Raw genomic sequence first — 139,709 nt, 5'->3', positions numbered from 1 at the left:
TTAGGATACAGTAATAAATAGACATGGTCTTACCTTCAGGAGCCTACAATTTATTGCAAATATACATATATTAATAAAAACAACCAAAGACACAATCCAACAATCCAAGCACTATATCAGTGAATATCAAAAGGGAACTTAGGACCCAAAGAAAATTAGACAATGTCACAAAACATGCAATAGGAGGACAAGATGTAGTTATAGAAACAAAAGAAAGCTTTTATAAACAAGCAATTATTGAGTGGATATTTGAAGGGAAAATGTGGATTAATTAGATGAAAGGGGATAATTGTTGGAGACGGAGCTTTTAAAGAGAAGAAATAGCATGCAAGGTCAACATTATTACATGATTTTAAATATGCTTTAATATTTTTCAAAAGATAGAATAATTGTAATATCAGATTTTATCATTTTGAAGGACTGACTACTGGAAATTTCTGGTACTTAACATCAGTTTGTGGAAGTGATATCAAGTAGTGTTAAATGCTGGACAAGTTTTGGAGATGTGGGCATGTGCTGGAAAGCCTCTCGTTGCTGTTCATCATTATTTATTCTTTAACCTCAGATCTCTATACATTTTTTTTCTTTCATAAATTTTACAATAGGTTGCTTTTTGGAATCTGCCCTCATTCTTTTAAACCAACAGTATTGAATTGCCTCTCGTGATATGTGTGGAAAAGATTATTTAAACTTTTAATTTGGGAAATAACTGTTTTGAAGCTCAAGGAATAAAACTGTACAAGTTTGGTAAAGAGATTTCTTTTAGCTGTTTCTTTGTTTTGTTTTTTTTTTGTTCTGGGAATTCAGCATCACCCTGGAATCCTAAAAAAACTGGAGGTTGACAAAATCCAGAAACACTACTTCCAGTGCAAGCACAGATCTCTTAACAGTTTGGTAACAAATCACAACGCCAAAGCTTCTCTAACTGGTTTTTCAGAGCAGTGGATATTTTAAAACGGGAGCAAATCAGCCGAAACCAGTTTGGTTCAGTGGATAGAGCGTCAGCCTGCGGACTGAAAGGTCCCGAGTTCGATTCCGGTCAAGCACATGTACCTTGGTTGCAGGCACATCCCCAGTAGGAGGTGTGCAAGAGGCAGCTGATCGATGATTCTCTCTCATCGATGTTTCTAACTCTCTGTCTCTCTCTTCCTCTATGTAAAAAAAATCAATAAAATATATTTAAAATGGGAGCAAATCAATGGGAAAGATCAGAAAACCTGTGATGATTGACAGTTGTTGGGCTGGTGTGTGTGTGTGTGTGTGTGTGTGTGTGTGTGTATGTCATATGAAGTATTTGTTATGTGTGTCAGAGACAACTAAGAGGTAATGTTGGAAGGGATGAGGCTCTGCTGTTACACAGGTAGAGCCTATGGACCTTCAGTTATTCTACTCTTGTGAAGTTTCATCTAAGACTACCACAGTATCTTATATATAAACATAAACACTCACTTCTCATAAAATTCATATTGTTCAGTTACAAGAAATGAATTCATTTGTTCAGCTTCCATTTGCAGTGATGCTTAGTTTCTGAGCTTAAAATCTCCTGGTGTGTCCTTCTCAGCTGTAATTCTATTGATAAACATTCCAGATTCTGATCACTGCTAATCTGAAAAATGCAGGATATGAGTGATGATTTAAGAAGAATGGTAATCTGAACAAAGCAATATACTATATATTCAATATAGAGGAAGACAGGAAAAAGGCGGGGAAATAATCACAAATTTTAAAATTTGATAAAAATATTATATAATTGTCATATTTTTATTATTGACATAGCAATATATACACCTAATTTACATATTAGATAAATAATCAGGGCCCCTCACTGGACTTACAAATTAAATAGAGTTGTGTTGTCATGTAACAGTGAATATCACTCATCAGTATTTACTAACATTGATTATTGCAGATGCATGATTATTAAGCTGTATAGAAATCAGAGTAATTAAAAACATTTACTCTTCTTAAGAATTTAAATCTAACAGTTTATATTTGACACCAAATGTATTAATTCTTTCTCTTCACTTTTAATTTTTTTCCATAAGAAGAGTATTTCATTTTCCTTAGTAAAATGGTGTAAAACATACTAACCTTAATCCTATTACCACTGTAGAAGCAAAAAACTGAATGGTATTCAGAACACAAGAGATGCTCAGTAATTATGTTCATTAAATATTGTTGATTGAATAAATGATAAATTATTTAATGGTCCTACTGAATAGTTCACTTTCACTTAAACAGGGTGAAGAAATGTAGAACAGGTCCAACTGCTTCTTGGTTGCTATGCTGTAAATACTTTAACGACCATGTACACTGAGTGGCCAGATTATTATGATCTCTGAACGCATAATAATCTGGCCACTCAGTGTATATCCTATATAATAAAAGGCTAATATGCAAATTGTCCCCTTGACCAGGAGTTTGACCAGCAGGCAGGCCAGCCAATTGCCCATGTCCCCTCCTCCTGGCCAGATCCCACCCATGCACAAATTCATGCTCTGGGCCTCTCTCTCTCTCTCTCTCCTCTCTCTCTCTCTTTCTCTTTCTCTCTCTGGCCAGATTATTATGCATTCAGAGATCATAATTATCTGACCTCTCAGTGTTTATTGTATGTAGAGGGATCATAAAACCTTGGGGGACCTCTCTGTACAGTAGTATAAATTTTGTCTATGATGGCTGGTTTAGGCCATTTGTCTAAAAGAGTTCCTTTGCGTTAGCCTTTGAAAGGCTTCCTTCACCTCCTTGTTCCTCAAGGTATAGATGAGAGGATTCAGAGCCGGTGTGACCACCGTGTACATGAGTGCAGTTGCTTTGTCCGTTTCCGGGGTGTGTGCAGTCTTAGGTTGGAGATACGTGAACAAGGCAGTGCCGTAGAAGAGAGAAACCACCAGGATGTGAGAGGAACAAGTGGAGAACGCTTTGCGTCTGCCAGCTGCTGAAGGGATTTTTAAGATGGTCACAAAAATGCTCACATAGGAACACAGAATGAGGAAACAGGGGCTCATGATGAAGAGCACGGAGACAGCGAACATCACAATCTCATTATGGGAGGTATCAACACAGGCCAGTTTCACCACAGGCATGATGTCGCAAAAAAAGTGCTGGATCTTTCCTGTCCCACAGAAGGGTAGAGTGAAGACCCAGGTGATCTGGACTGACTCCACCACCACCCCGGTGGTCCAAGATGCTGCAGCCAATTTCAGACACACGTGAGGGCCCATCCAGAGAGGGTAATGCAGTGGGTAACAGATAGCTACAAAGCGGTCATAAGCCATGGCTGCTAGCAGGCAACACTCTGTCAGTCCCAAGATGGCAAATATGTACATCTGAGCCGCACAGCCTCTCAGAGTTATGGTCTTGGTATCCACAAGCAGGTGCACCAGCATCTGCGGCACCACACTGGTGGTATAGCACATCTCCAGGAAGGAGAGGTTCACCAGGAAGAAATACATGGGAGTGTGCAGAGAAGGGGTGACCCAGATCAGACAGATGATAGTGAGGTTTCCTCCCACAGTAAACAAGTAAATGAGTGAGAACACAACGAAGAGCACAGGTTGCAACTCTGCTAGAGAGGAAAAAGCCACAAACGTGAATCTGGTGCAGAAGGATTCATTTCCACTCATTGTAGACTCAGAGCCAGACATCTGTGGAGATAACAGAGAGGGCAGATAATACCTAATGCAACCCAGTCACCCACTGTAGGTCTTGATCACCCCTCAGGAAAAGGAGCTTTTCCAGGATCCGTGATCTGCCATGAGAGCCTACACACTGGATTCCTTTTGTTAAAGCATTCTAAATAGCAGCCCAATTAAAATGGGTACAGTATTTCTTCCTGATTTTGAATTCTGAATCTTACAAAAAAATTTTTTAAATCTTTTTGATATTCTTATATACACAGACTGTGCTATATAAGTAACATATGAAAGCATTCTAACTGTAAAGAAGTCACATAAAACCTAACTATATATAATAAAATATAAAGGTGCTATATTCTGGTTTTTCAAATTTCACAGCACTTTTTACGCATTTGGAAGGAAGTATATCTCCAGCCATTTATGTATTCATTTTCATACATATTGTTATACATTTTGATTTGAAAAGAATAAGCCAACAGGCAGCTAAAATCCAGGAAATCCCAAACTAATAACAGAATCTCCTTTCTACAATCTCAATATAATGTTATAGGAATTTATGAGTAAGAGAACATACCTAGAACCATGGGTAAACTTTCCCTTCCTGGGCTTCTACACTTACTTTGATTTCAACTTACGACATGGGCATGGAATCAGTAGTATTTGTATTCTGACTAAAGACCAGAGGGAGTGCATCCATTGCGTGGATTAATTATATTTGTCTCAGGAGGAATTTGTTCAGAAACAACAATGAATATTCATTGTAGAACTGGGTGTGTGTTTTTTTTTTTAATACATTATCCAGAGATATTCTATTGCTGTTAGTTACATCATGTAAGCTTCAATGTGTAAACCTAAAAGTTTCTAAGAGATTTTCATTATGTCATCATACTAATTTTTGAACTTTATGGATATTTGACATAATAATCTTCTTTAAGCTCCTCAATGGGCAGTGACTGCTCAGGACTTTGTGATACCAACAGGAACAGTAGAGTACACAAAGTAGGCTTCATAAACCGCACAGAGAGCACTCACTTTATTCATTATCTATGATTATGCATGAAATTCGTACATGGGAGTGGGTTCCATTCAGCCCAGCCTGCACCCTCTCCAATCTGGGACATCCTTCTCATAATCTGGGACCACTGGCTCCTAACTGCTCACTTTCCTGCTTGCCTAATTATCCCTAACTGTCCCCCTGCTGGCTTTGTCACCCCCAACTGGCCCCTCTGCTGGCCTAGTCACCCTCAACTCCCCCCCCCCCCCACTGGCCTGGTCACACACCCCCCCCCCACTGCCTGCCTTTGCTAGCCTGATTGCTCCTCACTGCCCCCTTGCCAGCCTGGTTACCCCCAACTGCTTCCCCTGTGGGCCTGGTTGCCCCACACAGTCTGCTGCTCAGTCTTCTGGTCGCCCCTCACTAACTCCCCTGCCGGCCTAATTGCCCCATTCAGCCTGTTTGGTCATCTGTTTGGTTGCAATAGTCGCTTAGGCCTATATATATATGTAGTTAGCAGCATAAATAGGCTTGATGAGAGAAATTTTAAATTTCCAACGGAATTAATGAAAATAATTGATAAAAAATGTAAAATTGTTTTTTCTAGTTTTTTTTTTTTTACTGTCTTCAAAAAACAAACAAACAAACAAAAGTGTTCTTTTTCAAGGCTCCCTATTGCAAGGAAAGGCAGTTTCATTTTATTTTACCTTTTCCTGCTTTATTGAGGTTTAATTGAAAAAATTATATATATATATATTATATATAAATCTAATATATATATTCAAAGTATACAACATAATTATTTAATATATGTATACATTGTAAAATGATTACCACAATCAGTTTAATGACCACATCCATCACCTCACATAGTTGTTTTTGTGTGTGTATGATACACAGGCTTAGGATCTACTCTTTGTTCCTTTTAATTTATATTTATTATTTAGAGTGTTAACAGATGCCTTCTCCCTTCTCCTCCCCATTGACCCCTTCCTCTTCACTCCCATTTCCTCCCTAGGAGGATCTGCTCTTTCTATCAAATTTCAAGTATGAAGTACAGTATTAATTATAGTCACTGTACTGTACATTAGATTCTCAGAACTTATTTATCTTATAACTGAAGTCTTAAACCCTTTGATAAGCATCTCACTATTTCCCTGACTTCTCAGTCCATTCTACTGTTTTTATAAGTTCAATTTTTTTTTAGATTATACCTATAAGTGAGATTCTATGTTTTAATGTGACTGATTTATTTCACTGGTTTATTATGACCTCCAGATTCATCCATGTTGTTTGTCACTTATGGCTGGATTTCCTTTATAAGACTGAATAATATTCCTTTTTGACATTGGTCTTGGCAATAATTTTTGGATACGACATCAAAAGCACAAGCAACAAAAGCAAAAATAAACAAGTGGGATTACATCAAACAATATCTCTACACAACAAAGAATATGATCAACAAAAGGAAAAGGCAACTTGTAAAATGGGAGACAATATTTGCAAACCATATATCTAATAAGAGGTTAATGTACAAAATATATAACTCATGTACCTCAATAGAAAAAAAAAACAAAAACCCAACCAAATAACGGACAGAGGACCCGAATAGATATTTTTCCAAATAAGACATACAAATGGACAACAGGTAACTGAAAAGATGTTCAACATCTCTAATCATCAGAGACATGCAAATCAGAACCACTTTGACATCACCTCCCATTTGTCAGGAAAACTATTAACAAAAAGACAAGCGATAATAAGTACTGGCAAGGCTGTGAAGGAAGGGAATCTGTACATTGTTAGTAAGATTATAAAGTAGTATAGTCATTATAGAAAGCAGCTTATAGGTTCCTCAGAAAATTGAACTAGAACTTCCATAGGATTCAGTAATTCTACTTCCGGTTATATATCTAGAGGAAATAAAATCAGTATATCAAATAAATCTGAAAAATTGTAATACAAATAAATAATACAATAATTAATAAATAGTAATACAAGAGTAAACTGTGTTTTGCATACTCATAACTATAAACCTACTTTTGCCTGACCCTGTTTTGTCCTGATTATCAACTTAACACTGTGACTTGAGCAATAATTAAACTTTCTTTGTGTACTTATCTTCATCTATTTAGTGGTGATATAAATATTTTATGCTTCATTAAGCTATCATAAAAATTAAAGGAGTAAATAAATGTAAAGCATTTAGAATCCTACTCAACTCCGTAACTATTAGCTTTATCAAGAACTTAGAATTTTGATCAAGAACTTATGTTACAGATCAGAAAATGTTTGTCTACCTAGCACTAGCAGAGCCAAACACTAAACACCAAGAATTGCAGTGAAGAATTATTGGCTATTCTATTATGAATGGCACCATCCCAGAGAATGGGAAGCTAGTGCTCAAAAGCTCAGACTCCCGGAGGATGGCAATAGGTTGCAATTTACATAGGGCAAAATCATAAGATGCTGCCGGTTAGGGTTCAGGGTCATAGGGTCATGTTGGGAGTTGATTGGTTAGAGGTGAGGTAAGACTGATAAATCATTTCAGGTCCTGAGGGCAGCTCTGAGGGTTTTTTTTCAATGTCCCTCTGTCTAGTTGAGAGGGAGAGGGAGAGAGAGAGAGAGAGAGAGAGAGAGAGAGAGAGAGAGAGAGAGAGAGTAGGGAGTTTTATAGGAGAGGACTTCTATAGTTAGAATTTAAAATGAAATTAAATCAAAATCATAATGGACCCTTGGTTTCTCGTAGAGATTTTTATTATGAAGAATTTAGAAGAACTGGTGTATATCTACTATATTTATCTGTATCTGTTTTGGAAGATACTTTTTCATGAGACTGAAAGTGATCATCAGGAGAAAACAAATTTGATTGTGTGTAATATACTAGATCACTTTGGTAGCTGTTTTATCATAATTATTTGTTTTAACCCTCCTAATTTTTCTGTGAAACAAGGATATTCAAAATTTTGCTTAGAAAGAATTAAATAATAGTCACCTTATTTAAGATTATACATTAAGGGAATGAATAAATAGAATATCAATGCACAATCAAAACATTTGTATTTGCAGTTTTTCTATATCCATTTACTTGTCTGTCTCTCCTGACTGCTTATGATTATGATTTAATTCGTTGCTTAAAATAAATGCATTAAAGGTAAATTGCATAGTAATTACTTGTTGAATTGTCTATTTAATTCTGTCTGAAGGGCAGAGATACAATGGCCAGAGAGCAAAAATCTTCTGATATTTTAAAATAGATGTATACTACTCTCATAAAATGGCTATGCCACATGAATTTCCAAAGTCTGTATAAAACATATCTCAAAAGTTCATGCAGTTTTCTCTAATGTTATTTTTAAAGAAGTAGTCTAGATAATATTTTAATTCCCCAAATGATGTGACTTTTAAAATATAAGTTCCAGGTTATTAGGCAAGGACAGTCAGGTTATTAAAAACAATATATTCCTCAGTTTAAAGTATACTAGTAGTATTTTACACACCTTCAGTGTTTATACACCACCTTGGAAGTTTAATTTGTGTTCACTATTCCCAAAGAACTTGCTATCCTCTGGATTAATTTACACCTTTAAATTCTGAAACTGAAACCTATGGAACAAACCCTAGACCAATGTCATATTTTATCTTTTTTTCATGACAGTCTCTCTTACTGAGATGCGTTCATTTTGTCCTCCCTCATAATGAATTTCATCAAATGAGACTGGAAAATATCATCTTTTTGAGATGGGAATCTGTGCCTATTTTGTTCTTCAAACATGCAACTTAGCACAGTTACTGTCACTTAGTAGGTGAACTAAAATATCTATTGAATCACTAATTTGTTTCCAGGCAAATCCACAATTAGAGTAACATGAACATTTTTTAGCTGAAATAATTAAGAATGCACTACCCACAAGATGGCAGTAATATATATAGTCAATGAATGCATAGGGTGATCTGATTTTAGCAATTGATAAAGAGTTGGATTACTCTAGTTAAGCAATCGGGTACCTACACAGTGAACTGTATTTTACTGGACCTTTTCTTTTCTTTTCTTTTCTTTTCTTTTCTTTTCTTTTCTTTTCTTTTCTTTTCTTTTCTTTTCTTTTCTTTTCTTTTCTTTTAAACAGGAGGGAGAGGAGGAAGTGATATTCAGTTAAGAACAGATATTGCAGAAAAACTCCATTGAAATTTTACCTTATCTTTGGGAATTTTCATGACCTTGAAAGATCTTATAAAACTTTCATTTATTTGTTTGCTTCATTTTTTTTTTTGTTATTCAGTTTTATGTCCCACATATGAGTGAAATTATATGTGGAATATAAAACTGAAAAAGTCAATTAAATTATTTTTTTCTGTCTGATTCATTTTACTTAGCACCATATTATCAAGATTCACCCATGGTTGCAAATGGCAGTATTTCATCTTTTCTTATGGCTGAGTAATATTTTACTGTATGTATGTAACATGTCTTCTTTATCCAATCATCCATCAAAGGACAATTCGGTTGTTTCCATGTCTTGGCCACCATGAATAGTGACACAGACAACAGTATATGATTACAGATAGAAGGGGGTCTGGGAGTAGTAAAGAGCATCAGATATATGGTGATGAAAGAAGATTTGACTTTGAGTGGTGGGCACACAATGCAGTATACAATGTGTCATAGAATTGTACACTTGAAACCTATATAATTTTATTAGCCAGCTAGAGGCCTGGTGCATGAAATTTGTGCACTTGAGCAGGGGGTCTCTAAGCCTGGCCTGTGCTCTCTTGCAGTCCGGAGCCTAAGCTGTCAGTCGGATATCCTTAGTGTTGCCATGGAGGTGGGAGAGGCTTCCACCACCACCTCTGCACTCACTGGTCATGAGCCTGGCTTCTGGCTGAGCGGCGCCTGTCCTGTGGGAGTGCACTAATCACCAGGGAGCAGCTCCTGCGTCGAGTGTCTGCTTCCTGGTGGTCAGTGCACATCATAGCTATTGGTTGGTCTGCCATCAGGCCAAAACCAGCTCTCCATCTCCCCAAGGGTCCCAGAAGAGACCCCACCAATGCACAATAAGGGCCAGGAAGGGATTCAGGAGGGTTCCAGGGCATGTCCAGCCCATCTTGCTCAGCGGGACCCCAGCCGCAAGCTAACATATCGGTTGAAGCATCTGCCCCCTGGTGGCCAATGCACAGCATAGTGGGCAGTTGAGTGACCTTAGCATATCATTAGCATATTATGCTTTGATTGGTTGAATAGCCAACTGAGTGACTGGATATTAGCATATTAGGCTTTTATGATATAGGATGTTATTCCAATAAATATAATTTTTAAAACCTTACAGTAAAAAAATTTAAAAATAAAACCCTGATACATTATTTAGTAATGCATTGCTTCTCCCTTGATTTTCCTTATGCAATACTACAAATATTTTATTTAGTGTGATACATAGTTATTTATTTGATACAGATATGAATTGAAATATATCAAATATATTTTATGGCATAAATTTTCCTGGGAAGTGGTTAGAGATTTGTTTTACTTATTTATCGTAAAGGTATATGTATCCAATAGATGACTTAAAATATATTTAAATCATTATACCATTGTTATTTAGTTTGCTTGGAAAGTAAGGATTAAGGAATTTTCCTTAATTTCTACAAATGTAGAAAGCTTCTCTTTATCTTTTCCAGAAGGACGTAAAATAAGGAACGATGAGTTTCCCATTGAACTTTCTGTTACATCTCCTTTTCATGTACAGTATAACTTTAAACTCCTGGGGCCTTTGCAAAGCATTTTGTCTCCCGAATATTTCATTAGATTTTTTGGGAATCGTTCCCACAGTGCTAATTTATAACTGTTTTAAGTTTTTATATATTTGTAAGAGTTGCTTCTATAACAAATAGATTATAATAAATTAAAGGGAGTAATTTTTACAGTTTTGTTAGTTCATTACAAAACATTTCAAAGAATGGTATGTTTTTATCACTAAATTAAAATAGCCTTAGAAATTCCAAGGATAAAAATTCCAGGACACAGAATGCAATATATCAATCATGTATCATAGCAATATATTCTTGAAGCCTATCCTATATAACAAAGGGCCAGCAACCATAACGGTGTGATGACTGTAACAGCTGATTGACCAGTTGCTATGAGGTGCATTGACCACCTCTCAGCCCCTCCTCCCGCAGCTGGCAGGCTCCAATTGCTGGATGGCCAACAGGAAACCATGGGGAATGGGGATGGGAGGTGGTGGGGTGGGACTGGGCACTGGTGAGTGAGTGGAACGCTGACCTCTTGGTCCCTCCCTCCAGCCCATAGGTTCAGATCGATCACCCAGCCGACCTGGATGGGTGGAGGTGGTGGGGTGAGACTGGGGACTGGTGAGCAGGCAGAAGATGGCCCTGATTGCAGGCTAGGCCTAGGGACCCTACCCGTGCATGAGTAGAGTCTCTAGTTTAAATAATAAAAATCTAAGTGACCATTACGGTGGAACAACCAGAAAGACCATTCCCTATGATGCGCACTGGCTACCAGGGGGCAGATGCCCAGTGGTCAGTGCACTCCCACTGGGGGAGTGCCTCTCATCGAAAAGCTGGGTTAATGGCTGGCCAGCACAGTGTTGATGGCGGGAGCCTCTTCCGCCTCCACAGCAGTGCTAAGAAGCAGTAAGCTGAGTGGTAAGGAGCAGCGAGCTGTAAGGAGCGAGGGGTCCTGGACTGTGAAGGGGATGTCCAACTGCCCACGGAGAGGGGGCTTAAGCCGGCAGTCAGACATTCCCCCAGAGGGTCCTGGACTGCAAGAGGGTGCAGGCTGGGCTGAGGGATCCCTCACTCCAGTGTAGAAATTTTGTACACTGGGCTTCTAGTGTAATCATATTAACCAATGTCACTCCTATAAATTTAATTTATAAAATTATTATGTTATAAAGAAATTCCATTGATTTAAAAAGAAAGAAAAAATACTTACTTGTTTATAATACTAATCATGTTAGATAATATAAGGTATTGCTTCTATGAAACAATATATGTATCTCATAGTAAAATAAACCAATGGCCAAACTATTTAAGGTATAAGACAACAATAAAACACATGCCAGTTACCAGTTTATCTTGTTGTGTTTAATAATTTAAAAATATTATTCTTAAAACATATATTTTAAAATAATAAAAAATAGAAATTAATTAAAAAATGAAATTCAAAACCATTTGTCTTAAGGGCATGGCATAAATTTCTCTTATCAATACTGGATAAAAATATATGTCACAAATAATACAAAACTCTTTTAAAAATATATTTTATTGATTTTTTACAGAGAGGAAGGGAGAGAGATAGAGAGTTAGAAACATTAATGAGAGAGAAACACTGATCAGCTGCCTCCTGCACACCCCCTATTGGGGATGTGCCTGCAACCGAGGTACATACCCTTGACTGGAATTGAACCTGGGACCCTTCAGTCCGCAGGCTGATGCTCTATCCACTGAGCCAAACCGGTTTGGGCAATACAAAACTCTTATAAAGAAAATTAAAACCTATGTTCCTCACAAAATTTTGGCATATTAATAGTTGTAATCCCAAGGACTTGACCCATCTGCACAATAGACTTACCACAAAATATCTAATATTGAGAAACACATTAAATTTTAATCATTATGACTTAAAGAAAATATAGACAATTCCATTAAAATTTTATATTCTCCCTTATGAAATAAAAATAGTTGTCTAATTAACAGTAGTTCCTTCTAATGTCCCAGGGATCATTTCCCCAAGGCCAGTCCCACTTTTAAATATTACTACTAAAATAAATCAACATTTAGTATCAAGGCAAAGCAGATTAGTCTGCCTAAAGCATTTGCTTAATTCTGAAGATTTGAGATAATCTGTAGATCAAAGAACAATTCTTACAAAATATTACTTATCTTTTAAAAAATCATTAAACTTCTCATTAAGGAAGAATTATGGGGTTTTATTTGGTAAGATATATCCATATACCAGTATTTCTTTATGATTTATTTTTTTCTCATTTAAAAAAAACCTATTTTTATCTGTGCATCTGTGTATAACAAGAACAATTTAAAAAAAATAAATATGGAAACTTTTATGGGAAAAGGATCAAATTTATGCTTTATTAAAATATAAATTATGAGGTCCTTATTCTCTCTAGAAAGCACTAGACTGCTGAATAAAAGTGTATCAGAAAAACAATAGTTGTGATTTAAGAAATGCTTTGGATTATAAACATATGTTAGTAGAGTATTTTCAATTCAGGTATTGGGATTATTTGCTCTCCAATTTTTACTACTTATATTTATGATTGTTAAAGTGATGTTTAAGTTACAGAAAGCTAGAGATGATCTTAACTTCACATTGTATTCCAAATACTGGTGATGTAATTGGATTGATCCATAATCATTCTTATGAGAAAACATATACTTGCAATAAAGCTAGCTGAAATGAGTGGTAAAGTCTATTTTCTCAGAAAATGTTGAAGTTGGCCTGTTTAATGGGAAGGAAAAATTATTTGCCTTATTAAAACATATCTAACTAAATTAGAACTTAAGTAAATATCATTAAATTATTAAAATTCTATGGAACATGTAAATTTGTACATTATCTAGAGCTATGTAGTATTCATACAACTCAGCCACAGTCTGCAAAGTTTTTTGTTTTTTTTAAAAAACACATAAGTATAAATCCATGGTAGTTATTGCAACATCATTGCTGATGATGAATTCCATTTTCAGAGGATATATGCAAAATAATCAGTAGGTTTTTTTAGGATATAGAAAGACTGAGAAGGATATTTGGAGGTACAATTTGTGACACTATAAATCTCTAGTTTTACAAAATTTTATTTAATTAAATGTACTCAGACAAGGTAGAAAATGTGCAATACTAGTTATCAAGAAACTGACAATTTTCTCTGAGAAGCTGTGGTTGAAGCATTTTAGGAATACACTAAAAATTCTTAGCCTGCAATATGTTCTTGATACCTTCATCAACTCTTGTGTTTTTTTTTTTCTCAAGATAAATGATGGATTATTTTTAGAGCCATAACAAGATTAGAATTGTTGCAAAAGATAATGAATACAGATCATTTTATAAGTTTTGCTAAATATACCAGGAATAATTTGTTGTTGTTGCTATTACTGATGATGAGGATGATACTGAAGCAGGTTTTGCAATTGTGGAGAGAGGGTAATGGTCATAATTACTAAAACATCTGTTACTCAACAGTCGGAGACTTCTAAAGATATGGTAACTTGGGATCACCAGAGTGTCCTTTTGCTATTGAGGACATTGGTTTGAGAATTTCCAGTAAACAAAATAAACAGGTGAGATATTACCAAAGACCATATTTTTTAAGAGTAGGATTAAAATATGGGCCACTAGTTTCAGTATGGATCTACAGGCTGTGAGTTTCTATATTTTTACTTTCATTGGGTAAATCTATTTCAAATATAACTTTGACAAAAGTATCTGAATTAAATTTGATAAATGTATTATAAAATAATACCTTGATCCAATATTTACCTAACCCTAGCATTTGAAAAAATGAAACACCATTCACCTCAACTACGGTGTAGCATTATGAATAATTATTTTTTCCATATAGGTTTCTGTGATTGCTGCTAATGTTTGATATACTGTTGCTAAGTAAGACCTGTATAGAAAATATTTGTATAATTCCACTTTTATTTAAAAATAATTTAAATAAGGTATAGTATATTTGAATTTGTAATAGTTGAATTAGTACTTTTTGACTGGATTTTTTAATGGGTATACAATAAAAAATGACTGGCCTCCACTTCAGACCATGCAGCTGAGATATTGAACCTGTTGAGAGTTTAGCTAACTACTGCATAATAATGCTGGTTTGGTATCCATTTTGTGAAGCCAAGTGGCCTGCAGACAGAAATAAGGGGGACCTGCACTCAGGTTAGCCCCTCCCTTGAAACATGCACTAGATAACAGCCTATAAATGTTAAGTTTCTGGCATGACTTCTTCAATTGCCCTTATGTACCCTTTATATAAAATCCCTGGGGAGCATATAAAAACTTTGCTCTTTTTGATTAGAATTGACCTATATAGCTTTAGCCAGGCAATCCAAATTACTTCAGCCTGGGACATTAATAAAGGCCTGTGCCCTAGGTATTGTCTCACAACTTGCCTTGACTTCCCTGTTTAGCCCCTTGAAGTGTTGCATGTATCTCCTCCAGGATTTGTGCATAAAAAATTGTATTTCAGTTTTTCTTGTGGTCTTTCGTTGAAGCATGGCTTACCATCCTACACCCTTGGGCTCTATCTAATACATGTTAATTTAACAGTCTCAACACAGTGGGAAGCAGAATTATTTTATTTTACTTTATTTTTTTGGGGGGGGTTCTTTTTTAAAAATTAAATTATTATCTGTGTACATATCTTACCATTGTCCCCTGGAGGGAGCAGAATTATTCTAATGGATGGGAACTGAGATGAGTGTTAGAAGGAAGACTTCTCCTTTTCAGATCATATTTGTTCAAAGTTGTTCTTTTTAAAGCCAAACTCAAATGATATGACTATGTGTATAATAAGAAATGGACAACTTATTGTCAAATTATGGTTCAAGAGACAATATAAAAAATTCCATAAATTAGCAGACCAATGAAGACAAAAAAGCACCAAAATCATTATATATGTTATGTTTATTTGTTTGCTTCTTTTTACTTACTGTTTCATATGTACATATATGTATGTGTGCATATATAGTGGATGATGGTATTAAGTATATCCTTTGCAATAAAACTTTTAACTTATATAATCAAGCATCAGAAAAGTGAAACCATCCCATAATTTTGCACCCTGGATTTATCTTTAATAAAACAGTTTAAAATAAAATAACATAATAAAATTAGTAGATGATTCTATTTTGATTATTTTCTAACTCTTTCTACTTAATTCTGAAAAATAGCATGGCTCTGATGAAGAATATGCACTGCAGACTATGACCCCTGTTGAGAGAAGAACTCATGTAGGCGATAAGCAATTAGTAGGACTCATGCAAAATATTTCTTTTTCAGCGATTTCTGTCTTATTGTAAACATTCTCTCTGCTTCAAAGAAATAGAATGATGTAAGGCAACTGAAAACAGAGATATATGTATGGATTGTATTGATATTTTTAAAATTATATCTACCCATCTTTTGATGCACATACTTTGATTCTTAGAGAGAAACTATTTTAAGATATGATTTGTGAAAATCACACCAGAGTCACTGAATTTATTCTTCTTGGTTTTACAAACAACCCTGAGATGCAAGTTTTTCTCTTTGTTTTGTTCCTGGTCATCTACATAGTCACTTTTTTGGGAAACTTCCTCATTGTCACAGTTACCAGTGTGGATTCTGCTCTTCAAACACCCATGTACTTCTTTCTGCGAAACCTATCACTTCTTGAAGTCTGTTTCACCTTGGTCATGATGCCAAAGATGCTGGTAGATCTGGTATCCTCAAGGAAAATCATCTCTTTTGTAGGCTGTGGTACCCAGATGTACTTCTTCTTCTTCTTTGGTAGCTCTGAATGTTTCCTTCTTTCTGTGATGGCTTATGATCGCTTTGTGGCCATCTGTAACCCTCTTCGTTATTCAGTCATAATGAATAGGTCTTTATGCTTGTGGATGGCTGTAGGCTGTTGGATGTCTGGTATTCCTGTCTCTATGCTACAGACAGCTTGGATGATGGCCCTTCCTTTTTGTGGGCCAAACATGATAGACCACTTTTTTTGTGATGGTCCCTTGGTGTTGAAACTAGTCACCCAGGATACAACCAGATATGAAATGCAAGCACTTGCTTCCACATTAATATTTATTATGCTTCCATTTTCTCTCATTTTGGTCTCCTACATCCGTATTATCTCAACCATCTTAAGGATGCCCTCAGCTACTGGTCGCCAGAAGGCATTCTCCACTTGTTTATCTCACATTATTGTGGTATCCCTTTTCTATGGAACAGCCAGCTTGACCTACCTACGGCCCAAATCCAACCAATCCCCAGAGAGCAAGAAATTAGTGTCACTGTCCTACACTGTCATCACTCCTATGTTAAACCCCATCATCTACAGCCTAAGGAACAATGAAGTGAAGGGGGCAGTTAAGAGGACATTCACTAGAAAAGTCTTGAGAAAGTTAGATGTGCTTTTTTGAGTTCTCTTATTGTGTAGTGTTGTTTCTAAACAAAGTAGGGGCAGCAGAACCCATAAACAAAAGCTTAAAAGGAGGGGAATATTTGCTCTTATTTTTTCAGTGCCACTATGATTGGTGGATCACAGTGTCCAGTCAGAGTCCCAGAAAGAAATAGATGGTAATCTCAAATTGGGATAATTGAGATCATCTTTATGAGGGGACTATATACAAATTGGGGGACAGGTTTAGATAATTGTCACACAACTAATACGATGGAAATCCTATCTCTTGGTCTAAAGGGGCAGGTGAAAGAGTTCCAAATGGAACCTGGATAATGTCAAAACTATAAGAAAAAGTCATCTACCAGGAGCTCTGTTCATTAGTAAAGAAAGACAGTCATGTCAGCTTTATTCTACTTTCTCTTAAATCCACTGCTAGTGGCTGTTCTTGACCAAACCAAATCTGATACAAAAGACAAGAATGTCTGTGAATGAATTATATAAAGGCCAGCCTTTTGGGGCACAGATCAGGATGGAAAAAAGTTATTATACTCACCACAAACCACTATATATTTTGCAGCTAATATGGTGCAAAGGTCAATTGTGTAATGCTTTTTAAGTGACTTTTAAAAGATACATTGAAAGGTGAAGCTTTGTATTTGGCAAGTATTCATGGTGTAAATTCTTTATATGGTTGCTTGTTTAAATGAGGTTATTAATAAAATTACCTTAGTATTAATGCTTGCTGACTTGATTTTAGGCCTCTTTGATCATTGGCTAACCCAGCTATCTACACTAATAAATGAGAAAAATACTAATTGTCTGTACCTTTGCTATGCCCACAGCCAAAGTGAGTATGCAAATTAACCCAACAAAGATGGAGTGAAGACTGAAGACAGCATAGAAGGAAGAGGGAGTGAAAGGGGAAAGCAAGGCAGCTGCCAGAGAGAAAGCTCCGGGCAGGGTGGGTGGGGTGGAAGGGGCAGATAGGGCAGGTGGGGTGGCTGGTGCACGCGGCTGCAGTGGCCACTTGCAGGAATCTTCCTGCAACGGGCCCTTACTTAGTTTATATTCATCAGCTCTTACTTCTTAGAATTTAAGCAGCAAATATTTTTTTGACACTATAGGAAAAGCAATAGAGTAATGATAATTACCAACATGATTTATGGAGGCGCTGCCTTTAAAAAATGCCTTTGTAATGACTTAAGAGATAGGTTTTACTATACATTTATTTTTCATAAAAGACAAATTAGGATCAGAATGCTTAAGTAACTTGAAAACACAAAGAGTTACTGAGAGGTGACCACAAGAATTTTAATTTAGGTCCTAATGAATTTGAAATTGAATATGTTAACCTCTTAAAAATATCTAGTCATATTTTCATTATGGTAAAGCTCCACTTATATGGGAATTTGGTCTTTAAGGCCTAAAAGGGCCTTAAAACAACAGAAAAGACGAAATGAGATTGAATCAAGTTTAATTTTGGAAAAATCTTATTTTCAGTAGCATAAGGATATATAACTAGAGGTCTGGTGCACAAATTTGTGCATGGGTAGGGTCTGTCTGGCCCACCCTGATGGGGACCCATTGGGGGTAGGCCAGCTCAGGGGAGGAGCTGTGGGAGGGCTCCAGGGCATGTCTGGCCCATCTTGCTCAGTCCCAATCAACTGAACCCCAGCAGCAAGCTAACCTACGAGTCAGAGCATCTGCCCCTGGTGATCAGTGCACGTCAGAGTGAGCTGTTGAGCAGACTTAGTATATCATTGGCACATTAGAGGCCTGAGGCATGAAATTCCTGCAAGAGCTGAAACCGGTTTGGCTCAGTGGATAGAGCGTCGGCTTGGGGGCTGAAAGGTCCTGGGTTCGATTCCGGTCAAGGGCATGTACCTTGGTTGCGGGCATATCCCCAGTAGGAGGTGTGCAAGAGCAGCTGATTGATGACTCTCTCATCGATGTTTCTAACTCTCTGTCCCTCTCTCTTCCTCTCTGTACAAAATCAATAATATATATATATATATATATATATATATATATATATGAAAAGAAATTCCTGCAAGAGTAGTCCTTCATAGCTGTGGCTGCCTGGATCCCTCCGTTGCAGCCACGGGCAGCTCCCTGGATCCTTCTATCACAGCCGTGGCAGCTGCCTCGATCCTGTGGCTATAGCCCCACCTTTGTCCCAAAAAGATGTCTGGTCTAATTAGCATATTAGGCTTTTATTATTATATATTATGCTTTTATTGGTTCAATGGACAACTGAACAACTGGACATAGCGTATTAGGTTTTTATTATATAGGACTAGAGGCCTGATGCTCAAAAATTTATGGAAGACTAGGCCTTCCTTACCCCGGCTGCTGGCTCCGGCTTCCCTCCAGCATCCAGGATGTGAGCTTCCCTCCTCCAGGACCCAGGCACTTCCCCTCCTGCAGCTGCCAGGAGACAGCCAAGACCGGGCTGGCTCCTCTCGGGCTGCACGCAGACCCCGGGACCCGGAATGGCTTCCCTCTGGCCCCAGCTTCATCAGGAAGGATGTCTGGAATGGTACATCAGGAAGGGTACTAACTAGCATAGTACCCTTTTATTATTATAGATGATATCTATTGTAAGTTTTCATTAGCCAATGTTTATCTTAGTTGTACAGATTTTATTTAAATCATATCCACCCTCCATCATTTTTTGTCAATTTTCAGAAAAATTTAAAAAGAATCGCAACTTGTGATGGCTATTTTAATCTTGAGGTTTGTATCTGTTGATTATAATGGGAATTTGGGGTTGAAACTATCTGTTTTTGTAAATATTTTTATAATGGACATTTGTTGATTAATGTTTTAAAATTAAATTTATTGGGGGTGACATTGGTTAATAAGATTATATAGGTTTCCCATGTACATTTCTGTGATACATGATCTGTATATTGTGTTTTGTGCCCACCACCCAAAGTCAAATCATCATCTGTCACCATATATTTGTCTCCATTCCTACTTCTTCCTACTTCCAGGCAGATTAAAGTTACATCACCTGTCTCTCTGTTACTTCAGTTAGTCTATGAAATATCACTTCACATAATATCTAATAGAATGCCTATCATTGGTCTCTGAATTCTGAACCTCAGATAGTGCAATAAAGCTCTTTTTATAACTTGGGTATTTACAAAGTAACACAGCTTCTTAAGCACAGTACAACTTACTTCTTAAGAGAGTTTCTACTTGAAATGCTCTAGTTAGGTAAGCTGAATAATAAGATTTAAAAATATGACCTCTATAGTGTTGACTAGTTACTAAATTACAGGCACTGGTAGGTATTTTATATGTAATTCTGAGAACTACAATATAAAATATAATTATTATTAGCATTATGCATAGGAGCAAAATACTTAGTTTTCATTACTTAAATTAAGGAATAACTAATTATGTAATGACTAGGGGCCTGGTGCTTAAAATTAGTCCACTGGGGGGTTGTACCTCAGTCCAGCATATACCCTCTTCAATCTGGGATTCCCTTGGGGGATGTCCAACTGCCACTGTAGGCCTGGTCCTTGTCTGCCAGCCTGATCACTCCCTAATCACCCCCTTGCCAACCTGGTCATCCCTTGCAGGCCTGATCTCCCCCCAAACTTCCCTCCCCTGCAGGCCTGGTCTTCCTCCCCCTTCCCCCCAACTTCCCTCCCCTACAGGCCTTGTTGCCCCCAAATGCCCTCCCCTGCCAGCCCAATTGACTCCAACTGCCATCTTGTGGTGGCCATCTTGTGATGACATGAGGTGGCCATCTTGTGACAGCATGAGTGCAGTCATCTTGTGACCACATGGAGGTGGCCATCTTGTGTGAGGGTGTGATAGTCAATTTGCATATTATCTATTTATTATATAACATTAGTAAAGAATTTCTAGTAGTATTGATTTGAAGCAATGATTAATAATAGAGGAGAAAATAATACATGGAAATGGATCAAAGAAAAATGGAGAAATGAACAAAATTAATGTTCTTCCTAATATATGCTTAAGTTGGACTCTTAAATAAAACAGTTAAAAAATTATCCTAGAAATGTTAGGTATAAACACCTATAATTGAATATAGAAGTGTTAAATAATGATGTAAAAAGAATATGGATAGGAGAGAACCAAGATGGCAGTGTAGGTAAATGCCTGTAATCACTGTCTCCCACAACCACATCCAAATTATAACTAAAATACAGAACAACCTTCATACAGAACCACCTGAAAGCTGGCTGAATGGAAATCCTAGAGAAGGAAAGAAGAAAGCACACTGAGACTAGTGGGAGGGGTGGGAGGCTGGACCCGTACCCTGTGTGCAGCTTTTTTAATCAGGAGGGAGGTCTTCTCTGTGGAGGCCACCTGTGAGGAGCAAGAGACCCAATCCCACACCAGACCCGGGGTCCCAGAGCTGGGAAAAGAAGTTCCTGAAACTATGAGCTGTAAAAAAACAGTAGGAATTGGGACTTGTTGACATGAAGACTGCTGGAGACCCAGCTGTTCCTTTTAAAGGACATGTGCAAGACCGAACCTACAAGGTCCTGCTTTCTCTGAGCTCCAGCACCCGGGTGAGATTCTGGGGACACAGACACACACGAGGAGTAACTGGATTGTCTGGCATTGGGGCAAGAATTCTGGGTTAGCTTCCTCCCAGACAGAGGTACTTGCAGGGGTCATTGTTCATATGCCAAGACCTCCTTGACCACAGGGATGACTGACAGCCACTTCTGTTGGCTCCTCCATGGTGATTCCCTCAGACCCTGCCCCATCCAATTTGCATTCCCACCCAACCTATGTGCTGTGGATTTTGCATACGAATGGCTAGTCCTCGCTCAGGATTCAGACTTTGCTAAAATCTCTCAAACAAGTTGCAGCTGACTTATCAATAACCTATCAATAAAAGACCCAAGTCCCAGCACTAGCAACAACCTGCCTGGATTCACAGCTGGGCCTTGCCTGGTAACTTCCAAACCTGATACAAATAGGAGGAATCTTCAGATCCCTCTGTAGCTCCTGCTGGGTGACCCCAGGAAATGGCTGACTTTGTACCTTCCTGAGACCCAAGAGCAGTGCACCTGGTGGTCAGCTTCAGACTGTGAATGCCACATCCACTTGTTTGTCAGTTTATGTTGATCATCATATCCTACATATGAATGAGATCATGGGATATTTATCTATCTCCACCTGGCTTATTTCCCTTAGCATAAAGCTCTCCAGTTCCAACCATGCAGTTGCAAATGGTAAAAGTTCCTTCTTTTTTTTATAGCAGTATAGTATTCCATTTTGTAGATGTACCACAGTTTTCTAATCCAATCATCTGTTAATGGGCACTTAGGCTCTTTCCAAATCTTAGCTATGGTAAATTGTGCTGCTATGAACATAGGGGTGCATACTAGTACATTCTTTCTGATTGGTGTTTCTGATTTCTTGGGATATATTCCCAGAAGTGGGATTACTGGGTCGAATGGGAGTTCCATTTTTAACTTTTTGAGGAATCTCCATACTGTTCTCCACAGTGGCTGCACCAGTCTTCATTCTCACCAGCAGTACACAAGAATTCCCTTTTCTCTGCATTCTCTCCAGCACTTGTCATTGGTTGACTTGTTGATCATAGCCATTCTGACAGGTGTGAGATGATATCTCATTGTTGTTTTGGTTTGCATCTCTCAGATGATTAGTGAATTTGAGCATGTTTTCATATGTCTCTTGATCTTCTGTATGTCCTCTTTGGAAAAGAGTCTCTTGACCTTCTGTATATCCTCTTTGGAAAGGAGTCTATTTGCCCATTTTTTGATTGGATTGTTTATCTTCCTTTGCTAAGTTGTATGAGTTCCTGTAAATTTTGGAGATTAAACCCTTATTGAAAATAGCATTGGAAAATATGTTCTCCCATGCAGTGGGCTTTCTTGTTTTGTTGATGTTTCATTTGTTTAGCAGTAGCTTTTTATTTTGATGTAGTCCCATTTGTTTATTGTCTCCTTGGTTTCATTGCCCTAGGAGCTGTATTAGTAAAGATATTGTTATGACAAATGCCTGATATTTTGCTACCTATGGAGTCTTCTAAGATTTTTATGGTATCCCATCTTACATTTAAGTCCTTTAGCCATTTTGAGTTTATTTTTGTGTGTGGTATAAATTGATGATATAGTTTCATTTTTTTGCATGTATCTGACCAAATTTCCTAGCACCATTTATTGAAAAGACTGTCATGATTTCATTGTAGGCTCTTGCTTCCTTTATCAAATATTAAATGAGCATAATGGCTTGGGTCGATTTCTGGGTTTGCTGATCTGTTCCTTATATATCTGTTCTTATGCCAGTACCAGGCAGTTTTGAGGACAGTGGCTTTGTAATATAGCTTGATATCTGGTATTATGAATCCTCCAACTTTGTTCTTCTTTCTCAGGATTGCTGTGGCTATTCAGGATCTTCCCCCCACCCCCTTCATTCCAGATGAGTTTTAAGAGAGTATGTTCTAGGTCTTTTAAATATGCCATTGGTATTTTAATGGGGGATTGCATTGAATCTGAAGATTGTTTGGGTAATATGGGCATTTTAATGATGTTGATTCTACCAATTCATGAACATGGTATGTCATTCCATTTGTTTATGTCTTTCTCTATCTATGTTTTCAATGTCCTGTAGTTTTCTGAGTACAGGTTTTTTATCTCCTTAATCAAGTTTCTTTCTAGATATCTTAATTATTTTTGGTGCAATAGTAAGTTTATGTTATTTTAAAAGGCAGAGAACCCTCAGCTGAAATCTGATTTACAGAATAAGTCTTTCATAATGACTAAAAAAAAAAAAAAAGATAGGTTTAACAGGAAAGAATGCATCACCATATGGTGTAAAATAATTTAATGTAAACGAAATATATTTTAAAAATTACATGTTAATATTAAAATATAGTCTTTCTGTTTTTTTCCTATGTTTCTATTTCTACACGACTTTATCAATGCAGAGCACTATTCTTTTGAAAAGTCTGAATTAAAAGAAAAAAAATTCAAAGGTTTTAATTGAGTTTGTGATATTTTGAGTAAAAATGAGTTAATTAATTATTACAAGCTATTACTGGTGACTAGTAAAATATTTGATGTGGGTAATAACAGACCTCAAAATAATAGGAATCTCATATGACCTTTCCCTCTTTAATTCTCATTCATTAATATTTCTAATCAGTTAATGCTCTTGAGACAAGTGCACTGTGTATAAAAAGAATTACACTTCTTGTAATCTTAAGAACTACAAAACAAGCAATTAGGCTTCTTATTGAAGGATATAAACTTCTCAAAATAAAGAACAAGTCTGAAATTTCTTTTTATATCTCATTTTTATGCTTTTAAAAAGATAAATATATTCATTTTGTGCATAATCCTAAAAAATATGCTCCAAGTTAAATATTACATAAGTTGGTGAGCATTGACTGTTTTAGAAACTGTGAGAAAAAAAATGAAACTAGATAAGTTTTTTTGTTATGTTAAAAAACTTTGAGTTTACATGTTGTCATTATGTGTTGTTGGAGCCAATGTATATTTAGATGAGAATGTAAGAGAAAAGTATGGGTTAAAGGAAAAAAAGTGCTGGGATGGAGACCTTCAGAAATTGCGTCTATTCTGGGATTCATATTAAATGAAGAGATATGGGAATGAAATTGCTACTAAACACATTAAGGTTTGGAAAAATTTGTGGTTTTGTTTTAATCCTAAGAAATTTTCATGAAGCTCTAATAATTGATTTGTATTAAATTCACTGAAATAGTATGGCATGAAGTGAGGACTAATGTTTTACACAGCTATTTTGATAGTTATACTGATAGTATCAATTGTGCTATCTTAATAGGAAATCTTAAACCTTTCATTTTGTAGGAACCAAGCTTTAAATAGATATCCTTCAGAGTATCCAACAGAATCAAAGAAATGCTCTTTATTAAATAAATATATCTTCTTTAGATAATTATAACAGCATTTGAATTTATAACAGCATGATCATTGAATATTGTGAATTATGAATAACTCTTGAACTTCGGAAATTATTGTTTTATATTTACGAATCAGTCACATTGAATTTAATAGAAATTTTACATTTCATATCACAAAGGAATCTCTTACCTCTTACCTGTAAGTTTCCAAAGCGGTTATAGAAACAGCGACTATTTTACTATCTAGCTAGAACTTATTATGGTATTTGGAAGAAAAATAATGTTGTCTAACAGTTTGTATTATTTATTTATTTAGGATTTTGTAATTTAAATTTCAACCAGACAGTACCCAAATATTATTTCTGAATTTACACTCCTATTGTTGACTGATGTTTTCCTATGATTTTCACTTTAAAAAATAGAATAACCTCAGATTTAAAAAAAACATTCACCAGTGAGTATGACTTTTACTTATGTGGCTAGAATATTCACATTTTTAGAAAAATGATTCATTGAAGAAAATGGAAAAGGAAAGAAAGAAGGAGTTAAGTAAAAGGGAGAAGGAAAATATTAGTGGTAATTATTTATATTGTATGCGGGGTACTTTTCTTCAACTCTTCTAGGCTCTTCTGTCTGGTCTAATAATTAAATTGACGTAAGTCAGATTAATAGGAGGAAACCCAAATATAATTTTGTATGTACAGGGCTCCATAGGAATGAAGCCCATAGGCAGTTGGGTAATTGAGGCTTATATGCAGTCCTGTACTAAGGAGAACGAGCTTGGGTTCTGGGACTTCAAAGGGAAGGAAGATAATTCATAGAAAGATGGGAAGATAAAATGTTTAGTAAACAAATGTTTTCTATGTCATCCAGAGACAAAGGACAGAGAGGAGTGGAGCAAACAGGTCTTGCTAAATTTCTCCTAGTCCCAGGCACCTCTCTCATATTCTTTGCAGTTTTCTTCTGGTAATAGCTTTCTTTCTAGCATAAGTCCTTCATCTGAATTCCTTTTAGATAATTAAGGGGGAGGTAAAAAGAAAAAGTTCCCAAGTCTTCTGTTTCTTAAAAATAGTCAGCCTAAAATAATCCTCATGCGAAAAAGACATAATTTAGGGCAGTAAATTTTGCTCCCCTATAATAATCGTTGGAAATACTTGTACACTGTTATGACAGCCAAATTGGAATATATAAAACACAATAAGGTTAAAGTACAATTTAATGTGACACCAATATTTTTCTTTAATAAGTATTGTCATTCTTTAGAAAAATTTGGTGAAAGACTTTTGAGGTGATAAATGTAAAGGCATAGGTTGGTCTGGATGAAGACAGAAAAGGAAAAAAATATTCCCATAAGTTTGAATTGTCATGTGCTGAACCAGGAAGAGAATGAACATTGAAAATAGCTATGATGGCAAGAGAGGAAGTAATGAACTAATATAACTACCAGGCATGCCTAACTAACATGCTATTTTTTTAAAATAGCTAGTTTTCTAGAGCCCTCCTCTGTCACTGCAGATATTAAGCATGTTACTTAAACAATACATATATCATACATGAGAATACATATTATATCTGCTTGGGTATATATCAGAGAAAAGAAACAACCAGGATAAGTGAGATGAATTAAATTCAAGTCTCAGGAACAATGGTGAAAGCTACACTAAAAATAGTTACAAAGATTTAAGTCTTAAATTTTCACAAGTTTGGGGAAAATATTGAATTCCCACTGCTAAATAGAAATATTTAGGTCAATTTTATGTTAATTTTAAGAGGCAGAGATTCCTTAGCTGCAATCTGACTTACAAAATTACAAAGTCACCATAAAGAGTAATAAACACAGAAAAAAAAAGATGTTTGGCAAAGAAGAGGGGGTCTTATTTCTCTGTAAAATGATGAAGATGATGAAATGTTACTTCCTACAAAGCAACTGGCTTTTCTGAAGATCTCCTAAGGTTCTGTGTAGCTTTGAGATCCATGACCCAAGGAGATAGTTTTATACTTTGTATTTGTATAAATAAAAACATGAATAATTCTTTTAATTAAAATAACCAATAGAAGATTAGGCCACTGGTTGGCATAAAATAATCTAACATAAAATAAATATTTTGGGAAAAATTGCAAATACAGAAGATAATAAAATATTATAGATTTTTGTTATTTATATTTATTTTTATATGACATTACCAATGTAATAAGTTATTTTTTTTGAAATGCCTGGATCTACAACCCTTAAGAAAAGAAAATAGAGTTCCATTTAGTTAACAAATTTTAAAGAAAAAGTATGTGAGTGAGTTTTGATAGTCTATTACTGCTGACTAGCAGGACAGAGAAGGGAGTTGGATATAGGAAGCAATGTGTTTATGGAGCATCTTAAGCTAATAGTCACCTCATGCTGCTTTTTCCTCTTTAATTTTCATTTCTTCTTTTCCTTTTTTAATAGAAGTCAGCTATGAGAAACCACACGACCGTGACAGTCTTCATTCTTCTTGGTCTGACTGATGATCCACAGTTGCAGGCTGTCATTTTTCTTCTCCTCCTTATCACCTACATGTTGAGTGTCGCCGGAAACCTAACCATCATCACCCTCACCCTCCTGGATCCGCACCTCAAGACGCCCATGTATTTCTTTCTCCGAAACTTTTCGTTTTTAGAAATCTCGTTCACCACTGTATGCATCCCCAAGTTTCTGGTCAGTATAGCAACAGGCGATAAGTCCATCTCTTACAACAACTGTGCAGCACAGCTGTTCTTTACTATCCTCCTGGGCGCAGCCGAGTTTTTCCTTCTGGCCGCCATGTCCTATGACCGCTACGTGGCCATCTGCAAGCCCCTGCACTACACCGCCATCATGAGTGGCAGAGCCTGCAACCTGTTGGTGTTCGCTTCATGGCTGGCCGGCTTCCTAATAATTTTCCCACCGCTCCTTGTCGGTCTCCAGCTAGATTTCTGTGCAGCCAACACTGTGGATCATTTCTTCTGTGATGTTTCTCCCATCCTGCAGCTCTCGTGCACAAACACGGATATGGTAGAACTAATGATGCTTCTCTCAGCCATTGTGACGCTCGTGGTTACCCTGGTGTTAGTGATTCTCTCCTACACAAACATCATCAGGACCGTCCTGAAGATACCTTCTCCTCAGCAGAGGAAGAGAGCCTTTTCTACGTGCTCTTCTCACATGGTCGTGGTGTCTATTTCCTACGGCAGCTGCATCTTCATGTACGTGAAACCCTCGGCCAAGGAGAGAGTGTCCTTAAATAAAGGGATAGCTCTGCTCAGCACTTCCGTTGCCCCCATGCTGAATCCCTTCATTTACACCCTGAGGAACAAACAAGTGAAAGATGCTTTTAAGCACATGGTCACGAGGAATTTTTTTCAACGAGGTGGACCGCTTTAGTGAAGTTACTGAGGTTCTAAATCAAAGAGAACAAGAAGTGTGGGTTGTGTCACAGAGCTCTACAATGTTTATAATTCAAAATATTACCTATCTTTTGGCTTGTGATTCTCATTGTGGCTTGCCTAATCTCCAAAGTCTAACCTCCACTGCTGGACTTCTTCTTTATGCTGAGAGCACATATAAAAGATATTTCTTGTTTGTAGACAAATTCATGTGTGTGTGTGTGTGTGTGTGTGTGTGTGTGTGTGTGTGTGTGTCTAGATTTCCTTTCAAAATTATCTCACAGAAAGACGAAGTGGGACTTAATGTTTTCTATGTTTCTTTTCACTGTTCTGGAATTCAGAGACCCAATTTGGCATATGCTCTATATAGAATTTAATACATTTTGTAGATTTGAACAGTTAATTTGTTTTTTATTGGTGGGTTCCAAATTTAAATCGGATTTGTTAGTGTGCTTAGTAGGGCTGCAGAACAAATGAATATAATGGCATTAAATTTCCATTAAGTTAAGGAAATGATCTATAAAAAAGTAGTCCTTATGAAATGTAGTATGGCACTTAGATTTTTCAAATTAGGTATTTTGACATTAAAAAATAGATATAATGACTGATCTTATGCAAAATAAAATATTTTTATCCTTTCCCAAATTGTTATACCTCAGCTTGATCAAAAGAAAATATTTTTCTGACAAATATGTTTCCTTGATATTTATCTAGCACTTGTTTCTGCACAATGTAAATGGTGACCTTGTGAATAATTTGCAACTTGTAGGATTATAACTTTTTTGATGTATCAAAATGTTACATAAATTATCCCATACATTTAAAAAAATATATTCCTTTGTTAGAGTCCAGATTAGCAAGAAATTTAACATAAACTTTGTGAATATTAGTGAAATTTTTAAAATCTATATATCTAACCTTGCAATCCACCTCCACTCTGACAGCTATCAGTGTGTTCTCACAATGCAATATACAGATGATATATTATAGAGTTGTACACTTGAAACCTATGTAATTTTATTAACCAATGTCACTCCAATAAATTCAATAAAAAGGAAGTAAAAAGATAAAATTATGTTTCTAAATAAATAATAAATGGGGCATTGAGAAGAAGTGGAAAGACTCAAATATACGTTTCAAATAGGGATCATGTTCTGTAAATGGTTTCCGTAAAACCATAATAACATATTAAGAATATTTTATTTGATGATAAATATCTATAATAATAAAAGTCTAAGCAACCATTGCAACTGAATGGATGACTGAACAGACTGTGTGGGATGACCAGGCTGGCAGGGGGGGTTAGTGTGGAGTGGCCAAATGACTGAGCAGCAGGCTGCATGGGGCAACTAGGCTGGCAGAGTGGCAGTTGGGGGCAATTAGATTGGCAGGGAGGGCAGTGAATGGCAACCAGGCCGTTGGGGGGAGAAGGGCAGTTGAGGTGACCAGGCTGCCCGGGCCACGGGGATTGGTGGCAATTAGGGGCAACCAGGCCAGCAGAGGAAGGCATTTAGGGGTGATCAGGCAGGTAGGTGAGTAGTTAGGAGCCCGTGGTCATGGATTGTGAGAGGGATGTCAGACTGCTGGTTGAGGCCCAATCCCTAGGGTTGGGCCTAAACTGGCAGTTGGACATCCCCCTAACAAGATTGGAGAGGGTGCAGGATGGTCTGAGGGGACCCCCCCCCATGCACAAATTTTATGCACCATGCCTCTAGTTGACATATAAAAAGGCATACTTCAACTTCCCTATTTGACTTTTATTTTTTTAAACATTGAATTTATTGGCTCACAAAACTATACATGTTTCAAGTGTACAACTCAACAAAATATCGGCTGCATACTGCATCATGAACCTATTGCCTCAAGCAAAGTCTCTTTCTGTCCCTATTCCCGCCCACTTTGCACACTCCCGAGACCCCTCTCCCCTTTCCCTTTTTTACAGCTCAACTTCTTCTGAAGGCATCAGATATTAGGTTTATAGGCACAAAATTTTCTACTTTATGGATAACAATGACACTTGAGAAAAATAGTCACAAAATGTTTGACATCTGACATATGCCATAATTCCTCAGATTTCATGTGGACATTCTTGCCTAATCTCAGGTTATCCCCAAAAGCAATTATGTGAAATATTTATTCTACATTTCTATCTTATTTTGCTTTTTGACCATTCATTATATGTGAATATAAAGTCTATTTAATTCTTGTTAAAGTTTGTTATGTAGATAAATATATCAGTAATTTAATATAGATAAAAGACTATAATATCTTCCCTTTTCCTTTATATCCAAAATAATTATGAATACCTTTTTGTAAAATTCATAAATATATTTATTAGATTTAACTACTTACACTGCACAGTCCCCTTTTCATCGTTCATTAGTAGGGTGTATATAAATAAATAAGAGAAATGCAAAAAAGGAAACTCCAGGCTTAAGGTATAATGGGAAATAGTTAGAAGAAGTAATTTTCTACTTAATTTGTAATAAATCAAGTGTTTCAAATACAGTTTTTACTTTGTTAATAGCAAGGTAAAGCATGTATTATATATGAACCTATGATTCTCAAATTGTGTTAGACAATTAAAAATATTAAAATCCAATTTGTGCATCTATTTCTGCCATCTTTGATGTACCTTTTTCTCTGCAACTTAAAGATAAGTTATTAACAGGTTGTGTTTCACTAATGTATATTGAATCGTGTTAAGAAAAGTTGGATTGAAGGCACATCCATTGTTTCTTAAGTACCCTCTTGTCTTTGATCTCTGACATATCCTCCACATTGATGTTGGAACACTTCCTAATTTACAAATTGATCATGGCACTTTCCTTTAAGAACATTTTTAACAATATTTTTATTGTTGACACTATTAAAGATATTCCTATTTCCCACACTTTGCCCACCTCTACACAGCTCCCCTTCTTCCCTCTGGCCATCAGCACACCATTGTCTGTGTCTATGTGTTATACTTATATGTTATTTGGCTAATTCCTAAGAAGTTTTTCAAGGCTTTATATTGCTTACAAAGTAATGTTTAAACTCCTCAAGTGTTTCCATAATTTAGCCATTTCTGTTTCATTTTGTATCTCTTCCAATTAGGAATCCTATGCCTTGATCATATTCCATAGCAAAACGTGTTGAAAAATTCTATGCTTTCACATATATAGAGTGCATGCTCTTTGCCCAGTTCTTCTCTGCTAGTGTGTAAAACACTTCAAGTATCAGTTAAAGTTGATTAACAGGAGTCTCCTCTGGAAGACTCTGATCTACAAGGCTGTGGTAGTTATGCCATACTCAAAGTTTCATGGATTTATACCAACTCTCAATAGTGTTATTACAATTAACTATATATTTTTTCTTGCAGTAGACTTTATTTTCTCAAGAGCAAAACCTACATCTTACATATTTCTACATTCTTATCACTTAAACCACTGCCTAGAGAGGAATAAGTAAATTAATGAAGCGATGAATGAACAGAGTTAACAAGTTCACTAATAAAGAAGAATCAAATGTGGCCTTTGATGGAGATTAATATAATTCAACTGATGTTGCTATTTAATAAGTGGCAAGATCAGAGCTTTCCTTTGTTTGCAAAAACAACTGACACGAGGCTCTGAGATAAATTTATTTATGGTAGCATAGAAATGCCATGATTTACTGATCATTACTCAAGCTAAGAATTAAAACCCCAAGCTTGTCATTTCCTTTCTGTAGATTCTTAGTCCTAGAGATAATTACATAAACCCTCACCCCGAAGGCCTATTTATCTCCTTTCCTATGGTGACACAGATTGTCCAGCTTTTCACACAAAGTACAAGTGCTAGGAGCAGAAATAGAAGAGTGGAGTCTGGCTATAATTACAAGAACTATTAATCTGTGAAATATTAATTGGGCTCTGTTAACTCTACTTGTTCTGTTCTGATTAGAAATATCACATTCAAACCTGGCAGGGAGTTGAATGCCCGTGAACATGGGAGTTAACCTCCTTTCCCAAGAACTGCCTATCGTCATGGAAAGATTAACAACAATGTTGGTGTAACAATCGGGTCCTAGAGGTGCCTTCCCTTTGTGACTCTCCACCACCCAGTCTGTACTGCCTGTAACCATTATACCTTGACTGCTTCCCTGTGCCTGTAATTCCCACTTTCCCATGTAACCTTTGACCTTCTACCCAATAGAAACAGCTGCCTAATGGGGTAAAGTAGAGCAGATTTTCATGGACAATCTGCTGCTCTCCCATTCTGCCAGCATTATTGGAATAAACAGTCATATATGATTCAATCCTGGCTCTGCTTAATTGGCTCAAGTCAACTATTTGCCCAGTTTCATTTTCTGGCAACTCTGGTGGAACTACAAAATGTCTGTATTTGTGTGTGTGTGGTGGGGAGGGTGTGGAGGAGGGAAAGGACTCTTCTGGGGTGAATTGCAGAGATCTCATTTGCTGCTTGCACTTGGGGTTCCTGGATTGGAGGCCTGGAATCTTTTATTCACAGTTGCCTGGAATTTTCCTGTTTTTGAGTCCCAGCTACAGCCTCAGTCATCCCTATCATCTCTCTTAAAACCTATGTTGAATCAAGTGTACTATAATTCTGTAACGAGGGGCATCTGTTGTATGTTGCTCCCCCATCTGATGTGAGTCTGATCAGCTCCTGGTTGCCAGTGGCCTCTCAAGGTCCTTGCCTGGTCTCTGCATTCAATCCTGATGAGCTTAGGATGGAGACGTGGCCCTGCATAGCCAAGGACATTATTTTAAGTGTTTTTTAGAGAATTATAAAATAACTAGTGTCCCGTGTGCACAAAATTAGTGCATGGGATTGTCCCTCAACCAAGCCTGCACCCTCTCCAATCTGGGACATCCTCCTTGCAATCCAGGACCACTGCTTTCAAATCATTTACCTGCCTGCCTGGGTGAGAGATCCTGGGAACATGGTATAAGGAAAAGGGCCTCTGGTCCAGAGATAGGAGGGCCCAAGTCTTACTGGAGTCAAATGAAAAGCATCAGGCTGCGTGGGCAGGAGTCTAACAACCTCGCCACACCTGCCTTGCCACACGCTGCCCACTGCCCAACTGGCGTTTGGTCCAGCCTTCAGTTGTTTTGGACATTACAGACCTTGGATCATTATATATATATAGCACTTAGATTGAGGTACCATATTTTCTATACTAAATTATCTATCATATATTCCCACATTTTATTAGTAACTAACATAAACTTCATTTTTTCTTTCTTTATCTGGGATTTCAAGACACAAATGTGTGGTAGGTCACACATATGTTAGGGAAATGTACTAGTATACTGAATTCTCTGGAGACATAGTATAAACTAATTTTTTTAAAAATTATATGTTCAAAGTAATTTAGTGCCTGGAGAGAATACTTCTAAAAGAACATATAAATTGGTTTACTTTGGGAAATGGTGTTCAAGAATCTCATATCCACATGAGAATTCTTCGTAATCTGGATAATTTTCCTTTAGAGTACAGAAAGCATAAATACTACATGAAATCAAGTGTTGATTAATCTGTAAACTTAGAATATTCAACACAAAATGGGAAAATATAATTCACTGCATAAAAATCGGTAATAAAATAGTTAATCAAACTCTTTCAAAGTAGGGGCTAAGAAACAATCATAAATTGTATAATAAAGTGAAATCCCTTTTAAGAAAATGGAACATTTGTGTGTTCTGTTCAGCTGATGATAAGAGAACTAAGTATTGAAACTGAGATTTTTTTGTCAGAATAAATCTGTAGGTATATCTTATTTTAAAAGGTGTTTGAGTTTTTAACTGTTTTTGGTAGACTCGAAAAGATGAAAACAATATTTCTCAAAAGTAATGGCAACGTTTCTGGTAGATATATTTTATCTCACTTTTGTTCTATTTTCACCTTTAATCTTGTTTCCTCAATCTTTTAAATTTTAAGGTGGGGGAAATGGTGAAGAAGACAAATGAACATTTAGTATTGAAATCTTTTTTCTTTTGGAAATCTATCTAATATTGATAGTATCTAATACAAAGAAATATACCTGCATTAATAGGCCTGACTTCTAATGGTTTCATTTTGTCAATTTTGTTGTTGTTTTTTCTTACAGTGTATGTTGGGAGATAGTTGGTATGCACAATTGTTGAAGTTGGACAAAGAAATAATTTGACGTGATAAAATTCTTATTTGGGTGATTTAAATATAACTTTTCCACAGTGTTGCCATTATGGTAAGTTGTGTAAATGAGGAAAATTTTATAACAGGCAGCTTCACAAATATCTGCATGAGAAAGAATGTCCAGGGAGAAAGGCTAGTTTGTTTTCACTCATAAATGTCTATATATTAAACATACATGATTTTGATAATAAATCTCTAATAATTTCCTTTAATGAAATCATGCATGTAGTCTTCACTTTATCTCTGTTCAGGCTGTTTCCTCTCTAAGGAAGGAATATCTTCTCTCATTGTTTCATATTCTAAGACCTAGCTTTAAATCTTACTTTCCTCCTGTGAACTCATCTAGATATTATTGGAACCAACGTTTATTTGTCCTTAAAAGTTTATTTTTACTTCTCTATATATAGCTTTCTAATGATAATATGTTTTAAGTAAGTTAGAAATAATAATTTTTATATTCTCAAACACAAAACATTACTTTATCATAAGACCTTAATCATTTTATGTGTTAGATGAAGATACTGAGGAAAGAAATTTTCCTTAGAGGTAATGTTAAACTTTTTTATTTTAGAGAAATAAGCTGTTATCTGGCCCATAGTATTTTGTACAAAATGTATACTTCTAAGGATACTACTTTAGAAATCATAATGCTGATGTACAACTTACTAGCTATGCAAACCTGAACAATCTGTCTCAATATATGCCTCCTGTTCAGACTAGTCATCCATAGATATTTCTTTAACTGTATTTACCAAACATATGAATATTCTTATGATAAAATATATACATCTTAAAATTTGTGTCACACTATTCTGTCATTTATTATGTGTTTGAATTTTACCAAATAATTATCTTCTCTTTCAGTCTATGATGATCTCAAAACTATTTATGTTTCAGTACATATTTTAGACAAAGAACAAAAAGGCAAGTATAAGAAAGGTAAGCAGATAGAGAGCAGTTGCATTGGTAAATAGTTCCTCTTTATAATTTTTACTTACTAAGTTACATATTTTTAATCTTCCTTTTACTTTTCCCCTCAAATTCACTATCCTATCTCTCAAAAAACCCTTCTTCCCTCTCCAGGATTCCATAAAACTTTATTCTTTGCTCTTACCTTTCTCTTTATTCCTTTCATCACATATGATTTAATGAATTCATATTTATATGATTATCTCTGCTTCTTTTTTTACATGAAAATCTAAAAATTGTTTTTGATTTGTTGTTCCTCTTATTTATGCATTCCTTGGTTGATTCATCTATATGCCGTGACTGGGAACTGAACCCTCAACCTTGGTGTATTAGGATAACACTTGAACCAACTGACCTACCCAACCTGGCCTATTTCTCTCAGCTTTTATAATCCTTATTCTCACAAATTAGCAGTTTATTCTTACACAGACTGACATTACCAAACTGTGCTTGCTGATTTTGTTTTGGGTTACAAATTGGTAAGTGCTGGTTTGCAACAGAGATTGAGGGGACGGACATATTATTGAGAACAGAATCCCCCCCTCCCCCCAAATACCTCCTAATCACTTACCTGGAATTGGATATTATTTACCATGAAAATAAATGGGACAAGAATCAGGCATTTGAATTTGCTTAGTTGAGTGAAATAGTAAATGTATACTAGCCTTCTTTATTGATGATGGCTAGGTTTGTGTACGTGTGTGGGAGGCAAATTATGAGCTTGTAGTGACATCATTTTGGTTCTAAGATGAAAACTTCTTTATTCAGACTAAATGGCATGCCACCCCAACTCTTGAATTTTAACAAGACAAAAAAACATACACAGCATTTTCCTATGCTTTGAAAATCTCTCTAATCCCTCTAATTTACCCACATAAAAACAATCTACAACTACTATTGCTATATAGGTTATTCTCTAGTACAATTTTCAACTATAGTTTTAACTACTTTTTTCATGTCAAAACACATTTTTAAAACATAAAAGAACAATGTATTTTGCTATCTGAAACATCACTTTGCTAACTTTACTTTCAATATTAATTATCACGGTCGTTTTTCCATTGTGATCATCATTTTCTTCGTTTTCCCTATTCAGATATAGCAAGTACAGTAATGGGAAATCATACATCCTGGAAAGTGTTTATCCTAGCAGGCTTGACTGATGACCCACAATGGAAAGTTGTGTTATTCATCTTCCTGCTGCTCATTTACATGCTAAGCATCACCGGCAATCTGATTATCATCACACTCACCCTGGTGGATATTCACCTCAAGACCCCCATGTATTTTTTCCTTCGGAATTTTTCCTTTTTAGAAATCTCCTACACTAGTACATGCATTCCTAAGTTTTTGCTTACTATTGCAACAGGGGACAAAACCATTTCCTATAATTGTTGTTACACTCAGGTGTTTTTTGCCTTCCTTTTTGGAGCATCTGAATTTTACTTGCTGGCAGCCATGTCCTATGACCGCTATGTTGCCATCTGTAAGCCCCTGCATTACACAGTCATCATGAGCAATAAAATCTGCACACAGCTTGTCCTCAGTTGTTGGCTTGCTGGCTTTTTTGTCATCTTTCCACCGCTCATCTTAGGCCTGGACCTTGACTACTGTGACTCCAATATTATTGAGCATTTCTACTGTGACTCCACTCCTGTTATGCAGCTATCCTGCACAGACACAGGGACCATTGAGCTGATGGGATTCATCTCTGCTTTGGTGACACTTTTGGTCACATTGATAATGGTGATACTATCATATGCCTTTATTGCCTTGACCATTTTAAAATTCCCTTCAACTAGTCAGAGGACAAAAGCTTTTTCAACATGTTCTTCTCACATGATTGTGATATCCATTTCTTATGGCAGCTGTATTTTCATGTATGTTCATCCATCCGTCAAACCAAAGGTATCTTTTTCCAAGGGAATTTCCATGCTCAATACTTCAGTTGCACCACTTTTGAACCCTTTCATCTACACTTTACGGAACCAACAAGTGCAAAAAGCCTTCATGACTATGATCCACAGGGTTATTTTTTTCTTAAAGAAATGAATGACCTATTGCACTCTCTATACAAAAAAAAAAAAAAAAAAAAAAAAAAAGAACAAAGGAGCCTCTAATAATGACAGTGTATCTAATAGTATCTTCCAGTTCATAGTTTCCAATAATTTTCTTCAATAGAGATTTTTTTTTCCTGACCCCACTTTCTTTTCCTGTGGACAGGTAAAAGAAATTGAACTAAATTTCTAACCTGACTTTTTCGGTCTTCAATTCTAATTAGTCAAGACTATGAAATATTATTTAATTTGAATTATATTTAATATTGCATGCAATGCCAAGTTTATTACTGTACTTTATTTATGATCATTGGTAACCTATTTAAAACTAATATTCATTAATATTTTCTCTAATTTATTGGTGCAATTTAATTTCTTGGTACAATTTCTAATTATAATAATTAAAAGGAAACTGTAACAGGTTTTCAAGAGTGTTTATGCTCATCTTTGAAAATGTTTGTTTATTAAAATATGATTGTTGTTTTAAAGTACATTTTATAAAACAAGTTATTTATAAAAAATATTTGAAAAATAGCAAAGAAATGAAATAAAACATAGGTAGGAAGAAAACTACATATAGTATAAATTGACTAGGCAAGTATATAAGTTTATGTAGCATTTGTAGAATGAAGAGGATCTTAAATATATTTGGATCATGGATATGATTTCAGGGAAAATGGTTGCTTAAAACAATTTATTATATTTTTTTCTTGATAATTTTGTTTGTATATCCATTTTGATAAAGTTGATTTAATAATCTTAAAACATTATTAAACTTTTAGAAATTTTAAGAGCAAGGAAATGAGAAAAAAATATATATTATAACTTTGAGTCAATCTAATAAAACCTAAGTTTCTCTTACTATTATGATGAATTTTGATTCTGTTATATCTCAATCAGGATGAGTTCACTTATAACATTTAATGTAAACCATTAAATTATCATTGAGCTATTCTTAAATGTTTTACTTAATAGATATTTAAATGTTTGCCATCTATTAGTTATTTACTATAAAGGATATTTTATGATTTTTAATAAAGATCACTAATATTTTTAAAGGAGATATCATCTTAGCATGTGATTAGAGTCTGTAAGACGTACAGATAATTCTCCCATAAATGTAAGTTCTAGGCATAAATGTGGTTTATTCCTAAATATCTCAAGTGTAACTGCTATGTTTTAGAATATATTTATCATCTGTAGTGCTCCCTTTTTCTCAACATGGCATAAACACTGTAATAAGATTGTCTAAAAATCTCTAATTTTTAGTCAGTCATAATTTGACAGTTTTAGTTATGCTATGTTTTCTTTTCTTATTTAATTTAATAAAATTTTTCATTATTCATGATATTATTTAGTAACCATTGAATTAGGTTTTCCATTGTGCTGAAAATACTTGAACTATAATATTTCTTTTTCAATAAATATATTTTCTTACTTGTTTTGTAACCTGAATTTGAAAAGTATCATCCTTGCCTATATTTAGCTCTTATTGCCTTCATTACCTTTTATTTCACATTCTCTTCTCAGCCATCTTTTACTGGTTTATAAGCCACCAATTCAGTAACCTCCTTTAAACCCTGACTTTCCAGATTAGTCATCTTTTTTCAGGAAGACTTTGAGATATGTAGAATTCAAATGCACAAAAACAATAACATAAATGGTAAGAAGAGATTAAGCTAAAATAGCCTGAGGTTTTAATAATCTGAACACTAATTAAGGTAAGAATGCATGCTGTGATCTCTAGGATAATGTCTGAAAAATAATTAAATATCACAAAGAAATCAATATAAGTAAAACAGAATAATAAATACTTATTATCCCAAATAAAGACACATGAAAATGAATATAAAGAACAAAAACAGGTCAATGAAATGGATAAAAAGTAATAAAAAGGGAGATATCAGTAATTCTATTGAATTTACATGGATAAAACATTATTCAAACTAATTTTTACTTGAATTATAGAATTATATGATGATTAAGTTTTAATATAAAAAAACATAATGGGAAACTATGTAACCAAAATTGTTTTAACCAAAAAAACATAAGTTTTAGCTAGACTAATGGCAGATACACTAGACTTTACAGAAAAAGGCATTAGAATTGATAAAATGGGATCTTTCAGAAACAGAACTAATCCATAAGAAATATCACTGTCTGAGATAAGCATATTCTGCCTGTATTAATCAGGGTGCTCCAGAGAAACAGAACCAATGTGAAATTTATGATAAGGAATTGCCCCACTTGATGATGGAGGCTAAGAAATCCCACAATCTGCTATGCAAGCTGGAGACCCAGGAAAGTATTGATATAATTCTGAGATCCAGGGAACTGATGGTGTAAGTCCCAGTTGAGGGCAGGAACAGAGAACAAATACTACCTCATCTCTCTGTGTTTTCTTCTATTTGGGTTTTTCAGGGATTGGATGATACCCACCCACATTAGGGTCAGGGCAATCTGTTTTACTCAGGCACAGAATCAAATGCTAATCACATCTGGAAACGCACTCACAGAAATAATATGTAATATGCATATTCTATACCCCAGTCCAGTGGTTCTCAACCTTTCCAATGCCGTGACGCTTTAATACAGTTCCTCATGTTGTGGTGAACCCCAACCATAAAATTATTTTGCTTGCTACTTCATAACTGTAATTTTCTACTGTTAATGAATTGTAATGTAAATATCTGTGTTTTCCGATGGTCTTAGTCTCTACAGCAGGGGTTCTCAACCTGTGGGTTGTGATCCACAGGTTGAGAACTACTGGCAGGGCCCCCTGCCTGGGTCCAAGCCACCTGATGCTGCCTGCCTGGGTCCCCATCTCAGCTTGGATCCACAGGTGGCTTCAGGCGCTGGCCCCCGTTGCCTGCCCATGTTCTCAACTACATGGGCAGCATAGGGCATCTGCCTCCCTCATGCCTGCATATGCAAATGTATCTGCCACTTTGCTGTGTTAATTTGCATATCACTCCTGATTGGCTGTGGACATAGCGAAGGTATGGTTAATTAGCACTTTTCTCTTTTATTAGTGTAGATTACTTATGAGTTCTTATGGCCCCATTGCTCCTCCCAACCACTCACTCATGCCCTAACCTCCCTGTTGTCTGTGTCCATTGGTTAGGCTTATATGTATGCATACAAGTCCTTTGGTTGATCTCTCCCCCTTATCCCCACCCTCTTCTTCATTCCCTCTGAGGTTTGACTGTCTGATTGATGTTTCTCTCTCTTGTGATGTCGTTTTTTTTTTTTTAATATATTTTATTTATTTTTTACAGAGAGGAAGGGAGAGAGATAGAGAGCTAGAAACGTCGATGAGAGAGAAACATCGACCAGCTGCCTCTTACACACCCCCTACCGGGGATGTGCCCGCAACCAACGTACATGCCCTTGACCGGAATCGAACTTGGGACCTTTCAGTCCGCAGACCGACGCTCTATCCACTGAGCCAAACCAGTTTCGGCATCGTGATGTATTTTTGTTCATCAGTTTATGTTGTTCATTATATTCCAAAAATGAGTGCGATCATGTGATATTTATCTTTCTCTAACTGGCTTATTTTGCTTAGTATAATGCTCTCCAGTTCTATCTATGCTGTTGCAAATGGTATGAATTTCTTATTTTTTTACCGCAGCATAGTATTCCATTGTGTAGCTGTGCTACAGTTTTTTAATCCACCAATCAGCTGAAGGGCACTTAGGCTATTTCCAAATCCTAGCTATTGTAAATTGTGCTGCTATGAACATAGGGGTGCATATATCCATTCTAATTGGTGTTTCCAGTGTCTTGGGACATATTCCAAGAAGTGGAATCACTGGGTCAAATGGGAGTTCCATTTTTAGTTTTTTGAGGAAACTCCACAATGTTCTCCACAGTGGCTGCAACAGTCTGCATTCCCACCAGCAGTGCACTAGGGTTCCTTTTTCTCCACTTCCTCACCAGCACTTGTTTGTTGATTTGTTAATGATAGCCATTCTACAGGTGTGAGGTGGTACCTCGTTGCCAATTTGATTTGCATCTCTCAGATAATAAGTGATTTTGAGCATGTTTTCATATGTCTCTTGGCCTTCCTTCTGTCTTCTTTTGAAAAGTATTTATTTAGGTCCATTGCCCATTTTTTGATTGGGTTGTTTATCTTCCTTTTGTTATGTTGTAAGAGTTCTCTGTACATGCTGGAGATTAAACCTTTATTGATGATAGCATTGGCAACATGCTCTCCCATGCAGCAGGCTTTCTTATTATTTTGTTGATAGTTTCTTTGGCTGTTCAAAACTTTTTATTTTGATGTAGTCCCATTTGCTTATTTTCTCTTTAGATTCCATTGCCCTAGGAGCTATATCAGTGAAGAAATTGCTGCGTCATATGTCTGAGATTTTGCTGCTTATGGATTCCTGTAGTATTTTTATGGTTTCCAGTCTTATGTTTAAGTCCTTTATCCATTTTAAGTTTATATTTGTGTATGGTGTAAGTTGGTGGTCTAGTTTCATTTTTTGATGTATCTGTCCAATTTTCCCAACCCCATTTATTGAAGAAATTATCTTGACTCCATTGTATGTTCTTGCCTCCTTTATTAAATATTAATTAAGCATAGAGGTTTTGCCAAAAACGGTTTGGCTCAGTGGTAGAGTGTCGGTCTGTGGACTGAAAGGTCCCGGGTTCGATTCCAGTCAAGAACATGTATTTTGGTTGTGGGCACATCCCAAGTAGGGGGTGCAAGAAGCACCTGGTCGATGTTTCTCTCTCATCGACATTTCTAGCGCTTTATCTCTCTCCCTTGCTCTCTGTAAAAAACCAATAAAATATATATTTTTTAAAAAGCATAGTGGTTTGGATGATTTCTGGGTCCTTTAATCTATTCCATTTGCCCATTTGTGTCAGTACCAGGCTGTTTTGAGAACAGTGGCTTTGTAATACTAGTAAGCTTGATATCTGGTATTGAGATCCCACCTACTTTGCCCTTCTTTATCAGGATTGCTGGAGCTATAAGGGTCCATTTTTATTCCAGATGAATTTTTGGATATAATGTTCTAGGTCTGTGAGATATGCCATTTATGTTTTAATGGGGATTGCATTGATTCTATAGATTACTTTGGGTAGTATGGACATTTTAATAATGTTGCTTCTACCATTCCATGAACATGGTTTATTCTTCCATCTGTTTATGTCTTCCTCTATCTCTTTTTTAAGTGTCCTATAGTTTTCCACACACAGGTCTTTAGCTCCTTAATTAAGATTGTTCCTAGGTATTTTAAATTTTTTTTGTGCAATGATAAACAGGATTGCTTTTTTCAGTCTCTCCTTCTGTACGTTTACTATTGATGTATAGAAATGGCATATATTTCTTGGCATTAATTTTGTATCCTGCTACATTGCCAAATTCAGTTATTAAGTCTAATAATTTTTCATGGAGTCTTTATGATTTTTCTATTTACAGTATCATGTTATTTACAAATGAGGACATTTTTACTTCTTCTTTTCCAATTTGGATGCCTTTTATTTCTTCTTCTTGTCTGATCACAATGGCTAGTACTTCCAGTACTATGTCCAACAGGAGAGGTGAGAGTGGGCATTCCTGTCTTGTTCCTGTTCCTAGGGGAAAGGGTTTTTGTTTTTGCCCATTGAGTATGATGTTGGCTGTGGATTTGTAATATATTGCTTTTATTATATTGAGTTGTGATTCTTCTATTCCCTAGTTGCTGAGAGTTTTAATCAAGGATTTTGTCAAATGCTTTTTCTGCATCAATTGATTTGACTATGTGATTTTTATCTCTCAACTTATTTGTTGGTGTATCATGTTTATTAACTTGAGGATATTGGACCATCCTTGCATCTCCAGGATAAATCCTACTTTGTCATGGTGTATGATCTTTCTGATGTAATGCTGGATCCAATTCGCTAGAATTTTGTTGAGGATTTTGGCATCCATGTTCATGAGGGTATTGGCATGTAATTCTCATTCTCTGTGTTGTCTTTATCTAGTTTCGGTAATAGGGTGATGCTGGCTTAATAGAATGAGCTTGGAAGTGTTCCTTTCTCTTGAATTTTTTGGAATAGTCTGAGGTGGATAGGTTCTAGTTCTTCCTGGATGTTTGGTAAAACTCGCCCATGAAGCCATCTTTCCCATGGCTTTTGTTTGCTGGAAGGTTTTTTTTTGTTTTTTTTTGTTTTTTTTTGTTTTTTTTTACGACTTCTTCAATGTCATCCATAGATATCTGCCTACTGAGATGTCTATATTCTTCCTGGAAGGTTGTATTTTTCTATGAATATGTCTATTTCCTCCAAGTTCTCTACTTTTTAAGAATAAAACTGTTAACAGTATTTTTTTTAACAATCCTTTGTATTTCTTTGTGGTGTGTTGTGATTTTGCTTCTTTTATTTCTGATTTGGTTATTTGAGTCCTTTCTCATTGCTTCTTGGTAAGCCTGCTAGAGGTTCATCAATCTTGTTTATCTTTTCAAAGAAGCAGTTGTTGGTTTCATTGATCTTTTGTATTGTTTGTTGGTCTCTATGTGATTTATTTCTCTGCCGATCTTTATTATATTCTTCCTTCTGCTCACTCTGGGAGTTTCTTATTGCTCTCTATCCACTTCTTTAAATTGTAGAGTTAGATGATTTACTACCATTTTTTTCTTATTTTTTATGAGGTAGGCTTATAGAACTATCAACTTCCCTCTAAGGACTGCTGTAATTGTGTCCCATAGATTTTGGATTGTTGTGTTTTTATTGTCATTAGTTTCAAGGATGTTTTAATTTCTTTTTTGATCTCTTTGGTTACCCAATCATGTTTAATCACATGCTATTCAGCGTCCATGTATTTGAATTTTTCAATTGGTTTTCATTGTAGTTTATTTTTAATATTATGCCATTGTGGTCTGATAAGATGCTTGGTATGATTTTGTTCTTCATAAATTTGGAGAGACTTTGCTTGTGACTCAATATGTGGTTTATTTTTGATAATGTTCACTGTGCACTTTAGAAGAAAGTATATTCTGTGGCTTTGGAGTGAAATGTTCTGAAGATGTCAATTAAGACCATCTGATCTAGTGAGTCATTTAGGATCGCTGGTTTTTGTTTTTTTTTTTCTGATTTGTTGTCTAGATTATTTATCCAGTGTTGTCAGTCATCTATTAAAGTCCATTGTTAATTGTATTGTTATCAATCTTTCTTTTGATATCTTCCAGGAGGTTTTTTTTTTTTGTTTGTTTGTTTGTTTTTTTAATGTATTTGGATACTCCTGCAGTGGGTGCATATATGTTTATCAGGGTAATATACTCTTGTATCAATCCCTTTAGTATCATTAAATGGCCATCCTTATCTCTTTTCATGGCCTTCACTTTGAGGTCTATTTTGTCAGATATAAGTATTGCTACCCCAGCTTTCTTTTCATTTCCATTTGCTTGAAAGATATTTTTCCATCACTTCACTTTCAGTCTGTATGAGTCCTTGTTCTACAAGAAGTGGGTCTCTTATAGACAGCATTTATATTGATCATGTTTTTTTTTATCCATTCAGCCACTATATGTCTTTTGATTGTAGCATTTAGTCCATTAATGTTAAAAGTTATTATTGAAAGGTACTTGTTGGTAGCCATTCCTATTTTTTGTGCCTGTGTTCCTTCTTACCTTTTAATTTCTTCTTTTTACAGCATTCCCTTTAGCATTTCTTGCATTGCTGGCTTGGTAGTGATAAACTCCCTTAGTTTTTTTTTTTTTTTTGCCAATGAAGCTCTTTATTTCCCTTTCAGTGTTGAATTATAACCTTGCTAGGTAGAATATTCATAGATCAGTATCTTTCTTTGATCACTTTGTAAATTTCCTTTCATTCTTTTCTGGCCTGAAGTGTTTCTGTTGAGAAATCATTTGATAATCTAATGGGACATCCCTTGTATGTAACTTTCTGTATCTCTCTTGCAGCCTTTAAGATTCTTTCTTTGTCCTGAACATTTGCCATCATAATTATGATGTGTCTTGGTGTGGGTCTTTTTGGTTTCACCTTGCTGTAGACTCTATGACTTTTTTCTTCTGCATATTGGAAGTTTTCAGTCATTATTTCTTCAAATAGGTTTTCTAAACCTTGTTCCTCTTCCTGTTGTTCTGGCACCCCTATTATTTGTATGTTGCTTTGTTCATGTTGTCCCATTGCTCTCTTAGGCTCTCCTCCTGTTTTTAATTATTTTATTCAGTTGCAGTTCAGTTTGAGTGTGTTTTGCACCGCTATCTTCTAAACTGCCAATGCGGTCCTTCACTTTTCCTAGTCTACTGTTGAAACTTTCTATAGTAGTTTTTCATTGCAGCTATATCACTCTTCATTGCTTCTTGATTATTACATAAGTTATTGATTTTTTTCTTCAATTTCTTTTTGATTCTTACATAAGTTGTTGATTTTTTCCTCCTCCCAGTTTATGAAGTGTATGACCCTTATACTGAATTCTTTTCCTGACATATTTCATGCCTCTGTTTCAGTTAGCTGCTTTTGTGGCGATTCCTCCTTTTCTTTCCTTTGGAGATTTCTTTGCCTACCCATTTTTGTCCCTCCGACTGATCTAGATATCAATTTGTGCTGGGGCTTCTCTTTGGGTAACAGTGGCTCCTCAGTGATGGTTGCTCATGAGGTGGTAATGGAAATGGCTCTTTCTCATTTTGCAGTGTCTCCTCTGGTGGGTGCTGTTCATAGCAATGGTGTCTTCTCTGGCTGGTGGGGGAGGCTGATCAAATAGCTGCTGTTCCTTGGATGGGCATGGGCTGATCATAAGACTCTTGCTCCTAGGATGGGGTGGGCTATGTTTGGCTGCTCCTCATTGGATGGGGTTGGGCTGCTTACATGACTGCTGCTCTTGGGTTCCTGATGGATTGCTCATGTGGCTGCTGCTCCTTGGATTGGGGCTGGCTGCTCCTGTTCCTCAGATGGGGAGAGCTGCTCATGAGGCTTGTGCTTCATAGACAGGGACAGGTTGCTTGCAGGTCTGGTGCTCCTCATGTGGGTGAGGGTTGTTTGCATGGCTGCTTCTCCTTGGGTGGGAGTGAGCTGCCCATGTGGCTGCTGCTCATCGGACAGGTATGGGCTGCTTATTCAGCTGCTGTTCATTAGATAGGTGCAGGTCTGTCCTGAACATTTGCCATTGTAATTATGATGTGTCTCGGTGTGGGTCTTTTTGGGTTCATCTTGTGTGGGACTCTGTGTGCTTGTGTGAATTATTCCCCACATCAGGGAAGTTTTGTGACATTATTTCTTCAAATAGATTTTCTAACCCTTATTCCTCTTCCTGTTTTTCTGGCACCCCTATTATTCGTATGTTTCTTCATTTTATGTTGTCCCATAGCTCCCTTAGGAAATCCTACTGTCTTTTAATTTTTTTCTCCAATTGCAGTTCCATTTGGATGTGTTTTTCTTCCTTTCTTCTAATTCGCTTTTGGTCCTCTGCTTCTCCTAGTCTGCAGTTGAAACTTTACATGGTGTTTTTATTGCAGCGATATAAGTCATTATTTCTTTTTGATTCTTACATGAGTTGTTGATTTTTATTATCCATCTGGTTTATGAACAGTATGACCCTTAGTCTGAATACTTTTTCTGACATATAGCATGCTTCCATTTCACTTAGCTGCTTTTTGGGGGATCCTCCTTTTATTTCCTTTGGGGATTTCTTTGTCTACCCTTAATGTTCTTTTTTTTCCATTTTTTTTTTTATTAAGGTATTATATGTGTACATATCTTACCATTGCATGCCCCCCCCACTCCCATACATGCCCACCCTCCCCAGAGTTTTGCATCCATTGGTTATGCTGATATGCATGCATACAACTCCTTTGGTTGATCTATTATCTCCCCATATCTCCCTACACTCCCTGCTGTAATTTGACAGTCTATTTGTTGTTTTACTGTCTGTGTATCTATCTTCTTGTTCATCAGTTTATAATATTCTTTATTATTCATAAATGAGTGAGATCATGTTGTGTTTTTCTTTTATTGACTGGCTTATTTCACTCAGCATAATGTTCTCCAATTCCATCCAGGTTGCTGCAAATGATAAGAATTCCTTCTTTTTCTTGGCAGCATAGTATTCCATTGTGTAGATGTACCATTGTTTTTGGATCCAATCATCTGCTGATGGGCACCAAGGCTGTTTCCAAATTCTAGCTATTGTAAATTGTGCTGCTATGATCATAGGGGTGCATATATCCATTTGAATTGGTATTTCTAGTTTCTTAGGATATATTCCTAAGAGTGGGATTACTGGGTCAAATGGGCATTCCATTTTCAGTTTTTTGAGGGAACTCCATACTGTTCTCCACAGTGGTTGCACCAGTCTGCATTCCCACCAGCAGTGCAAGAGGGTTCCTTTTTTCTCCGCAACCTCGGCAACACTTGTTGTTTGTTGATTTGTTGATGTTGGCCATTCTGACAGATGTGAGATGTTACCGCATTGTAGTTTTGATTTGCATCTCTTGGATAATTAGTGACTTTGAGCATGTTTTCATGTGCCTTTTGAACTTCATTCTGCCTTCTTTTGAAACAATTCTATTTAGGTCCATTGCCCATTTTTTAATGGGATAATTTATCTTCCTTTTATTAAGTTGTATAAGCTGTCTGTAGATGTTGGAGATTAAACCTGTATCAGTGATAACATTTGCAAATATGTTCTCCCATACAGTGGGCTTTCTTGTTGTTTTGTTGATAGTTTCTTTTGCGATGCAAGAGCTTTTTATTTTGATGTAGTCCCATTTGTTTATTTTCTCTTTAGATTCCATTGCTCTAGGGGCAGTATCAGTAAAGAAGTTTTCGGCATATATCTGAGATTTTGCTGTCTGTGCATGCCTCTAGTATTTTTATAGTTTCCCCTCTTATGTTTAAGTCCTGTTTCCATTTTGTGTTTATTTTTATGTATGGTGTAAGTTGGTGGTCTAGTTTCATTTTTTTGCATGTATCTGTCCAATTTTCACAACACCATTTATTGAAGAGACTGTCTTAACTTCATTGTATGTTCATGTCTACTTTGTCAAATATTACCGTATTTTTCGGACCATAAGACGCACTTTTTTTCCCCCAGAAGTGGGGGGAAAAAGTCCCTCCGTCTTATGGTCCAAATATAGCGTACACATATACTGTAAAAAAAAAGTTTTTTTACTTGCCCGGTTCTGTGTGGTCTCTGTGTGCTTGCCCGGCTCTAAAATGGTTCTAAATGCTGCTGTTTACTTTACAGGGTTGATTACATGTGTTTATGACTGTGATGTTGGGTTTTAATGCACATAAAATATTTTAGGACACTATTTGTTTCAGAATCTTTTTTTCTTCATTTCCCTTCTCTAAAAACTGGTGCGTCTTATGGTCCGGTGCATCTTATGGTCCGAAAAATACGGTAATTGAGTATAGAGGTTTGCAATGACATCCAAATTCTATTGATCTATATGTCTGTTCTTGTGCCAGTACCAGGCTGTTTTGCGAATAGTGGCTTTGTAATACAGCTTGAAATCTGGTATTGAGATCCGTCCTACTTTATTCTTCTTTCTCAGGATTACATGAAATCTATGACATTCTTTGTAATATATATAATTTTTTTAACATGGTTAGAGAGACAGAAACATTATTAGGAGAGAAACATCAATTGGTTGCCTTCTGTAATCCACCCCAATCTCAATCAGGGATCAAATCCACTACCTGGACATGTATCTTGACCTGGAATAGAACCAGCAATCTCTCTGTGCCTGGGTCAATTCTCAAGCATAGATCCACACTGTTTTAGTTATGATCACATTCTTTATTGTCTCTCATTTCTCATTCCTGAGAAAGGTTCAATGTTGAACACTCTGTGCTTTTTCTCTCTCTTCTTCTGTGTTTATTCCTCAGGATAAAAGAGTTTTTAAAAGTAAATTCTCATGAATGTACTCCCAACTCTCTGATTCCCTATGAATATCATTGTCCAATTATCTATTGAAGGACACTTCAGTTGTTTTCATGTCCTGGACATCTACACTAATAAAACAGTAAGATGCAAATTGACCGTACCTTCGCAATCCCCACCAGACAATCAGGAGTGTGTATGCAAATTAACCCAACAAAGACAATGGGTTAATCCACCATCTTTGTTGGGTTAATTTACATCTGCAGGCGCTGAGTGACCGGGGGCAGAGCTGGATGCTGTGTTATCGCCATTGTGGTGATGCAGGTCTTCTGCTCTGTTCTCGCAGCTCCAGGCCTCTGGGCAGCGTGGGAAGGTGGAAAGGCGACTCTGAGCAGGATCAAAAAGGTGGATAAGGGTAGAGTGAAGACAGTACAGGCAGCCAGGGGAAGGAAGGCCCATTCTTGCATGAATCTTCATGCATCAGCCCTCTAATTATATATAAAGCTGCAACAAACATTTGGGAGCATATATCTTTATGAATAATTTCTTTCAAATATTTTCCACAGGTACCCAGAAGAACAGTTCCTGGGTCATATGATAACTCTATTCTTAAATTTTTTAGCAACTTCCAGACTGTTTTCTAAAGAGAGTATCTCAATTTACCATTTCACTAGCAGAGCATGAAGGTTCTTTTTTATTACTGTTAATATAGTATTGGAAGTCCTGGCCAGAGCAATCAGGGAAGATAAAAAAATAAAAGGTATCCAAATTAAGAATGAAAAGTAGAGAGGTAGGTAAGATGGTGGAAGAATAGATGGGCGGATTCTGAGCCCTCTCCCGAAGCAGAAAGAGAGAGCAGCTGATGGTCTTGAGCTGTGCGTGTTTATTAGCAAGCTGGGAGACAGCGAACACCAGAAGAAACTGCTGGGGGGCCACTGTCAGGGGTACCCCTCTCAGGGAAGGATCCACGCGGGCTACGTCCCTGCCCGGATCTACCTACCGGCTTGGACAGGGAAACCTCGCCATCTTGAGAGGAAGATTGGATCATGTCAGAGGCCTGAATATCCATAGCCGCAGCGACCACCAAGCAGCTGTGACCCACAGAACGCGGATCCCAAGCGGTGCGAACACCTGGCCTCCCGGGAGTGCCCCACTGCTCGGCAAAACGGCCAGATTTCGTGGGGAGAGAGTGGAGAGTGCTTGCGGCGAAGACAAAGCCTGCACGCTCAGAGCACGCAGAAGCTGGAGGACAAGGGCATTGATTAAAAGTAGAAGCCCCAGCTGTTGGGCCGTGTCACCCGTGAAAGTGGACAGGGCTCCTAACAGGGGAGATATCTAAAGAGCAACACATTTGGATCTGGCCCGGAGGGATATCGGAGAGTTGCAGGAGATTGCAGTTGCTCGGATTTGCCCCCTCCCCCCCTCCATAGTTCCTGCTGCAGATAGGATGGCGGGGAAAAAACAAACTGGAGAGGCTCTAGAGTCTGGGAAGTCAATCTAGAAACACTGCCACATAGAGGCTAATTCACAAATAGACTCTAGTGTAATAAAAACAAAGCAAAACCTGCCTAAAAATCAGGACTGGATCATAACAATAGTGGAAGCAAATAACCTTTATTACTGCAAATTTTATTTAAATTTTTTAAATTTTATTATTTTTAAATTTTTTTTAAATTTTTGTTTTTATTTTTGTTTTCATTATTTGCAACGTTTACTCAAGAAACTATTTTTTTCTTTTTTCTCACTTGATTTTATCTTTATAATTATTACATTGTATACGTAATCAACATTATTACTACTACTAATTTACCTTTTTCATCTTATTTTCTTTTGTTTATTTTTTTATTATTTTTATTTTATTTTATTATATATATTTATTTCAGGATTACTGTTTATTTCACGATTACTGTTTTTTATTTCAGGATTACTGTTCTACAGTCTTTATCTATCTTTCCTTCTCCAATGCTTTATTCTATCTCAACCCTACCTTTATGCCTTCACTCTCTTCCTGACCTTTTCCTTTGGTATCCCGTTTATCTTAACCCTTTCCTGCTCTAGATTTTCCCCATTCCTTCTGAATACCCCATCCTAAAATTTCACCCTACTTGTATATATCTAATTTCCAACTCCCTGCTCCAAGCCCATTCATACCTCCCTCACAGTTGTCCTAAAAACAAAACAAAACAAAACAAAACAAAAACAGTCTTTCTCTCTCTTTGAAGTTGTATGCTGAATGTTAACTGTACTGAAGTTGTATGCTTTTTTTTATAAGATTGATTTGCCTATTTTTTTTGTTTGATTGTATGTTTTTGTTAGCTGGGTTCTAGTCACCTTTATTGGTGGTTATTGACATCGCAAACATATTTCTATTCAGTGCCTTGTGTGTTGTACCTGGTTGTGTTGTATTTTGTGCCTTTAAATCAAAGCAGGAGAGAGAGAACTACACAACCAGACATCCTAAAAAGAGAGATCATGGGGAGACAAAAAAACAGCCTGCATATGAAAGAAAAGCAGGCTTCACCAGAAAAGGAAGTAAGCGAGATCGAGGCAAGCAACCTATCAGAGCAAGAATTCAGAGTAATGATCATAAGATGGCTAAAAAGAATGGAAGACAAATTTGACAATATGAGTAAGAACCAAGAGGAAATTAAGAATAACCAAGAGGAAATGAAAAATGACATTGACACTGTAAAGAACTCAATAGAATGCATCAAGTAGATTAGAAGAAGCAGAGGACCCCATCAGCGAGCTAGAAGACAAGATGGAAAAAAATACCCAATTAGAACCGCTTCTGGAAAAAAAAAATTAAAAAACAAGAGGAAAGTCTAAGGGAACTTTGGGACAATACAAAACAAAACAATAATAGAATAATAGGGGTCCCAGAAATAAAGGGAATTGAGGAAGACATGGAAAATGTATTTCAAGAAATAATGACAGAAAACTTTCTTGAGATAGAGAAGAAAAAACCCACACAAATCCAAGGTGCTCGCAGAGTCCCAAGCAAAATGAACCCCAGTAAACCAACCCCAAGGCATATTATAAACTGGCAAATACCAACAACAAAAAAAGAATTTTAAAAGAAGCCAGAGAGAGACAGAAAGTTACATATAAAGGAACCCCCATCAGACTAACAACTGATTTCTCAACAGAAACTTATCAGGCCAGAAGGGAATGGGATGAAATATACAAAGTCATGCAAAGGAAGGGACTGAATCCAAGAATACTGTACCCAGCAAGGCTATCAATCAAAAGTGAAGGTGAAATCAGGAGCTTCACAGACAAAAACAGACTAAGGGACTTTATCTCCACCAAACCAGCAATGCAAGAAATGCTAAAGGGTCTACTGTAAAATTAAAGAAATAGAAAGCAAAGAAGGAAGTCAGAGGTATAGAATAAAAATGGCATCAAATAAGTGTCTATCAATAATAACTTTAAATGTAAATGGACTAAATGCTTCAATCAAAAGACATAGGGTAACGGATTGGATAAGAAAACAAGACCCATATATCTGTTGTCTACAAGAAACCCACCTCAGAAAAAAAGATGCACACAGACTGAGGGTGAAGGGATGGAAAAAGGTTTTCCAAGCGAATGGAAATGAAAAAAAAAGCTGGGGTAGCATACTTATATCTGAGAAATTAGATCTTAGAGTGAAGGACATAACAAGAGATAATGAAGGCCACTTCATAATACTAAAGGGAGCAATCCAACAAGAAGAAATAACCCTGGTAAATATATATGCACCCAATACAGGAGCACCCTAATATATAAAAAAACTGCTGGAGGAGATTAAGGGAGAGATTAATAGCAATATAATCATAGTAGGAGATTTTAATACCCCACTGTCACCCTTTGACAAATCATCTAAACAAAAAAATCAGCAAAGAAATATCAATCCTAAATGACTCACTAGACCAGATGGAATTAATTGACATCTTCAGAACATTCGACCCCAAAGCCACAGAATATACATTCTTCTCAAGTGCATATGGGACATTCTCAAAGATAGACCCCATTTTGGGACATAGGCAAAGTCTCTTCAAATTCAAGAAGATAGAAATCATATCAATCATCTTCTCAGATCATAGTGGCATAAAACTGGAAATTAACTACAATGAAAAAAATCCAAAGAAATCAAACACATGGAGACTAAACAGCATGCTATTAAACAAGGACTGAGTTACCAAAGAAATCAAGGAAGAAATTAAAAACATCCTGGAAACAAATGACAATGAAAACAAAACTATCCAAAATTTATGAGACACAGCAAAAGCAGTTTTGAGAGGGAAGTTCATATCCGTACAAGCCTATTGCAAAAAACTAGAAAAAAGTGTAACAAATGATCTAACTCTACAACTCAAAGAGTTAGAAAAAGAGCAACAAGAAAAGCCCAGTGTAAGCAGAAGGAAGGAAATAACAAAAATCAGAGCACAGATAAATGACATAGAGACCAAAGAAACAATACATAAGATCAAAAAAAACAAGAGCTGGTTCTTTGAAAGAATAAACAAGATAGATGAACCTCTAGCCAGACTAAGCAAGAAACAAAGAAATAGGACCCTAATAAACAAAATCAGAAATGAAAGAGGTGAAATAACAACAGACCCCACCGAAATACAATGGATTGTTACAAAAATACTATGAACAACTGTATTCCAACAAACTGAACAACCTGAAGGAAATGGACATATTCCTAGAAAAATACAACCTTCCAAAACTCAATCAGGAAGAATCTAAAAATCTCAATAGACCAGTGACTTGGGAAGAAATTGAAACAGTCATAAAAAAGCTTCCAGCAAACAAAAGCCCAGGGACAGATGGCTTCACAGGAGAGTTTTATCAAACATTGAAGGAAGAACTACAACCTATCCTCCTCAGACTATTCCAAAAAATTCAAGAGGAAGGAACACTTCCAAAATCCTTCTATGAAGCCAGCATTACCCTAATACCAAAACCAGATAAAGACAACTCAGTGAAAGAGAATTACAGGCCAATATCCCTCATGAACCTAGATGCCAAAATCCTCAACAAAATTCTAGCAAATCGATTCCAGAAGAACATCACAAAGATCATACACCATGACCAAGTAGGATTTATTCCAGGAATGCAAGGATGGTACAATATCTGCAAATCAATAAACGTGATACATCACATAAACAAATTGAAAGATAAAAATCATATAGTAATATCAATTGATGCAGTAAAAGCATTTGATAAAATCCAACACCCTTTCCTGATAAAAACTTTTAACAAGGTGGGAGTACAAGATCATACATCAACATAATAAAAGCTATATATGATAAACCCACAGCCAACATCATACTCAATGGGCAAAAACTAAAACCATTCCCTCTAAGAACAGGAAAAAGACAAGGATGCCCACTCTCACCTCTCCTATTTGACATAGTACTGGAAGTACTAGCCATTGCAATTAGACAAGAGGAGGAAATAAAAGGCATCCAAATTGGAAAAGAAGAAGTAAAGTTATCCATATTTGCAGATGACATGATATTGTACATAAAAAACCCAAAAGACTCCATTAAAAAACTAATTGACTTAATAAATGAATTTGGCAATGTAGCAGGATACAAAATTAATGCCAAGAAATCCATGGCATTTCTATACACCAACAGTGAAACTACAGAAACAGAGACTAAAAAAGCAATTCCATTTACCATCGCTCCAAAACAATTAAGATACCTAGGAATAAATTTAACTAAGGAAGTAAAGGACTTATATGCGGAAAACTACATGACACTAAAAAAAGAGATAGTGGAAGATGTACAGAGATGGAAGAACATACCATGTTCAAGGATTGGTAGAATCAACATCATCAAAATATCCATACTTCCTAAATCAATCTATAGGTTCAATGCACTCCCCATTAAAATACTAACAGCATATTTCACTGACCTAGAAAGAACTCTCCAAAAGTTCATTTGGAACAATAAAAGACCCCGAATAGCCACAGCAATCCTGAGAAAGAAGGGTAAAGTAGGAGGGATCTCAATACCAGACTTCAAACTGTATTACAAAGCCACTGTTCTCAAAACAGCCTGGTACTGGCACAAGAACAGACATATAGATCAATAGAATAGAATCAAGAACCCAGATATCAACCCAAATCACTATGCTCAATTAATATTTGACAAAGGAGGCACGGATATACAATGGAGTCAAGACAGTTTCTTCAATAAATGGTGTTGGGAAAATTGGACAGACACATGCAAAAGAATGAAACTAGATCACCAATTTACACCATACAGAAAAATAAACTCAAAATGGATACAGGATTTAAACATCAGATGGGAAACCATAAAAATACTAGAAGCATCCACAGGCAGCAAAATCTCAGACATATGCCAAAAGAACTTCTTCACTGCCCCTAGGGCAATGGAAGCTAAAGAGAAAATAAACAAATGGGACTACATCAAAATTAAAAGCTTTTTTACAGCAAAAGAAACCATCAACAAAACAACAAGAAAGCCCACGGTGTGGGGGAACATATTTGCAAATAATACCACTGATAAAGGTTTAATCTCCAACATCTACAGACAGCTGATACAACTAAATAAAAGGAAGATGAATGATCCAATTAAGAAATGGGCAATGGACTTAAATAGAATATTTTCAAAAGAAGACAGAGGGAAGGCCAAAAGGCACATGAAAACATGCTCAAAGTCACTAATTATCCGAGAGATGCAAATCAAAACAACAATGTGGTACCACCTCACACCTGTCAGAATGGCCAACATCAACAAATCAACAAACACAAGTGTTGGCAAGGTTGTGGAGAAAAAGGACCCTCCTGCACTGCTGGTGGTAATGCAGACTGGTGCAACCACTGTGGAGAACAGTATGGAGTTTCCTCAAAAAACTGAAAATGGAATTCCCATTTGACCCAGTAATCCCACTCCTAGGAATATATCCCAAGAAACTAGAAAAACCAATCAGAAAGGATATATGCATCCCTATGTTCATAGCAGCACAATCTACAATAGCCAGAATTTGGAAACAGCCTAGGTGCCCGTCAGCAGATGATTGGATCAAAAAACTCTGGTACATCTACACAATGGAATACTATGCTGCCAGAAAAAAGAAGGAATTCTCATCATTTGCAGCAACCTGTATGGAATTGGAGAGCATCGTGGTGAGTGAAATAAGCCAATCAATGAAAGAGAAACACCACATGACCTCACTCATTTATGGATAATAAAGAACATTATAAAGTGAAGAACCAAAAGATAGATATAGGACAGTAAAGCAACTAGCAGACTGTTAATTTACAGTGGGGAGGGGAGGGAGATCTGGGGGAGATAATAGATCAACCGAAGGACTTGTATACATGCATATAAGTACAACCAATGGACATAAAACTCTGGGGTGGGAGGGTATGTATAGGAGGGAATGAGGGAGGCAAAAAAAAAATCAATAAAATACATTAAAAAAAATAAATGCAGTCTTAAAAAAAAAGAAAAGAAAGGAAATTTATTACCTGTAGAAAAAATTATAGAACATTTCCATTAATGTTCAAGAAAATAATTGTTTTGGACAGTTATTTCTCTTAAAGAATTATCTGAGTACAGAGCATGGTTTCTGGAACCTAGGGCCTGTGCAAGCATTGCTCTGATATTATCAAATTGTTCACTATTTCCTGTAATTGCTAGGCATTTCTCTCTCTCAGTACACACACACACACACACACACACACACACACACACACACACACACCTTTTGTCAAGGTTTCATCTTGTGTCATGTAATCTATGGACCTAAATAGAATATTTTCAAAAGAAGACAGAGGGAAGGCCAAAAGGCACATGAAAACATGCTCAAAGTCACTAATTATCCGAGAGATGCAAATCAAAACAACAATGTGTAATCTTTGAAATCTTCCTTGGATGCAAAGCAAGAATTAGATGCTTTCTATTTCTTTGCTCTTCTAAAAATTTTTCTTTTACCTTATTCTATTGCAATTGTACATATACCCTTTTCCATGAAATAGCTACCTAAAGTTGGGCTTTTGTTTACTTAATTTATATTTATATGTCTACTGAAAGGTACATAACATCAAACTTGATTATAATGTATTATCCTTTATACATCCTATATAATGAAAGCGTAGGTGGTGTCCTGTTCTCACACCATGCCCTCACATCATGTCGTCACAAGATAGCCATACACACAGTGGAGATGTGGCCCGGAGGCCACTCTGCCTGGTGAGACCTGGGAGTCCATCAACTCTGCATGGCATGGTGGAGGCCAGTCCCAGGGTTGCTGCCACCTTGTGCAGAGGAGGTGGGTCCTGGTGGAGGAGGTGAGTTGCGGCAGGGGTGGGCAATTGGGAGCAATCAGGATAGCAGGAGAGGGCAGTTGGGGGTGATCAGGCTGGCAGGCAGAAGTGGTTCGGAGCGATCAGGCTGGGAGGGGAGGGCAGTTAGGGGCAATCAAGCCAGCCTGGGAGGGCAGTTGTGGGCAATCAGGATGGCAGAAGTGGGCAGTTGGGGTTAATCAGGCTGGCAAGGGAGCAGTTAGGCATCAATCAGGCTTGCAGGGGAGCCGTTAGGATGTGAGGAGACTGGCAGGCAGGCAGGCAAGTGGTTAGGAGAGAATGGTCCAAGATCGTGAGAGGGATGTCCCAAGATTGTGAGAGGGTGCAGGCCGGGTTGAGGGACATTTCTCCCACCCCCACACTAATTTTGTTTTAGAAATTAGTCCCTTTCATTTAAGTTATAAAACTTATGAGCATATTATTGTTTGTAACTTTATTTTCTTTTTAATGTTTGTGGAATCATAATTATGCATTATCCTTCATTACTGATAGCAGTGTATGTATTTTCTATTTTTCCTTGGCTAGCTTTACTAGATATTTATCAATTTAATTAATCATTAAAAAAAACTTTTGGTTTCATTGATTTTTCTTTGTTGGCTTTTTTCTGTTTTTAATTCCTTTTGATTCTGCTATGGTACTTATTATTTCTTTCCCTCCAGCTGTTTTATGCTTACTTTGCATTTCTTTCTTAAATTGTCTAAGGTGGAAATGACAATGCTGTAATAATCAGTTATTATTTAACAGGAAAGGAGTAAAGGGAAGACTGGATAATGTAGGCATGCTTTGCTAATTTAACACTCTCTCAAAGTATGTTCCCCGCTAATCAATATGGGAAGAGACTGAACAAAAGCAGTTTGGACACATGTCCAATAAGGTCTAGGGGAGGTGGGAAGATGCTTGTTTGTCAATCACATCTGGGGACAGTAATTGGCCAAAACAAGGGCCACTGCAAGGTTGGGAAGCTGGGTATTTACACTTGTAAACAAAGGGAATTTCCTTCTCTTGGCTCTTGGTCGTCTTGGAACTCCTGTTGCAGGGGGTGCACTCTCCTGCACATGCAATGGACCAATGGACTTGAATCAACCTGATGCTGAACTGGACCTGCTGCAGCATGGAATGGAGACTGTGGCCACTGACCCTGGTGGTAGCTCTAATGAACCCCCAACTACACTTCTCCTCTTACTGGATGAAGGAAAATGGGACTTTGGAAATCAAAGGCTGGAATTCTACAGAAATAAAGCTTTCTACCATATTGCATCCTTCCTTGTGAGTCCAAGAAAATTCCTTTTCTTGAGATATTGCAAGAACTCCACCCCCAGCATCAACCAGAGGAGATGAGGCATGCTCCTGTCCATTAACATTGGAACTACTGGCTAACCAATAATGTCAAAGGGTTCTTTCCTATTCAATTTATGGAAAGACTGTGCATGTAATTGATTTTTTTAAGATTTTTGGTAGAATTCACTAGGGAAGCCATCTAAGTCTAGATCTCTTTCTTTTTTTAAGTTTTTGTTGTTGGTTTTGTTTGTTTGTTTGTTTTTTGTTTTTTTGTTTTTTGTAGTAAGGTTTTAAATTACATATCAACTATGTTAACAGATATAGGCCTATACAGGTTTTATATTTTTCTATTGAGAGCTTTACTAGTTTGTGTTTTACAATGATTCTGTCCATTTATTTTTTTAAAAAATCATTATTTTTTTGCATATATGTGTTTTTAGTAGTGATGGGATGCAGAGCAGTTCACCTCAGAAAGTGCCATTTTGGCATGTGAATTATTTTCAGCTGAGGACAATCATGGCCAAAAACTCGAGGAGAGGTATTAATGGTGATGGATTTCATTCTAATATAGTGTCACTGCTAACTATGTATTACTTTGTTAATCTGATATTAAATTATTTTCTGCCTAAAATAATTTATATGTGAAGCCTGCACCAGGAAGGCAGCTCGCACCAAACATTACTTTCTTGTACATAAGAAAGACTTCTCCATATGGCAGGACAAAAGATTTCCTTACCAACACTTGTTCTCATCCCATTGTAAATTACCTTCCTCCTCTTTGATGTCTAAGACCCCAACCCATTCCTCTTTAGCTTCAATTGCTATAGAGCCTATAGGCCTGATAGCCTGTATGTATATATAAAATTAAATTTTATGTTATCCTTTTAATCTATCTCATGTCATTTTAATAATTTAACCAGTCAGAAGAACCTAGAAAAGTAGAAGATAAAAAATCAACTTTATCAAAATGGATATACAAACAAAATTATCAAGAAAAAAATATAATAAATTGTTTTAAGCAACCATTTTCCCTGAAATCATATCCATGATCAAAATATATTTAAGATCCTCTTCATTCTACAAATGCTACATAAACTTATATACTTGCCTAGTCAACTTATACTATATGTAGTTTACTTCCTACCTATGCTTTATTTCATTTCTTTGCTATTTTTCAAATATTTCTTATAAATAACTAGTTTTATAAAATGTACTTTAAAACAACAATCATATTTTAATAAACAAACATTTTCAAAGATGAGCATAAACACTCTTGAAAACCTGTTACAGTTTCCTTTTAATTATTGTAATTAGAAATTGCATCAATAAATCAGTAGTATTAGAGAAAATACTAATGAATATTAGTTTTAAATAGGTTACCAATAATAATAAATGAAGTACAGTAATAAATTTGGCATTGCATGCAATATTAAATATAATTCAAATTAAATAATATTTCATAGTCTTGACTAATTAGAATTGAAGACTGAAAAAGTCAGATTAAAAATTTTGTTCAATTTCTTTTACATGTCCACAGGAAAAGAAAGTGAGGTCAGAAAAAAAAAATCTCTATTGAAGAAAATTATTGGAAACTATGAACTGGAAGATACTATTAGATATACTGTCATTATTAGGGGCTCCTTTTTTTTTTGTTTTTTGTTTTTTGTATAGAGAGTGCAATAGGTCATTCATTTCTTTAAGAAAAAAATAACCCTGTGGATCATAGTCATGAAGGCTTTTTGCACTTGTTGGTTCCGTAAAGTGTAGATGAAAGGGTTCAAAAGTGGTGCAACTGAAGTATTGAGCATGGAAATTCCCTTGGAAAAAGATACCTTTTGTTTGACGGATGGATGAACATACATGAAAATACAGCTGCCATAAGAAATGGATATCACAATCATGTGAGAAGAACATGTTGAAAAAGCTTTTTTCCTCTGACTAGTTGAAGGGAATTTTAAAATGGTCAAGGCAATAAAGGCATATGATAGTATCACCATTATCAATGTGACCAAAAGTGTCACCAAAGCAGAGATGAATCCCATCAGCTCAATGGTCCCTGTGTCTGTGCATAACAGGAATGGAGTCACAGTAGAAATGCTCAATAATATTGGAGCCACAGTAGTCAAGGTCCAGGCCTAAGATGAGCGGTGGAAAGATGACAAAAAAGCCAGCAAGCCAACAACTGAGGACAAGCTGTGTGCAGATTTTATTGCTCATGATGACTGTGTAATGCAGGGGCTTACAGATGGCAACATAGCGGTCATAGGACATGGCTGCCAGCAAGTAAAATTCAGATGCTCCAAAAAGGAAGGCAAAAAACACCTGAGTGTAACAACAATTATAGGAAATGGTTTTGTCCCCTGTTGCAATAGTAAGCAAAAACTTAGGAATGCATGTACTAGTGTAGGAGATTTCTAAGAAGGAAAAATTCCGAAGGAAAAAATACATGGGGGTCTTGAGGTGAATATCCACCAGGGTGAGTGTGATGATAATCAGATTGCCGGTGATGCTTAGCATGTAAATGAGAAGCAGGAAGATGAATAACACAACTTTCCATTGTGGGTCATCAGTCAAGCCTGCTAGGATAAACACTGTCCAGGATGTATGATTTCCCATTACTATACTTGCTATATCTGAATAGGGAAAAAGAAGAAAATGATGATCACAATGGAAAAACGACCGTGATAATTAATATTGAAAGTAAAGTTAGCAAAGTGATGTTTCAGATAGCAAAATACATTGTTCTTTTATGTTTTAAAAATGTGTTTTGACATGAAAAAAGTAGTTAAAACTATAGTTGAAAATTGTACTAGAGAATAACCTATATAGCAATAGTAGTTGTAGATTGTTTTTATGTGGGTAAATTAGAGGGATTAGAGAGATTTTCAAAGCATAGGAAAATGCTGTGTGTGTTTTTTTGTCTTGTTAAAATTCAAGAGTTGGGGTGGCATGCCATTTAGTCTGAATAAAGAAGTTTTCATCTTAGAACCAAAATGATGTCACTACAAGCTCATAATTTGCCTCCCACACACGTACACAAACCTAGCCATCATCAATAAACAAGGCTAGTATACATTTACTATTTCACTCAACTAAGCAAATTTAAATGCCTGATTCTTGTCCCATTTATTTTCTTGGTAAATGATATCCAATTCCAGGTAAGTGATTAGGAGGTATTGGGGGGGTGGGGGGAAATTCTGTTCTCAATATGTCCATCCCCTCAATCTCTGTTGCAAACCAGCACTTACCTATTTGTATCCCAAAACAAAATCAGCAAGCACAGTCTGGTAATGTCAGTCTGTGTAAGAATAAACTGCTAATTTGTGAGAATAAGGAATATAAAAGCTGAGATAAATAGGCCAGGTTGGGTAGGTCAGTTGGTTCAAGTGTTAACCTAATGCACCAAGGTTGAGGGTTCAGTTCCCAGTCAGGGCATATAGAAGAATCAACCAGGGAATGCATAAATAGAGGAACAACAAATCAAAGTTTCTTTCTCTTAAAACAATTTTTAAATTTTCATGTAAAAAAAGAAGAAGCAGAGATAATCATATAAATATGGATTCGTTAAATCATATGAGATGAAAGGAATAAAGAGAAAGGTAAGAGCAAAGAATAAAGCTTTATGGAATCTTAGAGAGGGAAGAAGGGTTTTTTGAGAGATAAGATAGTGAATTTGAGGGGAAAAGTAAAAGGAAGATTAAAAATATGCACTTAATAAGTAAAAATTATAAAGAGGAACTATTTACCAATGCAACTGCTCTCTATCTGCTTGCCTTTCTTATTCTTGCCTTTTTGTTCTTTGTCTAAAATATGTACTGAAACATAAACAGTTTTGAGATCATCATAGACTGAAAGAGAAGATAATTATTTGGCAAATTTCAAACACATAATAAATCACAGAATAGTGTGACACAAATTTTAATTTGTATATATTTTATCATAAGAATATTCAAATATTTGGTAAACACAGTTAAAGAAATATCTATGGATGACTAGTCTGAACAGGAGGCATATATTGAGACAGATTGTTCAGGTTTGCACAGCTAGTAAGTTGTACATCAGCATTATGATTTCTAAAGTAGTATCCTTAGAAGTATACATTTTGTACAAAATACTATGGGCCAGATAACAGCTTATTTCTCTAAAATAAAAAAGTTTAACATTACCTCTAAGGAAAATTTCTTTCCTCACTATCTTCATCTAACACATAAAATGATTAAGGTCTTATGATAAAGTAATGTTTTGTGTTTGAGAATATAAAAATTATTATTTTTAACTTACTTAAAACATATTATCATTAGAAAGCTATATATAGAGAAGTAAAAATAAACTTTTAAGGACAAATAAACGTTGGTTCCAATAATATCTAGATGAGTTCACAGGAGGAAAGTAAGATTTAAAGCTAGGTCTTAGAATATGAAACAATGAGAGAAGATATTCCTTCCTTAGAGAGGAAACAGCCTGAACAGAGATAAAGTGAAGACTACAAGCATAATTTCATTAAAGGAAATTATTAGAGATTTATTATCAAAATCAGGTATGTTTAATACATAGACATTTATGAGTGAAAACAAACTAGCCTTTCTCCCTGGACATTCCTTTCTCATGCAGATATTTGTGAAGCTGCCTATTATAAAATTTTCCTCATTTACACAACTTACCATAATGGCAACACTGTGGAAAAGTTATATTTAAATCACCCAAATAAGAATTTTATCAAGTCAAATCATTTCTTTGTCCAACTTCAACAATTGTGCATACCAACTACGTATCTCCCAACATACACTGTAAGAAAAAAACAACAACAAAATTGACAAAATGAAACCATTAGAAATCAGGCCTATGAATGCAGGTATATTTCTTTGTATTAGATACTATCAATATTAGATAGATTTCCAAAAGAAAAAAGATTTCAATACTAAATGTTCATTTGTCTTCTTCACCATTTCCCCCACCTTAAAATTTAAAAGATTGAGGAAACAAGATTAAAGGTGAAAATAGAACAAAAGTGAGATAAAATATATCTACCAGAAACATTGCCATAACTTTTGAGAAATATTGTTTTCATCTTTGGAGTCTACCAAAAACAGTTAAAAACTCAAACACCTTTTAAAATAAGATATACTTACAGATTTATTCTGACAAAAAGTCTCAGTTTCAATACTTAGATCTCTTATCATCAGCTGAACAGAACACACAAATGTTCCATTTTCTTAAAAGGGATTTCACTTTATTATACAATTTATGATTGTTTCTTAGCCCCTACTTTGAATGAGTTTGATTAACTATTTTATTACCGATTTTTATGCAGTGAATTATATTTTCCCATTTTGTGTTGAATATTCTAAGTTTACAGATTAATCAACACTTGATTTCATGTAGTATTTATGCTTTCTGTACTCTAAAGGAAAATTATCCAGATTACGAAGAATTCTCATATGGATATGAGATACTTGAACACCATTTCCCAAAGCAAACCAATTTATATGTTGTTTGAAAAGTATTCTCCCCAGGCACTAAATTACTTTGAACATATAATTTAAAAAAAAATAGTTTATACTATGTCTCCAGAGTATTCAGTATACTAGTACATTTCCCTAACATATGTGTGACCTACCACACATTTGTGTCTTGAAATCCCAGATAAAGAAAGAAAAAATGAAGTTTATGTTAGTTATTGATAGTAATAAAATGTGGGAATATATGATAGATAATTTAGTATGGCATAAAATATTGTACCTCAATCTAAGTGCTATATATATTTAATGATCCAAGGTCTGTAATGTCCAAAACAACTGAAGGCTGGACCAAACGCCAGTTGGGCAGTGGGCAGCGTGTGGCAAGGCAGGTGTGGCGAGGTTGTTAGACTCCTGCCCACGCAGCCTGATGCTTTTCATTTGACTCCAGTAGGACTTGGGCCCTCCTATCTCTGGACCAGAGGCCCTTTTCCTTATACCATGTTCCCAGGATCTCTCACCCAGGCAGGCAGGTAAATGATTTGAAAGCAGTGGTCCTGGATTGCAAGGAGGATGTCCCAGATTGGAGAGGGTGCAGGCTTGGTTGAGGGACAATCCCATGCACTAATTTTGTGCACACGGGACACTAGTTATTTTATAATTCTCTAAAAAACACTTAAAATAATGTCCTTGGCTATGCAGGGCCACGTCTCCATCCTAAGCTCATCAGGATTGAATGCAGAGACCAGGCAAGGACCTTGAGAGGCCACTGGCAACCAGGAGCTGATCAGACTCACATCAGATGGGGGAGCAACATACAACAGATGCCCCTCGTTACAGAATTATAGTACACTTGATTCAACATAGGTTTTAAGAGAGATGATAGGGATGACTGAGGCTGTAGCTGGGACTCAAAAACAGGAAAATTCCAGGCAACTGTGAATAAAAGATTCCAGGCCTCCAATCCAGGAACCCCAAGTGCAAGCAGCAAATGAGATCTCTGCAATTCACCCCAGAAGAGTCCTTTCCCTCCTCCACACCCTCCCCACCACACACACACAAATACAGACATTTTGTAGTTCCACCAGAGTTGCCAGAAAATGAAACTGGGCAAATAGTTGACTTGAGCCAATTAAGCAGAGCCAGGATTGAATCATATATGACTGTTTATTCCAATAATGCTGGCAGAATGGGAGAGCAGCAGATTGTCCATGAAAATCTGCTCTACTTTACCCCATTAGGCAGCTGTTTCTATTGGGTAGAAGGTCAAAGGTTACATGGGAAAGTGGGAATTACAGGCACAGGGAAGCAGTCAAGGTATAATGGTTACAGGCAGTACAGACTGGGTGGTGGAGAGTCACAAAGGGAAGGCACCTCTAGGACCCGATTGTTACACCAACATTGTTGTTAATCTTTCCATGACGATAGGCAGTTCTTGGGAAAGGAGGTTAACTCCCATGTTCACGGGCATTCAACTCCCTGCCAGGTTTGAATGTGATATTTCTAATCAGAACAGAACAAGTAGAGTTAACAGAGCCCAATTAATATTTCACAGATTAATAGTTCTTGTAATTATAGCCAGACTCCACTCTTCTATTTCTGCTCCTAGCACTTGTACTTTGTGTGAAAAGCTGGACAATCTGTGTCACCATAGGAAAGGAGATAAATAGGCCTTCGGGGTGAGGGTTTATGTAATTATCTCTAGGACTAAGAATCTACAGAAAGGAAATGACAAGCTTGGGGTTTTAATTCTTAGCTTGAGTAATGATCAGTAAATCATGGCATTTCTATGCTACCATAAATAAATTTATCTCAGAGCCTCGTGTCAGTTGTTTTTGCAAACAAAGGAAAGCTCTGATCTTGCCACTTATTAAATAGCAACATCAGTTGAATTATATTAATCTCCATCAAAGGCCACATTTGATTCTTCTTTATTAGTGAACTTGTTAACTCTGTTCATTCATCGCTTCATTAATTTACTTATTCCTCTCTAGGCAGTGGTTTAAGTGATAAGAATGTAGAAATATGTAAGATGTAGGTTTTGCTCTTGAGAAAATAAAGTCTACTGCAAGAAAAAATATATAGTTAATTGTAATAACACTATTGAGAGTTGGTATAAATCCATGAAACTTTGAGTATGGCATAACTACCACAGCCTTGTAGATCAGAGTCTTCCAGAGGAGACTCCTGTTAATCAACTTTAACTGATACTTGAAGTGTTTTACACACTAGCAGAGAAGAACTGGGCAAAGAGCATGCACTCTATATATGTGAAAGCATAGAATTTTTCAACACGTTTTGCTATGGAATATGATCAAGGCATAGGATTCCTAATTGGAAGAGATACAAAATGAAACAGAAATGGCTAAATTATGGAAACACTTGAGGAGTTTAAACATTACTTTGTAAGCAATATAAAGCCTTGAAAAACTTCTTAGTAGGAATTAGCCAAATAACATATAAGTATAACACATAGACACAGACAATGGTGTGCTGATGGCCAGAGGGAAGAAGAGGAGCTGTGTAGAGGTGGGCAAAGTGTGGGAAATAGGAATATCTTTAATAGTGTCAACAATAAAAATATTGTTAAAAATGTTCTTAAAGGAAAGTGCCATGATCAATTTGTAAATTAGGAAGTGTTCCAACATCAATGTGGAGGATATGTCAGAGATCAAAGACAAGAGGGTACTTAAGAAACAATGGATGTGCCTTCAATCCAACTTTTCTTAACACGATTCAATATACATTAGTGAAACACAACCTGTTAATAACTTATCTTTAAGTTGCAGAGAAAAAGGTACATCAAAGTTGGCAGAAATAGATGCACAAATGGGATTTTAATATTTTTAATTGTCTAACACAATTTGAGAATCATAGGTTCATATATAATACATGCTTTACCTTGCTATTAACAAAAGTAAAAACTGTATTTGAAACACTTGATTTATTGCAAATTAAGTAGAAAATTACTTCTTCTAACTATTTCCCATTATACCTTAAGCCTGGAGTTTCCTTTTTTGCATTTCTCTTATTTATTTATATACACCCTACTAATGAACAATGAAAAGGAGACTGTGCAGTGTAAGTAGTTAAATCTAATAAATATATTTATGAATTTTACAAAAAGGTATTCATAATTATTTTGGATATAAAGGAAAAGGGAAGATATTATAGTCTTTTATCTATATTAAATTACTGATATATTTATCTACATAACAAACTTTAACAAGAATTAAATAGACTTTATATTCACATATAATGAATGGTCAAAAAGCAAAATAAGATAGAAATGTAGAATAAATATTTCACATAATTGCTTTTGGGGATAACCTGAGATTAGGCAAGAATGTCCACATGAAATCTGAGGAATTATGGCATATGTCAGATGTCAAACATTTTGTGACTATTTTTCTCAAGTGTCATTGTTATCCATAAAGTAGAAAATTTTGTGCCTATAAACCTAATATCTGATGCCTTCAGAAGAAGTTGAGCTGTAAAAAAGGGAAAGGGGAGAGGGGTCTCGGGAGTGTGCAAAGTGGGCGGGAATAGGGACAGAAAGAGACTTTGCTTGAGGCAATAGGTTCATGATGCAGTATGCAGCCGATATTTTGTTGAGTTGTACACTTGAAACATGTATAGTTTTGTGAGCCAATAAATTCAATGTTTAAAAAAATAAAAGTCAAATAGGGAAGTTGAAGTATGCCTTTTTATATGTCAACTAGAGGCATGGTGCATAAAATTTGTGCATGGGGGGGGGTCCCCTCAGACCATCCTGCACCCTCTCCAATCTTGTTAGGGGGATGTCCAACTGCCAGTTTAGGCCCAACCCTAGGGATTGGGCCTCAACCAGCAGTCCGACATCCCTCTCACAATCCATGACCACGGGCTCCTAACTACTCACCTACCTGCCTGATCACCCCTAAATGCCTTCCTCTGCTGGCCTGGTTGCCCCTAATTGCCACCAATCCCCGCCGCCCCGGGCAGCCTGGTCACCTCAACTGCCCTTCTCCCCCCAACGGCCTGGTTGCCATTCACTGCCCTCCCTGCCAGTCTAATTGCCCCCAACTGCCACTCTGCCAGCCTAGTTGCCCCATGCAGCCTGCTGCTCAGTCATTTGGCCACTCCACACTAACCCTCCTTGCCAGCCTGGTCATCCCACACAGTCTGTTCAGTCATCCATTCAGTTGCAATGGTTGCTTAGACTTTTATTATTATAGATATTTATCATCAAATAAAATATTCTTAATATGTTATTATGGTTTTACGGAAACCATTTACAGAACATGATCCCTATTTGAAACGTATATTTGAGTCTTTCCACTTCTTCTCAATGCCCCATTTATTATTTATTTAGAAACATAATTTTATCTTTTTACTTCCTTTTTATTGAATTTATTGGAGTGACAATGGTTAATAAAATTACTAGATTTCAAGTGTACAACTCTATATCATCTGTATATTGCATTGTTTGAACACACTGATAGCTGTCAGAGTGGAGGTGGATTGCAAGGTTAGATATATAGATTTTAAAAATTTCACTAATATTCACAAAGTTTATGTTAAATTTCTTGCTAATCTGGACTCTAACAAAGGAATATATTTTTTTAAATGTATGGGATAATTTATGTAACATTTTGATACATCAAAAAAGTTATAATTCTACAAGTTGCAAATTATTCACAAGGTCACCCTTTACATTGTGCAGAAACAAGTGCTAGATAAATATCAAGGAAACATATTCGTCAGAAAAATATTTTCTTTTGATCAAGCTGAGGTATAACAATTTGGGAAAGGATAAAAATATTTTATTTTGCATAAGATCAGTCATTATATCTATTTTTTAATGTCAAAATACCTAATTTGAAAAATCTAAGTGCCATACTACATTTCATAAGGACTACTTTTTTATAGATCATTTCCTTAACTTAATGGAAATTTAATGCCATTATATTCATTTGTTCTGCAGCCCTACTAAGCACACTAACAAATCCGATTTAAATTTGGAACCCACCAATAAAAAACAAATTAACTGTTCAAATCTACAAAATGTATTAAATTCTATATAGAGCATATGCCAAATTGGGTCTCTGAATTCCAGAACAGTGAAAAGAAACATAGAAAACATTAAGTCCCACTTCGTCTTTCTGTGAGATAATTTTGAAAGGAAATCTAGACACACACACACACACACACACACACACACACACACACACATGAATTTGTCTACAAACAAGAAATATCTTTTATATGTGCTCTCAGCATAAAGAAGAAGTCCAGCAGTGGAGGTTAGACTTTGGAGATTAGGCAAGCCACAATGAGAATCACAAGCCAAAAGATAGGTAATATTTTGAATTATAAACATTGTAGAGCTCTGTGACACAACCCACACTTCTTGTTCTCTTTGATTTAGAACCTCAGTAACTTCACTAAAGCGGTCCACCTCGTTGAAAAAAATTCCTCGTGACCATGTGCTTAAAAGCATCTTTCACTTGTTTGTTCCTCAGGGTGTAAATGAAGGGATTCAGCATGGGGGCAACGGAAGTGCTGAGCAGAGCTATCCCTTTATTTAAGGACACTCTCTCCTTGGCCGAGGGTTTCACGTACATGAAGATGCAGCTGCCGTAGGAAATAGACACCACGACCATGTGAGAAGAGCACGTAGAAAAGGCTCTCTTCCTCTGCTGAGGAGAAGGTATCTTCAGGACGGTCCTGATGATGTTTGTGTAGGAGAGAATCACTAACACCAGGGTAACCACGAGCGTCACAATGGCTGAGAGAAGCATCATTAGTTCTACCATATCCGTGTTTGTGCACGAGAGCTGCAGGATGGGAGAAACATCACAGAAGAAATGATCCACAGTGTTGGCTGCACAGAAATCTAGCTGGAGACCGACAAGGAGCGGTGGGAAAATTATTAGGAAGCCGGCCAGCCATGAAGCGAACACCAACAGGTTGCAGGCTCTGCCACTCATGATGGCGGTGTAGTGCAGGGGCTTGCAGATGGCCACGTAGCGGTCATAGGACATGGCGGCCAGAAGGAAAAACTCGGCTGCGCCCAGGAGGATAGTAAAGAACAGCTGTGCTGCACAGTTGTTGTAAGAGATGGACTTATCGCCAGTTGCTATACTGACCAGAAACTTGGGGATGCATACAGTGGTGAACGAGATTTCTAAAAACGAAAAGTTTCGGAGAAAGAAATACATGGGCGTCTTGAGGTGCGGATCCAGGAGGGTGAGGGTGATGATGGTTAGGTTTCCGGTGACACTCAACATGTAGGTGATAAGGAGGAGAAGAAAAATGACAGCCTGCAACTGTGGATCATCAGTCAGACCAAGAAGAATAAAGGCTGTCATGGTCCTGTGGTTTCTCATAGCTGACTTCTATTAAAAAAGGAAAAGAAGAAATGAAAATTAAAGAGGAAAAGGCAGCATGAGGTGACTATTTGCTTAAGATGCTCCATAAACACATTGCTTCCTATATCCAACTCCCTTCTCTGTCCTGCTAGTCAGCAGTAATAGACTATCAAAACTCACTCACATACTTTTTCTTTAAAATTTGTTAACTAAATGGAACTCTATTTTCTTTTCTTAAGGGTTGTAGATCCAGGCATTTCAAAAAAATAACTTATTACATTGGTAATGTCATATAAAAATAAATATAAATAACAAAAATCTATAATATTTTATTATCTTCTGTATTTGCAATTTTCCCCAAAATATTTATTTTACATTCGATTATTTTATGCCAAGCTGTTCTAATTGGGTATTTTTTTCCCCATCTTGTCTTCTAGCTCGCTGATGGGGTCCTGTGCTTTATCTAGTCTACTCTTGATGCTTTCTATTGAGTTCTTCATGGTTGTGATGTCATTTTTCATTTCTTCTTGGTTCTTCTTAAATTCCTCTTGGTTCTTCTTCAATTCCTCTTGGTTCTTCTTCAATTCCTCATGGTTCTTCTTCAATTCCTCATGGTTCTTCCTCATTTCTTCTTGGTTATTGTCAAATTTCTCTTCCATTCTTTTTAGCCATCCTATGATCATTACTCTGAATTCTTGCACTGGTAGGCTGCATGACTCTGACTCATTTACTTCCTTTTCTGGTGATGCCTGCTTTTCTTTCATGTGCGGGCTATTTTTTTTTTTTTTTTTTTTTTTTTTTTTTTGTCTCCCCATGGTCTCTCTTTTCAGGATGTCTGGTTATGTGCTGTTCCTTCTCCTCATGGAAAGCTGCAAACCAAACCGAGCTGTGGATGGGGAGGGGGACCCAGCGGGGCTCAGCTCGGGGTCAGAAGGCGCCAAGTCCCGGGCGGGGGCTGGAGAATGTGATATTTCTAATCAGAACAGAACAAGTAGAGTTAACAGAGCCCAATTAATATTTCACAGATTAAGTTCTTGTAATTATAGCCAGACTCCACTCTTCTATTTCTGCTCCTAGCACTTGTACTTTGTGAGAAAAGCTGGGCAATCTGTGCCGCCGTAGGAATGGAGGTAAATAGGCCTTCAGGGGGAGGGTTTCGGTTATTATCTGTAGGACCTGAGCTGGGTTTAATGTTTTCTGTAGCTGTACATGCCAGAAGCATCTACGTTCTCTACTATCCTTTTTCTTTCCCTTTTGACTTTGTGTTTTTGTAAGAACTCCTTCTCTGGAGTGAACCTGTGTCTTACAACCTTTCAAGTATAACTCACTGGTTTATCTTGTATCCTCTGTTGATGAGGAGGTAATGTGTGAGGGAGCCACAGTGATACAGTTGTAATTAGCAAGTTATTAATGACAGGAAAGGAGCAGAGAAAAGGCCAGACATTGTAGGCATGTTCCCTGCCAAACCTTGGGGGAGGGGACTGGACAAAGGGAAGATAGACACGTGCTAGGAAAGCTGAGGGGACATCTGCAATGTGTTTGCTGTCAATCATACCTGGGGGCAGAGAGAGCTGCCGGAATGGGAATGGCCTGCAAAGGCATGAGGATTTGGGACACATAACCCCCTAAACAAAGGAGTTAACTCTCTGGCCTCGTGGGACTCATGTGGCTCTGGGCTTGTGGGGTTCTTTGGCTCCTGCTTCTCTGCATCCCCTCGCATGGCATATGGTCATGGGAACCCCACACACATGGACTATTGTAACGAGCCTGATGCTGAATGTGCCTAGCTGCAACACACGAAGGAACCGCTGGACACTGGCTCCGATTGTAGCTTTACTGAAACCCCAGCGATACTTCTTCTATGATTGGACTAAGGGAAATGGGACTTTGGAAACTCAGGGGTATCGTTCCACAAAAATAAAGCTTTATCTTATCTCATCCTCTTCCAGAGAAGAAGTGCTCTTCCAGCAGTACCCCAAGCACCCTCCCATGTACACACTAGCAATAGAAGAAGATGAGGAACAGTTTTCTCCTATAATAAAAGAACATTCTTTGATCTTCCAATTAAATACTGGCCTTTAATGAGCCTTTGTCCCTGGGCTCTCACATTCACAAGCATTTCTCCAGTGGTTTATCTTTTTCCCTCACTGGCCTCTACTCCTTTCTCTGCCTGCAGCATGCTCAATCCAGTTCCTTGAAAGCATGGCACCCATTGACTATGCTCCATCCCCTATTAGATGAGAGAACAGAGTCCCTTTGTCCACAGACACTGACAAATTCTTTTCCTCTGGACAATGTTCCTTTGTTATGGAGAAGGCTCCAGGTATACTTCACAGTGATTGCTCTTCACTTCCCTTGCCAAAAAGCACAAGGGTTGTTGTTGGTTTTGTTTTGTTTTCCTCAAAGACTCACCATGAGAATATAAAGCAGTTTTTTTGTGTTGTCCAGCTTTTGGTCATACATTTGGGAGTGATAACTTTCAAGCACTTCACATGTTGCCGTTAGAACTAGAAGTCATGGGCATAATTACTTTTCATTATGAGTAGTCAGGTGTTTGCTTGTGGGTCATACACACATCTGATATTGCATTACACCCAACGCCAGCTGTGGGGAGGCTGTGGCCCTTCCTCCTTCCTACAAAGGAGTGGGCAACAGCAAAAAGGAGTGTTCAGGTAGCTAGTTTCAATCCTACCTCCTTGCCCTTCGCCTCATTGACTGCCCTGCCAGTGGGGCACCCTTATCCTCCTCTCTCAGTGCTTGTGCAAAAAAAAATATACAACTGGATATTAAGGAGTCTTTCCTGTCCCTAACCTTGCCCCTGGAGGCCCTTGTGCCCTCTTCCAGCAAGTCATTCCCCCGCAGCAAAATGGCCCAAAACTGCAAGGGCTGAAAGGGGTCAGCCAGCCACAGTTTCTTAGATTTTGCCAAAAAGCATAAAACTCACGAGTCAAAGACGATAAATGTTATTACAGCACAGCAGGTTGAATGAGTTTCCTGTTAGCTCAGTTCCACCTGCCTCCTAATCCCCAGCAGGGGCAATGTAAAGAGGGCCCACATTCATGTTGCACATATAGTATATAATCTGTTCATGTGACAGTTGAGGAACCCCAAACTTAAGAGACTGACAATATTACCAGCAAATCTGCCTAACCTTGCCACATTGAGAGACAATTCTTTGTAATACTGGTCAGGGAAGAAATCTGCGGTTTTCTCTATCTATTAAGACGAAGTAATATAAAATTATCTTGTGAGAATAATCCAAAACAAGAGATAAACAGGATATTTAGAAACACTCTTAAAATATATCATTGCTGCACTGCGGGTTACATAAAATATACCCTTAATGGGGGGATTTTGAAATTAGTTATCTGACCTTCTGAAGGCAATATTGTGACCATAAGAAGATGAGAATGTTAGAAGTCCATGGCTTCAAGTATTGACAGAGTTACTTAAATCATCACTTGGAAAGAACATGGCATTAAAGGCTGACCTTTCTAAACTGAATGTGGGTCATACAAGGCCATATGATAAGCATATAAAATACAATCACTACAAGTGCTGCCAGCCAGGAAGTCTACTTCTAACCACACTAAGAATCTACAGAAAGGAAAGGACAAGCTTGGGGTTTTCAATTCTTAGCTTGAGTAATGACCAGAAAATCATAGCATTTCCTTGCTACCATAAATAAATTTATTTCAGAGCCTCATGTCAATTGTTTTTGAAAACAAAGGGAGACTGTGATCTTGCCACTCATTAAATAGCAACATAGGTTGAATTATATTAATCTCCATCGAAGGCCACATTTGATTCTTATTTTATTAGTGCACATATTAACTCTGTTCTTATTTCTTGTCATTCATCGCTTCATTAATTCATTTATTATTCTCTAGGCAGTGGTTTAAATGATAAGAATGTAGAAATATGTAAGATAGAGGTTTTGCTCTTGAGAAATTGGAGTCTACTACAAGAAAGAAACATAGTTAATTGCATGCATTGTAATAGCAATATTGAGAGTTGGTATAAATCCATGAAACTTTGAGTATGGAATAATTACCACAGCCTTGAAGATCAGAGTCTTCCAGAGGAGTCTCCATGTTAATCAACTTTAACTGATAACTGATGTGTTTCACATCAAGTGGAGAAAAACTGAGCAAAGAGCATGCACTCTATATATGTGAGAGCATAAAATTTTTGCCACACATTTTGGATGAAGTATGATCAAGTCATAGGATTCCTAATTGAAGATATAAGAAATGAAACAGAAATGACTAAATTATGAAAACATTTGAGGAGTTTGAACCTTACTTTGTAAGCAATATAAAGCCTTTAAAAATTCCTTAGCAGAGATAAGCCAAATAACATATAAGTACTAGAGGCCCGGTGCACAAAATTTGTGTATGGGGTGGGGAGGGGAGGGTCGTCCCCTCAGCCTGGACTGCTCCCTTGTAGTTCTGGACATCACTCTCACAATCTGGGGTCCCTCACTCCTTACCACCCGCCTGCTAACTCCTTACTGCTCCGCTCACTGCTCCTTAGCAGCAGGATCCTTACCACTTGGCTCGCTGCTCCTTAGCGCTGCTACAGTGGCGGAAGAGTCTTCCACCACCATTGCTGTGCTTGCCAGCCTTGAGCATAGCTTCTGGTTGAGCAGCACTCCCCCTCTGCAAACACACTGACCACTAGGGGGCAGCTCCTGCATTGAGCCTCTGCACCAGGAAGGCAGCTCATACCAAATATTACTTTCTTGTACATAAGAAAGACTTCTCCATATGGCAGGACAAAAGATTTCCGTACCAAACACTTGTTCTCATCCCATTGTAAATTATCTTCATCCTCTTTGATGTCCACGACCCCAACCCATTCCTCTTTAGCTTCAATTGCTTTAGAGCCTATAGGCCTGATAGCCTGTATGTATATATAAAATTAAATTTTATGTTATCCGTTTAATCTATCTCATTTCATTTTAATAATTTAACCAGTCAGAAGAACCTAGAAAAGTAGAAGATAAAAATGTGTCCCTAATATCAAATTTATAAACTTTAAAATCAGTAATTTGTACTGCGTCATTTTTTCTCTGATAATTCTAACTATACATACAGTAATTATATTTATCTTCTCAAATAGTTGACTTTGTCTTAACTGTTTTCTGTGTCAAGAGTTCTGCTCTGGCCTAACCAGTTTGGCTCAGTGGATAGAGCATCAACCTGTGGACTGACGGGTCCCAGGTTAGATCCCAGACAAGAGTATGTACCGTGGTTGTGGGCACATCCGCAGTAGGGGGTGTGCAAAAGGCAGCTGATGGATGTTTCTCTCTCATTGATGTTTCTAACTCTCTATCCTTATCCCTTCCTCTCTGTAAAAAAACTCAATAAAATATATTTTTTTAAAAAGAGTTCTGCTCTGGTTTTTCAGTGACTATAGAACAGTCCTCAGCAAATATAGTCAAACCAATTGGATATTTATCAGTTATATATTGAACTTTATTTTTAGACTCATACCCGAAATCCATGGAAATCCATGAATTCATGAAAAAATAAAACATATTGTTAACAATTGTGGTTACTAAGGTGCCAGATAAATACATAGCAAGACATATTTACTTTTCCTTACTTATATAAATAACTTTAGAGTAATTAAATAAGTATAATTAGAAAAATTAAGTTTTTTTGTATAGAATAATTCTGGATTACATATAAAGAATAAAAAAAATAAATTGTAAAATAAGCATTTTCAACACTTAATGAAATAACATAACACTTAAGGAAATAACAAATGGCAACATTTATTAAAAATGTTAAATATTTAGATAGGAAAAATGGGCAGAACCTCCTACATGAAGCCAATGATATTTATGGCATCACTATGTGTTTACCTTATGATGTAATACAATAAGACACAGAGAGAAAGCAATAAATTAAATTAAAAATGTGGGGTTTTCTAAAGGACAAATAACCAGTCTACATGCACACACATATATTATCATATACATAATAGATACAAACAGTAAATTTTAGTGTGAACTGGGTTTTAGATAATGTTAAGGGGTTTTGTTAATGGTGATGGATTTGATACTAATATAGTGTCATTCCAAATATGTATTACTTTGTTGATATGATATTAAATTATACTTAATTATCATTGAGTGTTCAATATACTTTGTTGAGTGCCAGACAGTTCACTAGGGTAAATTCAAGAAAAAAGGTGAAATCCATAACCTCAATAGTCATTTAATTTTATAGTAATATCAATAAATAATTAGAATGTCACTTGTTAATGAATTGACTGGAGACCAGGGGAAGAATTTATTCATACTCTGAGGGTATCATAGAAGCCTTAAAACAAAAATAAACATTTACCAGAGTTAAGTGATAGGAAACTATATTCTAGGTAAAAATAACCTCTTTTGAATGCTATTTTCAAGAAATAAACGTAAGAGTTAATGTTCCTATGCATACAACTGTTATAGGGAATGATTGCATCATGAGGAAGAAATTGAAAACAGTCACATAAAAATTGTCAAACTATTTTTTTATGAGCTGAATCAATTTTGAAAGAGATAAATTAAAACATAAATTTCTCTCATGTGCAACCATTTATAATGTGCCAACAGCATTGTGATAACTACACACATAATCTATGTAATTTTTCATACTTTACATGTGTGCTAGTCACTGTTCTAAGTTACATGAACAAAACTTCATAAACTAGGTAATTTTATCTCTTATTTCCATTATACAGATGAAGAAAATGAACCACAAAGAGCTTAAGAATTTTTCCAAGGAATAGACTAGCCAAGGTCAGAGGGGAAGGAGATTGGGAGGGATTGGATGAGAGAAAGTAAAGAGATTACTTAGCCAAAGAACACATATGCCATGGACACAGACAATAGTGTGGTGATAGCCAGAGGGAGGGTATGGAGGGTTGGGTGGAAGTGGTAAAGGAGAATAGGAGAATGGGGGACAGCTGTAATAGTGTCACAAATAACTAAGTGAAGGAAGGAAGGAAAGAAGGAAGGAAGGAAGGAAGGAAGGAAGGAAGGAAGGAAGGAAGGAAGGAAGGAAGGAAGGGTCTAAAATCAAATAACAAAACAAAAGCCCACCAGGGCTTACCTCTGGTCAACAACAAACAAAAAAAGAATTTTTCCAGAATTATCAGGGGATTTAAAAAAAAATATATTTTTATTGATTTCAGAGAGGAAGGAGGAAGAGGCTGTGTGTTAGAGACATCAATAATAATGTTTCAGGGGATCAAGCGCACAACAGAGACACCACAGTCCACAGGCCGGTGCTCTATCCAAACCAGCTGGGGCATCAGGGGATTTTTTTGTTAGCGGTATTGTTAACAGTATTACAGATGTGCCCCAATTCCCCCTCCTGCCCCTCCCCCCCACCCTTTCACCTCTTCCTCCCAGCCCTTGTCCTGCCCCAGGCCTTCACCACACTATTGTCTCTGCCAATTGGTTAGGAATACATGTATGTAAATCCTTTGTTAGATTTCTTCCTATGTCCAAAGTCCCCACCCCCCACACCCCACACCCTGAGTTATGTCAATCTCTCTCATACCTCCATGCCTCTAGACCTATTTTGTTTGACTGTTTATTATAATATATTCATTAGATTCCACTTGTGAGATCATGTGATATTTGTATTTCTCTGACTGGCTTATTTCACTCAGCATAATATTCTGTGTTGACCAAAACATCATTATGAAGTACATAACTTGATACACGATGTAATGCAAAATTCCCCATTATAGTACAATTACAGAATATACTTATAACCCCAAAATATACCCCATGCTCATTCAAGAGCCATGTCACTGTCTTCTCTTCCTCTAGCCTAGTAACTTACCTCTGCCTCTATGAACTGCCTAATCTGGACATTTAACATAAATAGAATCACACATTATGTGGACTTTTATGTCTGACTTTCTTCACTAATATAATGTTTACAAGGTTCATCCATGCTGTAGCATAAATCAGTACTTCATTCCTTTTTATGCCCAAATTATGTCCCATTATATGAATATGCCACGTTTTGTTTATCCATTTATCACTTGGAGGATATTCAGGTTATGTGCACCTTTTAGCTATTGTGCATAATGCTTCTATGCACATGTGCATACAAGTGTTTTTGTGAACATGTGTTTTCAAGTTCTAGAAGTAGAATTGTTGGTTTGTTGGGTCATATGGTAACTTTTTTGAGGAAGTGTCAAACTGTTTCATGAGTAGCTGCACACTTTCAAGGACCCATTAATAATATGTAAATCCCCTAGCAGTGCTAAAGTGGCTGTTATTATATTTTTTATTTGCATTTCCCTAATGACTACTGATTTGAACATCTTTTTATGTGCTTTTATGCCCAGTTATATGCCTTCTTTGAATAAATGTCCAATGAAGCTCTTTTCCTATTTTTGTTGAGTTTTTGTTCTATTTATTGTTCACTTGTAAGATTTATTTTAAATAAATTTAACTAAGAAAGTGCAGTACTTACAAAAAGAAATGACAAAATTTTTTAAAAAGACATTAAAAAAGAACTGAATTGTTATATTGTAAATCAGAAGATGCCTTAATCAATAAGCCAAATTTATTTGGAGTCCTGTTTTGCTAGCACTAACTGGCCCAGAGAAAATCTCGCTTCTCAAATTCTGTGGTCCAATATGGTAGAAGTTTCCCTTATTTATACGTTTTTCAGCTCTTTTTCTCCCAGATTTGGAATGAAACTTCCGGACCTTCTGAGAAAAAGTCCTGTGTGCTAGTACTGGGTAGTGAGACATATCTCAAGGCCTTGCCTAAGGCCAGCACTGACAACTCTATCTGGGGCATAGTTCATGGCCTCTCTGGAATGGGAGTAGTTTTATTTTCCCCATTATTTAAGCAAGCAAATGTTTACAGAAGCTAGAATAGAGAGATTAAAATTTTAAATAGCAGTTTTTCCCAAGATGGAGGGTACTATGCTTCAGAATAAGTGATAAGACATTTATATTCATGGATAGTAGACTAACGAAGTTAATTAAGATAGCAATACTTCCCAAGCTGATTTATAGGTCCACTATAATTCTTATATTAATTCCAACTGTTCTTTTTGCATAAATGAGCAAGCTAATCTAAACCATACATGGAATTTTTAGGGACTCTGAAGAGCCAAAACACTGAAAAAGAGAAACCAACCAACAGAGAAACAAACAAAAGTCATACTTTTCAATTTCAAAACTTACTATAAAGCTACAGTTTTTAAGGCAGTGTGATTCTGGCATAACAATAACTATACAAAGTGATGAAATAGAATCCTTGGGATAAATCTGTGTAATTTTGGATTAGGCAATGATTTCTTAAATATAACACCAAAAGCACAAGCTAACAACAAGAAAAATAGGTAAATCTGACTTCATCAAAATTAAGATTTTGATGATCAAAGGACACTATCAAGAAAGTGAAAAGTATAATCCCAAGAATAAAAAAATGTTTATTAATAATTTATCTCATAAGGGTCTAGTAGATTTTAAAAAGCTTATTGGAAGGCAAACTGTGGATGGAGGCTTTCAGGGCTTTGAGGATAATAACATGGGCTCCCTTCATTCTACTTGCCATAGGAAAGCAGTGTTGGCTTCCAAATTTTTAACTGAACCAAAACACAAATCTGAGCTTAAATTATTTCTATTCCGGGCATATGAATAATCATTACACCATGGAATACCTTAATGATTTTTTTTTTTACTCATATTTCTCTGTTGGCATTTTATATCCAATACGGAACTCTATATTTCTTAGGGATTTCTTTTCAGGTCACTTTCGTTTTTATTAACCTGTCAGGTTATCAATACTGCTCCTTTCTTAAAAGGCATCAAATACACAAGTGAGTATGTGCAGGAGTTAGCCAAGGGGAATTCCCAAGAAGATTCAACTCAATTTTAAATGCTCTTTTCATTTATTTAATATATCCAAAAGGTTAACAGTTCTACTTAGTATGTTCTCCTGAATATCTCTAGAGACATATCCTGGAACTTCAGATTCATTGCCACTATTAAAATTTAACTCTCAAATAACTCATTTAGTTAAAAACATTAGCCTTCTTCCTGATTCCAACATCTAAAAAATTAATTCTCAATGCAGCCAACAAAACAATATTTCTGAAATAAAAGTATGATTACATAATCACAGAATAGAAAACACACACACACACACACACACACACACACACACACACAAACACGTCTCATATAAACCCCCTGCCTTAGAATCACCTGTAGTCCATGTTTCTACACTGTACTCTAGATAAATTAAAAATCTATTTTAGGGATAAGAATCCAGAGACTTTGCTTTAAAATAATCTGATCAGGTAGGTGACTCTTATTCACTTCAAGATTTCAGGTTTATTTACCAAATAAAGTCTTAGTGCATGTTAGGACATACAAGCTTTTTATTATTTGAAGCCTACCCCTTTTTTCTTAACTGTTAAATACTGTCTTAACTGAGGCAACCATTTCCCCCAAGGGCAGTTAACATTCATTGAGAATTCTGTCTAGGCCAGATGCAAACCTAGAATCACTTTATACATACTTTGTCATTTTCAAAATAACCTTATAAAATAAAAATTATTATTATTATATCTACTTTATAACTGGAGAAACTTTAGCAACAAAAATTTTGAGAAATGTGGTCAGGCGCACATATATGTCCGGATTTAAACCCTTGCTGATGTGCTGAAAAATCTGCACACTGAATTATAAGGTTGCCAGTGACCTATGAAGTACTTCCTAGAGCCTGTGTATGTGGCTATATTCCTGTCTGTGAAATCTCTTATGATTAATATGTAGTTAAAGTAGTTTTGAGGAGACCACTACCATGTCGTATAGTGCAAATAAAATATAATACTTGTGTTGATATCTTGAAAAGGTGACTCTTACTCTAGCACAGAAAGGAATGCTAATCATAGAGAGAAATATGAAGGAAGAGGTGCATTGTGCTAAAGGGTTAAAATGTTATGAGAGGGCTAACTCACAAAAAGACAGATTAAGTAAAGTAGTAAAATTTTTATTTTACCCTTTTTCTCCAATTTCCCCCTCATTTTTTGAAGAAAAGGGAAATCTTTTTGAGTGTATCCTTGAAGGCTTGTTTCACTTGCTTGTTCCTTAAAGTGTAAATGAAAGGATTTAATAAAGGGGCAACAGAGGTGTAGATAACAGCTACCCCTTTGGATAAAGTTACTCTTTCCTTTGCTGAGGGCTTCATGTAAATAAAGATGCAGCTACCGTAAGTAAGGGAGACCACAATCATATGAGAAGAGCAAGTGGAAAAAGCCTTTGTTCTTTTCTGGGCAGAGGGGATGCTTAGAATAATCTTGATAATATATGCATAGGAGAGCATCACTAACAGCAATGTGACCACGAGTGTCACAACAGCTGAGACAAATGAAAGTAATTCTAGGAGATGAGTGTCTGTGCAAGAAATCTGCAGCACCGGGGAAGTGTCGCATATGAAATGGTCGATGACTTTGGAAGCACAGAATTCCAGTTTCAGTCCCAAGACCAATGGTGGAAAGGTAATCAGAAAGCCAGCTGCCCATGAACTGAATACAAGGTGGTAGCACACTTTGTTGCTCATAAGAGTCAGGTAATGTAGGGGTTTGCAGATTGCTACATAACGATCATAAGACATCGCAGCCAGTAGGTAAAATTCTGTAACCCCCAATAAGAGGAAAAAGAATAACTGAGATGCACAACCGTTATAGGAAATAATTTTGTTTTTAGTCACTATGCTTCTCAGGAATCTGGGGATACAGATTGTTGTCAATGAAACCTCCAAGAAGGAGAAATTTCGCAGAAAGAAATACATAGGAGTTTTGAGACGGGAATCCAGCAGGGTAAGGAGGATTATGGATAAATTCCCCATCACACTAAACATATAGTTTAGAAAGAGAAATATAAAAATCACAATTTGCAGTTGAGGGTCATCAGTAAGTCCCAGGAGAATGAACTCTATGCTTGACTGATTCTGCATTTCAGATTTGAGTCTATTAAATAGATATAGAAAAACAACTACAAAAGTGGAAAAAACAGGAATTTATAAAACTACAGACATAGAAAAAAGTATTCAGAATTGTAAAGAAGTTTAAAAGGTTGATTAATTTGACAAGAGAGATGATATAGAAAATTATACCATAGATAACCTAAGCAGCTTCTAATTGACTGTTCCATTTAAAACAGATACCTGTTTATAATGCTACTTCTTTTCCCCATTTGAACTTGAAAGATAATTTAAATTTTAGCTGATCATTTTTAGGTGTGTTTAACACAGCTATATCAGGGTTAATATGCAATGTTTATTCAAAACTCCTTACTTCATCAAAACACATTTTAAATATATGTGGAACATATAGAAACAATAAAGTTACATATCCTCTATAGAATTGAAATATTGTAATATATATTAATTACTTCTTCCCAATGTGATTCTTTTCCATTTTTCCTTAATCTCATTTCATGCAATTGTTATTTTTCTTTAATTTCAAATGTATCATTCTTCACATCAGTTGGATTTAATCAAGATGTTTTGACTATTCAATCTGTATTAAAATAGAAAATATATAATTCAAAAGTCAGTACATATTACTTTACTCATACTTCAGAATTGCTTTCATATATGATCAAGATAATTATCCCAAATTATAAGTGACTTACCATGGTACTGTATATTGATATAATTCTCTCATGGAAATATGGTAAAATCAAGAGTCAAAATAAATTGCAAATATCTCTTTCTTGTAATATTATAAAATATTCCATTATTTCAAGAGTCAATTTAATTTCAATCCTTTTTTGGAGAAGAATTTGAAACAGACAATGCAATCTAAAAATTATATACATCTGCTAATATCTTCCACCTTCATTCACACTCATTGAAACTACAGACCCAGGTATTATAGATAATTTCATTAGAATATCCTTTTATGCCAGATAAGATTTTTTTCTGTGTTTTTCTTACATATTTTAATTTTCTTTTAAATTTCCATAAAACTTCTAAATGAAAAGGTGATGCTCTAGATTTTCTGGGAAATCTCAAATGAAAGGACCTCAAATTTGTAATAAAGAATAACTACTTCCAATTGAACACCAATAAAAGCCACAGTTTTATCATTTTGCTTATAAAATACACCAAGGGATTAATTGAAATAAAAAGAGGAAAGAAAAAGAAATGCCCTCAGGAGACTAGTGTTAGGACATACCAATTATGAAAAAGAGAGAGAGATGAGAAAACAAAGAAAGAAGGAAATAAAAACCACTGCAAATTGCTTTAACTATAAAACTGAGAAACACTATCCCAAAAGAGATAAACTAGAAATAATTTAAACTCTATACTTAATGCAAACAAGAATTTCAGATTTTTCACTGGGACAATATGGCCAATTCTATTGGTAAGAAAGTTTACCCTAAAAAGAACCTCTCTCATTTCCATTAGTCTATGTGTTAGGTTTACATTAACTTGGATGTGACACATCCCCCCCCCCCCAAAAAAAAAAAACTGGGATAAAGGGAGGCAGGTCTTAAATGTTTCCCTATCTCCCCATTATTTTTGAAACAATCTATAATAATAAAAGCATAATCTACTAATTAGACAGGACAGCTGAATGACCTTCTGGATGTCATTCTGGATGTCCTTCCGGAAAAAGCCACCATGGAACGGGCCAAGGCAGAGGCAGTTATGGGTGATGAGGCACGCAGGCAAGTGGTTAGAGGCAATGAGGCAGGCAGGCAGGCTAGGGGTTAGAAACCAGTGGTCCTACATTGCGAGAGGGATGTCAGATTGCTGATTTCGGCACGATCCCACAAGAATCCCCCTCACCCATGCATGAATTTCATGTACCAGACCTCTAGTATAAAACATAAAGAAAAATAACAACAAATACACAACGAGGATCTTTTATTCTTGACTATTTATTTGGTGCTCCGTCTGCTATTCCATACAGTCGCATGTATATATGACAAAAGGTCATATTTTGCAGATCATAATCATTTTTGGCTGCAAATATTGCCACTGATTTTGTGGATTATATTTTCATCATTTTTCTGGTGTTTTCAGAAAACTGTCACAGCTCTTTCTCTGCCTATAATGCTTTTAAGCTCTAATTCTTCATAATTTTATTGCATATACAAGTCTAATTTGGCAATTTTTTCATATTTTTGATATTAAACTAACTATGTATAACAAAGTTGCTGTTGAATTATTATTTGCATGTGTAACTTGTCTATCTTTATTTTCTGAATGCCCTTAAGATTCTCCCTTTATCCTTATAATTTTAGCAATTCCTACTCATGTATTCCTACTTGATTTCCCTCCTCATGGATTTCTTTTTATTTAACTTGCTTAATTTATTTTTGAAAAAGGGAAGAAAATACTCTTATTTATGACAATAGTGTATTGTCCTAATTTATGTTCAATTTCTTTACCACTTAATTTTTATATTGCATTGATAGTAAATGATAATGTGATATTTGTAATAGTATATTAAACACATAGATGATAGTTGGTAAACTCATTATTATGATTTTATGGCAACCAAAGAATCAAATATACAAATTAAAAATTGTCAGGGATTAGAAGGTGGGTACAAAATTTAAATGCTAGTTAAAGGGTACAAAATTCTAGTAATCAGATAAATGAATAAGTATAGGGAACTAATATACAGCATGATGACTATAGTTATAATACAGTATCATATACTTAAAAGTGACTGAGTAGATCTTAAATGTTCTCACCACACATACACACACCACACACACACACACACACACACACACACACACACACACAAATTAAAATTAGCCCTTGCTGGTTTTGCTCAGTGGATATAGCATCTGCTTGCGGACTAAAGGGTCTCAGATTCAATTCTGGTCCAAGTGCATGTACCTTGGTTGTGGGCACATCCCCAGGAAGGGGTGTGCAGGAGGCAGCAGATCGATGTTTCTCTCTTATTGATGTTTCTAACTCTCTATCCCTTCCCCTTCATCTCTGTAAAAAAACAATAATATATATTTTTAAAAATTAAAATTAGGTGTGCTAAACTTGCCCTAACCTACTGGGAAAAATAATTACTTTAGTAGTAATATAATTTATTTTCCTACTTTTATTATTCTTCTTTCTCATTCTTCACTCCATATAAAGTCCATCTACTGCCCATCTGGGTAATACACTTGGTTGGAGCATTGTCCCATACACCAGAATGTTACAGGTTCAATTACTATTCATGTCCCATACCCAGGTTGCAAGTATGATCCCTGGTTGAAGCATGGATGAGAGGTAACCCATCAATGTTTCTCTCTCTTCTTTCCTCTCTCTAAAAATCAATAAAAAAATATTGTCGGGTGAGGATTAAAAGGAAAAGAAATATCCACTGTGCACTGTAGAAACACACCTTTCAGTAAGGGTGCCAAATGTGTCTAAAGTAATACGAATATGAATACTTGGATTGAATAATCACGTTAGAATCTTCCAATAATGTGCTAAATAGGAGCAAACTGAACAAGAAAGTGCAAAACAAATTTCATGTCTCTTAACTGGCCCCTAATGCTGACATTACCCCTTCTTTTAATTTTTAGTAAATTTATTGGCATGATATTGTTTAATAGAAATATATAGGTTTCAAGTGTACAATTTTATGATACATCATCTGTTTATTGTACTGGCTCCTACCACCCAAAGATAGATCGTATGTGTCACAATGTATTTGATACTTTTCCCCCTTACTACCTCTCTATACTTCTTCCCTCTCATAACCATCACTGACATCACTCTTTGGGCAGAACCAATAATAGAAGCAAAGATTTGCAATTTCTGAGACCATTATTTTTATTATTTTCAAAGTATTTGCATTCAACTGTATGTTTTCAACTCATCCTATCTAATAAAAGAGTAGTATTGCAAATTGACTGTCACTCCAACACACAAGATGGCCACCCCATGTGGTCAAGATGGCCACCCCCATGTGGATACAAGATGGCTGGCACAAGATGGCCAGCAGGGGAGGGCAGTTGGGAGGGACCAGGTCTACAGGGGAGGGCAGTTGGGGGCAACCTGGGCTGCAGGGGAGGACAGTTAGGGGTAATAAGGCCAGCAGGGGAGCAATTAGGCATTGATCAGGCTGGCAGGCAGAAGTGGTTAGGGTCAATCAGGCAGGCATGCAGGTGACTGGTTGGGTGCCAGTAGTCCTGGAGGTCAGAGAAATCCCAGATTGCAGGCTGGGCTTAGTATAATGTAAATGTTCTCTGTCCTCATTATGACTGACAATATTTGTCCAAATCCATTCATTTAAAATAATTGTATGCACTTTTATGTAAGGTACTAGTGGCCTGGTGCACAAATTCGTGCACATTGAAAGGAAACAAATTAGAAGAAATATTTTAATATCACTATTCACTCTTTCTCTATAATAGAAGTGTCAATCAAATTCATGATCAATTGACAATGACAGATGGAAACACACATGTGCAATTGGCGCCAGCGAGAGATTTGTCTGGTGCATGCTCAAGTCAACTTAGCTATTTATAGAATTGAATACACTTGCTTAATTAGAGCTACTTTCTGATTTAGCTAAACTTTTTTTCCAGCCCAGTGAAACACCCCAACTTCTCTTTCAAGGAATTGTCAGAAATACAGCAGTAAATACCAATATGAGTTGGTTTATTATTATAGATCCTATGCAGGGAGAACAAAGGGTGAAATATTTAACTGCAGCAGTGTTTGACTACATTCTGTATAGTGAGAAAACCTGAAGTCATTTTCAAGTCCACCATTTCTTATTTCTTTTCAGTCCAGTCAAGCTTCTAAGCTTTCTAAATCTCCATTTTCTGGCTAATGAAAAGAAAATAGGATTTCACCAAATCTCCTATCTACCTACTCTAGGAGTTTTTGAGGATCAAATGAGATGAGGCACAAGAAAATGCTTCACAGACATTTGGTTACAGTGTAAAGTGTTTTCTTCTGGCTATAAAGCAAGTCAGGTTCCTCAGCTGCAGAAACTTAAGGAGGCTAAATATATATATATATTTGATTAAACTGATACAAACAGAATGGATCAGGCATTTTTAGTTTAAAATGTATAAAAGATCCCCAACTTCATATATAAATAAAATATAACTAACTATATTTCGTTTATGTGTTACTATCAATTGTAGACCTAACACTCTAATGCAATATAAACAACTTTAAATTTATGTATATCTATATCTATATATCTATATCCATCTCTCTCAGGGCAGAAGGGAGAGAGAGAGAGAGAGAGGAGAGAGAGAGAGAGAGAGAGAGAGAGAGAGAGAAAGAGAGAGAGAAAGAGAGAGAGAGAGAGAGAGACCAGTGATGAAAGAGAATCATTGATGGGCTGCCTCCTATACAACCCACACCTTGGATCAAACTTGCAACCTGGGCATATGCCTTAACAGGGAATTGGACCGTGATCTTCTGGTTCATAGGTTGATGCTCAACTATTGTACTGAGCCATGTCAGCCAGGCCATATAAGAAACTTTAAGCAAGGCTTGGAGATCAATTATTTCTACTCTAAACAATAATAATGTCACAAATGCCGTATGCTTAATCATTGTAACTCTCCAGTTGAAACTTGCTTGTTAGAATCCCAGTTCCTTTCCTCATTTTATAGCTCTGATTACTGAACCCTTGAACCTTTAATTTCTCTATTCATTTTTCAAGTTTCATCATAACTGATTTTTAAAGGCTATCTTGATCCTTAAAATGATTTCATTTCTCTCTTTTTTTCATCACTTATGGCAATTATTACATGCTGTAATAATTATCAGATTTTGAGTTTTGGCTCACATTTTAGCTGAGAAAATATTTAAGAGCACATGCAATGTTTAGCAATTAGCACATACATGTTGAAATAACCGTGTATATCTGGCAAGTTTTCGTTTTTGAAAGCATTCAGTACATGAAAGTATCATTTATGGGAAGAGATGTTTCTAGTCAAAGATGGAATTTAATATTGTGAGTTGAAGAAAGCAGTTTACCACTACAGAGTTTTCAATTTTCCCATTCATGTTTCAATAACATATTACTTACATCTCAATTTTGTCTCATTGTTTTCACAATGACAAAACCTTTGAAGCATATCCTTGAGAGCTTCTTTCACCTGCTGGTTCCTTAGAGTGTAAATGAAGGGGTTTAGTAAGGGAGCAACAGAGGTATTGAGCACAGCTACACCTTTAGTTAAAGACACCCGCTCCCTTGCTGAAGGTTTCATATACATAAAGATGCAACTCCCGTAAGTAATAGAGACGACAACCATGTGTGAGGAGCAGGTGGAAAAGGCCTTTGTTCGCTGTTGAGCAGAAGGGAATGTTAGAATGGTTTTGATGATGTACCCGTAGGAGAGGACCACCAACAGCAAAGTGATGACAAGTGTCACCACAGCTAAGACGAAGGCCATCAGCTCTATGACATGTGTGTCTGTACAAGAGATCTGCAATAAAGGAGAAGTGTCACAGATGAAGTGATCAATAGTTTTGGAAGCACAGAAATCCAGCCTGAGTCCCAAGACCAAAGGGGGAAATATGATGAGGAACCCAGATATCCAAGAGCTGAGTACAAGCTGACAGCACACTTTGCTGTTCATAATGGTGGGGTAATGCAGTGGTTTGCAGATGGCCACATAGCGGTCGTAGGACATGGCAGCCAGAAGGTAGAATTCTGTAACTCCCAATAAAATAAAAAAGAACAATTGAGTTGCACAACCATTGTAGGAAATTGTTTTGTGTCCAGTCAGAATGCTTATTAAAAATCGTGGAATGCAGATGGTTGTGAATGAAATCTCTAAGAAGGAGAAATTTCGGAGGAAGAAATACATCGGGGTCTTGAGACGGGGATCCAGCATGGTGAGGAGAATGATAATGAAGTTCCCCGTCAGGCTCAGGATGTAGTTGAAAAATAGAAACAGGAAAATCACAATTTGCAACAGAGGGTCATCTGTCAGTCCAAGCAAAATGAACTCTATTTCCATTGATTTGTTCATTTCTTTATTTTTCCTATCAACTCAGAAGAAAACAAATTTAAATAAGTAGTGAGAAAATAGTTTTCTTTATTCTCTACCATAGAATGTTCCACATTCAGAAACTTACCAATATGCAAATATTTTCACCAATCTATTTGAGTTCATAAAAATAAACATGTCTTCTAATATCCATCATCTTTACAGAAATTCTAAATTTTTTCCCATTGGCTAGATTGAAATAAGTATAACTTACCACTCAATTATTATTATTCAAAACTTAGCTCTACCAGTTAGTGTTGATCTATCTTCCAAAGACTTCACTATAATAGACTATTTAAATAGATTATATATTTTTATTATAATTGTTCTGAAGTTTACAAATATTTAAAGTAATTTTATTCCTTTTATTCATCACCAAATTCAATTCATATACCATTTCTTACATTTTAAAAATAATTTTATTACAAATTTTTAAACTCCACTGCTTGCTCATTCATTTATTATATTAATGGTGTTTAGATTGAACACATAAAATTCCTGGTAAATCATTAACAATGATTCTAGTTGAAATGACATAGGAGATGAAAACAAGCAGAAATAGTGAAATGGGACTTCCTATATTTTAATTTTTTTACTTTATTCAATTATAATAGTCTCATATTTCTTTATGGTTGTGCAGATAACATTAAGAAGCTGTATCCTTTTGTTTAAATATGAAATGATTTTAAGCAGTCATAGTTCTTGTCCTGACTAGTGTTATAGCAATATTTCATAGTTGTAATTTGTTTTTGTTAATCATATTCTTTGTAGTAAGAGAGACTCTTTGTCTTAGCCACTTGTCAGATGATACTTTAAAAGTGTCCTTTATTGCCATTGTTTTAAAATATAAGTTATAGTGACTCTCAATCACTCATTCATTTGATAAATATTTACTTAGTTTTTCCTATGTGCAATGAATTTCTCTAGGTAGGAACTGAGGATTTAGTGAAGGCAACAAGCATTACTGCTTCAATAAATATATATATGATCCTCACCAAGGTAATGCTTAGAGAGAGGAAGGGAAAGGGAACGAGAGGGCGGGAAACATTGATCTGAGAGAGAAACATCTCTGCTTGTCTTCCATAGGCTCAAACCTGAAACCTAGGTATGCACACTGACTGGGAATCAAACTTGTAACCTTTCAGCACATGGGACAGTGCTCAAACAACTGAGCTACTCTGGCTGGGAGACAGGTGTATTTTTCAGTTTATAAAGATTTAGGGTTCTGAGCTGGGACCGGTTTGGCTCAGTGGATAGAGCGTTGGCCTGGGGACTGAAAGGTCCCGGGTTCGATTCCAGTCTAGGGAATGTATACCTTGGTTGCGGGCGCATCCCAGTGGGGGGTGTGCAAGAGGCAGCTGACTGATGATTCTCTCTCATCGATGTTTCTAACTCTCTATCCCTCTCTCTTCCTCTCTGTGAAAAATCAATAAAATATATTTAAAGAAAAAAAAAAAGATTTAGGGTTCTGTTTAGGAATAATTACATTTTCTTTTAGAATTAGCTGTATTACTTTGATACAGTGGTTATTGTGTTACTGTTTATGTATAAGAAAAATAACTTCAATCTTAAAATCCAGAAAAAAAAATTGTCAAAATCTTACATCTCTTCCCTAACCAGTTTGGCTCAGTGGATAAAGCATTGGCCTGTGAACTCAAGGGTACCAGATTTGATTCCAGTCAAGGGCATGTACCTTGGTTACCCTAGTAGAGGGTGTGCAGGAGGCAGCTGATTAATGTTACTCATCAATGTTTCTAACTCTCTATCCCTCTCCCTTCCTCTCTGTAAAAAATCAATAATATATATATATATATATATATATATATATATATATATATTAAAACAAAACAAAAACAAAATCTTACATTCTTTTTAAGTAAATACACTTTTTAACATGAATAAAATAAAGTAAAATATAAACTGCATAGAAAAAATCAAATGTCATGTATTTTCCTTTTCTTTCAATTAAGTTTATTAAAATAGATTTTTCAATTTTTCTAGGTGACTTGGTATTATTTTATCCACACATTTTTAAAGCTATTGAATTCCTAGAATTGTTGGGTTAACCATATTTGAAAGCTTGCCACCAAATTTTAATCTATTGTTCATGAATAATATTAATCCTTGCATTCCAATATAAGTATTTCTATTTGATTGTCTCTTAAGATTTTCCATTAATCACTTTCCTTCAATTAAAATATGAATCTACATTTTACTTCATTATTTGTGGAATCGTATGACTTGTAGACATACTATAACTAGTAGACATATTATTTCATCATTTCCTATTTTTCATCATGCTTTGTTAAACATACTAATTGCCTTTAACCCTGAACTGATGTAAATGTTTTGTTAGATTTCCTCAAGATAAATGAAACAAACCTATAACTATCGTATAAAAAAGAGTAAAAGAATTAACCAAAGAACATATATGCATAACCCAGAGACACAGAAAAGAGTATGGTGATGACTAGAAGGAATAGGGGGTGGGGCCTGGGGAGTAGTGGGTAAAGTGGGAGGAAATTGGGAAATCTTTAATAGTGTCAACAATAAAAATACAATAAACCCTGGCTGGTATGGCTCAGTTGGTTGAGCATTGTCCTCATGCATCAAAAGGTCACTGTTTGATTCCTGATCAGGACACGAAGCTGGTTGCATGTTCAATCCCTGTCGAGGTGTATGTGGGAGGCAGCTGATCAATGTCTTCTCTCTCCCTCTCCTTTTCTATCTCTCTAAAACAAAAAAAGTCAATAAATTTATCTATGTATATGAAAGCCTAAGTGACCGAATGACTGAACAACCAAATGACCAGCTGACCAATCATTATGACACGCACTGACCACCAGGGGGCAGATGTTCAATGCAGGAGCTGCCCCCTGTTGGTCAGTGTGGTCCCAGAGCCAACCTCCCATGGCTGGCCTATCTCCCTCGGTCCCTCCCCCGTGCTGGCTGGCCCTGATTGCCCCTATTCAGACAAGGTGAGATGGCCCCAAGTGGCCCTGATTGCCAGGCAAGCCAAGGGACCCCACCCATGAACAAATTTGTGCACCAGGCCTCTAGTCAATAATAATAAAATTTTAAAAAGGATTACAGCTAAGATGCAAACAAAAATCTCAAAAACAAAATCTGTTCTGTAATTTTCCTTTCAATGCAGTTAAAGTTTATAGAGTTAGATAAAGCCAATGAATTAGTCATATATATATATATATATATATATATATATATATATATATATATTTTAATTTTTCATAGTAAATTATATAGGAATTCTTACTTTTCCATAAAAAAGAATAGATCAGTAAGACAATTTAAAGATCAATTTAATTATTTTGTACTTCCAAAATATCTCCCTAACTTCTGATTCAAAACCAAACAAATAAACAAAAAACCCAAGTTAAACTTAATATTTGACTTTCCTTACACAGGACATATTGGGAATTTCTTTTTCTGTTATGGTATGCAGTAGAATATATAAACTACCTAAATTAAGAGCGATGATAATAATTTCAGAACTTCATTCCATTATTGAAAGGTTATAAAAACAATGTGTGTTTTCTTTTCTTTTCTTTTTTTTTAAAGTATTCAAATAAAATGTGAAATATGTTTTATTTATTTTTCAAAATATTTCCCATTTTTCACTTAAGTTCACATTCACTACATATCTCAGTATTTAGATACTAAGGAACATTGATGCATCTCTATCATACCCTTCCAGTTTGGTTAAAATTTCAGACAGAAAGTTTTCTTAATCTTTAACTGGAAAGTGTTATAGCATAGGTTAAGATCTGGGAAGAAATACAACATCTAAGTACAGAAATTTAACATAATTCATGATTGTAACTGAATTTTATCTTTTGGCTCAATAGAGACACAATGGAATCTGTTGAAATCAGCAAACAAACAAATAATTAAAATATTTTCTGAGAGACTAATATTCAGAAAGTACTAGTTATATGCAAAAAAAAAAAAAAATCCACTCAGCTTTTTCTTTTTTTAATGTGGGAAATATGCAACAAAACATCAACTACTGCTTCATAGTCCTAAGGTAATATGAAAACATTCCTATCTATTTTTCTCCAATAAAAATTTCTCTTCCTATTGCAGACATAATAATAGTAATAACAATAATGGGCAAGTAACAGACTTAATGTTATTGAAAATAGATTCAGTTATTTTAGCACTTCCAAATGGCTTTATTTCTTTTTCCTCTTTTTTTTAATCCATTGGTTTTTAATGCTTGCTTTATTGTTTTTAATTAAATTTATTGGGTGACATTGGTTAATAAAATCTTATAGGTTTCAAGTGTACAGTTCTATAAGGTATCATCTGTATATTGCTTTGTATGTTTATCACCTGAAGTCAAATCTCCATCCATCACTATATATACTATTTGACCTCTTCACCCTTTGCTACTTCCCTGTCCTCTTTTCCCTCTGGTAACCACCATATCAATTGAATAATAAGGTTATTAACTGTATATTACTAGAATATTGTCGGAGGTGTTTCGTTTTTTTAGATTTAAGGGAGTGTATGGATATTTTAATTGTGAGAGGGAAAAACAACCTATGGTAAAACATTTAGTTTATGATATGAGAGCTTATATTTGAGACCTCAAATATCTGAAACATTTGAACGTATTAATTAAGAGTCTGCTCAAAATGAGTAAAATGGATTGATTACATTTATTATATGAGAGACAAAGCTATAAATTATTATTAAACAAAGTCCCCTACTATTTTGTCATGATAAAAAAAATCATCAAATAAAGTAAAAAAGATGTGCTATTGGTGTTTAAATATAAAGATTTATTTTAAAAATGTTAAATTAAAATTTTAATTTAAGTATAGTTAGTATATGATATTATATTAGTTATATTAATTTTAAGTATGCAATATAGTGATTGACATTTTCATAATTTACAATGTGTTTGCCTCACTAACTCTAATTACCATCTGTCACTGCACAGACTTACCGGAATATTAAGAAAATATCTTAAGACAACTTCAGGTCTACTATCAGAATTCACAGAGTTGAATGACAGCCCAAGCACCGCTCTTATACAACATGCACCTCAGATTGTGTGTGTGTGTGTGTGTGTGTGTGTGTGTGTGTGTGTTTTGTCTATTTCTGGACTCTAATCTGTTTTATTGATCATTTTACCTCCTTGAAAATAATGCCACACTGAAATGATAACTGTAGCTTTATAATATAAAAATGGATCACAGATATGAATGCAAAATTTTGTAGAACTTTTAGAAGAAAACCTGAGAAATTCTTTGTGTACTTAGGTTAGGTGTACTTTATCTATAATAATAAAAAGGTAATATGCTAATTAGACCAAACATAATTCCAGACGTATTTCTGGACAAAGCCAGGGCAGAAGGGAAGCCCGGTCCTGTGTGCCTGCCAGTGGTGGAGTGAAGCCCGGGTCCCAGGTGCCAGAGGGGAGCCGGTGGAGGAAGCCAGGGGAAGGAAAGCCTCCTCTTGCACAAATTTCATTGCATGTGGCCTTTGGTATGTGACATAAAAGGAATGATCTACTTTTTTAAATTACAAAGGAAACTTAAACACTATTAACCAAACTTGTTTTTTCTAAAAATGCTGTTATTATAATTAAACACAAATTAAAAAATGGGAGGATATATTTGCAAATTGTATGTCTGATAAAGGACATTTATTATAATAAATAAAGAACTCTTAAAATCAATAATAGAATACTCAGCAAGATAAAGAAAAAATAAATCTTAGCTCTTGCTTCCTCACAGAAAAAAAAAATGAAAAAACAAAATACATTAAAAACAAATAACAAAAACAAAACAAAAACTTTTATGAGAAAATCCAGAAATCAATTAAAAAACTGAATTGCCCCCACTGACCACAAAATTGAGATCAATCACACTGAAATGGGTAAGAACAACAATTTTCATCTTACCCATATTAGTCCCTCCATCAGGCTGGCATAGATCAGTGCAAAGAGATAAGAACTCTTTCCTGGATTTGGGTGAGCACAGGAGACAGTGAGGCTGACATTGAATAGCCTCAGCTTTGTGCTCAGGCTCCCTGGGGGGCTGACATCAGTCTGGCCTCACGTGGAGCACTGAAAGAACACAGGGGGAAGCTAGTGAGATGGATGCTTGGCTATGTTTCCAGGCATGGCTCTCCAAGGCTTAAAAAGGGCACAGACCTCACACCTCTTCTCCAGAGGGAGAGAGGAATGGAGCACCGCTTCCTTTCTCCTGCCCTTTAATGATGCCTCCCAAAGGGGAAGATTCTGCCCTGCTTCACACAGAGAGCCAAATAACCCTACATGATATGAACACCCGGGGAAGCTGCAGCTGGCATGGCTCTGCAACATCAGAAAAAGAAGCATAAATGAGAGGTCTCCCAGAATACAGAGGAGGAAGAGTGTGAGACTCCCCAATGGCCCTGTTAGTTGACCAAGGGGTTAGTTTCCATCTCACTTCACACAGAGAGGTGATGGATCTCCCATAGTCATACAAGAGGTTATGGTCTCCTAAAAAAAATTATACACACACACACACACACACACACACACATATATAATGCCTGAACAGATAAGTATAAAAGTTGTGAGTCCATAGCCAGGCTAACTGTTATGTCATTCCTGTTCAAACCAAGCCTGCTGCAAACAAGGAAGACACTAAGAAGACGCTGATGCAATTCAGAAATCTGGAAGGATTATTACATTTATGAGGACGTCAAGACTATTGATTGGACTCTGCGTGATGTCACCAAGAAGCATATGAATGGCCACTGGAAGAAGGCACTCAAGAGGTTCATCAATGACTTCAAAAAATGTATCAAGGACAAGGAGATTATGGATGAAAGGACAAACAACGTTAACCAATGTGTAGAGAAGGATGACACTGAAGAGCTCCTACAGGTAGTTTCTGAGGCACTCGCTACGGAGGAATTGTTGGGACTGGAACAGGAATGGATAGTTGAAGGAAAGGAAACCTCAAAAAAGATAAAGAAAAAAAACTATAAAATTCACAGAGAAGGGATTAGCAGATACTTTTGCAACTTATAGAACTCCTTTAAAAATTAAAAAGTATAGCCCCTAGCCACCCCCCCCCCCCCAAACACACACACACACGTTTTATTTTGTCTTGATAATGGTAGGGTGACCAGATCGTCCCGCTTTTGGCGGGACAGTCCCGATTTTGAACAATTTCCCCGCGGAGTTTTAAAAAAGTCCCGATTTTTGGAAAGATTGGAGATGCGAGAAAAGATGGTGAAAATCAGGACTGTACCGCCAAAAGCGAGACGATGTGACCCTTTAGTCCTAGTGGTCGTGCATCTTTTTCTCCAGCCCAGATCCCTGATCCTGCCGTTCTCCAGGTGTCCTCTGTTCTTTTTGGCCACAAATTGTCTCACCAGCCATATTAACTCACCAATCCCAGTTGGATAATATTCAACTTAGTTGTTTCTTCTGTCTACTATGAGAGAAGGCACAGGACACATCTGCCTAAGGGCTGCCCTTTTGTCTCCCTCTCCAGACAAACTTTTTGGGAGCTTGTGGCCAGGAAGGCTGGAGTCTCAGTGTTTGTGGGTTTGCAGATGAGGCAGCTTGTCCCTGGATGGTGTGGCTGTAGGGCCCTGGGTGGTGTCCGAGTTCTCCCCGGGTGGAGGTGAGGCTGGGCTCCCAGTCACAGCCACTTTCCCCTTCAAGATGGCATGGCCTCTGTGTCAGAACTGGCTGCCTGGGAGACACTGAAGCGGCAGCAGAGGCTGCCTGGTTAGGGGAGCCTGGTCTACCAGCCCCAAAAGTCCCATGAACTACGACAGGGCCTCATTCATACCCACACATGCCCCACACAGTTACACACTCCCCTTTCACTTCCTCATTCACTCACACTCTCTTCCTCACGGTCTCACTGTCAGCCATAATCAGGAGATTCCCCTTCAATTCCTTTTTTAATGTCTTGTAACTTTCAGTAAGGTTCTTCACATTACTTTGTTAAGATTATTCCTAAGTATTTTATTTTTAGTTGTGATTGCAAAAATGAATTGTTTTTAAAATTTCAATTTCTTTTCTGCAGTTATATTGTTATACAGGAACACAATGTATTTTTATACATTAATTTTTATCCTGAAACTTTACTACTTTTGTTTATTGTTTGTAATAGCTTTGTATTAGAGTCTTTAGAATTTTTTATATAAAGAATCATGTCATCTGTAAAAAGTGACAGTTTTACTTTTCATTCTTAATTTGGATACCTTTTATTTTTTTATCTTCTCTGATTGCTCTGGCCAGGACTTCCAATACTATGTTAAGAGTAATCAAAAAGAACCTTCATGCTCTGCTAGTGAAATGGTAAATTGGGATACCCTCTTTAGAAAACAGTCTGGAAGTTGCTAAAAAATTTAAGAATAGAGTTATCATATGACCCAGCAACTGTTCTTCTGGGTACCTGTGGAAAATATTTGAAAGAAATTATTCGTAAAGATATATGCTCTCAAATGTTTGTTGCAGCTTTATATATAACTAGAGGGCTGATCATAAAGATTCATGCAAGAATGGGTCTTCCTTCCCCTGGCTGCCTGCACTACCTTCACTCTACCCTTATCCACCTTTTTGATCCTGCCCGGAGTCGCCTTTCCACCTTCCCACGCTGCCCAGAGGCCTGGAGCTGCAAGAGCAGAGCAGAACACCTGCATCATCACAATGGCTACAACACAAGCATTCAGCTCTGCCCCCTGGTCACTCAGCGCCTGTGGATGCAAATTAACCCAACAAAGATGGTGGATTAACCCACTCCTGATTGTCTGGTGGAGATTGCGAAGGTATGGTCAATTTGCATCTTACTCTTTTATTAATGTAGATGTCCAGGACATGAAAACGACTGAAATGTCCTTCAATAGATAATTGGACAATTATATTCATAGGGAATCAGAGAGTTGGGAGTAAAGGTCACATTCATGAGAATTTACTTTTAAAAACTCTTTTATCCTGAGGAATAAACCCAGAAGAAGAGAGAGAAAAAGCACACAGTGTTCAACATTGAACCTTTCTCAGGAATGAGAAATGAGAGACAATCAAGAATGTGATCATATCTAAAACAGTGTGGATCTATGCTTGAGAATTGACCCAGGCACAGAGAGATTGCTGGTTCTAATCCAGGTCAAGACACATGTCCAGGTAGTGGATTTGATCCCTGATTGAGACTGGGGTGGATTACAGAAGGCAGCCAGTTGATGTTTCTCTCTTAATAATGTTTCTGTCTCTCTCTCGCATTCCCCTCCCCACTCCCCCCCAATATATATATATATATATATATATATATATATATATATATATATATATGTATATATGTATATTTATATATATTTATATATATTTATATATAAAATATATATATATATATTTTTTTACAAAGAATATCATAGATTTCTTGTAATCCTGAGAAAGAAGAATAAAGTAGGAGGGATCTCAATACCAGATTTCAAGCTGTATTACAAAGCCACTTGACAAAACAGCCTGGTACTGGCACAAGAACAGACATATAGATCAATGGAATAGAATAGAGAATCCAGATGTCAACGCAAACCTCTATACTCAATTAATATTTGACAAAGGATACATGAACATACAATGGAGTTAAGACAGTCTCTTCTATAAATGGTGTTGGGAAAATTGGACAGATACATGCAAAAAAAAAAATGAAATTAGATCACCAACTTACACCATACATTAAAATAAACTCAAAATGGATACAGGACTTAAACATAGGAGGGGAAACCATAAAAATACTAGAGGCATCCACAGACTGCAAAATCTCAGACATATGCCGAAAAAACTTTTTACTGATATTACCCCTAGAGCAATGGAAGCTAAAAAGAAAATAAACAAATGGGACTACATCAAAATTAAAAGCTTTTGCATCGAAAAAGAAACCATCAACAAAACAACAAGAAAGCCCACTCTATGGGAGAACATATTTGCAAATGTTATCACTGATTAGGGTTCAATCTCCAACATCTACAGACAGCTTATACAACTTAATAAAAGGAAGATAAATTATCCAATTAAAAAATGGGCAATGGACCTAAATAGAATTGTTTCAATAGAAGACAGAATGAAGTTCAAGAGGCACATGAAAACATGCTCAAAGTCACTAATTATCCAAGAGATGCAAATCAAAATGACAATGCAGTAACATCTCACATCTGTCAGAATGGCTATCATCAATAAATCAACAAACGACAAGTGTTGGTGAGGTTGCGGAGAAAGAAGGAATCCTCATGCACTGCGGTGGGAATGCAAACTGGTGCAACCACTGTGGAGAACAGTATGGAGTTCCCTCAAAAAACTGAAAATGGAATGCCCATTTGACCCAGTAATCCCACTCTTAGAAATATATCCCAAGAAACTAGAAACACCAATCAGAAAGGATATATGCACCCCTCTGTTCATAGCAGCACAATCTACAATAGCCAGAATTTCGAAACAGCCTAGGTGCCCGTCAGCAGATGATTGGATCCAAAAACCATGGTACATCTACACAATGGAATACTATGCTGCCATAAAAAAGAAGGAATTCTCATCATTTGCAGCAACCTGGATAGAATTGGAGAACATCATGCTGAGTGAAATAAGCCAATCAATGAAAGAAAAACACCACATGACCTCACTCATTTATGGATAATAAAGAACATTATAAACTGATGAACAAAAAGATAGATACACAAACAGTAAAACAACAAACAGACTGTCAAATTACAGCAGGGAGGGTAGGGAGATATGGGGAGATAATAGATCAACCAAAAGACTTGTATGCATGCATATAAGCATAACCAATGGATGCAAAACTCTAGGGAGGGTGGGCATGTATGGGAGTGGGGGGGGGGGGGCATGCAATGATAAGACATGCACACATATAATACCTTAATAAAAAAAAAAATGGAAAAAAAAGAACATTAAGGGTAGACAAAGAAGACCCCAAAGCAAATAAAAGGAGGATCCCCCAAAAAGCAGCTAAGTGAAATGGAAGCATGCTATATGTCAGAAAAAATATTCAGACTAAGGGTCATACTGTTCATAAACCAGATGGATAAGAAAAATCAACAACTCATGTAAGAATCAAAAAGAAATAATGACTTATATCGCTGCAATAAAAACACCATGTAAAGTTTCAACAGCACACTAGGAGAAGCAGAGGACCAAAAGCGAATTAGAAGAAAGGAAGAAAAACACATCCAAATGGAACTGCAATTGGAGAAAAAAATTAAAGGACAGTAGGATTACCTAAGGGAGCTATAGGACAACATAAAATGAAGAAACATATGAATAATAGGGGTGCCAGAAAAACAGGAAGAGGAATAAGGGTTAGAAAATCTATTTGAAGAAATAATGTCACAAAACTTCCCTGATGTGGGGAATAATTCACACAAGTACAGAGAGTCCCACACAAGATGAACCCAAAAAGACCCACACCGAGACACATCATAATTACAATGGCAAATGTTCAGGACAGACCTGCACCTATCTAATGAACAGCAGCTGAATAAGCAGCCCATCCCCAGCCCGATGAGCATCAGCCACATGTGCAGCTCACTAGGAGAAGCAGCCATGCAAACAACCCTCACCCACATGAAGAGCACCAGACCTGCAAGCAACCTGTCCCTGTCTATGAAGCAGAAACCTCATGAGCAGCTCTCCCCATCTGAGGAACAGGAGCAGCCAGCCCCAACCCAAGGAGCAGCAGCCACATGAGCAATCCATCATGATCCCAAGAGCAGCAGTCATGTAAGCCAAGCGTTTTTCAACCGCTGTTCCGCGGCACACTAGTGTGCCGCGAGATGTTGCCTGGTGTGCCGTAGGTGCAGACAAGACAAGAATTTTATAATTTTTCACTATTTTGTTTACTTAATATTTCATAATAAAGTAATTATAAAATACTTTCTTTGTGTTTATTTGATTTCTATTCAAGAGAATTACTTTATATATAGTCAATATAGGCACAGAGTTAAATTTTTTAACATTTTCTAATGGTGGTGTGCCTCGTGATTTTTTTCATGAAACAAGTGTGCCTTTGCCCAAAAAAGGTTGAAAAACACTGATGCAAGCAGCCCAACCCCATCCAATGAGGAGCAGCCAAACACAGCCCACCCCAGGAGCAAGAGTCTTATGATCAGCCCATGCCCATCCAAGGAACAGCAGCTATTTGATCAGCCTCCCCCACCAGCCAGAGAAGACACCATTGCTATGAACAGCACCCACCAGAGGAGACACTGCAAACTGGAAAGAGCAACTTCCATGACCACATCAAGAGCAACCATCACTGAAGAGCCACTGTCACCCAAAGAGAAGCCCCAGCATGACTTGACATCTAGATCAGTCAGAGGGACAAAAATGGGTAGGCAAAGAAATCTCCAAAGGAAAAAAAAGGAGGAATCGCCACAAAAGCAGCTAAGTGAAACAGAGGCATGAAATATGTCAGGAAAAGAATTCAGTATAAGGGTCATACACTTCATAAACTGGGTGGAGGAAAAAATCAACAACTTATGTAAGAATCAAAAAGAAATTGAAGGAAAAAATCAACAACATGTAATAATCAAGAAGCAATGAAGAGTGATATAGCTGCAATGAAAAACTACTATAGAAAGTTTCAACTGTAGTCTAGAGAAGTGGAGAACCGAATTGGCAGTTTAGAATATAGGGGTGAAAAACACACTCAAACTGAACTGCAACTGAATAAAATAATTAAAGACAGGAGGAGGGCTTAAGAGAGCAATGGGACAACATGAACAAAGCAACATACAAATAACAGGGGTGCCAGAACAATAGGAAGAGGAACAAGGTTTAGAAAACCTATTTGAAGAAATAATGACAGAAAACTTCCCTGATGTGGGGAAGAAAAAAGTCATAGAGTCCACAGCAAGGTGAAACCAAAAAGACCCACACCAAGACACATCATAATTATGATGGCAAATGTTCAGGGCAAAGAGAGAATCTTAAAGGCTGCAAGAGAGAGACAGAAAGTTACATACAAGGGATGTCCCATTAGATTATCTAATGATTTCTCAACAGAAACACTTCAGGCCAGAAAAGAATGAAAGGAAATTTACAAAGTGATGCAAAGCAAGATACTGCATCTATGAATACTGTACCTAGCAAGATTATAATTCAAAATTGAAAGGGAAATAAAGAGCTTCATTGACAAAAAAAAAAAAAAAAGGCTAAGGGAGTTTATCACTACCAAGCCAGCAATGCAAGAAATGCTACAGGAAATGGTGTAAAAAGAAGAAACTAAAAGGTAAGAAGGAACACAGTCACAAAAAATAGAAATGGCTACAAACAAGTACCTTTCAATAATAACTTTAAACATTAATGGACTAAATGCTACAATCAAAAGACATCTAGTGGCTGAATAAATAAAAAAAAATAAAATAAAATAAAAAAAAAAAAAAACATGATCAATATAAATGCTGTCTATAAGAGACCCACCTCTTGTAGAACAAGGACTCACACAGACTGAAATTGAAGTGATGGAAAAATATCTTTCAAGCAAATGGAAATGAAAAGAAAGCTGGGGTAGCAATACTTATATCTGACAAAATAGACCTCAAAGTGAAGGCCATGAAAAGAGATAAGGATGGCCATTTAATGATACTAAAGGGATTGATACAAGAGTATATTACCCTAATAAACATTTTTGTACCCACTGCACGAGTATCCAATACTTAAAAAAAAAAAAAATAAACAAAAAAACCTCCTGGAAGATATCAAAAGAAAGATTGATAACAATACAATTAACAATGGACTTTAATAGATGACTGACAACACTGGATAAATAATCTAGACAACAAATCAGAAAAAAAAAAACAAAAACCAGCGATCCTAAATGACTCACTAGATCAGATGGTCTTAATTGACATCTTCAGAACATTTCACTCCAAAGCCACAGAATATACTTTCTTCTAAAGTGCACAGTTAACATTATCAAAAATAAACCACATATTGAGTCACAAACAAAGTCTCTCCAAATTTAAGAAGAATAAAATCATACCAAGCATCTTATCAGACCACAATGGCATAATATTAAAAATAAACTACAATGAAAACCAATTGAGAAATTCAAATACATGGACGCTGAATAGCATGTGATTAAACATGATTGGGTAACCAAAGAGATCAAAAAAGAAATTAAAACATCCTTGAAACTAATGACAATAAAAAGACAACAATCCAAAATCTATGGGACACAATGAAAACAGTCCTGAGAGGGAAGTTGATAGCTCTATAAGCCTACCTCATAAAAAATAAGAAAAAAATGGTAGTAAATCATCTAACTCTACAATTTAAAGAATTAGATAGAGAACAATAAGAAAATCCCAGAGTGAGCAGAAGGAAGAATATAATAAAGATCGGCAGAGAAATAAATCACATAGAGACCAACAAACAATACAAAAGATCAATGAAACCAACAACTGGTTCTTTGAAAAGATAAACAAGATTGATGAACCTCTAGCAGGCTTACCAAGAAGCAAAGAGAAAGGACTCAAATAAACAAAATCAGAAATGAAAGAGGCAAAATCACAACATACCACACAGAAATACAAAGGATTGTTAAAAAATACTGTTAACAGTTTTATTCTTAAAAAGTAGAGAACCTGGAGGAAATAAACATATTTGTAGAAAAATACACCTTCAAAACTCAATCAGGAGGAATATCGACATATCAATAGGCAGATATCTATGGATGACATTGAAGAAGTCGTAAAAAATAAAAAAACCTTCCAGCAAACAAAAGCCATGGGAAAGATGGCTTCATGGGTGAGTTTTACCAAACATCCAGGAAGAACTAGAACCTATCCACTCAGACTATTCCAAAAAATTCAAGAGAAAGGAACAATTCCAAGACAGGAATGCCCACTCTCACCTCTCCTGTTGGACATAGTACTGGAAGTACTAGCCATTGTGATCAGACAAGAAGAAGAAATAAAAGGCATCCAAATTGGAAAAGAAGAAGTAAAAATGTCCTCATTTGTAAATAACATGGTACTGTAAATAGAAAAATCATAAAGACTCCATAAAAAATTATTAGACTTAATAAATGAATTTGGCAATGTAGCAGGATACAAAATTAATGCCAAGAAATATATGCCATTTCCATACATCAAGAGTAAACTTACAGAAGGAGAGACTGAAAAAAGCAATAATCCTGTTTACCATTGCACAAAAAAAATTAAAATACCTAGGAATAATCTTACTTAAGGAGGTAAAAGAACTGTGTGTGAAAAACTGCAAGACACTTAAAAAACAAATAGAGGAAGACATAAACAGATGGAAGAATATACTGTGTTCATGGAATGGTAGAAGCAACATTATTAAAATGTCCATACTACCCAAAGTAATCTATAGAATCAATGCAATCCCCAATAAAACATAAATGGCATATCTCACAGACATAGAACAATATATCCAAAAATTCATCTGGAATAAAAATGGACCCTTATAGCTCCAGCAATCCTGGTAAAGAAGAGCAAAGTAGGTGGGATCTCAATACCAGATATCAAGCTTACTAGTATTACAAAGCCACTGTTCTCAAAACAGCCTGGTACTGACACAAATGGGCAAATGGAATAGATTAGAGGACCCAGAAATCATCCAAACCACTACGTTTTTAAATATATATATATATTTTATTGGTTTTTTACAGAGAGGAAGGGAGAGAGATAAAGCGCTAGAAATGTCGATGAGAGAGAAACATCGACCAGCTGCCTCTTGCACACCCCCTACTGGGGATGTGCCCGCAACCAAAATACATGTCCTTGACTGGAATCGAACCTGGGACCTTTCAGTCCACAGACCAATGCTCTACCACTGAGCCAAACCGTTTTTGGCAAAACCACTATGCTGAATTAATATTTGACAAAGGAGGTAAGAATATACAATGGAGTCAAGATAGTCTCTTCAATAAATGGGGTTGGGAAAATTGGACAGATACATCAAAAAATGAAACTAGACCACCAAGTTACACCACACACAAACATAAACTTAAAATGGATAAAGGACTTAAACATAAGACTGGAAACCATAAAAATACTACAGGAATCCATAGGCAGCAAAATCTCAGACATATGACGCAGCAATTTCTTCACTGATATAGCTCCTAGGGCAATGGAATCTAAAGAGAAAATAAGCAAATGGGACTAAATAAAAATAAAATGTTTTAAACAGCCAAGGAAACCATCAACAAATTAATAAGAAAGCTTGCTGCATGGGAGAACATGTTGCCAATGTTATCACCAATAAAGGTTTAATCTCCAGCATGTACAGAGAACACTTACAACATAACAAAAGGAAGATAAACAACCCAATCAAAAAAAGGGCAATGGACCTAAATAAATACTTTTCAAAAGAAGACAGAAGGAAGGCCAAGAGACATATGAAAACATGCTCAAAATCACTTATTATCTGAGAGATGCAAATCAAAATGGCAACGTGGTACAACCTCACACCTGTAGAATGGCTATCATTAACAAATCAACAAACAAGTGCTGGCGAGGAAGTGGAGAAAAAGGCACCCTAGTGCACTGCTGGTGGGAATGCAGACTGTTGCAGCCACTGTGGAGAACATTATGGAGTTTCCTCAAAAAACTAAAAATGGAACTCCCATTTGACCCAGTGATTCCACTTCTCGGAATATGTCCCAAGACACTGGAAACACCAATTAGAATGGATATATGCACCCCTATGTTCATAGAAGCACAATTTACAATAGCTAGGATTTGGAAATAGCCTAAGTGCCCTTCAGCTGATTGATGGATTAAAAAACTGTAGCACAGCTACACAATGGAATACTATGATGTGGTAAAAAAAAGTAAGAAATTCATACCATTTGCAACAGCATAAATGGAACTGGAGAGTATTATACAAAGCAAAATAAGCCAGTTAGAGAAAGATAAATATCACATGATCTCACTCATTTATGGAATATAATGAACAACATAAACTGATGAACAAAAACAGATCATGAGAGAGAGAAGCATCAATCAGACAGTCAAACCTCAGAGGTAAGGAAGAAGAGGGTGGGGATACGGGGGAGATATCAACCAAAGAACTTGTTTGCATACATATAAGCCTAACCAATGGACACAGACAACAGGGAGGTGAGGGATTGAGTGAGGGGTCGGGAGGAGCAATGGGGCCATAAGGACTCATAAGTAATCTACACTAATAAAAGAGAAAAGTGCTTATTAACCATACCTTCGCCATGCCCACAGCCAATCAGGAGTGATATGCAAATTAACACAGCAAAGTGGCAGATACATTTGCATATGCAGGCATGAGGGAGGCAGATGCCCTATGCTGCCCATGGAGTTGAGAACATGTGCAGGCAACGGGGGGCAGCGCCTGAAGCCACCTGTGGATCCAAGCTGAGATGGGGACCCAGGCAGGCAGCATCAGGTGGCTTGGACCCAGGCAGGGGGCCCTGCCAGTAGTTCTCAACCTGTGGATCAAAACCCACAGGTTGAGAACCCCTGCTGTAGAGACTAAGACCATTGGAAAACACAGATATTTACATTAAAATTCATTAACAGTAGCAAAATTACAGTTATGAAGTAGCAACCAAAAAAATTTTATGGTTGGGGTTCACCACAACATGAGGAACTGTATTAAAGCGTCACGGCATTGGAAAGGTTGAGAACCACTGGACTGGGGTATAGAATATGCATATTACATATTATTTCTGTGAGTGCGTTTCCAGATGTGATTAGCATCTGATTCTGTGCCTGAGTAAAACAGATTGCCCTGACCCAAATGTGGGTGGGTATCATCCAATCCCTGAAAAACCCAAATGGAAGGAAACACAGAGGGATGAGGTGGTATTTGTTCTCTGTTCCTGCCCTCAACTGGGACTTACACCATTAGTTCCCTGGATCTCAGAATTATCAATATATCAATACTTTCCTGGGTCTCCAGCTTGCATAGCAGATTGTGGGATTTCTTAGCCTCCATCATCAAGTGGGGCAATTCCTTATCATAAATTTCACATTGGTTTTGTTTCTCTGGAGCACCCTGATTAATACAGGCAGAATATGCTTATCTCAGACAGTGATATTTCTTATGGATTAGTTCTGTTTCTGAAAGATCCCATTTTATCAATACTAATGCCTTTTTCTGTAAAGTCTACTGTATGTGCCATTAGTCTAGCTAAAACTTATTTTTTTTGGTTAAAACAATTTTGGTTACATAGTTTTCCATTCTGTTTTTTTATATTAAAACTTAATCATCATATAATTCTATAATTCAAGTAAAAATTAGTTTGAATAATGTTTCATCCATGTAAATTCAATAGAATTACTGATATCTCCCTTTTTATTACTTTGTGTCCATTTCATTGACCTATTTTTGTTCCTTATATTCATTTTCATGTGTCTTTATTTGGGATAATAAATATTTATTATTCTATTTTACTTATATTGATTTCTTTGTGATATTTAATCATTTTTCAGACATTACCCTAGAGATGACAGCATGTATTCTTACCTTAATTAGTTTTCAGATTATTAAAACCTTAGGCTATTTTAGCTTAATCTCTTCTTAACATTTATGTTATTGTTTTTGTGCATTTGAATTCTACATATCTCAAAGTCTTCCTGAAAAATGATGACTAATCTGGAAAGTCAGGGTTTAAAGGAGGTTACTGAATTGGTGGCTTATAAACCAGTAAAAGATTGCTGAGAAGAGAATGTGAAGTAAAAGGTAATGAAGGCAATAAGAGCTAAATGTAGGCAAGGATGATACTTTTCAAATTCAGATTACAAAACAAGCAAGAAAATATATTTATTGAAAAAGAAATAGTTCAAGTATTTTCAGCACAATGGGAAACCAAATTCAATGGTTAGTAAATAATATCATGAATAATGAAAAATTTTAGTAAATTAAATAAGAAAAGAAAACATGCATAACTAAAACTTTCAAATTATGACTGACTAAAAATTAGAGATTTTTAGACAATGTGATTACAGTGTTTATGCCATGTTGAGAAAAAGGGAGCACTACAGATGATAAATATATTATAAAACATAGCAGTTACATTTGAGATATTCAGGAATAAACCACATTTATGCCTAGAATTTACATTTATGGGAGAATTATCTGTATGTTTTACAGACTCTAATCACATGCCAAGATGATATCTCCTTTAAAAATATTAGTGATCTTTATTAAAAATCATAAAACATCCTCTATAGTAAATAACTAATAGATGGCAAACATTTAAATATCTATTAAGTAAAACATTTAAGAATAGCTCAATGATAATTTAATGGTTTACATTAAATGTTATAAGTGAACTCATCCTGATTGAGATATAATAGAATCAAAATTAATCATAATAGTAGGGGAACTTAGGTTTTAATAAATTGACTCAATGTTATAATACATATTTTTGTCATTTCCTTGCTCTTAAAATTTCTAAAAGTTTAATGTTTTAGGATTATAAAATCAACTTTATCAAAATGGATATACAAACAAAATTATCAAGAAAAATATAATAAATTGTTTTAAGTAACCATTTTCCCTGAAATCATATCCATGATCCAACTATATTTAAGATCCTCTTCATTCTACAAATGCTACATAAACTTATATAATTGCCTAGTCAACTTATACAACATGTAGTTTTCTTACTACCTATCATTTATTTCATTTCTAGGCTATTTTTCAAATATTTCTTATAAATAACTAGTTTTATTAAATCTACTGTAAAACAACAATCATATTTTAATAAACAAACATTTTCAAAGATGAGCATCAACACTCTTGAAAACCTGTTACATTTTCCTTTTAATTATTGTAATTGGAAATTGCACCAATAAATCAGTAGTATTAGAGAAAATACTAATGAATATTAGTTTTAAATAGGTTACCAATGATCATAAATAAAGTACAGTAATAAACTTGGCATTGCATGCAATATTAAATATAATTCAAATTAAATAATATTTCATAGTCTTGACTAATTAGAATTGAAGACCGAAAAAGACAGATTAGAAATTTAGTTCAATTTCTTTTACATGTCCACAGGAAAAGAAAGTGAGGTCAGAAAAAAAATATCTCTATTGAAGAAAATTATTGGAAACTATGAACTGGAAGATACTATTAGATATACTGTCCTTATTAGGGGCTCCTTTGTTCTTTTGTTTTTTGTGTGTGTTTTTTTGTGGATTTTTTTTTTGTGGTTTATTTATTTATTTATTTATTTATTGTATAAAGAGTGCAATAGGTCATTCATTTCTTTGAGAAAAAAATAACCCTGTGAATCATAATCATGAAGGCTTTTTTCACTTGTTGGTTCCGTAAAGTGTAGATGAAAGGGTTCAAAAGTGGTGCAACTGAAGTATTGAGCATGGAAATTCCCTTGGAAAAAGATACCTTTTGTTTGACGGATGGCTGAACATACATGAAAATACAGCTGCCATAAGAAATGGATATCACAATCATGTGAGAAGAACAGGTTGAAAAAGCTTTTTTCCTCTGACTAGTTGAAGGGAATTTTAAAATGGTCAAGGCAATAAAGGCATATGATAGTATCACCATTATCAATGTGACCAAAAGTGTCACCAAAGCAGAGATGAATCCCATCAGCTCAAGAGTCCATGTGTCTGTGCAGGATATCTGCATAAGAGGAGTGGTGTCACAGTAGAAATGCTCAATAATATTGGAGTCACAGAAGTCTAGGTCCAGGCCTAAGATGAGCGGTGGAAAGATGACAAAAAAGCCAGCAAGCCAACAACTGAGGACAAGCTGTGTGCAGATTTTATTGCTCATGATGACTGTGTAATGCAGGGGCTTACAGATGGCAACATAGCGGTCATAGGACATGGCTGCCAGCAAGTAAAATTCAGATGCTCCAAAAAGGAAGGCAAAAAACACCTGAGTGACACAACAATTATAGGAAATGGTTTTGTCCCCTGTTGCAATAGTAAGCAAAAACTTAGGAATGCATGTACTAGTGTAGGAGATTTCTAAAAAGGAAAAATTCCGAAGGAAAAAATACATGGGGGTCTTGAGGTGAATATCCACCAGGGTGAGTGTGATGATAATCAGATTGCCGGTGATGCTTAGCATGTAAATGAGAAGCAGGAAGACGAATAACACACCTTTCCATTGTGGGTCATCAGTCAAGCCAACTAGGATAAACACTGTCCATGTTGTATGATTTCCCATTACTGTACTTGCTATATCTGAATAGGGAAAAAGAAGAAAATGATGGTCCCAATAACCATGATAATTAACCTTGTAATTAAAGTTAGCAAAGTGATATTTCAGATAGAAAAATAGATTGCTCTTTTATGTGTTTTTTTGTTTGTTTGTTTGTTTTTTAATTTTGGGTGGCAGTGAAAAAGTAGTTAAAACTGTAGTTGAAAATTGTACTAGAGAATAACCTATACAGCAATAGTAATTTTAGGTTGTTTTTATGTGGGGAAATTAGAGGGATTAGAGATTTTCAAAGCATAGGAAAATGCTGTTTTTATTCTCTTGTTAAAATTCAAGAGTTGGGATGGCATGCCATTTAGTCTGAATAAAGAAGTTTTCATCCTAGATCCAAAATGATGTCACTACAGGCTCATAATTTGCCGCACACACACACATGTACACAAACCTAGCCATCATCAATAAACAAGGCTAGTATACAATTACTATTTCACTCAACTAAGCAAATTCCAAAAACCATGCCTGATTCTTGTCCCATTTATTTTCATGGTTAATGATATCCAATTCCAGGTAAGTGTTTAGGAGGTATTGGGGGGAAAAATTCTGTTCTCAATAGTATGTCCATCTCCTCAATCTCTGTTGCAAACAAGCACTTATCAACTTGTACCCCAAAACAAAATCAGCAAGCACAGTCTGGTAATTTCAGTCTGTGTAATAAGAAACTGCTAATTTGTGAGAATAAGGAATATAAAAGCTAATAGAAATAGGCCAGGTTGGGTAGGTCAGTTGGTTCAAGTGTTATCCTAATACATCAAGGTTGAGGGTTCAATTCCCAGTCAGGGCATATAGAAGAATCAACCAGGGAATGCATAAATAAGAGGAACAACAAATCAAAGTTTCTTTCTCTTAAAACAATTTTTAAATTTCCATTTAAAAAAGAAGCAGAGATAAGCATATAAAAATGGATTCATTAAATCATATGAGATGAAAGGAATAAAGAGAAAGGTAAAAGCACAGAATAAAGCTTCATGGAAACCTAAAGAGGGAACAATGGTTTTTGAAAGATAGTATAGTGAATTTGAGGGGAAAAGTAAAAAGGAAGATTAAAAATATGCACTTCATAAGTAAAAATTATAAAGAGGAACTATTTACCAATGCAACTGCTCTCTATCTGCTTGCCTTTCTTATACTTGCCTTTTTGTTCTTTGTCTAAAATATGGACTGAAACATAAACAGTTTTGAGATCATCATAGCCTGAAAGAGAAGATAATTATTTGGCAAATTTCAAACACATAACAAATCACAGAATAGTGTGACACAAATTTTTAGAGGTATGTATTGTTTTGTCATAAGAATATTCAAATATTTGGTAAACACAGTTAACGAAATATCTACGGATGACTAGTCTGAACAGGAGGCATATATTGAGACAGATTGTTCAGGTTTGCACAGCTAGTAAGTTGTACATCAGCATTAAGATTTCTAAAGTAGTTTCCTTAGAAGTACACATTTTGTACAAAATACTATGGGCCAGATAATAGCTTATTTCTTTAAAATAAAAAAGCTTAACATTATGTCTAAGGAAAATTTCTTTCCTCAGTATCTTCATCTAACACATAAAATGATTAAGGTCTTATGATAAAATAATGTTTTGTGTTTGAGAATATAAAAATTATTATTTCTAACTTATTAAAAACGTACTATCATTAAAAAGCCATATATATAGATATATATATTTAAAGCTAGGTCTTAGAATATGAAACAATGAAAGAAGATATTCATTCCTTAGAGAGGAAACAGCCTGAACAGAGATAAAGTGAAGACTACATGCATGATTTCATTAAAGGAAATTATTAGAGATTTATTATCAAAATCATGTATGTTTAATATATAGACATTTATGAGTGAAAAAAAAAACTAGCCTTTCTCCCTGGACATTCCTTTCTCATGCAGATATTTGTGAAGCTGCCTGTTATAAAATTTCCCTCATTTACACAACTTACCATAATGGCAACACTGTGGAAAAGTTATATTTAAATCACCCAAATAAGAATTTTATCACGTCAAACCATTTCTTTGTCCAACTTCAACAATTGTGCACACCAACTATCTCCCAACATACACTGTAAAAAAAAAAACAAAAAAAAAAAACTGACAAAATGAAACCATTAGAAGTCAGGCCTATGAATGCAGGTATATTTCTTTGTATTAGATACTGTCAATATTCGATAGATTTCAAAAAGAGAAAGGACTTCAGTGCTAAGCATTCATTATATTTCATTTTGTCTTCTTCACCATTTCCCCTACCTTAAAATTTTAAAGGTTGCGGAAACAAGGTTTAAGGTGAAAATAGAACAGATGTGAGATAAAATATATCTACCAGAAAACATTGCCATTACTTTTGAGAAATATTGTTTTCATCTTTTGGAGTCTACTAAAAACAGTTAAAAACTTAAACACCTTTTAAAATAAGATATACTTACAGATTTATTCTGACAAAAAGTCTGTTTCAATACTTTGCTTTCTTATCATCAGCTGATCAAAACACATCAATGTTCCATTTTTTAAATGAATTTCACTCTATTATGCAATCTATGATTGTTTTTTAGCCCCTACTTTGAAAGAGTTTGAATAACTATTTTATTACTGATTTTTATGCAATGAATTAAATTTTCCCATTATGTGTTGAATATTCTAAGTATTACAGATTAATCAACACTTGATCTTGTTTAGTATTTATGCTTTCTGTACTCTAAAGGGAAATTATCTAGATTACGAAGAATTCTCATGTGGATATGAGATTCTTGAACACCATTTCCCAAAGCAAACCAATTTATATGTTGTTTTAGAAGTATACTCCCCAGGCACTAAATTACTTTGAACATATAATTAAAAAAAAAATTAGTTTACACTATGTCTCCAGAGAATGCAGTATACTAGTACATTTCTCTAACATATGAAATCCCAGATAAAGACCTGAAAGAAAAAATAAAAGTTTACGTTAGTTAGTAATAAAATGTGCGAATATGAGGTAGACAATTTAGCCTGGCAGAAAATATTGTACATCAATCTAGTACCGTATATATGTGGTCCAGTGTCCATAATGTCCAAAGTGACCAAAGGCAGGACCGAATGCCAGAATGCCAGGTGTGTGGTGGGCAGGGTGTGGTGAGGTCATTAGCCTCCTGCCCAGGTGGGCTGCTGCCTTGGCGTCTGACTCCAGTAAGACTTGGGCCCTCCTATCTGTGGACCAGAGGCCCTTTTCCTGATCCCATATTCCCAGGATCTCTCACTCAGGCAGGCAAGTGAGTGATTCGGAATCAGTGGTCCAGGATTGCAAAGGGGATGTCCCAGATTAGAGTGGTTTCAGGCTGGGCTGAGGAATACCCCATATGCACTAATTTCATGCACCTGGGCCACTAGTTATTTTGTAATTCTCTAAACACACTTAAAAGAATGTCCATGGCTATGCAGGGCCTTGTCTCCATCATAAGCTCACCAGGATTGAATACAAGGACCAGGCAAGAACATTAAGATGCCACTGGCTACCAGGAGCTGATCAGACTCACATCAGATGGGAGAGCAGAATATTACAGATGCCCCTCGTTACAGAATTATAGAACACTCTATTCAACTTAGGTCTGAAGTGAGATGACAGAGATGACTGAGGCTGTAGCTGAGACTCAAAAACAGGAAAATTCCAGGCAGCTGTGAATAAGATTCCAGGCCTCCAGCAGAGAAACCCCAAGTGCAAGCAGCAAATGGGATCCCTGCCATTCACCCAGAGGAGTCTTCCCACTTGTGGCTTCACAGAATCACCAGAAAATGAAACTGGACAACCAGTTGACTTGAGCATATTAAGCAGAGCCAGGATTGAACCATATATGAGTGTTTATTCCAATAATGCTGGCAGAATGGGAGAGCAGCAGATTGTCCACAAAAATCTGCTCTACTTTACCCCATTAGGCAGCTGCTTCTATTGGGTAACAGGGGTCCTCAAACTTTTTAAAGTGGGGGCCAGATCACGGTCCCTCAGAGAGCTGGAGGGCCGGACTATATGAACTATTAATTCCTACTGTAACACCTTGGCTGCGCTCACTGCCCAAAAAACCTGGCGGGCAGGATCAGACTCCCCTGGGGGCTGCATGTGGCCCGCGGGCCATAGTTTGAAGATCCCTGGAAGGTCAAAGGTTACATGGGAAAGTGGGAATTACAGGCACAGGGAAGCAGACCAGGTATAATGGTTGCAGGCAGTACAGACTTGGGGGTGGGCGGGGGTGGAGAGTCACAAAGGGAAGGCACCTCTAGGACCCAATTATTTCAACAACGATGTTGTTAATCTTCCCATGACGATAGGCAGTTCTTGGGAAAGGAGGCTAATTCCCATGTCCACGGGCATTCAACTGCCTGCCTGGTTAGAATGTGATATTTCTTTTTTTTTTTTTTTTTTTTTTTTTTTTCCAGTATTAGCTAATTCTTTATTTGAGGCAATTTTACAGAACATAATTACTGTGAATAATGAAAATCAACTGTACACTGACAGAGGGAAATCCTTCATCATAATAAAAATGTTTTAACAATATTGTTTTAATTTCAAGCCTCCTTCAAGTACAGTGATACAACCAATGAAAAGTTCTGTGTCTTGGTGGCCATCTTTGATATGCTACTGACATTGTCAACTAACTTTGGAAACACATGCCCTAGACACAGGTTGCTTTGTTTTTTGTTTTGTTTTGTTTTTAATTTATTTTTTAAAATATATTTTATTGATTTTTTTTGCCCCCCTCCCTCCCTCCAATACATACCCTCCCTCCCCAGAGTTTTACATCCATTGGTTATGCTTATATGCATGCATATAAGTCCTTCAGTTGATCTATTATCTCCCCCAGATCTTCCTCCCCTACCCACTGTAATTTGACAGTCTGCTTGTTGCTTTACTGTCTCTATATCTATCTTTTGGTTCATCAGATTATAATGTTCTTTATTATCCATAAATGAGTGAGGTCATGTGGTGTTTTTCTTTCATTGATTGGCTTATTTCACTCAGCATGATGTTCTCCAATTCCATCCAGGTTGCTGCAAATGATGAGAATTCCTTCTTTTTTATGGCATCATAGTATTCCATTGTGTAGATGTACCATGGTTTTTGGATCCAATCATCTGCTGACGGGCACATAAGGCTGTTTCGAAATTCTGGCTATTGTAGATTGTGCTGCTATGAACATAGGGGTGCATATATCCTTTCTGATTGGTGTTTCTAGTTTTTTGGGATATATTCCTAGAAGTGGGATTACTAGGTCAAATGGGAGTTTCATTTTCAGTTTTTTGAGGAAACTCCACACTGTTCTCCACAGTGGTTGCACCAGTCTGCATTCCCACCAGCAGTGCACGAGGGTTCCTTTTTCTCCACAACCTCGCCAACACTTGTTGTTTGTTGATTTGTTGATGTTGGCCATTCTGACAGGTGTGAGATGGTATCGTGTTGCTGTTTTGATTTGCATCTCTCAGATAATTAGTGACTTTGAGCATGTTTTCATGTGCCTTTTGGCCTTCCTTCTATCTTCTTTTGAAAATATTCTATTTAAGTCCATTGCCCATTTCTTAATTGGATCATTCATCTTCCTTTTATTTAGTTGTATAAGCTGTCTGTAAATGTTGAAGATTAAACCTTTATCAGTGGTATTATTTGCAAATATGTTCTCCCCTACCATGGGCTTTCTTGTTGTTTTGTTGATGGTTTCTTTTGCTGTAAAAAAGCTTTTTATTTTGATGTAGTCCCATTTCTTTATTTTCTCTTTAGCTTCCATTGCCCTAGGGGCAGTATCAGTGAAGAAGTTCTTTTGGCATATGTCTGAGATTTGCTGCCTGTGGATGCTTCTAGTATTTTTATGGTTTCTCGTCTGATGTTTAAGTCCTGTATCCATTTTGAGTTTATTTTTGTGTATGGTGTAAATTGGTGATCTAGTTTCATTCTTTTGCATGTGTCTGTCCAATTTTCCCAACACCATTTATTGAAGAAACTGTCTTGACTCCATTGTATATTCGTGCCTCCTTTGTCAAATATTAATTGAGCATAGTGATTTGGGTTGATATCTGGGTTCTTGATTCTATTCTATTGATCTATATGTCTGTTCTTGTGCCAGTACCAGGCTGTTTTGAGAACAGTGGCTTTGTAATACAGTTTGAAGTCTGGTATTGAGATCCCTCCTACTTTACCCTTCTTTCTCAGGATTGCTGTGGCTATTCGGGGTCTTTTATTGTTCCAAATGAACTTTTGGAGAGTTCTTTCTAGGTCAGTGAAATATGCCATTAGTATTTTAATGGGGAGGGCATTGAACCTATAGATTGCTTTAGGAAGTATGGACATTTTGATGATGTTGATCCTACCAATCCATGAACATGGTATGTTCTTCCATCTCTGTACATCTTCCACTATCTCTTTTTTTTAGTGTCCTGTAGTTTTCTGCATATATGTCCTTTACTTCCTTAGTTAAATTTATTCCTAGGTATCTTAATTTTTTTGGTGCGATGGTAAATGGAATTGCTTTTTTAGTCTTCGTTTCTGTAGTTTCACTGTTGGTGTATAGAAATGCCATGGATTTCTTGGCATTAATTTTGTATCCTGCTACATTGCCAAATTCATTTATTAAGTCAATTAGTTTTTTAATGGAGTCTTTTGGGTTTTTTATGTACAATATCATGTCATCTGCAAATAAGGATAACTTTACTTCTTCTTTTCCAATTTGGATGCCTTTTATTTCCTCCTTTCGTCTAATTGCAATGGCTAGTACTTCCAGTACTATGTCAAACAGGAGTGGCGAGAGTGGGCATCCCTGTCTTGTTCCTGTTCTTAGAGGGAATGGTTTTAGTTTTTGCCCATTGAGTATAATGTTGGCTGTGGGTTTATCATATATAGCTTTTATTATGTTGAGGTATGATCCTTGTACTCCCACCTTGTTAAGAGTTTTTATCAGGAAAGTGTGTTGGATTTTATCAAATGCTTTTTCTGCATCAATTGATATGACCATATGATTTTTATCTTTCCATTTGTTTATGTGATGTATCACATTTATTGATTTGCTGATATTGTACCATCCTTGCATTCCTGGAATAAATCCTACTTGGTCATGGTGTATGATCTTTGTGATGTTCTTCTGGAGTCGATTTGCTAGGATTTTGTTGAGGATTTTGGCATCTAGGTTCATGAGGGATATTGGCCTGTAATTCTCTTTCATTGAGTTGTCTTTATCTGGTTTTGGTATTAGGGTGATGCTGGCTTCATAGAAGGAGTTTGGAAGTGTTCTTTCCTCTTGGATTTTTTGGAATAGCCTGAGGAGGATAGGTTTTAGGTCTTCCTTGAATGTTTGGTAAAACTCTCCTGTGAAGCCATCTGGCCCTGGGCCTTTGTTTGCTGGAAGCTTTTTGATGACTGTTTCAATTTCTTCCCAAGTCACTGGTCTATTGAGATTTTTAGATTCTTCCTGATTGAGTTTTGGAAGTTTGTATTTTTCTAGGAATAAGTCCATTTCCTCCAGGTTGTTCAGTTTGTTGAAATAGAGCTGTTCGTATTATTTTGTAACAATCCGTTGTATTTCAGTGGGGTCTGTTGTTATTTCACCTCTTTCATTTCTGATTTTGTTTATTTGGGTCCTCTCTCTTTGTTTCTTGTTTAGCATCGCTAGAGTTTTATCTATCTTGTTTATTCTTTCAAAGAACCAGCTCTTGGTTTTGTTGATCTTATGTATTGTTTCTTTGGTCTCTATGTCATTTATCTCTGCTCTGATTTTTGTTATTTCCTTCCTTCTGCTTACACTGGGCTTTTGTTGTTGCTCTTTTTCTAACTCTTTGAGTTGTAGAGTTAGATAATCTGTTACCATTTTTTTCTAGTTTTTGCAATAGGCTTGTACGGATATGAACTTCCATCTCAAAACTGCTTTTGCTGTGTCTCATAAATTTTGGATAGTTTTGTTTTCATTGTCATTTGTTTCCAGGATGTTTTTAATTTCTTCCTTGATTTCTTTGGTAACCCAGTCCTTGTATAATAGCATGCTGTTTAGTCTCCATGTGTTTGATTTTTTTGGATTATTTTTATTGTAGTTAATTTCCAGTTTTATGCCATTATGATCTGAGAAGATGCTTGATATGATTTCTATCTTCTTGAATTTGAAGAGACTTTGCCTATGTCCCAAAATGTGGTCTATCTTTGAGAATGTCCCATGTGCACTTGAGAAGAATGTATATTCTGTGGCTTTGGGGTGGAATGTTCTGAAGATGTCAATTAATTCCATCTGGTCTAGTGAGTCATTTAGGATTGATATTTCTTTGCTGATTTTTTGTTTAGATGATTTGTCTAAGGGTGACAGTGGGGTATTAAAATCTCCTACTATGATTGTATTGCTATTAATCTCTCCCTTAATGTCCTCCAGCAGTTTTTTTTTTTTTTTTTTTTTTTTTTTTTTTTTTTTTTTTTTTTTTTTTTATGTATTTGGGTGCTCCTGTATTGGGTGCATATATATTTACCAGGGTTATTTATTCTTGTTGGATTGTTCCCTTTAGTATTATGAAGTGGCCTTCATTATCTCTTGTTATGTCCTTCACTCTGAGATCTAATTTGTCAGATATAAGTATTGCTACCCCAGCTTTTTTTTCATTTCCATTTTCCTGGAAAACTTTTTTCCATCCCTTCACCCTCAGTCTGTGTGCATCTTTTTTTCTGAGGTGGGTTTCTTGTAGACAACAGATGTATGGGTCTTGTTTTCTTATCCAATCTGTTACCCTATGTCTTTTGATTGGAGCATTTAATCCATTTACATTTAAGGTTATTATTGATAGGTACTCAATTGACGCCATTTTTATTCTATACCCTTGTACCTTCTTCACTTTCTATTTATTTTTACAGTAGACCCTTTAGCATTTCTTGCATTGCTTTTTTGGTGGAGATAAATTCCTTCATTCTTTTTTTGTCTCTGAAGCTCCTGATTTCCCCTTCAATTTTGATTGATAGCCTTGCTGGGTACAGTATTTTTTAATTCAGACCCTTCCTTTGCATGACTTTGTATATTTCATCCCATTCCCTTCTGGCCTGATAAGTTTCTGTTGAGAAATCAGTTGCTAGTCTGATGGGGTTTCCTTTGTATGTAACTTTCTGTCTCTCTCTGGCTGCTTTTAAGATTCTTACCTTATCGTTGTTGTTTGCCACTTTAATTATAATGTGCCTTGGCGTCTGTCTTCTGGGATTCATTTTGCTTGGGACTCTGCAAGCATCTTGGATTTGTGTGGGTTTTTTCTTCTCTATCTCAGGAAAGCTTTTTGTCATTATTTCTTGAAATACTTTTTCCATGTCTACCTCAGTTTCCTTTCCTTCTAGAACCCCTATTATTCAAATATTATTTTGTTTTGTATTGTCCCAAAGCTCCCGTTGGCTCTCCTCCTGCTTTTTAATCCTTTTTTTCTAGAAGCTGCTCTAATTGGGTATTTTTTTCCATCTTGTCTTCTATCTCACTGATGCGGTCCTCTGCTTCATCTAGTCTACTCTTGATGCTTTCTATTGAGTTCTTCATGGTAGCGATGTCATTTTTCATTTCTTCTTGGTTCTTCTTCACTTCCTCATGATTCTTCTTCAATTCCTCATGGTTCTTCCTCATTTCTTCTTGGTTATTGTCAAATTTCTCTTCTATTCTTTTTAGCCATCCTATAATCATTATTCTGAATTATTGCTCTGGTAGGCTGCTTGCCTCTGACTCGTTTACTTCCTTTTCTGGTGATGCCTGCTTTTCTTTCATGTGCGGGCTATTTTTTTTTTTTTTTTTTTTTTTTTGTCTCCCCATGGTCTCTCTTTTCAGTTTGTCTGGTTATGTGGTGTTCCTTCTACTGCGTTGATTTAAATGTACAAAATACAACACTACCAGGTACAACACAAGAGGCACTTAACAGGAATGTATTTACAATATTAATAACCTCTAATAAATGTGAGCACTAGAGAAAGGCAAATTAGGGGATAGGAGAGAAAGAATAAGAAAGGTGAAAATAAAATAAAGAAAAATTAAAAAAAATAATTAAAATAAGTAAATAAAAAAAGAGGGATAAAGAGATAGAAAAAGAAGAAAAAAAGTAATGACAAAATGAAGTTGGAAAACAGGGGAAAAAAAGAAAAGAGAGAGAGAGAGAGAGAGAGAGAGAGAGAGAGAGAGAAAGAGAGAGAAGAAGCAGACTAAAAGAAAAATGGAAAACAAACTATATATATGTGGAGAAAATTCCCATAGAACAACCACTAAACCCAGCCAATGCCAATAACAATACTTGGAGATTAATACAAAATACAATATCCACTATTATTAAGTAAGGCTATGATATACAGAAGTAAAAAAGCAAACAAAACAGAGGATTTAAAAAAAAATACAAAGCAACAATAACAACACAGGAATAAGCATAACAAATTCACTAAAAATCATAAAAATTCACAATAATCAACATTCACTCAAACAATGAGAAAAGAATAGAGGGGAGAACAGTTTTGTTTTTTTTTTTTTTTAACTAATTAATATAGTGAAGAGAGTGGTATTTATACACTTGGATCAGGGGTTGGAACTTAGGTCTATAAGTATAGATAGAGCTTTAGCAGGGGGTATACCGAAAGAATAGAGGAAAAACTAAAGCCGGAAAGGTTTAGGATAAGCAGGAGACTAAAAGGGTAGAGTTTAGTAAGAGAGTGATGGTGTAAAGGTCGAGTTGAGATAGGGTTGAATGATGCTATAGTAGAGATTAAAATAGAATGAAGGTTACTCCCAATGTAAAATAAAGAAAAAATAAAATGGTACTGGAGGGGAAAAGAAAAAAGAAAAATAGAAACAAAAATTGCAAAATAGCAGTAGTAATAGTGATGATAGAGATTGAAAAATGTAATAACTGAAAAGATAAAATCAAGTAAGGAAAAAAGAAAAAAATTCGTTTCTTACGTAAAAGATGTAAAAAATGAAAATTAAATAAAAGATGTAAAAAATGAAAATAAAATAAAGAATAGTAAAATTAGCATAAAAATGTCCAGTAGTGGTCATTCACTTCCTCTGTTATTTTATTTGGCACGCATGATTCTCAAACCAGACAATCTTGCAGTTCCCAGCATTCCACTGCACCTCAGTTTTGTAAGTTAGTCCTTAATTTTAAGTAGGCTATATCTTAGTTATTTGTGTCCATTTATTTTTGATTAATTAAAAGTAAAAAAAAAAAAAAAAAAAAAAAAAAAAAGGCAGTTTGTAATTCAGCTCTTAGGTGTCAGTGTTACCGGTTTGACCTCCCAGTCTTTTTGATTGCTCTGGCCTTCTTTCTCTATGGCTCTAGCTGGCTGAGTGCCAACTGGCTCCCAGACTATCTCTTCTGGCTCTGATCCCTTGTTTCCAGGAAGGCAATTTCCCCCTGCAATTTCCCCAGATATGCCCAACTGTGCAGTCCTTCCCTAGTATTCAGAAGCAAGGGGGTGAAGGGGATTAGGCGCCAAGGTGTCCAGATGTTCCGCCCTTGGTGGGACAGCCGCAATTCTTAACAATCTGTCTCATGTCCCCTGGCGTTTTAAAAAAGTCCCTCTTTCTGGGGAAGATTATGCCAAACCCAGCACTGGGTGTCGCCGGCAGGATTCTCGCTGCAGCCTTCTTTGGGCGCAGCTCGGCGCTGGCGGTAGTGCAGCGCTCCCGGCTACAGTGGGGACGGGGCCTCGCCAGAGCTCCGAGGCTACCATCGGGACCCAGATCCCTCGTGCTATCCCCGCAAACTCTGACCTTTCCATGGGTGACCGAAGAACTCCCTTGAATGCACGTGTTTGCTCTGATTGGGGCGTCACAGCTGCTCGACGGACTCCTCTGCTGTGGGTTTTCCAGGCCTCAGAGAAGATCCTCCTTTCCTGGTAAGATGGCACAGCCTTCCCTCCGAGCCCGCAGCTCCGGGAGAGCTCGCTGCCGCCACCGCAGTGCTGGCCACTTGGTCAGGAAATCCTGTCCAGCGGACCCTTCCTTACCTTCCTTGAGAGTCCAGCTTCCCCTTAGCTGCCAATCAACATTCCCTGAGCAACTCAGACCCTGCTTTAACCTGTTCTGGGACCAGGGTCAGAACAAATCCGTCTGTTCGGTAGCCATCTTGTCTCCTCCTCTGAAATGTTCTATAATTTTCTATTCAATTTATTAGCCACTAGACACATTTGACTATTGAGTTCCTGAAATATTATTAATAAGACTACCTAGTTTGCTTAAATTCATTTGTATAAGAATGAACTTATATTTTATTGAATTCATATGTCAATTCAAATGTCTAGAAAGGATGCTACCTATTTAGCAAATAAAATATAAGTACTGTGACAAGGATGAAGCACAGGGCATTCTGGAAACATATGTGTTTAAGAAATCAAAGAATGAAGAATACAGTCATAAAGAGAATAAATTTAAAATAGAATTATGTTTTGTTTTTTTTAATTTCTTTATTAGCAGAAACCAGTTTGGCCCAGTGGATAGAGCGTCGGCTTGCCTACTGAAAGGTCCCTGGTTTGATTCTGGTCAAGGGCATGTACCTTGGTTGCGGGCACATCCCCACTAGGGGGTGTGCAAGAGGCAGCTGATAGATGACTTTCTCTCATCGATGTTTCTAGCTCTCTATCCCTCTCTCTTCCTCTCTGTAAAAAATCAATAAAATAAAAATAAAAATAAATTTGGTTTATTTAGAAAAAAAAATTTATTTATTGATTAAGTTACATAAGTGTCCTTATCCTCCCCCACCCCATTGGACCCTCCCACCACCTCACTCATGCCCTCACTCCCCTGGTGTCTGTGTCCATTGGTGAGGCTTATATGCATGCACACAAGTCTTTTGGTTGATCTCTACCCCTTACCCTCACACTTCCCTACCTTCCCTCTGAGGTTTGACAGTCTGATCGATGTTTCTCTGACTCTGGATCTGTTTTTGTTCATCAGTTTATGTTTTTCATTATATTCCATAAATCAGTGAGATCATGTGATATTTATCTTTCTCTGAATGGCTTATTTCACTTAGCATAAAGCTCCCCAGTTCTATCCATGCTATTGCAAATGGTAAGAACTCATTTTTTACTGCAGTGTAGTATTCCATTATGTCTCTGTACCACCGTTTTTTAATCCACTCATCTGTTGATGGGCACTTAGAGGCTGTTTCCAAATCTTTGCTGTAATAAATTGTGCTCTTATGAATATAGGGGTGCATATATCCTTTCTCATTGGTGTTTCTCGTTTCTTGAGGTATAGTCCTAAAAGTGAAATCACTGGGTCAAATGGGAGTTCCATTTTTAGTTTTTTGAGGAAACTCCATGCTGTTCTCAACAGTGGCTGCACCAGTCTGCAAAAGAGTTCCTTTTTCTATGCATCCTCACCAACACTCGTTTGTTGATTTGTTGATGATAGCCATTCTGACAGGTGTGAGATGGTACTGCATTGTTGTTTTGATTTGCAACTATGGGAAAATTAGTGACTTTGAGCATGTTTTCATATGTCTCTTGGCCTGACTTCCATCTTCTTTTGAAGAGTATCTATTTAGGTCCTTTGCCAATTTTTTTATTGGATTGTTTATTTTCCTTTTGTTAAGTTGTATGAGTTCTCTGTAAATGTTGGAGATTAAACCCTTATTGGTGATAGCATTGGCAAATATGTTCTCCCATGCAGTGGGCTTTCTTATTGTTTTGTTGATGGTTTCTTTTGCTGTGAAAAAACTTTTTATTTTGATGTAGTCCCTTTTGTTTATTTTCTCTTTAGTTTCCATTGACATAGGAGCAGTATCAGTGAAGAAATTCCTTTGGCATATGTCTGATTTTGCAGATGAATTTTTGGAAAGTTCAAAGATGACATGATATTATACATAGAAAACCCTAAAGACCCCATCAAAAAATTATTAGACTTAAAAATGAAATAGGAAATGTAGCAGGATACAAAATTAATGCCAAGAAATTTATGGCATTTCTATACACCAATATTGGATTTACAGAAAGAGACACTAAAAAAGCAATCCCTTTTACCATCACACACAACAAATTAAGGTACCTAGAAATAAACGTGACTAAGGAGGTAAAAGAATTACATGTAGAAAACTATAGGATACTGAAAAAAAAGAGATAGAGGAAGACATAAACAGATGGAAGAACATACCATTTTAATGGATTTCTAGAATCAACATCATTAAAATGTCCATACTACTACTCGAAGCAATCTATAGATTCAATGCACTCCCCATTAAAATACCAATGGCATATTCCACAGACCTAGAAAGAACTCTCCAAAAATAGATCTTGAATGAAATAAGACCAAGAATAGCTGCAGCAATCCTGAGAAAGAAGAGCAAAATAGGATGGATGTCAATACCAGACATCAAGCTGTATTACAAAGCCACTGCTCTCAAAACAGCCTAGTACTGGCACAAGAACAGAAATATAGACCAATGGAATAGAATAGAGAACCCAAATATTGACCCAAACCACTATGCTCAATTAATATTTGACAAAGGAGGCATGAACATACAATGGAGTCAAGACAGTTTCTTCAATAAATGGTGTTGGTAAAGTTGGACAGATACATGAAAAAAAAAAATGAAACTAGACTCCTAATTTACACTATACTCAAAAATAAATTCAAAATGGATCAAGGACTTAAACATAAGACAGGAAACCATAAAAATACTATAGAAATCCACAGGCAGCAAAATATCAGATATATGCCAAATCAATTTCTTCACTGATACTGCTCTTAAAGCAATGGAAACTAAATAGAAAAAAAAAAAATGGCACTACATTAAAATAAAAAGCTTTTGCACAGCAAAAGAAAACATTAACAAAACCACAAGAAAGCCTACTGCATGCCAATGTTATCACTGATAAAGGTTTAATCTCCAATATTTACAGGGAACTCATACAACATCACAAAAGGAAGATAAAGGATCCAACAAAAAAAAATAAATAAATGGGCAATGGATCTAATAAATAGATGCTTTTCTATTGAAGACAGAGGAAGGCCAAGAGACATATGAAAACATGCTGAAAGTCACAATCATCTGAGAGATGCAAATCTAAATGACAATGAGGTATCATCTCACACCTGTCATAATGGCAATCATCAAAAAATCAACAAATGAAAAGTGCTGGAAATGACGCAGAGAAAAAGGAACCCTTGTGCACTGCTGGTGGGAATGCGGACTGGTGCAACCATTGTGAAAAACAATATGGAGTTTCCTCAAAAAACTAAAAATCGAACTCCCAATGACCCAGTAATCCATTTCTAGGAATATACCCCAAGAAACCAGAAACACCAAACAGAAAGGATATATGCATCCCTATGTTCATAGCAGCATAATTTATAATATTAAGATTTGGAAATTGCCTAAATGCCCATCAGCAGATGAGTGGATTAGAAAACTATGGTACACCTACACAATTAAATACTATGCTGTTATATATATATAAAAAAAAAAAAAGGACTTCTTACCATTTGCAGCAGCATGGATGGCACTGGAGAGCATTAAACTAAGTGAAATAAGCCAGGCAATGAAAGAAAAATACCACATGATCTCACTCATTTATGGAAAATAAAGAACATTATAACCTGATGAAGCATCAAACAGACTGTCAAATTACAGCAGAAAGGCTGGGGAGTGTTGGGGAGGAGGGGTGGAGAAAGAGATCAACCAAAGGACTTGTATGCATGCATATAAGCACACCAGTGGTCAAAAAACACTGGGGTGGTGGGATGAGGTCATGTGCAAGAGGAGGGTAGGGAGGTTGGGGAAAAGTCAATAATAAAAAAAAAGGAGATATATGTACTACTATTTGTAATATTTTAAACAATAAACTTTTAAAAAATAGAAACTGGAAAAAAATTGTGTTTTTGGAAACAGATTAGAGGCTCCAGAGAGGTCAAAGCATTACTGACCTGGCAGTTATTAGATAGAACACATCGCTAACATTTAGTGATTGCTTACAGTGAGAATGCATTAGCTCCCATCTTCAAAACTGTGTGATACGTATCATAATGCCATAATGCTCGTCTTACCTAATAATAGACAAACATGTAAATTGACCATACCTCCGCTACCCCACCAGCCAATCAGGAGTGATATGCAAATTAACCCAATAAATGACACTTGAGAAAAGTAGTCACAAAATGTTTGACATCTGACATATGCCAGAATTTTTCAGATTTCATGTGGACATTTTTGCCTAACTCTCAGGTGTCTCCAAATGCAATTATGTGAAATATTTATTCCACATTTTTATGTTATTTTTCTTTTTGACCAAATATTCATTATACGTGAATGTAAATTCTATTTAATTCTTAACCTTGTTATGTAAATAAATATATAAGTAATCCTGTCTAATAAAAGAGTAATATGCAAATTGACCATCACTTCAACACACCAGCTGGCTGCCCCCATGTGGACACAAGATGGTCACCACAAGATGGGTGGGCATTTGGGAGGAACCAGGCCTGCAAAGGAGGATAGTTGGGGGCAATCAGGTCTGCAGGGAAGGGCAGTTGGGGGGAATCAAGCCTGCAGGGGAGGGTAGTTTGGGGGAAACCAGGCCTGTAGGAGAGGGCAGTTGGGGGGGAATCAGGTCTGCAGTGCAGGGCAGTTGGGGGCAATCAGGTCTGCAAGGGGGGACAGTTAGGGGTAACCAGGCTAACAAGGGAGGGCAGTTAGGGGTGAGCAGGCCAGTAGGGGAGGGCAGTTAGGGGCAACCAGGCTGTTAGTGGCGTGGTTAGGAGGATATCAGGCTGGCAGGCAGGTGCACATTTGTGAGCCAGAAGTTCTGGATTGTGAGCCAGCAGTCCTGAATTGTGAGAGGGCTATCTGAATACTCATTTAGGCCTGATCCCAGTGGATAGTCGGACATCTCTTGAGGGGTCCCAGATTGGAGAGGGTGCAGATTGGGCTGAGGGACACTCCCCCACCACCAGCACACAAATTTAGTGTAATGGGCTTCTAGTTTAATATAAGTAAAAGACTATAATATCTTCCCTTTCCTTTATATCCAAAATAATTATGAATATCTTTTGTAAAATTCATAAATATATTTATTAGGTTTAAGTACTTACACTGCACAGTCCCCCTTTTATCTTTCATTAGTAGGCATATATAAATAAATGAGAGAAAATGCAAAAAAAAAAAAAAAAAAAAGGAAGTAATTTTCTACTTAATTTGAAATAAATCTGGTGTTTCTAAATAAATTTTTACTTTTGTTAATAGCAGGTATAATCATGTATTATTTGTGAGCCTGTGATTCTCAAATTGTGTTAGACTTTTAAAAATATTAAAATCTTATTTGTGCATCTATTGCTGCCATCTCTGATATTCCTTTTCTTCTGGAACTTAAATATAACAAAACTGTTAACAGGTTGTGTTTCACTAATATATTTTGAATAAGTGTTAAGAAAAGTTGGACTGAAGGCACATCCATTGTCATCTCTCTTTTTTAAAAAAATATATTTTATTGGATTTTTACAGAAAGGAAGGGAGAGGAATAGAGAGCTGTAAACATCAATGAGAGAGAAACATCGACCAGCTGCCTCCTGCACACCCCCTACTGGGGATGTGCCCGCAACCAAGGTACATGCCCTTGATGGGAATTGAACCTGGGACCTTTCAGTCCACAGACCAATGCTCTATCCACTGAGCCAAACCAGTTTTGGCCATTGTTGTCTCTTAAATACCCTCTTGCTTTGATCTCTGACTTATCCTCCACATTGATGTTGGAACACTTCCTAAAATACAAATTGCTCATGGCACTTTCCTCTAAGAAAATTTTAACGTTATTTTAATTGTTGACACTATTACAGATGATCCTATTTCCCCCACTTTTGCCCATCTCCACCCAGCCTTCCCCAACCCCCCCCCCACCTTCCCCCTGGCCATCAGCACACCACTGTCTGTGTCTACATGTTATCTGTGTAATATAATAAAAGCCTAAGCGACCATTAAGGTGAAAGGACCAGAACGACTGGTCACGACGATGCACACTGACCACAGGGGGCAGAGGCTCAATGCAGGAGCTGCCCCCTAGTGGTCAGTGTGTTTGGAGAGGGGGAGTGCTGCTCAACCAGCAGCTATGCTCAAGGCTGGCAAGCACAGCAATGGTGGTGGAAGACTCTTCTGCCTCTGTAGCAGTGCTAAGAGGCAGAAGTGGTAAGGAGCCTGCTGCTAAGGAGCAGTGAGCTGAGCAGTAAGGAGTTAGCAGGCAGGTGGTAAGGAGTGAGGGGCCCCAGATTGTAAGAGGGATGTCCCGAACTACAAGGGATCAGTCCAGGCTGAAGGTACGACCCTCCCCTCCCCACCCCATACACAAATTTTGTGCACCGGGCCTCTAGTACTTATATGTTATTTGGCTTATCTCTGCTAAGGAATTTTTAAAGGCTTTATATTGCTCACAAAGTAAGGTTCAAACTCCTCAAATGTTTTCATAATTTAGTCATTTCTGTTTCATTTCTTATATCTTCAATTAGGAATCCTATGACTTGATCATACTTCATCCAAAATGTGTGGCAAAAATTTTATGCTCTCACATATATAGAGTGCATGCTCTTTGCTCAGTTTTTCTCCACTTGATGTGAAACACATCAGTTATCAGTTAAAGTTGATTAACATGGAGACTCCTCTGGAAGACTCTGATCGACAAGGCTGTGGTAATTATTCCATACTCAAAGTTTCATTGATTTATACCAACTCTCAATATTGCTATTACAATACATGCAATTAACTATGTTTCTTTCTTGTAGTAGACTCCAATTTCTCAAGAGCAAAACCTCTACATTCTTATCATTTAAACCACTGCCTAGAGAGTGATAAATGAATTAATGAAGCGATGAATGACAAGAAATAAGAACAGAGTTAATATGTGCACTAATAAAATAAGAATCAAATGTGGCCTTCGATGGAGATTAATATAATTCAACCTATGTTGCTATTTAATGAGTGGCAAGATCACAGTCTCCCTTTGTTTTCAAAAACAATTGACATGAGGCTCTGAAATAAATTTATTTATGGTAGCAAGGAAATGCTATGATTTTCTGGTCATTACTCAAGCTAAGAATTGAAAACCCCAAGCTTGTCCTTTCCTTTCTGTAGATTCTTAGTGTGGTTAGAAGTAGACTTCCTGGCTGGCAGCACTTGTAGTGATTGTATTTTATATGCTTATCATATGGCCTTGTATGACCCACGTTCAGTTTAGAAAGGTCAGCCTTTAATGCCATGCTCTTTCCAAGTGATGATTTAAGTAACTCTGTCAATACTTGAAGCATGGACTTCTAACATTCTCATCTTCTTATGGTCACAATATTGCCTTCAGAAGGTCAGATAACTAATTTCAAAATCCCCCCATTAAGGGTATATTTTATGTAACCCGCAGTGCAGCAATGATATATTTTAAGAGTATTTCTATATATCCTGTTTTAGCTCTTGTTTTGGATTATTCTCACAAGATAATTTTATATTACTTCGTCTTAATAGATAGAGAAAACCGCAGATTTCTTCCCTGACCAGTATTACAAAGAACTGTCTCTCAATGTGGCAAGGTTAGGCAGATTTGCTGGTAATATTGTCAGTCTCTTAAGTTTGGGGTTCCTCAACTGTCACATGAACAGATTATATACTATATGTGCAACATGAATGTGGGCACTCTTTACATTGCCCCTGCTGGGGATTAGGAGGCAGGTGGAACTGAGCTAACAGGAAACTCATTCAACCTGCTGTGCTGTAATAACATTTATCGTCTTTGACTTGTGAGTCTTATGCTTTTTGGCAAAATCTAAGAAACTGTGGCTGGCTGACCCCTTACAGCCCTTGCAGTTCTGGGCCGTTTTGCTGTGGGGGAATGACTTGCTGGAAGAGGGCACAAGGGCCTCCAGGGGCAAGGTTAGGGATAGGAAAGGCTCCTTATATCCAGTTGTATATTTTTTTTGCACAAGCGCTGAGAGAGGAGGATAAGGGTGCCCCACTGTCAGGGCAGTAAATGAGGCGAAGGGCAAGGAGGTAGGATTGAAACTAGCTACCTGAACACTCCTTTTTGTTGTTGCCCACTCCTTTGTAGGAAGGAGGAAGGGCCACAGCTGGCGTTGGGTGTAATGCAATATCAGATGTGTGTATGACCCACAAGCAAACACCTGACTACTCATAATGAAAAGTAATTATGCCCATGACTTCTAGTTCTAACTGCAACATGTGAAGTGCTTGAAAGTTATCACCCCCAAATGTATGACCAAAAAGCTGGACAACACGAAAAAACTGCTTTATATTCTCATGGTGAGTCTTTGAGGAAAACAAAACAAAACCAACAACAACCCTTGTGCTTTTTGGCAAGGGAAGTGAAGAGCAATCACTGTGAAGTATACCTGGAGCCTTCTCCATAACAAAGGAACATTGTCCAGAGGAAAAGAATTTATCAGTGTCTGTGGACAAAGGGACTCTGTTCTCTCATCTAATAGGGGATGGAGCGTAGTCAATGGGTGCCATGCTTTCAAGGAACTGGATTGAGCATGCTGCAGGCAGAGAAAGGAGTAGAGGCCAGTGAGGGGAAAAGATAAACCACTGGAGAAATGCTTGTGAATGTCAGAGCCCAGGGACAAAGGCTCATTAAAAGGCCAGCATTTAATTGGAAGATCAAAGAATGTTCTTTTATTATAGGAGAAAACTGTTCCTCATCTTCTTCTATTGCTAGTGTGTACATGGGAGGGTGCTTGGGGTACTGCTGGAAGAGCACTTCTTCTCTGGAAGAGGATGAGATAAGATAAAGCTTTATTTTTGTGGAACGATACCCCTGAGTTTCCAAAGTCCCATTTCCCTTAGTCCAATCATAGAAGAAGTATCGCTGGGGTTTCAGTAAAGCTACAATCGGAGCCAGTGTCCAGCGGTTCCTTCGTGTGTTGCAGCTAGGCACATTCAGCATCAGGCTCGTTACAATAGTCCATGTGTGTGGGGTTCCCATGACCATATGCCATGCGAGGGGATGCAGAGAAGCAGGAGCCAAAGAACCCCACAAGCCCAGAGCCACATGAGTCCCACGAGGCCAGAGAGTTAACTCCTTTGTTTAGGGGGTTATGTGTCCCAAATCCTCATGCCTTTGCAGGCCATTCCCATTCCGGCAGCTCTCTCTGCCCCCAGGTATGATTGACAGCAAACACATTGCAGATGTCCCCTCAGCTTTCCTAGCACGTGTCTATCTTCCCTTTGTCCAGTCCCCTCCCCCAAGGTTTGGCAGGGAACATGCCTACAATGTCTGGCCTTTTCTCTGCTCCTTTCCTGTCATTAATAACTTGCTAATTACAACTGTATCACTGTGGCTCCCTCACACATTACCTCCTCATCAACAGAAGATACAAGATAAACCAGTGAGTTATACTTGACAGGTTCACTCCAGACACAGGTTCACTCCAGAGAAGGAGTTCTTACAAAAACACAAAGTCAAAAGGGAAAGAAAAGGGATAGTAGAGAACGTAGATGCTTCTGGCACGTACAGCTACAGAAAACATTAAACCCAGCTCAGGTCCTACAGATAATAACCAAAACTCTCACCCTGAAGGCCTATTTACCTCCATTCCTCTGGCGGCATTGATCATCCAGCTTTTCTCACAAAGTACAAGTGCTAGGAGCAGAAATAGAAGAGTGGAGTCTGGCTATAATTACAAGAACTATTAATCTGTGAAATATTAATTGGGCTCTGTTAACTCTACTTGTTCTGTTCTGATTAGAAATATCACATTCTAACCAGGCAGGCAGTTGAATGCCCGTGGACATGGGAATTAGCCTCCTTTCCCAAGAACTGCCTATCGTCATGGAAAGATTAACAACATCGTTGTTGAAATAATCGGGTCCTATAGGTGCCTTCCCTTTGTGACTCTCCACCCCCGCCCACCCCCAAGTCTGTACTGCCTGTAACCATTATACCTTGTCTGCTTCCCTGTGCCTGTAATTCCCACTTTCCCATGTAACCTTTGACTTTCTACCCAATAGAACCAGCTGCCTAATGGGGTAAAGTAGAGCAGATTTTTGTGGACAATCTGCTGCTCTCCCATTCTGCCAGCATTATTGTAATAAACACTCATATATGATTCAATCCTGGCTCTGCTTAATATGCTCAAGTCAACTGGTTGTCCAGTTTCATTTTCTGGTTATTCTGTGAAGCCACAAGTGGGAAGACTCCTCTGGGTGAATGGCAGGGATCCCATTTGCTGCTTGCACTTGGGGTTTCTCTGCTGGAGGCCTGGAATCTTATTCACAGCTGCCTGGAATTTTCCTGTTTTTGAGTCTCAGCTACAGCCTCAGTCATCTCTGTCATCTCACTTCAGACCTAAGTTGAATAGAGTGTTCTATAATTCTGTAACAAGGGGCATCTGTAATATTCTGCTCTCCCATCTGATGTGAGTCTGATCAGCTCCTGGTAGCCAGTGGCATCTTAAGGTCCTTGCCTGGTCCCTGCATTCAATCCTGGTGAGCTTATGATGGAGACAAGGCCCAGCATAGCCAAGGACATTCTTTTAAGTGTGTTTAGAGAATTACAAAATAACTAGTGGCCCAGGTGCATGAAATTAGTGCATATGGGGTATCCCTCAGCCCAGCCTGAACCCACTCTAATCTGGGACATCCCCTTTGCAATCCTGGACCACTGATTCCGAATCACTCACTTGCCTGCCTGAGTGAGAGATCCTGGGAATATGGGATCAGGAAAAGGGCCTCTGGTCCACAGATAGGAGGGCCCAAGTCCTACTGGAGTCAGACGCCAAGGCAGCAGCCCACCTGGGCAGGAGGCTAATGACCTCACCACACCCTGCCCACCACCCACCTGGCATTCTGGCATTCGGTCCTGCCTTTGGTCACTTTGGACATTATGGACACTGGACCATATATATACCGTACTAGATTGATGTACAATATTTTCTGCCAGGTTAAATTGTCTATCGCATATTCTCACATTTTATTACTAATTAACATAAACTTTATTTTTTCTTTCAGGTCTTTATCTGGGATTTCATATGTTAGAGAAATGTACTAGTATACTGAATTCTCTGGAGACATAGTATAAACTAATATTTAAAAAAATTATATGTTCAAAGTAATTTAGTGCCTGGGGAGAATACTTCTAAAACAACATATAAATTGGTTTGCTTTGGGAAATGGTGTTCAAGAATCTTATATCCACATGAGAATTCTTCGTAATCTAGATAATTTTCCTTTAGAGTACAGAAAGCATAAATACTACACAAGATCAAGTGTTGATTAATCTGTAATACTTAGAATATTCAACACATAATGGGAAAATTTAATTCATTGCATAAAAATCAGTAATAAAATAGTTAAACTCTTTCAAAGTAGCGGCTAAAAAACAATCATAGATTGCATAATAGAGTGAAATTCATTAAAAAAATGGAACATTGATGTGTTTTGATCAGCTGATGATAAGAGAGCAAAGTATTGAAACAGACTTTTTGTCGGAATAAATCTGTAATTATATCTTATTTTAAAAGGTGTTTAAGTTTTTAACTGTTTTTAGTAGACTCCAAAAGATGAAAACAATATTTCTCAAAAGTAATGGCAATGTTTCCTGGTAGATATATTTTATCTCACATCTGTTCTATTTTCACCTTAAACCTTGTTTCCGCAACCTTTAAAATTTTAAGGTAGGGGAAATGGTGAAGAAGACAAAATGAAATATAATGAATGCTTAGCACTGAAGTCCTTTCTCTTTTTGAAATCTATCTAATATTGACAGTATCTAATACAAAGAAATATACCTGCATTCATAGGCATGACTTGTAATGGTTTCATTTTGTCAGTTTTGTTGTGTTTTTTTTTTTTTTTACAGTGTATGTTGGGAGATAGTTGGTGTGCACAATTGTTGAAGTTGGACAAAGAAATGGTTTGACGTGATAAAATTCTTATTTGGGTGATTTAAATATAACTTTTCCACAGTGTTGCCATTATGGTAAGTTGTGTAAATGAGGGAAATTTTATAACAGGCAGCTTCACAAATATCTGCATGAGAAAGGAATGTCCGGGGAGAAAGGCTAGTTTTTTTTCACTCATAAATGTCTATATATTAAACATACATGATTTTGATAATAAATCTCTAATAATTTCCTTTAATGAAATCATGCATGTAGTCTTCACTTTATCTCTGTTCAGGCTGTTTCCTCTCTAAGGAATGAATATCTTCTCTCATTGTTTCATATTCTAAGACCTAGCTTTAAATATATATATGTATATATATGGCTTTTTAATGATAATACGTTTTAAATAAGTTAGAAATAATAATTTTTATATTCTCAAACACAAAACATTATTTTACCATAAGACCTTAATCATTTTATGTGTTAGATGAAGATACTGAGGAAAGAAATTTTCCTTAGAGATAATGTTAAGCTTTTTTATTTTAAAGAAATAAGCTATTATCTGGCCCATAGTATTTTGTACAGAATGTGTACTTCTAAGGAAACTACTTTAGAAATCTTAATGCTGATGTACAACTTACTAGCTGTGCAAACCTGAACAATGTGTCTCAATATATGCCTCCTGTTCAGACTAGTCATCCATAGATATTTCGTTAACTGTGTTTATCAAATATTTGAATATTCTTATGACAAGAAAATACATACCTCTAAAAATTTTTGTCACACTATTCTGTGATTTATTATGTGTTTGAAATTTGCCAAATAATTATCTTCTCTTTCAGGCTATGATGATCTCAAAACTGTTTATGTTTCAGTCCATATTTTAGACAAAGAACAAAAAGGTAAGCATAAGAAAGGCAAGCAGATAGAGAGCAGTTGCATTGGTAAATAGTTCCTCTTTATAATTTTTACTTATGAAGTGCATATTTTTAATCTTTCTTTTACTTTTCCCCTCAAATTCACTATACTATTTTTCAAAAACCATTCTTCCCTCTTTAGGTTTCCATAAAGCTTTATTCTGTGCTTTTACCTTTCTCTTTATTCCTTTCATCTCATATGATTTAATGAATCCATTTTTATATGCTTATCTCTGCTTCTTTTTTAAATGGAAATTTAAAAATTGTTTTAAGAGAAAGAAACTTTGATTTGTTGTTCCTCTTATTTATGCATTCCCTGGTTGATTCTTCTATATGCCCTGAGTGGGAACTGAACCCTCAACCTTGGTGTATTAGGATAACACTTGAACCAACTGACCTACCCAACCTGGCCTATTTCTCTCAGCTTTTATATTCCTTATTCTCACAAATTAGCAGTTTCTTATTACACAGACTGACATTACCAGACTGTGCTTGCTGATTTTGTTTTGGGGTACAAGTTGATAAGTGCTTGTTTGCAACAGAGATTGAGGAGATGGATATAATATTGAGAACAGAATTTTTCCCCCAATACCTCCTAAACATTTACCTGGAATTGGATATCGTTAACCATGAAAATAAACGGGACAAGAATCAGGCATGGTTTTTGGAATTTGCTTAGTTGAGTGAAATAGTAAATGTATACTAGCCTTGTTTATTGATGATGGCTAGGTTTGTGTACATGTGTGTGTGTGCGGGAAATTATGAACCTGTAATGTCATCATTTTGGTTCTAGGATGAAAACTTCTTTATTCAGACTAAATGGCATGCCATCCCAACTCTTGAATTTTAACAAGAGAAAAAAAACACAGCATTTTCCTATGCTTTGAAAATCTCTAATCCCTCTAATTTCCCCACATAAAAACAACCTAAAATTACTATTGCTATATAGGTTATTCTCTAGTACAATTTTCAACTACAGTTTTAACTACTTTTTCACTGCCCCACAAAATTTAAAAAAAAACAAAACATAAAAGAGCAATCTATTTTTCTTTCTGAAATATCACTTTGCTAACTTTAAATTCAAGGTTAATTATCATGGTTATTGGGACCATCATTTTCTTCTTTTTCCCTATTCAGATATAGCAAGTACAGTAATGGGAAATCATACATCCTGGACAGTGTTTATCCTAGCAGGCTTGACTGATGACCCACAATGGAAAGTTGTGTTATTCGTCTTCCTGCTTCTCATTTACGTGCTAAGCATCACCGGCAATCTGATTATCATCACACTCACCCTGGTGGATATTCACCTCAAGACCCCCATGTATTTTTTCCTTCGGAATTTTTCCTTTTTAGAAATCTCCTACACTAGTACATGCATTCCTAAGTTTTTGCTTACTATTGCAACAGGGGACAAAACCATTTCCTATAATTGTTGTGCCACTAAGTTGTTTTTTGCCTTCCTTTTTGGAGCATCTGAATTTTACTTGCTGGCAGTCATGTCCTATGACCGCTATGTTGCCATCTGCAAGCCCCTGCATTACACAGTCATCATGAGCAATAAAATCTGCACACAGCTTGTCCTCAGTTGTTGGCTTGCTGGCTTTTTTGTCATCTTTCCACCGCTCATCTTAGGCCTGGATCTTGACTACTGTGACTCCAATATTATTGAGCATTTCTACTGTGACTCCACTCCTGTTATGCAGATGTCTTGCACAGACACAGGGACCATTGAGCTGATGGGATTCATCTCTGCTTTGGTGACACTTTTGGTCACATTGATAATGGTGATACTATCATATGCCTTTATTGCCTTGACCATTTTAAAATTCCCTTCAACTAGTCAGAGGAAAAAAGCTTTTTCAACATGTTCTTCTCACATGATTGTGATATCCATTTCTTATGGCAGCTGTATTTTCATGTATGTTCAGCCATCCGTCAAACAAAAGGTATCTTTTTCCAAGGGAATTTCCGTGCTCAATACTTCAGTTGCACCACTTTTGAACCCTTTCATCTACACTTTACGGAACCAACAAGTGAAAAAAGCCTTCATGATTATGATTCACAGGGTTATTTTTTTCTCAAAGAAATGAATGTCCTAATGCTCTCTCTATACAAAAGAAATTAACAAAGGAGCCCTTAACAACAATATATCTAATAGTATCTTCCAGTTCACAGTTTCTCCCTTTTTCCCTTTCTTTTCTAAGATATTAACCTTTATCTCTTTGAAGCTTTATTTTCACAGAAGTCATTGGTCTACATTAATTTTGTTTATTTTCTTCATTAGAAAAAATTTTTTTCCTGACTTTATTTTCTTTTCTTCTGGACATGTAAAGAAGTTGAACTAAATTTTTAATGTGTTTTTCTGTCTTTCAATTCTAATTAGTCAAGACAATGAAATACTATTTAATTTGAATTACATATAATGTAGCATGCAATGCCAAGTTTGTTACTGTATTTTATTTATGATCATTGGCAACTTATTTAAAACTAATATTCTTTTACATTTTTTGTAATACTACTGATTTATTGGTGCACTTTCTATTTGAAATAATTAAAAGGAAACTGTGACAGATTTGCAAGAGTGTTGATGCTCATCTTTGAAAATGTTTGTTTATTAAAGATATGATTGCTGTTTTAAAGTACATTTTATAAAACTAGTTATTTATAAGAAATATTTGAAAAATAGCCAAGAAATGAAATAAAGGATAGGTAGGCAGAAAACTACATAAGGTATATAGTTGACTAGACAATTATATAAGTTTATGTAGCATTTGTAGGATGAACAGGATCTTAAATATATTTGAATCATAGATATGATTTCAGGGAAAATGGCTATTTAAACAATTAATTATATTTTTCTTGATAGTTTTGTTTGTATATTCATTTTGATAAAGTTGATTTAATAATCTTAAAACATTATCAAACTTTTAGAAATTTTAAGAGCAAGGAAATGAAAAAAAATATGTTTGTATAATTTTGAGCCAACCTAATCAAAATAAAACCTGAGTTTCTCTTACTGTTCTGATTATTTTTGATTCTGTTATATCTCAATCAGGATGAGTTCACTTATCACATCTAAGGTAAACCACTTATTCCTTACTGAGCTGTCCATAAATGCTTTACTTAATAGATATTTAAATGTCTGCCCTCTATTAGTTATTTACCATAGAGGATGTTTTGTGACTTTTAATAAAGATCACCAATATTTCTTAAGGTGAAATCATCTTGGCATGTGATTAAAGTCTGTAAAACATGCAGATAATTCTCCCATAAATGTAAGTTCAAGGCATAAATGTGGTTTATTTCTGAATATCTCAAATGTAAATTTCTATGTTTTAGAATATATTTATCATCTGTAGTGCTCTCTTTTTCTCAACATGGCATACTCACTATAATCAGATTGTCTAAAAAATATCTAATTTTAAGTTAATCAGTCATAATTTGAAATATTAATTATGCATGGTTTCTTTTCTTATTTAATTTACTGGAATTTTTTATTATTTATGATATTATTTACTAAACATTGAGGTAAGGTTTCCATTTTGATCAAAATACTTGAAATATTTCATTCCTAATAAATATATTTTCTTGCTTGTTTTGTAATCTGAATTTGAAAGGTATCATCCTTGCCTACATTTAGCTGTTATTGCTTTCATTACTTTTTATTTTACATTCTCTTCTCAGCCATCTTTTACTGGTTTATAAGCCACCAATTCAGTAACCTCTTTTAAACCCTGCCTTTCCAGATTAGTCATCTTTTTACTATCATAGTAATGAATATCAGCATTACTTAGAACAATTGATCTCTGCCTTAATAGTTAAAAGAATTTATTTGTTTTGATAAAATTAGATTTTATTGTGTGGTTTTCTGTGATTATATGGAAAGTGTTTTTGTTCATTTATTTGTTTGTTTTGTTAATCCTCACCCAAGGTTATTTTTCCATCAATTTCTTAGAAAGAGTGGAGGGGACAAGGTGGGAGGAAGGGGGGAGACAGAGAGAGGGAAACACCAATGTGGGAGAGACACATTGATTGGTTGCCTCTTACCGAATGCACCCCTACCATGGCTGGGGATAACTTGGATAGCAGGTATGTGCTATTGACCAGAATTAGACCCAGAATCATTGGCCAATGATTGGGGCCAATGCTCTGGCCAATGCACTGAGCCAAAC

The 139,709-nt window shown here is 36.4% G+C and overlaps 10 protein-coding genes across 10 annotated transcripts; 4 read left to right on the top strand and 6 right to left on the bottom strand.

Annotated features, from left to right (window-relative positions):
• Positions 1-2,681: 2,681 nt before the first annotated feature.
• Positions 2,682-3,644, bottom strand: LOC311618743 (olfactory receptor 10C1-like; the record flags this gene model as incomplete). The annotated part of the gene is made up of 1 exon (XM_084876324.1): positions 2,682-3,644. The coding sequence occupies one exon, from the start codon at positions 3,642-3,644 to the stop codon at positions 2,682-2,684; it is 963 nt and encodes a 320-aa protein (XP_084732450.1).
• A 12,196-nt stretch (positions 3,645-15,840) lies between these two features.
• OR10A7 (olfactory receptor family 10 subfamily A member 7) lies at positions 15,841-16,794 on the top strand (the record flags this gene model as incomplete). Its single annotated transcript, XM_084878258.1, has 1 exon — positions 15,841-16,794. The coding sequence occupies one exon, from the start codon at positions 15,841-15,843 to the stop codon at positions 16,792-16,794; it is 954 nt and encodes a 317-aa protein (XP_084734384.1).
• A 10,336-nt stretch (positions 16,795-27,130) lies between these two features.
• On the top strand, positions 27,131-28,075 carry LOC311619719 (olfactory receptor 6C74; the record flags this gene model as incomplete). The annotated part of the gene is made up of 1 exon (XM_084878257.1): positions 27,131-28,075. The coding sequence occupies one exon, from the start codon at positions 27,131-27,133 to the stop codon at positions 28,073-28,075; it is 945 nt and encodes a 314-aa protein (XP_084734383.1).
• Positions 28,076-36,320: 8,245 nt separating this feature from the next.
• LOC311618762 (olfactory receptor 6C75-like) lies at positions 36,321-37,259 on the top strand (the record flags this gene model as incomplete). The annotated part of the gene is made up of 1 exon (XM_084876343.1): positions 36,321-37,259. The coding sequence occupies one exon, from the start codon at positions 36,321-36,323 to the stop codon at positions 37,257-37,259; it is 939 nt and encodes a 312-aa protein (XP_084732469.1).
• A 23,139-nt stretch (positions 37,260-60,398) lies between these two features.
• LOC311618769 (olfactory receptor 6C75-like) lies at positions 60,399-61,326 on the bottom strand (the record flags this gene model as incomplete). Its single annotated transcript, XM_084876352.1, is given in 2 exon segments — positions 60,399-60,783; positions 60,785-61,326. Coding segments are annotated over 2 exon segments (927 nt in total).
• Positions 61,327-69,592: 8,266 nt separating this feature from the next.
• On the bottom strand, positions 69,593-70,537 carry LOC311619718 (olfactory receptor 6C74-like; the record flags this gene model as incomplete). The annotated part of the gene is made up of 1 exon (XM_084878256.1): positions 69,593-70,537. The coding sequence occupies one exon, from the start codon at positions 70,535-70,537 to the stop codon at positions 69,593-69,595; it is 945 nt and encodes a 314-aa protein (XP_084734382.1).
• Positions 70,538-81,581: 11,044 nt separating this feature from the next.
• On the bottom strand, positions 81,582-82,523 carry LOC311618775 (olfactory receptor 6C6-like; the record flags this gene model as incomplete). The annotated part of the gene is made up of 1 exon (XM_084876355.1): positions 81,582-82,523. The coding sequence occupies exon 1, from the start codon at positions 82,515-82,517 to the stop codon at positions 81,582-81,584; it is 936 nt and encodes a 311-aa protein (XP_084732481.1). The 5' UTR covers positions 82,518-82,523.
• A 6,056-nt stretch (positions 82,524-88,579) lies between these two features.
• On the bottom strand, positions 88,580-89,536 carry LOC311618744 (olfactory receptor 6C6-like; the record flags this gene model as incomplete). The annotated part of the gene is made up of 1 exon (XM_084876325.1): positions 88,580-89,536. One exon carries the CDS (start codon positions 89,534-89,536, stop codon positions 88,580-88,582), a length of 957 nt encoding a protein of 318 aa, XP_084732451.1.
• Positions 89,537-109,820: 20,284 nt separating this feature from the next.
• On the bottom strand, positions 109,821-110,759 carry LOC311618761 (olfactory receptor 6C74-like; the record flags this gene model as incomplete). Its single annotated transcript, XM_084876342.1, has 1 exon — positions 109,821-110,759. The coding sequence occupies one exon, from the start codon at positions 110,757-110,759 to the stop codon at positions 109,821-109,823; it is 939 nt and encodes a 312-aa protein (XP_084732468.1).
• Positions 110,760-136,688: 25,929 nt separating this feature from the next.
• LOC311618763 (olfactory receptor 6C74-like) lies at positions 136,689-137,627 on the top strand (the record flags this gene model as incomplete). Its single annotated transcript, XM_084876344.1, has 1 exon — positions 136,689-137,627. The coding sequence occupies one exon, from the start codon at positions 136,689-136,691 to the stop codon at positions 137,625-137,627; it is 939 nt and encodes a 312-aa protein (XP_084732470.1).
• Positions 137,628-139,709: the final 2,082 nt, after the last annotated feature.

The sequence above is a fragment of the Pipistrellus hanaki genome (assembly GCF_964339955.1).
Source record: "Pipistrellus hanaki genome assembly, chromosome: 3".
Classification (NCBI taxonomy): domain Eukaryota; kingdom Metazoa; phylum Chordata; class Mammalia; order Chiroptera; family Vespertilionidae; genus Pipistrellus; species Pipistrellus hanaki.
The sequence above is the reverse complement of the archived record's forward strand: the minus strand, read 5'-3'. Positions and strand labels throughout refer to the sequence as shown.